Genomic DNA, 144,179 nt, shown 5'->3' with positions numbered 1-144,179 from the left:
ATATTAACCTTCCAATTTATTTCTAGTTATTCGTAACATCGTCTCAATTAGTGACGTTTCAGATATATTTATTCATACGTAGATGATCTAAATATAAATATAAAGATGGAGGCTGATTTGGGTGGTGCTGGTATCACTGAAGATGTCGGTATCACTTCGGAAAAGGCAATTAGGTGCAAGACGCAGCTACAGTATAAATTACTCCGTATAGGTATTCTCTCAATCGCCGCACTAGATGCGATGGCATTCTCCTGATTCTGAAACAGAGCAAATAGACTGCGACGCATATACACAGTTCATGATGTATGGTATTGCTTTATCTAACAATTTCGTATATTTTAAAGACGAAATAGTCAAAGAGTATTTATTTCCTAAAGGCTCATTAGGTTCTCTACGGTAGTATGTACAGCATTTAACTCATTATCGACTACGGTATAAATACATTATTCAAATTCCAACGCAACAGGCATTTTTAAAGTTGTTCGACGTCTCAACATTTCTGTAATCTATGAACACTAGTTTTAAGATTTCTCATTTCATCTAGTTCCTTTACATTTTCTTTTCTAATTGAGCAAAAAAATATACGTTTGTCTGTTTGATTTAGAGACAAACATTAAAATTCTCATAGCAGTACAACATATCTTTATTCGAAATATTTATTTCTGAGGTATGAGTCAAACAAAACAAAATATGTCATGTGACTTTGATTGATTTTTTTTTCAAAAGTTTAAAACGTTTGACACTGTATCGGCTTTATGTTTTGCCTTTACGTGTTTTTGCAAGAACAAGCTTTATCATTGTATGCTTTTAAACATGCTCAAAAATGTTATGATTTCATAAATGAAGCCATTAGTATAAACCATTTGACATATGCGTTTTGAAGATAAACCCATTTCATTATAAAATCAATAACAAAACCGCTAAATTCACTCACCTCTTGAAATGTTGAGCAAAAAGCAACATTCTTCATTTGAGTGAAGAGACATTTTTTATCGGAATCATTTCTGTTATAGTTGCTAAGCGCCTTTCATATGTGCCTTTTCTCTTGTTATTGTTTGACGTAGATTACATACTTAATCGGTATAAATGTTTGTTGCTGGACAAATATGAAACACATTTTATCGGAATCATGTCCGTTGTCATTGCTTATCATTGGATTGTAGACTACATATTCATCGTTGTCATTTCTGTCGATATAGCTGCATGAAAATTAAAAATGTTATATCAAATGTATTTAATGTTTAAAATGTTCTTTCCACAACTGTGCATTCGTAGCTTTTTACCATTTTATCAATATTGAAAATAGTTGTTTATGTACTTTTACCGTTTTATCAAACAGAATACAGAAAATAGTTGTTTATGTACGTCTTTTATAAAACTTATTTTATGCTACTATTTAATGTACTCTACGTAAATAGTAAATTTTTCAAGATGGCAAACGTGAGGCTCTGCGTGTAAATGAATGCTACATGTAAATACACAACAGAAACTTATCATAGCCGCTTATTGATATTGCATTGGCATTGACAGAAGATCAGTCTATACGACATGCAGAACAAAAGGTTTCCCATTAGGAAAGGCTCTTTTAAACCTGGGCACCTATTTACGTAAACGAACATTAAGTTCAATACATCATCTTGTGACGGGTTCAAGTTTCAAATTTATTGAAAAGTCATGAACCTTATGGACATATGACATAAACATAACGTATAAAAAAGTAGCATATTAAACAAGATATATTCGTGTTAACAATAACAATATGCGTGGAGGATGACAACTGCTATTATATTTTACAGGGCTATTTTTTTTAAAATGGACTGGTCCATCATTCTATTTGGGCAGTACCACTTATTATCCAACGGGGTTTCACTACAAAACACAGACGTGCAGGATGATGTTGGTCTGAACTGGTTACTTGCAGTCAGCAGGCTGAAGGTTCTGATGAATGCTTACATGGAGCATGTAAAATCTGGGTATCCCCTTATCTCGCAATCTCAGGATTTCTCATATTTTCATGTGTTTTTTCCATAAAATTGTCAAATGGTATAATGTTTGTTATTTTCAAGACTGGTATGGTACAAAACTGACATACTAAATATTTCAAGTGATTTGAACGCAAATAGATGCATTTACTGAATTTTCAAACAAAATCTTCTCTCTTTTTTTGTGGTGGGGAAAGCAAAGTTGCCATGAATTGTTTATTATGCTATTAATTGTCATATTTCTTGATGCATTAACTACGGAATATATCTGGTAATTTAAATGTTTTAAATTCTAAATGTAAAGGTAGTAAAAATAGAGATAATTGTCCTGGGAGTGCTTATTACTTGACCGGCATTACCACAAGCGATCAAGAACTGTCTGTATAGTTTTAGTACTTTGTTCATGTCTTGGCTATACAGTCCATGAGAAGGTATACTGCTGACATTTTACCAATGGACAGAAGTAAACATGTCTATACAAAGTCGATCTGAAGCCAATCTACATTGTTCAAAACGCAGCGTCACCTATTAGCTCATTATTTATTCTTTACAACTCTTTAAAGCGTGTCAAATATAGACAGGTGTTGTTGGGTTCAATGTATTTTATAGATACATTTTGTATTTCGTTAATTAATGGAAAGTAGGGGCTTTCGTACCGGTAGATTATGAAACGCCTAGTGAAATTTAGTGTAGTCGCCATTGATTCAGTAAAATATATCTTAAATGGACATTCTCGGGACAATTGTAGCAGTTTTCTACTTTAGAGGAACTATTTCATTATCCGTACTAGCTAAACTGTTTAGGCTGCATTAGTATCCTTCGACAGTGACGTCGAAAACTGAACTAAAAAGTATAGGAATGGTGAAATAAGCTATATATCTACAATTTAAGATTTACAAAGATCACAACCACACCCCTACCACTTTAAGGTACATTTTATCTGGTATGTTAATGATTGAACGGCATTTAAACTCGTGATAAGCTAAGGCACTCTTTAAATGATTTATCTATCCGCAGAATTCATGGAAAAAGTTTGAATATCCTCTATATATTGAAATAAAAGATATTACCTTTATTTATTATTTTTCAGCATACTGGTCTTAAATTTAGAACAAAACGAGATAACAACTACCTTCTAATATTTCATCAGCTTCTAATTTTACTAACTGAGACATAATCATAGTTTTGCCATCAGTTTAAAATATATAAACATGCAGCAAATACAGATAAACAATACGGATAAACCTGTATATAGACATAAAAAGCAACATACTTGCACTGTCTAAATACATCTTTGAAGGTTTAGCGAGCGATGATCCGTAGTTGTAAACAAGCCAAGAAACGCAAGTTTACACTATTATTCGTTTGAAAGCGTTAAAATTGCATTCACTACGATATTTGGATAGTCTGATAAGGTGGGGTCAAAACTGCAGACGACCAACAATTTAATTTTAAAACAGAAAAGTAACATATCCGACTGAGTAGCATGACTTGTCACTCAAATACTGGTTTTTTAGTATGCAAATTGATTGGATGTATAAGTAGTTATACAATCTAATTTCAAGCACGTTTAATTAAATGTGTGTTTACTGCTGGGATTGTTGGAATTGTGTCAATCCTGGCCTAGAATTCTTTGAAACTGAAGTAGTGTTTCACTACAAATATGTTTATAATACAAATATGCTTGTATTGGAATTGCAAGTCATCCTTTGTTTACTTTGTATTTCACCACTCCTTATGTTAATTACATTAATACGATATATATCTTTTTTATCATTGAGACATCGACTTCTTTCATCAAGTATATTGTCGTGACCACATTTAATTAATAATTCACGTAAATTGTTATTCCAAAGGAATGTTTTATTTATTTCTGGTAATTTTTCATACAAATATCAAACTATATAAAATATATATTTGTACCGCAAAGCTGGATACAATTGTGTTTAGTTGTTTACCCAGTGGAAAATGAGTATACTTCTTATAATGAGCCGTGGAATTATTTTCACAACTGTCGTCAAGACGTTTACATAAGGAAATGCTAAACCAGAAACCATGTCAAGTATGGGAAAAAGTTAAAGTTATTTCTATTATTAGATAAATTTCTTTGGTGTTGTTTTTAAGCGAAATGTTAAGTGTTAAAATTAAGTCATTTCAAAATCTAATAGTAGTTTTTTCTAAAGGCTATCTTTGGTATGGTATTTTTGTCCAACAGATCCCAGATTAAGTATGAAACCACAGGCTTATTTAATTTTGCATTTAATAGTGTATTATTCGATAAAGTTTAATACCCAATCCCCACCCTTATTTGATCGCTAGTAAATCTATTTTTCAGACTTTTCTTAAAGTTTATTTGTGGTTACATATATATTTTTTCAAAACAAAGCTGTTTTGCAATGGTCTGATTTCTTTCTTTTACCATCTGCCGGACTGTATCATTGTAGCTGGCGAATAGGGCACTATTCAGTAGTATATCTTCATTAGTTTATATTAAAACAAAAGGTGTATTCATTTTGTCTGATCCCTGTCGATTTCTGTTTCCAAGTCTGGCTGTTTGGTCAGTCTCCACCAGTATTACATATTGTTATATATATTATAAGATTTGGCTTGAGACTTATTCAGTGGTTCTGCAGCTGAGATATTGTGCGACTTCTAAGGAGAATGAGTACATATTTTTTGGTGCATAACTAATAATTTTATTACATACTTATTACGCATACTACAAGTATTTTTGTTATATAATTTATTATTGAGATAGTTGACGTTGACGTTAGATGTTAAACGTGGAGTTATATATTGAAGTGAAAAATTGATGCCATACAACCGATGTGAAATACGCTTGAAATGTCGAATAAATATTGACGTCTCCATACCTATTGTTAGTTCTTGCATCGGCTAAACAAAGTTCTGCACTTTCAGATTATTCTATATTCTTTAATGCAGAATTCGATTTAACCTTGATTTGTCAAAACTTCAGAATACACTTCGGCCATTCGACAAATAAAAGAGATAGGGTCGTGTGCTTGATGTTTTGCTCGACTGATTTGAAAAGAGTGGGCCTCCGCAAGTTTTCGTGATCTGGGTCTATGGGAAGAGCACAATTTTGATAATATATTTTGCAAATATAATATGTTCTACAATGTAGATTTAACTCAAACTTCCCACAGTTGTAATAAACATATGGGCTATTATATGATCAAATAAAATATGTAAGTCCGTTTGCTTGTTATTGAACTATTTGCTAAAGATAAACGGTACTCAAGCACTTCAAGCTATTTTAAAGACAATATCTAAAATAACTCGTGGTGTCAACATTTATGATATTTAATGTTTAGAAAAATAATAACATTGTCGTTTTAAAAATGACGTTATTCATGGGTTGCCAATAAATCATGAAATAATTGTTGTTCTCGTAAACCAAGTCCAGGCGTTATTTTACGTTATTCGGATACATTGCGTTACGCAGTAACTTCCTGTTTACCAAACATGCAGAACAGCCTTAAAACTATTTCTGTCATATATTTCAAAACTGAATGCACTTCATGATTTCAAAGGACCAAAAATATAAAAACACAAATCTGAACTAAACTTATTTATTTTACAATTCCTAAGTAAAGAAAAGGCATGTTTATCAAAAATTTCATTTGCTTTTATTATGATATTATTATCAGTAACATTTTAGTACGTTGTACAGCATAAGTATCATGAATTATCCCTGCTCCCTGGCCGAGTGGTTAAGGTCGCTGACTTCAAATCACTTGCCCCTCACCGATGCCTCAGCCTGTGTCTCAGTTGGGACTTTGAATTCTTCATAGGAGGAAGCGATTAAGCTCAGCGGTTCTACCCGCTCTATCCGCTCATGATGAAATAATGCACGGAGGGGCACCTGCGGTCTTCCTCCACCATCAAAGCCGGAAACTCGCTATATTACCTATACTTTTGTCGGTGCGACGTTAAACCAAACAAAAAATGAATTAGCCCTGAATTGTATTATCAAAACATCGGTTAATAGCTGATTTCTGTTAACAGACACACAGTGTACACGTGTACTGACGATGCTTAAAACAAGAACGTAAAGGCTTCTGAATTGATCAAGGTACAAATTCAGGAAAACATTATGTCTGGCATTTGTCAGTTACTTTATTTTAATGAACTAAAGAGATCATGCAAAATGGATTTCACTTGAAAATATAAAATAGGTTAAATAATTGTCACTTGTAAAATATTTATTGTCAGGCTGAATAAGATGATACTATTAAAATTATTAGTGTCGTGCTGAATATGAATTATTGAATTCACGTAAAAGTCTATACTTTCCAGTGTAAGCCTAATGCGTCACAAACAATACATTCAATTGCCTGATTAAAGTTTAAAAAGTATTTGTACGCTCATATGTTCAACCATTTTATGTTCATAAAATTAGTATCCCGTGTAACATTTCATGCAAATATGCACATCGAAATTTTGGTGAAAACGCAAATAAAGAGTTCCAGTTTTAGAAACGTTGGCGATGTATTTTCTTATATTAATTGCCTGTTTTAATAAACGATGTAAATCAGATATCAGTAGTTTGGCCGCCTTGTTTTGAAGTATGCTGAAGTGTGTCTAAATCACATTATTTCTGTTACTTAATTTTGCTTGTTATTTTTTTTCCTTTGGGATTATTTAGTACCTTTTAGGATACGACATACATTCTATTTTGTTTTGGACTTGCAATTGTTCAGCTCTGATTAAAACTGTCGAAAAAAATATGATATCAAAATATCAGTTGCATTATTATGAATGAAACGATGAAGGGTGTTGGTGATGTCGGAATGTTTAAAGTTTTGAATTCTGTGTTGGTCGAATGAGACTGCTTCGGCTAAGGCGATTGCTGATGGTTATTTACAATTTTATTTCAAACCAAAATAAATATTTTCACTATGCAGTTTATAATTCACAGTTCTTAAGTTAAAGAAAACTTTTTAATAAATTCGCACAGTTCTTCATAGACATTAACTATTCACAATGTAAGACTATACACTGCCGCTTCGCAGCAACAAGCGGATTAATGACTGTAGCTCTCGTTTGCGACATAAGATAGTTGTTGTCAAGTAGCACAAAGGACTTTCCAGTTTAATATCATCAACAAGTATTTTATATTTACTGAACACGTAGTAGTTTTCTATTAATATCACACCAAGTATGTATTCCTTTTTTCTATTTATCTACATATCACAAAGCATTTATCTTATGTTTTATTTTTTATGTACAATTCTTTCTTAAAAATATCTGGTTAACATACTGTTCACAAGTTTTGACATTTTGAATACACTTACTCTTGTTTTAAAAATATGTTTTTGATATAACAAAAAGTGTCAATGTAAAAAAACAACAATAAAAACAATAAACATTTAGGGAAGGAAGTCAGAATTGACAAGCAAGAATAATAAAGCCCTATTGTTAAGTAATAATATAAGTGATATTCATTACCCTAGTACAGCATACCAAACTCAGCAAAGCCAAAAGTAGGAAATTAATCACAGGTGAGATAATTACCTAGAAGAAACATTTTACTTATGCCGATTAAAAGAAATGAAATCCGATTTTTTTACAATAGATGAAAAATAAGAATGATATTAATTTAAACATCAAACTCGTATATTCATTTTATATAAATTGCAAGCATCATTTTTATACCAAATATGCCATATTCGCATTCAGAAATGTTCAGTTTCATAAAAAGGCAAAATATAGATCACAATAGTACTACTTGTTATTTATTCTTGATATTGACCAAATGACCCCTAAGTTCTTTATACGTATCCAGACTTCTGCTTAAATTACCCATACCCGCCTTCCGTAACTAAATCTCCCTTTTCAGGCGAGTAGGTTCTCGATTGCACTTGATATCTTGAAAATGATGTATCTAGTTAGGTTTTGTCCATATCAATACATATCTAGGATATTTCGATAGTTTACGGGATAGTTATACTGCCGATACATCCTTTTAAACATAAATACATTTGTACCGCTTCATTCTTTTAGTGAGTAATATGTGTCGAACATGTTTTCATATACCTAGTACCTGTTTAACTTACAACTATATACAAAGCCTTGATTTGTTGTTTATTTAAGATATGTAACTGTAATTTAACCATATATATTATGAGGTTATTTAACAGTGTTGAGTACAATACCGAACTCTATTGAACGAGTACACAGCAGTAATAATCAATATGCCGAGTGACGAGTCAAAATATGGGTTATCACTGCTGTTTACAAGTCCAGTTGAATTCATTATTGTACTCAACACTTTTAAATAACCTCTTTATTTCACACCATAAAATTGATAGATGTAGAAAACAAAACTTCATACATTTTATCTCGCAAACAACAACACACATTAATTTAAAATACGTTCATCTCTGATAACTCATAGATCTATACGTTTAGATTTACTCTCAGAGCCAAAAATTTCGCAAACAACTTTTCGTGAAATTTTGAACCGAACCAGTGATAATTGGATAGGAAACGTTCTAACTAAGAAATTGAGTGCTTACACTAACATGTTTCGTTCAAAGGTAAGAAAGTTATTGCAATTTGTATAAAAAATTACAGCTGTCGCTATAAACAAGAGAAGTATTTCCAAATGTCTCTTTATAAGGAATCGGAAGAGTTGTCCTGTCCAATATGAAAAAGATATGGATTTTTGGGATTGGGGTCCAATATGAAAAAATATGGAGTTTGTGGATTGTAAATTTCGGATATTACTATATATACTTAAGAAAATGTGACACACTGTACAATACTGCTTCTATTGTATTGTCACGTGTTAGAAAGAAAAGCTTCCAATTAGTTAAAAATATATAGATGTGAAATAAATAAACATATTATGTAGTACCGTATAGCGGGTTATTTCTGCGGTCAAATAATTCTGCGTTTTGGCCCTAAAAATTGCTGCATACATTTTTGCTTGTTTTATTTCTGCGTTTTCACATAAAAGGAAGAGAAAATTCTGCGTTTCCGATGCTAAGAAGGAGGTCATTCCACGCATAATGCGTCGTCGTGAGAATTACTAGCGCGTGAAAACACAAAAAAACTAAATTGGTTCAGCAGTATATATTCCAATGCTAGCGCTGTCAGATGGTGTGTATGATGCATATTTGTCCCTAGATTTAAGGGTTGTTGCAGTTCCAGAAGTTCCCGGGGTGGACGGGAAGTAATTACATTCTTGTAATTTATCATTTACTTCCTGAAGCACACTATCGCCAGTCAAATCCTTTACCCGACTGTCATTTTCAGTATTCATCGTAAGATACTCATTCTACCGTTTTAAGGCCAACAAAACTTGTACAAAATACAACTGCAAACTGTGGTATATCCGGTATAAAGGTTATATAAAGGTTACTAAAGTATAGGAAGTAATATCTTAACAAGGCACTATTAAGAACAATCTTTGTGAAAATTCACCCAGTTTATTTTATTTATGTTTTCTACTGGATTAACAGTTAGCTCTTTGATTGACCATCACACTCAATTATATCATTATCGGTAATTGATAGATAGCGACGGTAATTTTCAATAATTAGATATTGTGAACTTCGGATTATATCTGGTAACAAAGCATGAACAAATTAATGGTGAGAAAAATACAGATTGTTTTGCGGTTTAAATTTTTGCTTGGTAAATATTCTGCTGGAAATATTTTTGCAATTATACCGAGAGACCGCAGAAACGCAGAAATATTCCACCCGTAGAAATAACCAGCTATACGGTATTTTAGGCACTACCTATCTTCACATTGATGTATTTATTCAAGCTTTGTTGATATCAATATATGATAATAAATATCTACGATATTTGCATATTTTAGTTAATTATAAATCCAGACTTGGGTTATCGTGAACTCTACAAATAATTGCCAATTGGGCTACATCGACACATTCAGTATTTTTGTTAAAGGGAAAGGCAATGTTGTTCTTATGTTACTTCAATCTGCTAGGATTTCTTATTTCATTTAAATAAGTAAAAGAATTTTCAAAGTTATCAGCATTTAAATATTATATCAAAATGGTAGCCATTTTGTTTCCAATTTTGTTTGAAACCTAAACAAAATGGCGGACTTCTCAAATTTCTGGATACATATGTATTTATTTGTTTCTGTAAAATACTTTCTCTACTTTTTCAAGCTATAATGAAAGGGATTACCAAGGGATTACCATGTTTCACATCTTACACTCAAGAAATAAATAAAATTAGTTTATTTAAAAGGTTATTTGCTAAATAAAGAATTCAGCAGTGTGTAAATGACGTAGTAAACACACTAAATTGGCTGCCACCATGATCAGCCATTTTCTTAAAGGCTTGAGGATGGCCTTCATATAAAGGTAACTTTTTTTAGCCTTTCCTTGCCCTTTGAATAATTCCATTGAAGCAGAAACGTGGTGGTGTTGCAGATTGCATTACCTCTCCCAAATAAATATTCTAAAACCGAGTCAAGTATTATTTTGCTTGTTGTATACTATCTATGTCTGTGAAAGACCTTCACTTGTTATATCTTGCTATATTCAACACAAAACAGTACATTCTTTAATATAAAATCATCTTAAAATACGATAATTCTTAATAAAGTATTTCCCACATGTAAGACAAAAGTAGCAAATGTTCTTAAATAAATATTTCCCAAAAGTAAGATAGAAAGTAAGAAGTGGAAACCCTATTAATGTGGATATAATGTCAAAATGGTAAAGCTAATGCTTTTCAGGAGGATCCCAAACACTACTTAGATTCGCACGAAAGAAATTGTAAAACATTGCCATAAATAAAAAGACATATTAAATGATACTAGTATGTTGTAACATAATTGCGTTTAAACATAATAATGTAATGTAATAACTAGGTTTAAAATTTTCTATTTTGGTATTTCTTTCGGATAATTAAGATGAAAACTGTACATTTCATAAATTGACAAGTCAGACAAGATTTGACAATTTTCAGTAGCTTAAGGCTTGTTGAGCTTGTACGTATCCTTAAGTGATCGGGAAATTAGATAATGTGCCTGCTGTGTTTTCCTGTATAATCCTTTATAAACTCAATATATTCTGTGGTCGGAGAGGTGCCAAGGTGACGGGCTAAGGGTCTTATTTCCGCTCTCATGAGCTGAAACTTAATAAGCTTGGTTAAGAGCTAGGCTGAAGTAGATTTATTAAAATCTTATGTTTATAGAGTTGTTAACAGAACTGTTTTAAAAGTCTCATTGAATTATATCTGTGAAATTAGACTGAACATTTGTAACTAACCGTGCATTGCTCTTCGTAGTAAAATAAAACTGTTAGAACTGGTCGTAACGTGTTGTGTTCCAAGACAAACTTCAGGTACACAAGTGTTACATTACAATAACAAAATGAAACATTTTTTTTTTAATTTTATTTTATGCGAAGATCTAAATAAAAAACAATATGAAAGGCAAACATTTTTTTCAATATTTACATTGAACTACAAAGAATTAGAAATTATTATACGATGTGCAAGTAGATCGGCAATCATATGTTTCTGATGTGGATTATATCTAAATAAAACTACTCAGCTCTTGACCGAAAAAAAATGAAATGAAGGTAAATATAATTGGCATACTCATTATTAGATGGATGACAGTTCATAAGTTGTTGTTTACATAGATATTTGTTTACATGGATCGTAAAATAAATGAACTGGTCCTAAAATTACAACTTATTTAGAAAAAAATCACTATTATATTTGATTACAAAGTAAAAAATATTTGTTTACGTAAAACAACTTCGAAGCAATGCTATCATGACAGCTTTTACTGCGATACTAAACGTGCAGTCTGACAACAAGACAACATAAACAAAATGGCGCTGTTCGAAGAAAAGAATCTATCACCAAAATTTGAACAGAACATTCCTATGCTAATATTCAAAAATGAGTAGATATATTTCTGTGCTTGATTGAAGGATATTTTAACTCAAAGTCATGAACAGTACTTTTACCATAATTTAACACGGAAATGTTTATTGGTTGTTCTATCTTATAGTGAAATGATCTGCAGCTTGAAAATTACTTTGACTTTCTGATACTCATAGAAACCAATATGTTGCGAGCTATGCAAAATTGCAAATATAAGGATTGAATGCTTTATATATATATGCTTATATGCTTTTAAACAGCCTGAGGTACGTCTGTCTGGTAAGTTATCTAACAACCGCTCATGCTTAAGCTTCTGGCTATAATGTTGTTCATATATTTCTTTGCGATATAACTTAAGACCACTTCATTTTAGTTTATAAGTGGCTTGTTAACATGAGTAGAGTACATTAGTTGCACATCAGCAACGCAGAAAAAATGATACCTAATAACATTAGTATGCCTAGCATTACAACGTATATGCAGTGACCTTTCTTTTTCTTATTTCGTATATTGTCAGTTATTATTTAAAAACAAATCTTAAAATGTTAATGAAGTAAAATCATTTTGCTATTATATTAATATTCACGAGGCATATGTCTAAAACGCTAAAATGTCCTGTAGTAATATAATTTATTGTGTCATAGATGACCTAATTGTCCTGCAACTGAGGATGCTAAACACAAATGAGTACTCTTTTAAAGACAATGAAGTCGTTTGCATCAATCCGGCGACGGAGATTTCAAATGCCGTAGACGGTAGAATATGAAATATTTGTAATTATACAATGTTGTTGCACATTATTTTACTGACTGTGAGAAAAGAGACCACGTTTACAGTTTACATACAAATTATGTAATCATTTTAAGTTTTTTGTTTTCTCTTGATGTTTATCAGCTCAGTACATTCTTAAAGATAGTTCTCTCATTCCTATGGATTTTTATGACGAACTAAACACATATAAAGAGACAGGTGTGATAGGAATGCTATTTCACAAATTTTCTTAATAATCAGAAAGTGTGTGAGTACATGTTCAATCTATATATCCTTCAAATTTGGTTCACTCACTCTCTGGAGCATCAGGCTAAAGAATCCTGCAGTAAAAAGAAGGATTAGCCCAAAGAAGATGATGAATAATATCGAGTCTAGTTTCTCCAGAAACATCCCCCAGGTGTAAGACTCATCATCGTTGTCATTGTCCATATCAACAGTGCAGACTTCAGGATCTTTGCCAGTGTCGTCATCGCCGCCTTTTGTTGGATTAAAAGGCATCACCTTGTTACTTGAACGCTTCTTAGGACGAAGGCAGTTGATGGTACATTCTTTATCGCCAATACTCGCCATCAGTTTTGCCTGGATGATTGTGTAGAGAACTGACATGACGCTCATGAACAGGAGGACGATGATGAAAAGAAGGAAGTAGGAGATTTGCAGGGAGTTATCGGGAAGGGTATCACTAACTATTGTGACGAAGATACCGTACGAGAGGAAAATTGTGATTGCAAACGATCCCTTCTCGCCTGAGCCAATCGGAACCAAGAATATACAGATATTCAGAAAGGCCAACATGAGCAGTGGCATAATCAGAGTAAACGTTGCAAAATTGGCTCTTCGCTGGAGCTTGAATTCTACATCTATATGGTAAGTGTTATACAACAGATATCGTTTATTGGATATGCTGATTATTCTCCAAGCGGAGTTTTCAGTGTATTCATCCAGTGTGACACGTTCAGGATGGTCCAGATCAACAGTCACGATGGTTTCGTCGGAAACATAATAAGTAACTGTACAGGTCTGTTCATCAAATGGGTAGTACTTGATGTCCACATGACAGACAATACTGTAAAATTGAAATATAAGACAGTTTAAATGGCTAATTAGAAATAAATACATTCCGTCATTGAAATAATTTGATGGTTATTTCAACTTTCTTAAATGTTTCGTATTTTAACATTAATATTATATTTGATCCTGTCAGGTGATGGAGCCGTAATGAATATCGGTAATTTCCGTGCTATTACGGACTCTCCGTATAGCACTTCGGCATTCTCAGTATGGTAGCTTGTAAGAACTTCATTAGCAGCCGGAGAATGTCGAAGTAGCATCGGCAGATTTCGTAATTAAACGTAAATTGCCGATTGTCATTAAGGGTGAATTATATGAGCCAATATCAGAAATCATACAATAAATCTACATAAAACATTTTTTACATGCATGAAATGCTAAGAGGTAATTTAATATTAAAGTAAGTTTTATTTCAATCGCCATTAGCTAAAAGTTTGATTTATAAATATGGTATTATTTGTTTGTTTGTTTGTGTTGGGTTTAACGCCGTTTTTCAACAGTATTTCAGTCATGTAACGGAGAGCAGTTAACCGAACCAGTGGTCCTGGATTCTGTACAAGTACAAACCTGTTCTCCGCAAGTAACTGCCAACGAGGACGAATGTTTTCAGACACAATGTCGTTTATCAATTCGTCACGGAGAACACAAGCCCCGCCCGAGGATCGAACTCACGACCCCGCGATCCGTAGACCAATGCTCGACCTACTGAGCTAAGCTGGCGGGCTTAAATATGGTATGAAAAATCAGTCTAGCATTATATGGGTGCATATGTATTCACTTTCAATGTTTGACCTACAAAATTCACTTGTAATAAAAGTTGATTTAGTGATTTTTTATCATTTTTATTAATCAACAAGCAGTATTTTATTTCTTGTTGACATGACAACCGCACATATTTTGGGTTGCCACAAACGTAACTTGCACCAGTTCCTAGTTCATTGTGTGATAAACGCATTTTTACACATGTTTCATTTGTAGATTGCAGATAATTCGTTACACAGGAAGACCAATTATTCTTTCAATTATGAACAGTTTCAAATAAGTCTGAAGGCTTATCCATGTGAAGCATACAAACTGGAATATATATATATATATTCCATATTCGCTAAAAGATACGTAAAAGATTATTACTTGTCGAAAGACGGTACCTTATATGCAACTAAATAATGTATCACGTAAACTTATAGTCCGTTCTTTCATTTTTGAATGATAAAATTTCTCCAGCCGGTTTAAGCAGAATAAGTCAGCATTAGGAGACTTGCACATTTTATTACCTCACATGAAAAGTATCAGTCAAACCTAGTTTGCTTTTACACAGCTTGGAAGCGTTCTATGTTTGAAAGGTATCTTCTTATATTTTATATAATTTAGGTAGTCACAATGGGCAATTTCCACATGGTTATGTATTCTCGTATCTTATCGGAATCCCTCGGCATTTACATGAAACAACCGAAGAATTACGATATCGCATACGGAGAATACGTAAAATACGGAAAATAGCGAATGTCATTCCGATTCCACTACCTTAACTAAATTTCTTTACCTATATATTCCTTCGGGAACCCACTGAACATCACCCTCTGACGAGATTTTTGCGATATCAGTTAGGCTGTTGCCAACAACACCATCACCGTCAAAAGCCTATTGTAAAAGGAACTTTTTGACATATATACTTTCTCCGATAACAGTTTCAAATACCTTGTATACAGTAAATGTGATAATATGATTAAAACGAATTATATTTTATACTTTGAATAATCTGGCATATGCCAAAAGCGATAACTATTTCCACAAGAATAAACACAGTCATTGCAAATAAAATTTTACGGTGATCAAATAGAGTTTTCTTTTTGATTTTTTTTTCCTTGAAACTTCAAAAAGTACCATACGTAAACTCATTTCAACGTTTATTTTTTTCCAAAATTTGGGTTCAATACTTGAATCAACTTAATTATCTTCTGTCTGATTTCATTTTGCATTTCAAGAAATGTGTGTACATCTTAACAAACAACATTGGCGATACATTACATGAATTACAATTGTATTTCCTTTTCTGACTGACGTAAAATCGTTTTCACGTGTATGAATGTATAAACGAAGTGTGCATAGGCCATCCTTTACACGTTGATAAACGTTATGGTGGAGTAACAATAAAACATACAATTAAGCCAAATGTTCTTTTATTATAAAAAGCTACCTTCAGAATTATCAAACTTGGAGTCCACATTTCGCTTATAGGCACTTTGATTGTGTTTGTATTGGCGTAGTCCGCCGGGTTCCAAGTGATCACTTCATCATTCCAGTGGATACGGAAGTAGCCGAGGACAGAAAACTTTTGTTCAGACGTGTCAAACTCTAATATGCTCTGCGGCACGAACGTCGTGTTCATCTGAATGATATGTGACTGGTTTATACGAGGTCTGATTCTTGTGTCATAGCTGGAACAAAGAAAATTAACAACATTAGTATGTAATTACATGTCCAAATATTGTTGTTAAGGTATTAGGCCGTAAAAGAGTATCTCCGTTTTGAAGTGTATTCAATTCCTACCATAAACCTACTTTGACTGCAATTTTCAGGGGTGCGTAGTTTCAAGCCCCACTGGGACCAATTTTTTCCCCTTATTTTCATTTTTTTCTACTGAGTTTTTTTTTTTTATTGATTTGTTGTACAAATCTGAAAAATTTCATTTCATAAGCGATTTCTTGCTGTTCAAAGTGAATTTATCTCTGAAACAGAAGGGGTAGAGTTAGACATCTTTGAAAATATTGAGTTACATTCGGTAAACGTTCTCTATTTCGCATTCACTCTTTAAATTGCATATTGTGGAAAAAATATAGGTAGGTTTTACTTCTGCCTCAAGGTTATTTCTGAATGAAGTGAGCAAAATTCAAAATAATTACCACAGGAATCGACCTTAATTTTCCAATGTTGGAGTTAGAATTCTGTCTCATTAAATCCTTTTACAAAAAGCACCCTAGAAAATATCATATTGACAGCTCTATGGTGTGTTTAATGATTATTTACCAAAAGTTTGATGTTTCTTTTACCAAATTAAAGGTAAAATGAATTCTCTGCGAGCGTTTTGGATATTGCCCATCACTTTAAAATTTGTCTCTACTTGAGCTTGAGGAAATATCATGAATTATACAAAATTGACAAAAAAGGCATGGTAAAAGTTGTTTAAAAATTGCAACACAGTGCAAAACACGGTCAACTTTAAGAATATACCAAACAAATGCCATTCTTTAAACATTACTATTAGGGGTCCAATACCTTAAAACGTTAACTCGTATAACAACAAACACAAATACAGTTCGTTGAAATCTGCGATTTGCAAGCGGAATGAGTTAAGTCTATCTATATTGGAAGAGTTATAGCGTCACCTTAGAGCAAAAGGTGAATAAGTTCTTCTTTAAGTCAATGCAGTTCTTGCGTTGAGGTGACGATATATTTGTCTAAGATAACCTACTCGAAATTACTAGATTTTTAGTATACTGGCACTGACCCTGTAATGATTGTCACATGAAAATCACGTATTGTTAAAGTATTTTCTGTTCATTTAACGAGCAGCAAAGACGAAGGCAACCAGGGCCTGGTTTTATTAAATTTCAAGTCAGCAATTTCGACCTGGCGACGTTCGGCGTGGCGACGTTTGTAGGGGCGACTTCCGATGGGCCGACGTTTGGAGGGGCGCCATAACGATGTTCGGCGGGGCGACGTTTAGCGGGGCGCTATAACGACGTTTGTTATGTCGTTGTTACAGAAGACTCTATTCTACTTTATCCGGATAAATGACATTATGCCATCACTTCCTCTTTATCAAACATGCTGAACTACCTTAATACCAGAAGACAGGTCGAAGTGTTATTACTCTTTCTGTACCTCACATCAACACAATAAAAAGGAAACGATTCTTTGTTATTAGTTAATGGTATGTAGCATTTTACTATTCAGCTAGTGTGGATTAGTGTGGATTACCGATATGTTAAATATGACACCATCATAGCGATGTATATTAATTGGCAGGCAAATATAAAAATGCCAAGACACATATTGTACAAATGTAGTCAACGGGTTTGATACATATAATTAAATCGATCAAGCATTTTCGTTAATGATTTCATTTTTGTCTTTCAAATATTTCAATAGTGAAACACTAATATTTGAGACTACGAGCAATTATTTGAATGTTCGTTGACATTCCTATTTTTAATATTACATTATTATATTGATATTATTGTATGTACTTAAGAGATCTACTAAACATGTTCAGTTTGGCAAAATATACGTACTTCTTTGTCACCATGTTTGACCGCCTCGGTAGCCCAGTGGTAGAGCATCCGCTTTGAGTGCGGCAGGTGGTGGGTTCGATCCCTGACCGCGTCATACCAAAAACGTAAAATTGAAATGGTCCTAGTTGCTTCCTCGCTTCGCGCATAGCATTTAGAGGATAGTACTAGGGCTGGTAAGCCCGGTGTCAGTAAAATGTGACTGGATGGATATTATTTCACGTGTCTACGGCGTGATATTCCAGTGAGGCAGCACTATAAAGTTGGGCATTGTGCTCACTGCTACAAGTGGACACCGTCGTTAATACATGACTGAAAAAATGTTGAAAAGAACACAAACACACACGCTTCCACTCAAATATTTAGGATTCTGTGCTGGCGATATTTAAACTGAAAGGAAAATTATAGTTCTATTTGCATGAAGTCATAGCTAGCATACTTTATAGCTACTTGACCTATTTATTCTACATTAGAAGTTTATCGAGTATTAAATGTATGCTGATATCATTTTTGAAAGTAAGAGAAAGTTCTGCCTTTATTTACCTGTCAGCATGTCATTCTATTTAAAGGATATAATTTAACTCAAAATGCTGACACTTGCATAGAACATATATGGCCTTATGTTTTGTTATTTACTTTCTGTATTAAACATATAAAGCACTGTTGGAAATATATACATAATCTGTTGTGCTCTATTTCTTTGCCAAAATTAACAAACAGGGACTATGAAGTGTCCTTTGTGCGCATTTGACTCGATGCCAATTTACTCCACCAGTTCTGGAAGTATGAAAGAGGTCTGTAAGTTAACGAGTTAACTGAATTTTATATTCGATGTTTCTGTTCTTGAAGGGAATACAAAAATGTTTCGACTTCATTTAATAAATAAAAATCGCATTTTATTACCATAACGATGAACGCATGTGTATCGTTTTTCTACATTGTTTTTGCCAAAAAATGGACATCGTTATATACACATTTAAGTAGAGCACAATCAAATCGCCAATTATCACATTCCCACGCCCCTTCCCCCTCCACTCAACCCATCACCCCCCTCCCCCACCCGCTCAACCCCCCACCCCCGAAAGGCGATATTTCGACACAGGTGCACGTCCACGCCCACGTCTAAAATAATGCCTAGAAGGAAACTAGGAGGTCTTCCCCCACCATCAAACAAAGTCGCATATGACCTATAACTGTTCCAATGTGACGATAAACCAAATCAATACTATCTTTGACTGCAGTAAACATTCCAAAGGTAGGTATATATCTCAATGCACTAGTAGGCAAACATCTGTACGGAAGGTAACATCTCTATGACAGGTAAACATAAAATTGACTAATATCACAAAAACAATGAAGTCAACTAATACTATCATCGACAAAGGTAAACATCGCTACTGTAAGTAAACATCTCTACGGCAAACAACCCTGTTGGCGGGTAAACATCGGCCGGTAAGCATCACTATTTCAGCTAAACATGACATTGACCAGTATCACACAAACAATATAGTAAACCAAAGGTCACAGGCATCTTAAATTCAAAAACAACTCATTTCATTTCCAATTTAGAATAAAGAAATGTAAGAGATCAGACGCAAACTTACAGCGGAGTTACTCTCTCAAAGGTAATTTTCTTATGCATGTTTGACCAGAATGAACAAAGACATAAGTAATATGACGGACAAAACTAATTTCAATATCTCTTTTAGCAACAGGTACAAATAAATGGTTAAACTGAACAGAGAAATAAAATATTAATGCTTTGGCAGAAACTTTAAAAAAAATTAACAATAAAATTAAGATAAGGCAAAGTAGAAGACGGTACATCCATAAAAAATCATCATGTGAAAATAAGCGACTAACCCACTCATCGTGGTGTCAAATTTAAAAAATCCAACTTTTGCTATATTCACCTATAAGTTGCATATTCGATGTTTTCATCAAATTCTGTTGAAAATCTTGTTTTCCTTATAAATTTAAGATTAAAACATTCATCTACAGTTTCTGACAACGGTTTCCCAGTTTATAAAGAACGGAATTCCCGACACAGACAACCTCGCAAACATCTCGTGGTAGTTAGAGTAAATAATACAAAATATGATTATCAAGAGAGCGGACACGTATAGGTATCACGCAGTATTATGACGTTTTGAAATATAAACAGACAAAACAATAACATATATTTATATATTAAAGTATATGCCTACTATGATCTAGGAATTAACATGTTTAAGCTGAAAAAAATGCGATCGAACTCCAGACGAAAAGGTATAATACGAAAACATCGTGACCGCTCGGCCAAGGAGGAATCACTGACTAAAGTATAAACTTAGTGTACTGAGACTAATTTTATAATATTGTTTTGTGCCATAAATATGTGCGCTACCTATAGTTCGGTTTTGAGGTCAGCAATGTTTTTGTATTTCTAATAATGGAACGGTCCGTTGTTTAGGTAATGTTATTTAGTACGATAGTGGTTCTTACCTAAAATAAGGCAAAGTAAATCATGCTGATTTCCCCAATCGGTACAAGTGTCTATAAATAGAACCCTCAAAATGCATGCGCATTTTTTCTTTGGTCCCCACATGATGATAGCGTCTAAAAATAATGTTGAGTGTCGTTCTATATTTATCAATGTTTATAGAAAAAAAGCGTTACAACGGTTTATAAAAGTTCATGAGAAAAACTGCAAAAACAGGAATGTTCAACTATAAACTGGTCAACCATTATGTTTCAGGTCTAACTATAGTAAAGGAGCCAGCGTGGGAGCCATCTGTTCTAGTCGCATAATGGCGGACAGGTTTCTGAACACTAATTTTTCACTTGGTATGTCAACAGAGGTCTAAATTAAAGCTAGTTTCTGTTTAAATTTCATTGTGGATGTATTTTTGACATTTTGGTAGGAAATATGGAAGAACAGGTTTTGGTGAATTGAAGCTCAATTTTAGTATGAGTAGTACTTCCAGGCTACAGAAGTATGATTTTATGTGATTTTACCTAAGCAAATGTGACAAGAGAAATCTCTCTTAGAAGATATATGACCCCTATTTATCTCTTCATTTTATATCAGTTTTATCATAACTCTTTAAAATGAGGTAAGGATTTGTTATCTGAAATGAGTCTAGTTATATTTGGTAGTTCTTTAAAAATATATCATTTTTATATAGAATATAATTATAAGGAAAACTATTTACCTGTTTGTGACCTTCATGTAAATATAAGAAACAGTGATGGCATTTTGCCCTTCGGTGATAAATCTATTTAAAAAATACAAATCACAATGTATGGGTTAGTCGCTTTAATACCTACATAGATAATTCATTTATATTGATAATTTATTTATATATGTTTTCTAACACAGAAGTATTATAACATTGCCCATTGTTCTCAATTTACTAAGAAAAAGTATATTGATTGCAAAACTGAACATTAAATTTAATTATGAAATAAATGAAATCAATTTTTTTTTTCAAAATTATTATAAATATAGGGGCTGTATATGATACTACGATATTATTTATATGTTTCTATCTTATATTTGTGCCTACGATTTTTGTGTAACTAGCGAAACAGCGGCCCACATTCCTACTTGAAGTGCTGCATTTCACATTTATTCAACTTTAGATATTCGCCATAATTATATTAAATATCACGGCAAAAATATCGTGAAATACTGAGACAGAATCCAAATAGTGTATAACATTTTCATTTTTTTTTTTTTTTGCATATTTCCCTTTAAGTGATTAAACGTACTTACTCTAACAATGTATCGTTAAACAACTTTTTCACTCTATCAATGTCTGTACCAATATTGCCATCTCTCGAACCTGTCGGCTGATACCTATCTACTGCCACAGAAATTAACGCCGACATTATTATGTGCATCATCTCTTATTTGTTGCAAATTTTAGTGTTTTTTTTTCTTTCAATTCATTACACTTTTCTATGTTACTTGACAATTATTTAGAGTAAAATTACTTCGAGTGCGGGAGGTCGTGGGTTCGATCCCCGGCCGCGTCATACCAAAGACGTAAAAAATGGTACTAGCAGCTTCCTCGCTTGGCGCTCAGCATTAAGGGGATAGTGCTAGGACTGGTCAGCCCGGTGTCAGTATAATGTGACTGGGTGGGGTATCATGCCACGTGTCTACGGCGTGATATTCCAGTGAGGCAGCACTATAAAGTTGGGCATTGTGCTCAATGCTACAAGTAGACACCCTCGTTTATATGACTGAAAAATTGTTGAAAAAGACATTAAACCCGAACACACACACACACACACACACACACACACACACAGAGAGAGTAAAATTATGTGTTACTCAATTCACTCGCAAAGCAATGTATAATAGTATTGTTCCTTTCTGTTCACGTTTGGCCTTATTAATAAGAAAATACGGAAAAAAAATAATGTTGATGGTCTGTATACTCTTCATCCTGTTCAAATATGCTGATATTTACATTCTGAACGCCTCCTTAAAATGTACAATGCAAATCGCAGAAATATAATTATGACCCACGTAAGTTTCGATTGGCTTAAAGTTTTTAATTTTTGTCAACAACACAATTATATGCAATTAGAAAATTGTTTACCCTGTGGTTCTGTTTTATGTATTTAAGGTAGTTCTGCGCGTTTGATTAACCGGACGTGACGAGGTAACCTGATGTGATTTATCCGGAAAACGTAGAATATAAGTAACATAAACGTTGTTTGGAATCTGTTATTTCCCGTGAATTGAAAGGTTAAAAGAACGATCAACGCTACTGTCTTCAGTAAGGCTTATTTTCATAATAGATAAACTTCAAAATAGTTACATGAAATACCTATTTAAGAACTCAAATTGTAGAGCTACTTGACGAGGACACGTATCAGTATATGTTTTACCTTTTTTAATTAAATATATTACCCAACACTAAGCAATTTCTAGACTTCCTTTAATGTCTTTCTACCTTTTAAGGTACTATCTCTACACTGTTACAGTGGTTTATTTGTTTTTCAAAATGATTTAGTCATGTAGCTATTTTTCTAGCCTTATTGTCGAATAAAAAGCAAGTCCCGTATTAATGACTATCCATATATCAAATATCTTAATGTCAAGTTATATTTACTCGTTTTAGAATAATCTTACACTGTTAAAATAGGACGTTGGTAGAAAGTTTTGGGGTAAAACCTCTGATAAAATGTGTGTTAGTACATGATCACCCATATTCTGGACTAAAAGCGTTCACAAATATAGCACAATATGCTCTGTAAGATTTGTTGCTTTCCAACGCGACTGTATTAAAACGCATATGATTCTTTTAAAAACCACATGAAAGAGTTCACTCGTGCTACGCTTCTCTCGTAAAATTATTTACAATGTGTTTTTAGATACATTTCTGAACGCGGCTATCTGCATTGAACATATAAGTTATGCCCTTTCCTTATATGTTGTTAATTGAAAAGGTACAACTAAATTAAATATTCATATTTTTCTGTAGATGATACCATTAAACAAATCATTTCAGAGTTATTATTAAACGTACTTACTGAGACAGAGTATCGTTAAACAACTTTTTCATCCCATCAAGGTCGGTACCAACACTGTCATCTACAGAATCCTTCGGCATTTGCATAGATAGTACTACTGGAATAATCGCCAATGCCAGCACCGATACCATATTTAGGAATATCATTTCCTATTTGTAGTTTTTTGTAACTTTTGATTTTAAATGAATGAATTTATTTTCTTTTGCGACTGAAATTAAGTCTGAATTTCAAGACATATTACTTTGTCCTTATATAGACCGAGACGTTATACCGCCTGCCTTCATATAACAATCTTAGACAATGTATGCAGGTTTTATGTAAACATGACAATGTGGGGCGAAACAATTACGCAATATGTATCTTCTGTAACCAACGGAGAAGTCGCTTTTGGTCTAAATTTTCTGTTTATTATCCTAAAATAAACATAAGGAAAATGAAACGGAACACTTAAAAAAGAAATAAAAGAATTGAGTTTGCTTAAGGCATATAAACATAAAAATATTTTATCAACAACTTTGCGCAGAATTCAAAATTGCACATAGTACATTTCTTTATATTTGTTTCTGTTTTAGGACAATGCGAGTAATGTAAAGTATAATTTCAGCTTTTATACATAAGTTGAATTTAATATGAAATGTAGACAGATACATAAAGCATACAGTTGTTGCTTTTATTACTTGGTTTATATAAAAACAATTATATCTGATCAGGTAGTTTAATAAATATATGTTATGTTCAGTACTCTTACTATGACAAAATAAATAGTTGAAAAATGAAGAGACATATATTTGTAGGAATTATTTTCAACACGATACTATTTTACACTACCAGTTATCAGCGAGATTTGTCAGTGAAAGTCTCGTCGGCCATTTTCCTCCTTGCAGCGATTTTGTTATTGCTTTTAAAAGATGTGATCTCCGATATGTGCATCCTTTAGGTAGTTTCCGTGCTATAACTTAGTTTTTGTTTTGTTTTTGTTTGATTTTGTGTTTGTTTTTATTTTCTTGTTGTTTGTTGTGGGTTTTTTTTTTTTTCGCATTGTATTTCTGCATCCTTCGGCAAAAACAGACAACCATCGCAGTATGCCGAAGTCGCCGACGGATACTGCGTAACCGAATGGCAAATGCCGGCTGACATTACATGTACACTACCTTAATTCATCTTGTTGATATACAGTGTGAAGGAACTAAATCATGTCGTTAGAATTTACACTACCTCTAAACATTGCTATGATATCGCATTCTGCATGATTGATTTAACAGTCATTAGCTTATCAGTTATAATATTTGCATTATTTTCGAAAAAAAAGTAAGCAGATGCGTTGAGTACTTGATAATATCAATATTTTCTTGAAATTCATAAACGTTGTTGCAATTATTTATAAAATACTTATGAACTTTTCTATTATGTAATGCATGTTTGTGAGTAAAGAAATGATTCTAATATTTCGCTTTATTGGTTTGACTTTAGATAAATTTGCAATACATTCTTTAATTAAAATCTAAATATCACCGTATTTCCAGAGTTTGGTTTGGATACTTGTAGGGATTTTTCCTGTATTGATTAAGTAATCGCAAATTATTTAACCTTTATCCTGCTAAATTTCTAGAATGGATTGGTCAATCATTCAATTTGGGCAATTCCATTTATTATTTCATTTAGAAGGGATGATCACTTAAAATTGACTGAATAGCGAACAGTGCAGACCAAGATCATGGTCTGCACTGATCGCAAAGGCAGAATTACTTGCCTCCAGCAGACTAAAGGTTAACTGAAACTGGCGAATATTACTTTGTTCTTGTATAGACCTACACAAAATACTGCATGCTGTCATACACATTCTTATACAGTCTCTCAGAAACAATGATAAATGTTCTGTCATTAAAACTTAAAATACTCGCTTAGTTATTGCGCAGTAGATATTGCAGTTAAAACGATATAGAATATGGATGGCATGTGTTTAAATTATTTATAAAGACCATCATTTGAATGAATACAAACTTGTCTTTATTGACAAGCGTTTCTTTCAGCAGGTAAATTTTGTCTATTGATGTTCAACGGGAAGACAACAGAAGTTGCCCTTATAAGCAGGTTTCATGGCATCGGTCTGTATTTGAATATGACATCTAGCACATATTTGATTGTACTTGTGATAATATATTGGTTTTCAACAGCTGTAATGCTAGTGGTTGTTCATTTTGCTTACTCGTTTCTTTAAGAACATTACGTAATTCCAAAAGACAATTTCTTTATGGATTGTATGTATCAATTTTTCCCCTGCCATCTTACCAAATTATTAGGTCAAAATCGTTGTTTTTGTTGATATTTTAAAGTTTGAAATACACCATGTAAAAGAAAAAAAGGTAATCTTTGGAACAGGATGAAAACCTTTGATCTTCAGCACAGATAGCGCAATGACCGTTTTGGGCGCTGTCAAGATTTTTTAATATTTAATAGACGTTGCTATGTGTATTTAACATGTTGTCGTATCGATTCTATTCAGCAGAGTTAGAACGTATATATTACCAACTCTCTACTTTAGACAAGGTAGTTCCCTAAGAAAAGACAGGAATATATATTCCAGCAATTGTATACGTTTTCCTGCACGGAAGGCAAGAAAATGTGTTCTTTCCTACCTAGATGGTAAAGTATGAAATAGTCAGACTACTTGCCGGGGATAGATATCTTTGTTTTCCCTAGTGGAATACAATGCTTAAAATACTGTGCACGTTAGTCAGGTTCAACCAACGCGACTATTCGACTTGGTAGATTTCATTGGAATAAAAAGCGTCGAAGACAGATAAAAGCAGTGCTTTCCTCTGCCAATCTTAATCAATACAGTCTTGTAACACTTCGCCCTAATTCCAGTTTTTACGGTAATACCGTATCTAGACATTTCGTTCGAGAAAAAAAAAACATTTGAGCAAAGTGTTTGAGAAAATTATTAAGAATTTCTGTCAGACGTTCTGTGGTGAGGAAAGCACTTAGTTTCCTGTCTTGACGTTTTTTTTTATTTTCTTAAAATCTGGCAAGACATAGAGACATTATGAGCAAAAATGTTACCTGAATCGAGCGATTGGCCACCCCATTAGTGACGTCATATTAGTACTATTCATATTATGACGTCATAACAAGTATACATAATGCTTTTTGTTTGTCATTATCCAATACTTTTAACAGGATAGGCAAGAAGAAAGTATTTTCGTTAAAGCTCGTTTTCTCGTTCCACGCTGTCTCTCGGGTAGGGGAAACCCCGCCTTACACAGGCAATCGTTATTATTATGATGTCATTTTATCTGCTTTTATCAAGATTTGTGTATCATATTAGATATATTTATATCTTCAAAAGCATTTAATGTCGATTTTAATAATTTTTTTATGTTGCTTCTTTTGATATTATCTCATCTAAAGACTTCTATGAGAATTTTTTTAAATGAATAAGCAAATGTTACCTGAACAAATAAACACTAGTGACGCATCTCCATCAAGTAGTTTCAATTAAAGAAAATGTTCAAAAGTTTTCTTGTTGAAACTAACTTTTCGGGCTGCAGAAATGCTCCACACTCCCTTCTGCGAGGAGCACTAAACGTAATTGATACGCAACTGATAGCGGCATAGAAATATGTAAGTCGTTTGTCAAATTAGCATTTCATGTAAAGCAAAAAAATGTTTAATTACTTATTGCTTTCGATTTCTTTAAAAATATTCACTGCATTTTAGTAAATGTTGTTATATTTTGATGCATTATGTTAAAAAGATATTAACTTTTTGGAATAAGTGCCTATAATCACAGACACAACATTCAATATCAGTGTGAGAACAATTTCTATTTTGTTGAGATTCTGAGATTACTTTTTAAGTTCCAGCTTGTGCCGCTGTACCTCTGATAAAGATAATAACCTTTCTCAGACTTTGAGTTGAGAACGAAGGATTAAACAAAATGGCTCTCATTTGAGATTTCGATGCCTTGGGATGAAAGATCGGCGAATCCGGTGTGTTTCATGGGTTTTCAGGGACAGAAATAATCGCCCAGAGAATCTGTCACAAAAGGAAGCATTTCGTAGACATTATGCATGTTTATCAGTCTTTTCCATGTAAATATCAAAAATAAACTCAAAACCCTATAATTTGTATCAATAGTTTGAATTAAACGTATTTTTTTATAATTCTAGAGGGGATAAAACTATTTTTTCTCATACAGTAGGCTGTTTCTGTTTGTTAATTCTTGTTCGTTTTTTTTCTTTTTTTACTATTATTATTTTTTTTAATTTGTGCGAAAAAAACATCAACCGCTCCATCCTATCGTATTCCCTTTCACTATATATATTCGGTCAACAATTACATGTATTAGTTCAGAATAACTGAAGTTTACTTAAAGTTTACATTGTATTAAGTATTTTAGTCCAGATACGAGAAGCTAAAGCAGATGTCCTTACCCTATTAATGTATCAATGAATAGCTTTTTCATTCCATCATAATCTGTCCCGATTTTATCATCCTTTAAATCCATGGGTAACATGAGTGGTATCTGTGAAATAACAACTTGAACAAACACTAACATTATTACTGAAAAAGTATTTAAATTCATTTCTCAGTTTGTAATCGTAATGTACTAGTCCCCTATGTATTTTAATACTTTTGTGTTTGGATACTTTCTAAATCTAGTGTATGTATCTTCTCATGCCTCAGTAAGAGTCTTTACATAAGATACCAGAGTGAGTATTTATTTTTCTGCGTAATAAAATCTGTTTATTGATATACTGATAATAGTTACATTGTATAACCTCTTCTTTTCGTTCAATGATTTCCTTTTTCGCAGTACACAAATATAGTTTGATATCATCTTAGCACACAGAGCAAACAAAAACGCATTTAAAATATGAACATAATGAAGATATTGAATGTATCTTGCTACAAAGCCTATCTTTCAAATAATAAAAAAGACAATAGATTCTAGCCGGTCTTAGATTCCATTTTCAATCACAGAAATTTTCCAATATTTCGGTTTTCATCTTTTAATTAAGTACACAAATTAATATCTATAAAAATACTGAGTGAATATTCAGAGAGATGGGACAACGGGATGTAACAAGTGTGAACAAATGTCTATTTTTACAGTAAAGTATTTATGTTACAATTTTTTTTTCATGACCAGGTCATTTCGTGTCAAGTGAGTTGATAATGTTGTAATCTCAAATTTTGATAACTCTGCTAGCCGCTAGTCTTTCCATTATAACAAAAAAAAAAACAAGATATATCATTAAATGTTGTTAATTTTCCCATTAAAAGACTTGTTAGAAAATGATATACTGATAATAAAGATATTAATATATTGATAATAAAAGTACTCATCATCCCTCACTGTTCTCTTTATGGTTGCGGAAAGCAGGATATAATAATGTAATTATGTGTAATTTGTAGCTGATTTGTGCCATTTCGTTATTTCGTTCAACAACAAACGTCGTATTTGCGCCCCGACAAACGTTGCCCCGCCCTATGTCACGGCGGGGCGACTTTCGGCGGTACGACATTCGGCGAGGCGACGTTTGGCGTGGCGACGTTCGGCGTGGCGACGTTTGTAGGGACGACTTCCAGTGGGCCGAAGTTTGGAGGGGCGTCATCACGATGTTCGGCGGGGCGACGTTTGGTGGGGTGCCATAACGAAAATTCACACACCAACATCTGAAGTGTCGGTAATCTACATGTTTTACCTAGGAACATAGGCTTTTTGCATTGTACTTCTATGTTTTGTCGGAAAATTGGGCGAAATACTTCTGTGGAGATAATTTCATTAAATTAGGGCAACATAAAGAAATGTAGAGCTTTTGATCAAAGTTCGGTACTACAATACAACATGTACGTACTCGTACGTTTCTATTTAATTATTTAAAGAAAAACTATTGACTGGTGATATAATCTTACATCGCTTTCTTCTGCACTTAAACTATTGTAGTTTTGCACATTAGCATCAATTTTCTACAATGTAGAATTTGAATTAATTCTGATGTTCAAAATCTTTGAAATATACTTAGACAATTCTGCAAATGAAAAAATAAGGTCGTTTGCTTGATTTTTTTCTAGACGTATCGGAAAAAACGGATCACATACAAGCTGTCATAATGAATGTCTATGGGAACATCAGACTTTCGATAACATTTTCTTAAATACAATTCTTTCTACAATGTAGATTTTGATAAAACTTCTCACAGTCGTAAGTGAATATACGGGTCATAATATGGTACCATAAAATATTTAGGTCCGCGTAACTGATTTTGAGATATTTGCAAATGAGTAAAGAGATCTGCACATTATACGCTATTTTATATCATTAGGTTGTCAAACGCTTTAATATCATGCTTCATCTTCCAATTAGATTACTGATGAGTTGCCATCACATCGTGAAACGATTTTCATTTTCGTATACCGAATCAAGATTCTTTTCTACTTTATCCGGATAAATGACATTATGCCATCACTTCCTCTTTATCAAACGTGCAGAACTACCTTAATATTAGAAGACAGGTCAAATATTTATTATTTTTTTCTTTACCTCACATCAACACGATAAAACTGAAACGATTCTTTGTTATTAATTATTGTTATACCTCACATAAATGCCCAATGCAAATTTTCTATTGAATAATATATCTTATTCCCCAGTGATTTTATATCACAGGTGCAAAATCGTTATTTTTTAATTTCTGCGCATGTGATATGATCCATAATTTCATATCAAATGCGCAACAGCGCTATTTTGTTTTTCTGCGCATGTGATATTATTTTTTCATATCTCCCGTTGAGAGATTTATACTTTCGCATTGATTAAAAGACTGAGACGATAAATTTTAAGCCGAGGCACTTATATATACTTGATGATTAAATTTCCTTTTCTGATCTTCATGCATGTGTGAATCCGGCCGATTTATCATTTCTTAACGATTTGTTCTACATGCCAAAATTTTCGAAAGAACGTTTTATCAAATATTGAATCGCAACTGTTCCCATCAGATTGGAAATGATCTAACTAAGAAAATGAGTGCTCACACTTGTATGTTTCCTTTAGAAATAAGAAAATTATCGCCGTTTTTCGAATGTTACTGCTGTCAACTTCAGCATTGACACAATTTTAATATCCTTTCGGTATAATAAAATAAATGTTGCATTCCTGAGAGGGTGATATGAAAAATTGTTCACCCCTCGAAATATGAATAAAGACCTCGGCTAGCACCTCGGTCGATATTCATATATCTCGCGGTAAACATTTTTCATATCACCCTCTCAGGAATGCAATATTTATATAATGGTATGTAGCATTTTAATATTCAACAAGTGTGGATTACCGATAAAAGAATTATGTTAAAAATGTCAACATCGTAGCGATGTATATTAATTGGCAGGCAAATATAAAAATGTCCAGACACATATTGTACAAATGTAGCAATTATTTGAATGTTCGTTGACATTCCCATTATTTATACAGTCAAACTCGCTATACACGAACTCATCCGGACTTTTGAAATACACATGTATGTCCGTATCAAACGAAATTCGTATTAATGAATGTATGATTCAACGGATAATTTGTCCGAACAAGTTGGGCGGTATCATCGGTGAATAGATTCCGTTATATGGAAGTAGTTAATATTTTTAAACTGAGTAAGTTAATTTATTCAGAAAACATTGAAATTACTCAACAAAAGTCATACTTTAACACTATGGGTATAGGAAATCTTCCGAGTTATGTTATTTTTCACATTTTGGTAGAAAAATTGGGAGAGGAGGCTGCATTTAGTGAAGTGAAACTTAATTTTAAAATGAGTAGTACTTCCAGGTCACAGCAGTGTGAGTTTTATTGTGATTTTACAGTAATCAAATGTGACAAGAGAAATCTCTTTTAGAAGATGCATGCCCTCTACTTTTCTCTTCATTTTATGTCATTTTTAACCTAACTCTTTAAAATGAAGTAAGGATTTGTTCTAAAATGGGTCAAGCTATGTTTGGTAGCTCATTAAAGAAGTCAGTTTTATATAGAATATATCGGGAATACTATTTATGCTATTGTGACCGTAATGACAGTTTTCACTGAAGCAGATTAATCCGCCGTTCTGTTTTTGCACTACTTTTGTTGATTATTTACGAGTAAACCGACCGCTATCTCTCTGCATAATGTCTATGTACAAGTTCATGGTCAGGTTTAAAAATCACTTCAATGCACATAATTAAAGAAAAAGAAAATATACCAAATTATACATCTTTGAAAAGCTCATATCAAAAGCTTTCTAATGGTTATAACTTTGGGAAATCAAAAGAGAAGCTATGACACACTGGCACTTTAAATAAAGTATTTTGAGCAAATATCTACCTGAAAAATAAAACAAGTGACGCATCTCCTTCAATTATTTTCAATTTTAAAACAAATGTTCGAAAGTGTTCTTATTCAAACTATTGTTTGGGCTGCAGCAAAGCTCTGCACTCTCTTTTGCGTGGTGTATTATTATTGATACGTAACTAAAAGCAATTGATAGCGGCTTGCAAATATGTAAGTCGTTTGCTAAATTAGCATTTAGTGTAAGGCAAAACAATGTTTTATTACGTACTACTTTATTGTCTTTAAAAAAAGTCAATAAATTTCAGTAAATTCAGTTACAATTAAATACATCATGTTAAAAAGGTATTAACTTGTAGGAACAGGTGTGTATCAGCCCAGACACAACATTCAATCTCAGCGTGAGAACTTTCTCTATTTTGTTGAGATTCTGAGATTATTTTTTAAATTCAAACTTGTGCCGCTAGTCCCCTGATAAAGATTACAACCTTTCTCAGATTTTGAAATCAGGACAAAAGATTAAAAACAAATGGCTCTCATTTGAGATTTCGATGCCTTGGGATGAGAGAACGGCGAATCCGGCGTATCTCACGGGATTTCAAGGACAAGAATAATCGCCCAAACATCTGTCACAAAAGGAAGTTTGTCGTACACATATGCATGGCACGTTAATATCAAAAAATACATTCAAAAGCCTATAACTAGTATAAAAATGTATTACAACTGCGAAATATAGACTTTAAGTAATCTTCAATTATTCTGAACTAATAATTGTTTACCAAAAATATACGGTGAAAGAGAATACAATAGGATGGAGCGGTTGCTGTTTTTCACACAAATTAAAAAGCAACACAGCCTACTGTATGAGAAAAAAAATAGGTTTATCCTCTCTAAAATTATAAAAATATTGTTTAATTCAAAATGTATTAAGTATTTTAGTCCAGATACGAGAAGTCAAAGCAAATGCCCTTACCCTGTTAATGTCTCATTAAAAAGCTTTTTCATTCCATCGTAATCTTTCACATCTTTTTCTTCCATGACTTCTACGGGTACGGGTAACTGTGAAACAACAGCATGCACGAACACTAAAATTATCCCTAAGAAAGTCTTTAAATTCATTTCTCAGTTTTTATTCGTACTCCAAATGATTCTATGTACCAGTTCCCTATGTATTCAAAAGCTGTTATGTTTAGATACTATCTAAATCATTATTATGTATCTTCTCATGCCCTGGTAGGAGTCTTTAAATAACAAAAAACAGAATGAAATATCCTTTTGGCGTAATAAAAATGAGCCGCACCATGAAAAAATCAACATAGTGCGTTTGCGACCAGCATGGATCCGCATCCGCGCAGTCTAGTCAGGATTCATGATGTTCGCTTTTAAAGTCTATTTCAGCTAGAGAAACTTTTAGCGACCTGCATAGATCCTGACCAGGCGGCTCGGATGTGCAGGCTGGTCACGATCCATGCTGGTCGCAAGCGCACTATGTTGGTTTTCTTATTGCGCAGCTCAAATCTGTTTATTGATATACTGACAATACTCACATTGTATAACCTCTTATTCTCGTTCGATGACTTCCTGTTTCGCAAGATACAAATATAGTTTAATATCGTCTGTGCACACAGAGCAAACAAAACCCATTTATTATGTGATAACATTGATTATATCTGATAAAGCCTTTTCTATATAAAAAAACAATAGATTCTCACCGGTCTTAGATTCCATTTTAAATCACAGCATATTTCCAATATTTCGGTTTTCAGGTTTTTACTAAGTATACAAATTAATATCAATAAAATCTGAGTTAATATTCAGAGAAATGGTACAACGGATGTAACATGTTTAAACAAATATTTGTTTTTACAGCAAAGTATTTGTATTACAGAAATATTTTCATGGCCAGGTCGTTTCGAAGTAATAAGTGAGTTGCTAAATGTGTAAACTACCTTTTTAATAAATCTGCTAGTCTCTTCATTATATAAAAAACTAGAGAGATCTCTAAATGTGGTAAATATTCCATTAAAAGACTTGTTAGGAAATGTTATAATGGTAATAAACAGTACTCATCATCCCACACTGCACCCTTTATTGTACGTCTTTGAACTATTGAAAAATGAATTACAGTTGTTGTGCTTAAAACGTATATTGAAATGAAGTACAAAAGGGTTGATAGCTTTATCATTATCTAAGGCAGCTTATGATAAATATGTCTTTCAATTACTATTAATGCATGTATCAATGTAAAAGGAAAATATATCAAAAGTATTCATGTCACTGTCTTCAATACTAGAATGTACAAAAGAACATACCCAAAAGATAGAATTTGACAAAAAAAACTAACATGATCATGAAAACTTTATTTTCTGTCGATTGAAGGAATAAAATAATGGGGTCACCGAATTCGTTTTCGCGTAAAATTTCGTTACGTTACCCCTACCCCACAAATCACAAGATAGCGCAATTGAGTATTTTTTCATGTATCTCTTCCTTTTAAGATAAACTGTACTATTTTACTTTTCCTAGTAAAATTAAATCAAAATAGCATTTAAAACTCTGTTACAATAGCGAAACGATTTCTGTGTAGAACTCAGATTTTAATGTTTAGATTATATTTGATATATGAGAATGCGACAAAATCAACACCCCGTTACCCTTTGCGCAGAATTACATTACTCTTCTCCTACCCCAGATAAAAAAGTGTGTAATTCAATGGATTTTCTGATTCTCGTGATCAAGACAAACTTCATCTTTAACGTACTTAAGTAGAATTTAAAAAAAAGAGGCCTTTACAACTATTAATGATTTCATTCAACGTTACAAGTGAAATTATTTAATATCTCGCAAGTTAATAATAATACATGAAAACTCATGTATCATTGCACATTACATTGTTAACATTTACAAAAATAAATTTAAAAAAAAAAAACCGACAGAATATGGTGAAAATCCTTTATTTGAATTATCTCAGCCTTTGATTTTTACAAGTACCAATATATAATTCCATCACATGCAGTTAATAGAACTGAGGCAAACAAATATAGGCCTACATTATAAACATATGCCATAAATATCTTATTAGTTAATATAAGTGCATTTTTAATGAAGCAGATTCGAACAACAGCCAGTCTTCAGAAAATAATACTGGGGTAAACAGAACCTGGCCAACCTCGGCAAAGCACGAAATAAGTAAAACGTAGGTAAAAATGAGAAATATTCATTTTAACATAACTCGGAAGGTTTCCTATACCCATAATGTTAAAATTATTTTCAGGTATGTCCGATATTTTCTACTATAATGAATATATTGTAAAATATTTTGCGCAGTTTGATAAAACAATACAACTTGATAAAAGAAAACATGTTCTTTACTAAATTTAGAAAATTTCTAATTTTAGGCCATTTTGGTGCAAAAGTGAACCTTCTCCTCTTCATTTTATAAGCGATTTCTTGCAGTTCAAACTGAATTTACCTCAAAATCAGGAGGGGAAGAGTTAGACATCTTTAAAGATACTGAGTTACATGCGGTAAAAGTTCTCTGTTTGGCCTTCATTCTTTAGATTACATACTGTGGAAGAAATGCAGAGAGGTTTTACTTCTGCCCCAATGTTATTTTTGAATGAAGTGAGCAAATTTCAAAACAGACCCACAGGATTCGACCTTAATTTTAATGTTGGAGTTAGAATTCTGTGTCATTAAATCTGTTTACTTAAAGGCACCCTAAAATGATATTTACAGTTTTATTTTGTGTTTTATAATTGATTAACAATAGTTTGATGTTTCTTTTATCAAAACTAATGCTGTAATGAATTCTCTGCTAACGTTTTAGGTAGTTGGCCATCACATTGAAATTTGTCTTCTTGAGCTTGAGAAAATACCATAATTTATACAACATTTACAACAAAAACGGCATGGTAAAAGTTGTTTAAAATTTGGAACACAGTGCGAAACATAATCATCTTTATGAATATACCAAGCAAATGCCATTTTTTAAACATTACTATTAGGGGTCCAATACCTTTAGGAAGACAATATCTTCTAAATTCCACCTTGAAAATCCAAAAATGGTGACTAATTCTGTCAAGGGAGAGGGGATTAATATGAAACCAAAAGATCAAGTGTATATTATTTCATAATAATTTTACATTGTTTGAAAATGCATAGGTTAAATTAAACAAAATACCATTTTATAAAGACATTTTCAAAGTGCAAAATGGGAAGTGGTTAAATTATAATGAAAGTTTGAATTTTTAGGCCTTGGACATCAGCTTTGTTTGTTATCCTTGCAACTTCTTTCAATGTTCAGTGCAATACCTTCAATTGTTGAAGAGAATAAATCCTCAATTTTGCTATGTTCTCTAAGTTCGAGTAAACACGGAGAATTATTTCGTAAAAATAAAAGACAGAATAACGGAAGTATACATGTAAACTAACAATATGTTCTTAACCATCAAATGCATGGATATACCTTAAAATATCAAATGCTAATATTTAGCCATTTTCAGATTGTGAAGAGGGAACTATTTTGTATACGTACTTCTATTTGTTTCATGGATATTCAAAAAATATTATTTTTGTCAATTTTTCTCAGTCTAAAAGAGGAATTATTTGTTGTGTAAAGTGATATTACGATCGCAAATTTTTATGTGAAATTTCAGTTAAAGGCATGAAAAGGTTTCAGAATTATTGTCAATGTCAATGTTAGGAAATTCTCCAAGTGAAAAGACCACTTAATCTTGTCAAAACAAAAATCAGTGTTTAATTGGACCTGGTATGTGAACATGTTTAATGATCTTATAAATATATTGTTAGTTTCTACTTAATATCTGTACTGATTGCCTGCCCAGGAGGGGTAAGACAGGAATGACTGGAAGAGATGAGGACGGACGGGCTGAACGGGTATGGACGGGACAAAGTGATTCCTTCATAGCCGTCAACTTTGGCGGGGGACTATTCCCAGTGCTGTGTAATGTACGTTTGATAACAGTCGTCGTCATGACTTGCTGTAAGACACTTGGTCTCATTCCGGGTGCTATACCCTTTCCTTTATGCTCTTCGGACATTTTACAATTGGCTATTTTACTCTATAGTAAGAGGAAAACTGGCAATGATACTTCGAAACGAAAGCAATGAATAACACCTAATTTGAAAACACTCAATCACATGTACATGCGCCAATGTTGCATTACCCACAATATCATAACTTGAGTATTTTCAAATATCGAACTGAATAAAATTAAAGATGTGTGGCAATGCAAGACATTTTATCACTATTACAAGTGGTTTTAGTACATTCAATGAAAACCGTGTGTTATTCTTTCTGTCAAGTCTTAGCTTTACTGCTGAGCAATGGATCGAGATATTTTGTGTCTGCGGATTCCATACACGTTTAGATTTTTTGTTCGGGGCAAAGTCACACCGACAGTATTTTAGGCCATAAAGCAATGTTCAAGCTCTTGATGATAAATGATGGTATATGAAGATCCAAATCCCACTTCGGGTATCTGTTAGGGCGCGGACGAGATCAGAATTTAACAACTGACATAGCTGGATGGCTTCTTCACATGAAATACAAGTTTTTGAATAGGTTTCGTGGAGCAAATTATTTGAATTTGAGAAGCATGTGATCTTAACTCCTTGACAACGGAGGAACATAAATAAGTATTCTTTACTACTCCAGTTTCGTTTACAAAAGTATACTGACCATTTCAATTGGTTTCAGTTCCCGTTGTTTTATATGTACTGTACGCTATCATGCAAATTATTTTTATTTGTGTTATTCCTACCTAACTCTGGCCTAATTCCTCTCCTTTTTTCCCTCTTTCACTATGTTTCATCACAACATTTTCTTACCTCATGGTATTTAAGGCAAATCCTCTCGTTTAACGGCAATGTCCGTATATGGTTGGATAAGCTTCCGGCTAAAGGCGTATACTTTTACAGTTCTATTGTTTTTTAAAGTATTTATGTACACAGCTTGACAACAGGGTATTCTGGTGACATATTTTTATCAAGGGATACAATAGTTACATTAATTTTAACAATCTGAAATTTAGTTTTGACTCACAGATCAAACACACTTTTATTGACAAAAATAGGAATAGTGTGCCTAAATATTCCAAAAAGAGGCCTAGAAATTGCCTTTGGTGGCATTCGTTGTAAATGATAAACAGCCATGTTCAATATTAACTTTATGAAAATTTGAAACATTTCAGTGGGGCTGTCAACTTCTTAAAGTCATAGTAAGATCACAGCACAAGGTCAAATGCCAAATGAATGCATTTTTGTTATAAACGTCAGATTTTCGCCATCTTCGCTATTTTTGCAACATAAATTGCAATTTTCGGTGATAATTATGAATTAGAGAATTAAAATAAATGATATCGTTTAGATTCATTTCTAACATAATTCAAAAGACTACAGTTATTTCTATAGAAAGAGGTAAACTTTTCGTATGCGCTGACATTTTGTCAATATACAAAGGCTTTCCTTTTAAAACTTCCGTTTTTAGGCTAATCATCTTTAAAAGGCTGTTTTGTCATCGTATTGTGGAGAAAAAAATCATAGTGTATTTCATACTGCTATCACTTGAATAAAATCTATACAGACACCCTTAGTCAATATGAAATGTGCAAATCAAGTTATATCTAAAAGCAACCTATAAAATGCTTTCAATGACAAAGTACTAATAACATATGCTGTAGTAAGTTCCAGAATTATGTGGGCGATGAAAGTTATAGCGGTAACAGCAGTATTACTAGAGCTGTGAGGATTTGATATTAATGCAATAATAGTATAATTGTAATGCTGTTATAACTACCATTAGCTGTTAGTTGTTGCATAAAAAGAAACCGTGTTACATACTTTCATACGCAACGTTCAGGAGAGCTTGGAGATGCATCGAGCCACGTCAGTATATTGATATGATGCTTGTGAAAAAGTCCACGCTGACTGATTTTTAATATGCGTGCGATACATATCCAAAAGAAATTCGAACATTTGTTTGAGCTCAGTAACTACTTTCTTTTCTTCGTTGAAATAAATCTAGGTTTGTTTCCCATTAGTCTACGAGTTTCATCGTGAGTCAATTTTAGCAGTTAATGCATTATGAACTGACAAAACATGAATGGTCTTTTTTGATTTATCATTCGATGTTAAGTGGATCCGAATCTTTGATATTGCTTTGATTTTAACCACCATCGAGGGATGTAGGATTCATTGAACCACGTAAGTAAGCTGCCGGGATATTTGTTCATTTCATAGTATATATTGCATTGCCAACTGATGTTCAAGGTACTGGTCACATACGCCCAAAGACGGCCTCATTATGAAAGGTAAAAATCTTGCAGTGCTCAGTAAGTCCCGTTTTCTGCACCAAAACGATGGACTAAAGACAAAACTCCGTTCACTTAGGTCACCTTGTGGGTGTGTATCACATACATTAAGAAATTAATATTTCATATTGCCTAATATGTGCCGACGAAAAATGGTCAAATCAAATTTAAACGACATTGCATTCAATTTCCTGCGTCTTATAGTGTGCTCGAATCCTCGTTACTGCTCCATTCACAGCTTCGGTGAATGCTTGAAGATACATTGACACTCTTGGAAATATTGACTTGACGTTCAATATATAGTACATAAGGCAAAGCCAACGGATTTTCGACATGCATACGGCAAAGAAGGACTGATTAAGAAATTTGAACGTGTTTGGTAATCCGTTTCTGCTGTATTCCGAGTCAAAACAGTGAATTCCGGCCTTGGTTTTGACTACTAAGGTCATCCTCAGTATGTTATACACTAAGAAATTTCTGATAAATATAATGGTGTACTGACGAACAACGGTCAAATCTCTTTTTGAAATTGTAATCTATTCGTCTTTTCTATGCGATACATGTTTTAATTTATTATCTTATATTTCACATTTAAAAAGCTTGAGACAAATAATTTAGATAATTCCAAATTAGCTTAAAAATGTTAGCGATTTTTTTTTAAATAAGTCCTTTCGTATTTTTCGATTTTTCAAAATGGTTGAGAGTTTAAAATAAATAAAATCATGTGAGTACAGAATTCCGTTAAAAGGGATTGATAATAGATCTAACCGAATATGTTTAAAACCAAGAAGTCGTTCATTGCTTATTTTGGAAGATATTTGTAAACAAAATACATATTCCATAATTGTCTTGGATGCTTATATTACATTTGGTTATTTCAAACTGTTGATTATTATTCAATATGACTGAAACGAATTGTAATTATTTTATGTTTTGTAAACTTATGTTAAAATATTTTCAATAAAAGTAATACAGACAGTGTGTTTTGACCATTTGAAGAACTTTCCAGGAAAACCTATGTACGTTTGAATACATATTCACCTATAATTGACAAATAGCTCGGTAACTCTTGTACTGTTGTTGAATTTCGACACATTTTACAAACATGTTATGTATTTAGTGTAAAACAAAACGTTAGTAGACTTTTTATTTTAATCAATGTCATTCATATTATCAGTAGCTAAAAGGTCAGAGGAGGTGAAATATTTCTCACATTCATACTGACGTTCACCGAAACAGGATCTAAATTCTTATTTTTAAAATTTTCAAATTATATGATGTTTACCTCTGTTTTTCTGCATATCCTGTTTTATGTTAATCGTATTTCATCATTATCATGATTATGTGAACACTATAAATCATCTATCCGTCTTAAGAATATAGATACATATGACAGAAAACGCATTATACGTCTGTGCTTATTTCTCGAGAAGTATTAAATATTCTTGGAAGATTTGCTAAAGATACTAAATAGCTAAAATTATTATGATAAAAGTTTATACCTTGTCTCATAACAATGTACAAATGGTTAAAAGGTGACTCGAGTTTTAAGGCATTATTTACATGGACATGTATAACATATATTTCCGTTACCGGTGTAGATTGGCAAAGAAAACAGTTCGTTTAGAACCGTATTTTGATTATTTGCATATTTCGGAAAATGTGATCATATCATTTTTACTTCGGTATTTCACAATATCCATGATGCACTGAACCTAATCGCAAGATGCCGGCATGTCCGTTCAATAACTAAAACATGTTGTATTCCCGACAGATTTTTAATAGGCCAGCGCTTAACATCCGAAAAGGGCCTAACTGTATATTCTTGTGAAACATTATCACACTAGTGTAAATTACTACTTTACATAATATTAGGGTGTCAACACATCGTTATGGATATATGTAGCCGCAAAGTTTGAAGTTCAATTGTATTAACTGTAAATCAACTCCGACTCGTTTACACCTGTTTAAATACTAGATTTCACTACATGCCGAGTAACTAACCACTTATTTTTACAGTTTAATGTTCAAAACCGTATTCACAAAATGTGTATACATAATTAAAACTATTTTACTCATCAGTTCCCTTTAAAACATCATTAAAAAAGATTTTAAGTTCTAAACTATAAGGTCAAATAATAGAGAAACGTATATAGATATACATGTACTTTGATTTATGAATAGTACCAGAACTTAATCATAGTCTGTTTAATTTCCTATATATCCACATTTAGTTAAAGAACCTGAACTGAGGTGTCGCAACCACTGTTCACAGTTGCCCAGCTCATTTTTGACAAAAGATCACTAACCCAAAATTATTCAATATACACTTTCTTACGAAATGTTTCGGTAAAAGCTATGTGAAGAGGATAAAAGTAAATGAATGTGTGTGTGAAACATATGATAAGCAAAGAGTCCTTTTACAATGGTATCCAAGTTCGTTCTGAGAAAGATTTTGGCATTTTATATCATATACATCAGTCGTGTCGTAATCTCACCTAGGAAACACAAATTGTGAAATATTCTTTCGTAACATGTTTGATGACATTTTTACTTCAACATGTCCAAAGAAGACATTTGTAGAGAGGTTAAGAAAAAGTTTAAAAGGGGTGATGTGGATGTGATAATTAAAAAGACAAAAAACTTGCAAGACATCTGTGTCATAGTAATATAGGAAATCACTACGTGCCAAATGTGATAGTTTTGGAAATATTTTAGAAGGGTTGTTGAGGGTTTATGAAAATTCATAAAGTTGAACAAGTGCTCTCACATCTTACTTCTTCATGCAGAGCATGGTCTTGGACACAAAAGAATGTGTCCGCATCATTGAAATCTTTCCATTCATTGATGACAGCGTAAAAGAGCACCATTTGTTTGAACTTTGTTCATAGGAATGGTTTCACCATAATTTTGCAGCAAATAGTTTGAATAACATGTTGTTTGCTAAGCTTCTATGGAGTAAATATCATACTTATTGTATCTCTTAAAACGCAATAATGAAATATGAAGCAACTAAAGCATTAAAGAGTTATGGAATCTGAAAAGACAAAACATTACGGCACGTCTGTAATAAAAGATCAAACACGAAATTAGTTTGATATGTCAAAACGTGTAAGATGAATAAACTTGAGACTTTCATACAAGGTGCTTGTTTTCGCTTAAAAACATTAAATGAATATATTTGTTGTTGGCAAGTTAGCTGAAGACTATAGTGGCTGATCTATGACTCTTCGTAATGTCGAGTAGCTCATGTTTTGTCGTCCTGGAGTGCGCACAAAAGCAGCATAACGAAATTATGAAAAATTGTAGTGTGAAAACGAATTTAAAACCCGACATAACAAAGCAAAGAAAACGACAAAACAAAACATTTGCGTTTTTACGTGTTCGTGAGCTCGTCAAAACGACACAAAAACATTCAAAGGCGAGTGCAAGTCTGTAATAAAAGATCAAACACAAAATTAGTTTGGTATGTCAAAACGTGTTAGATGAATAAACTTGAGACTTCCATACAAGCTGATCTAGGACTCTTCGTAAGTCGAGTGGCTCATGTTTTGTCGTCCAACGACACAAAAACATTCAAATGCGAGTGCACATTGGCGCGACACAATGAAATGTGGTACATAAACTAAAGAAAGCAAATGAGAGGGTAGACTGTATTTGAGCAAATTTCAGTTCCCAAAACTGTATTCAAAGGTCTTCTATTTGCGTATATATAAGTCGCTGACTACGAATCACTAGCCCTTCACTAATGAGAGCCCGCAACATTTATTTGGGATTAAAGCTTTTAATGTAAAAAAGCCATCAAACTGATTTATGGGAAGCTGATGGTACTTCCCAGGTACCCCTTCAGCAACAATGCATGTAGGGGAATCTAGGGTATTTCTGCATGTTCGAAAGATCAGCATATGAACTAGGTTTTAGGTATGAAAATATAAATATTTAAATGTAATTATATCAGCTCTACATAATATGATTCCAGATAACGTTCTATAACAGGAAATATCTCGCTAAGGAGAAAAATAGTCCTACATGTACTTTCATTTATTATGGCTACAGTTTTATGTTTATAGTAGGTAAAATAAATGAGCTGGGCCGGGTTTGCCAACACTGTTTAAAGACTATCGGTAGACTCCGCGAATACGCTTTCCCGTCTTAAAAAAGATGTTTTGTCAAATGTTGCTTATCAAATATGACATCAGACTAAAGGGAAAAGCAAATTTTGAAATATTGAATTGAAGAGTATTTGGGATAAAGAAGTAAAAGGGAATAATATGCGTTTGTTGTTTAAATGAAAGGAGCAAATTAATCTTTTAACAACAATGTTGAAACAGATTTTACGAAGAATGACACGGAGATATTTTCAAAACAATGCCTTAAATATCGGTAGTTCTGACTGTATCAGTTTTCAAAACTTAATAATTCCATACATTAAATATCTTAAAGTCAAGTTACATTTTCTTGTTTGAACTTAATTCTATACTGATAAATAGGAAGTTAGCCGAATGTTTTGTGTAAAACCTCTGATAAGATGTGTGTAAGTACAGAATCACCTATATTCTGGCCTAAAACGTGCACAAATATAGAACTGGATGCTCTGTAAGCTTTGCTGCTATCCAAAACGACTGTTCTAAAAAGCATGTGATTCTGACTTCGGCAATCTGCGATAAACATGTAAACTTATGCCATTTCCTTGTATGTTGTTCATTGAGAGAAAAGTGCATGTAATATTTATAATTTTCTATTTTTGATATAAAATTATTTCCGAACTATTATGAAACACACTTACTCTCACAATGTATAATTAAACAACTTTTTCATCCCATGAAGGTCGGTACTTTAAAATCCTGCGGCATTTGAAAAGATTCTACCGCTGGAATAAATGCTAATGCCAGCACCAATACCATTTCTAGTTGTGCCATTTCCTAGATGTAGTTTTTTGTAGCTTTTCAATATTAATTTGATTTCATTTCTCGTGAAACTAATAATATCTCTGAAGTCCTTATATAGATGTGAACATAATATAGTCTATAATCATACAACAATGCCTCTAAAGAGTCTTTACATATAAAACCAGAGTAAAATATATTTTTGCGTAAAAAATGTTTATTATACTGATATTGCTCCCATTTTATAATCATTTTTGCCGTTCGATGATTTCCTTATTCTCAGATAAAAAAAAAAAAAAAAGAAAAAAACACAATAGACCTGTTTTAGGTTCTTTTTTAAATCACAGCATGTTTCCAATATTTCAGTTTTCAGCTTTTTACTAAGTACACAAATACATACAGAGCAAATATCAAGAAAAAATGGGACTAATGGTGTAACAAATGTAAAACAATATTTGTTGTTACAGTAGGTTAGATTTAATCTTTCTCTTTTTTATGATAAATCGGCCAGATGTCTATACCAAATAACAAAGCACACAACAGATATCACGAGATATGGTTCATACCCCAACTACGAGACTTGTTAGAAAATGTTATATTGGTAATAGATAATACTCACTGCACCTTTAATGTTCAATATGTAAACAATCTTATCTATATTCAAGAAAGAGTACAGTTCGTGTGTTTTTAAGTTGCCTTATAATTATTTAAATGATAGATGAAATAACAAATATAATTTAAAAAGGAAGACAATTTTGTATACAAAGCAGTCTGAATTATGGGACCTGTTACCTAAACGTTCTTGTTATAAGCCAACAGGTTTATTTAAATTCCCAGAAAATATCTCCATTGGTTTAAGAGCTATTTCAAGAAACCAACAATTACGTCAATAGATTTACTGAAAGTCAAAACTGAGAGTAATTTTAAACTGCTTACGTTTTACAAAAATTAAGAGCACTATGTGATTACAGAATTTCGTTTAGTCTGATTTTTGAAGGTACTTATAATAGATTTATCTAAATATGTTAAAAATAAAGAAGACGTTCATTAGCTAAGTTCGGGAAATATTTGCAAACGGAATAAGTACCAATCAAACCGAGCCTGCAATATTTTCGTTTTTGTTGTGTTGAGCGACCTTTGGAGTTTCCAGATTTTTTATTCAATTACACAACAACATGTAACATGTTTGAGAAGTGCACTTTCGGAATCTGACATAAACGCTTATACATTTCTGGTTATTTCAAACTGATTAGTAGCATAAAATAAAACAGAAACGAATTGTACTTATGTTAGGCAGTGTAACTAAAAATACAAATTGCAAGTAGGAACAATTTATTTTAGATATATGTTTTATTAACTGCATCAAAGTACGTAGACTGAAAAAAAATTAAAATAACATTTTCTGAAAAAGAGTTATTTCAGCTGAAAAAAAAATGATCCCGGGTAAAATATTTGGAAAAAATAGAGACAACCCCGCTAAGACTTTATGTAGGCAGACATTGTAGGTGGCTATTGGCCTAGAACCTCATGCAATCTATGCACCTTTTACCTCTATGCAGGGAAAAAACATGCACAATTGCCACTCAGCAGTCTAAATAGAAAATTATGTAAAGATCAAATAAATTTATGCCCAAGGGAAAGTGTGACATTTTCTGTGGTGAAATTTGTCAACAAACAGACGATTCTTTTAAAAAAAGTCAAAACCAACAGAATTTTACAAGGTAAAATAGGTTGAAAAGGCTACTGTTGGAAAGAGAACATTCTCTACTACCCATATATATGCGTCAAGGTATGGGAAAATTAAAGAAATCAATTTTAGGATCGTTAATGCACGAGTGTCTTATCATGCATAACCTTTTTACATAGATATGTTACTTTTCCTTTGCACTGATATAACATGGACAGGATTAGGATTAACAAACGGTTTTCACTCAACAATTTCACTAAATAAAGAGATTGTTTCACTTGTGTAAAGAAGGCTTAGGGTAAGTCTCTGCTTATATTAATTTTCGTAAAACTATGCTAAAGTATTTTCAATAAAAGTAATAAAAATAGTTCGCTTGTTTTGATCCCTTAAGCTTTAAAAGTTTGTAATGTTGTTAATGAAGGCGAAACAAAACGTTTTAAACAACGTCATGCATATTATCGGTAGCTAAAAGGACGGAAGTCAGCTATTTCTTATTCATACAGAGTTCATCGAAAGAAAATTAAGATTCTTAAAATTTTCGCATTGTATGATGTTTACTTCCGTTTTTTCAGCATACCTTGTATTATGTAAATTATATGTCATCATGGGATATTAGACTTTAACAACGTTATTATAAGTTATTTATCAGTCTTAATGCATGCTTAATAACATGTAATACATAGCCCACGTATAAAGCACTGAATTATATAACAAATAAAATGGTAACCTGTGTATTAAATGATAAGATTTGGATCAACGGAAACCGTCTAGATTGAATTACTAATATTACCATATGCTTCTATAGCTACGTCTTTTTCACAGTAGACAAGAATACTTTAATAAACTCTATATTGTAGTACAAATATCATCTGAGCGCGCAGAAGTATCTTAAATGTACTTACTCTGTCAGTGTATCAGTAAATAACTTTTTCATTCCCTCAAGGTCTGTTCCAACTTTATCATCTTCTGAATCCTGTGGCATCATAAATTCTTGTAAAACAACATATGGAACAAACGGCGACATCAAAACGGTGAATATTAGAATGCTCGTCATTTTTCAGTTTGTTTTATTACTATGAATAATTTTTCTAGGTTTCAAAACGATCGCTACCTTCTTGCAGGGAGAGTTCTAAATGTATGCAAGGTCCACCTGTTTATAAATGAATGATATTGAACCCCATGATGACAAAAATACACATACTAGATTGGATATCGTTATACAAAGTTAGTATACAACAGCGCATTTACAATGTGAAGATATTGATTGTGTCTTGCCCTCCGAGCCTTATTTTAATAACTATAAAGAATTGATACTGACCGAATTCATACTTTTGATCTTATATCCGTTTGAAAACACAGCATGTTTCCAGTATTCGGTTTTCATGTTTTACTAAGTACACAAATGCATATTTATGAAAATGTACTGTCAAAAGATATAATTGTTCGCCACCCTATGTCAAGGCGCATGCATAATGAAAATAAACTAACAATTTCCAACAGCAGCTGTGAGAAATCAAAAGTAGCTCTTACTTAAATATTTCGTCAGATGTCCTTTCATTCTCATTACTTCATTCAGACGCCTAGGGATGTAATCGTGTCTACTACAAGAAGCCGGGAAGCAGAATATATCTAAGCGGCAGGATGTAAGGAGTCTACCGATTGGTCACACCTACATGCTTCTGTATTAAGGGCGCTTGCGTTCCATTACAGTCTTTTATTAATTCGAGTGTGTTTCACAAAAGTTACATAAATTAATATTTTATTGAAAATGAAGATCGTTTCATTTCTTACTTTACATATTTCAGACAGTTTAGTTAAATAAATATAGGAAAGAATTTATGGACATTTATACCTGATATAGTAAGCACGCCCCTGAAATAATGTAAACCTACCAAATTGGTATCTTAGAGAAAAATTTGCCGCCAGTTTCTGCATTTGCGTTGTCGCCGAATTCATAAGTGCTTCTATGCATGTTTTCACCGCTTAGTCATGTTTGCGAAAAAGACAGAGAAATCTGACTACTTTCAGTTTTGTCGGATTAAAATAGTAACAAAGGAAAGCCCTTATTTGGCTTATACAAAGAACAAGTGCTTTAACACAGTGTTTTCGGTTTACTGTGAACTGTTTTTGTTTTGATCATAAGATGATATACTTGCAGTCTTTGATATAGTTCCTAGATTGCAAAACCAGGCAAGCCTTTCCTTTCAAAAGGAAACTTTATCAATGTCTCTTTTCATTCGTTACCAAATGTTCCTTATTATAACTGTCAGGTGACTTTGCTGGCCATTCTGTATCATTAATTTGATTATTTGTTTATACTCTTTCACTAAATTAGTCCTGAGCACATGGGCCTTGTCGCCCACAAATACATATTCATTGTTTCCAAAATGTCTTGCAATAGCTGGCAACAAATATTCATTAAGTATAGAAATATACTTCTGAGCATTTAAAGTACCATTTACATGAGCCTAAGTCCCAACCCCGTCAAAACACAAACACCCCCACACCATTACATTAACCTTCCTCCGCGGAGTTGAACAAGCCACCTGGAGGTTATACATTTCTGAACTTTGTTTTCCGCACCTCTTACTACCTGAGACTCATCACCAAAGTTCCATTTAATCCAACTTTCTTCTACAGTCCAGTTACGCCTTTCCTTACACTAGTTAACCCATCTTTCTTCTGTTTGTATCCTTAACGACCATGGCCTTCTTTGAGACCCTTCTTTTAAAGCCTAAATCTTTCATTTGTCGTGCAACAGTTTTTGTGCAAAAGGTATGCCCCTTTGCTCATTAATAATACAAGTTAAGTCTGACCTTTTTCTGTTCTCATTCACTACTCTTGATAACTGATTAACCTCTCTGTCAGTAAACAGTTTCTTTCTGCCTCTTCCGGGTAGGTATTCTACAGATCCGGATGCTTTATATTTTTTATGATTGATCTAGGAATATTAATTATTCTTGACAGTTCTGAGTTATTTTTACCTTCAATGGAACATTTTAAAATCATATTTCTGACATCACTATTCAGCTCTACAATTTTTAGCAATCTTTAAACTTACCAAAACCAACAGACGACGAAATATGACATAATTAAACGTCATCCGTTTATGTGAATAGTGCCCTCTGACCTAATTTTACTTTTCTTTTGGCTAAAAATAACGCAAATCAATGTACAAATTAACACAAGAGAGGTAAAACGCGAAACGTTTACGACGTCAGCTGTTGAACAATTATGTCCCTTGACTGAGTGTAACTGTCGCGATACTTAAAAAAAAATATCTTGATAAAGCAAACTTTATCTCAATGGCCGAACAGTTTCCTGGAAATATATTTGCTAAAGTTTACATTATTATCTCCAATTATCTCCATATATGAAATGAAAATACGTGCCATTTATTATCTAAATAGCTATTCTAAAAAATTCAGAAAATATTTTGATATTTCGAACTTTTCAGAGACTTTTATCGCAGGTTTTCTGGAAATAAGACGCTATTGTTTAAAGAAAAATACACAACATACACAGCCGGAAAGCTTAAAATATTCTCTTGTTATCTGCCAAACATATGTGGAAGTTCCAAGCATTAACACAAAGATTTGCACTAAAAATCTAAAGAGAACAATCTGATATATTATGTTACATTTGTACAAAATATATTTGCTCATTTTCTTGGACTCCTGTAAACCTTGTCCAATTTAGGAAGTTCGTGAAAACAACAATATCTTAGTATTTATTCGTGTGAAAATGTTGTTTCTTTCTCATTGCATTTTAGGTGCCCTTTGAAATGAAAAACAAAACTGTAAATTTCGTATTTTTGATTTGACATGCCATTGCTTTTGTCAGCAGCGGAGCTAGAATTGAGTCTTAAAAATAGATTTCCTTAGAGGTACACATGACAGAAAGCCCATTATACGTTTGTGATTACTTTTCGAAAGATACGAAATGACTAATATAACCGTGTTAAAATCTATATTTTGTCATGATAATGCACGAAAGGAAAAAAAAGACGATTTTTAAGCCATTACTTACATAAACATGCATAAACATTATTTCTGTTTCTTGCCGTGTGTCGAACATTGAAATGATGTTCACCGGCAAATAAAACAGTTCGTTTAAAACCGTGTTTTGATTATTTGCATGTGAAGGAAAATATGATCAAGTCATTGTTACTTCTGTATTTCACAACGTTCATGATGCATTGAACCACGTCGCAAGATGCCGGGATGTGTGTTCAATAAGTAAAATATATTGTATTCCCGACAAAATTTTAAAAAGCGGGTGCTAACCTCCAAAGTGGGTCTAACAGTATATTCTTGTGAAACTTTATTTCAACAGTGTAAATTACTACTCTACACGATTTAGTGTTTCAACACTTCGTTATGGATATGCGTAGCCGCAAAATGTAATGTCAATATTATTGTCGGTAAATCTACTTCGACTCGTTTACAGTAATTTGGATACTCGAGTAAGCTACAAATCCAGTAATCAATCACTTTGTTACAGTTGAACACTAACAACTTATTCATAAAATGTGTATACATAATAAAACGTATTTTCCTCATCAATTTCCATGAAACTTTGAAGCATAATTAGCAAGATGCTTAGTTCAAAAGATGTCGTTATGGCACTCCGCCGGATGTCGCCCCGCCAAACGTTGCCCCGTCAAATGTCGCCACGCTGAACATCACCCCGCTGAAGGTCGTTATGGCGCCATAACAAACGTCGCCCCACCGAATGTCACCCCGCCAAACGTCACCCCGCCGAATGTCGGCACGGCGGCTTATTCCTTTTTCTGTGTGTTGTTGTTGTTTTTTGTTGTTGTTGTTGTTGTTGTTTTGTTTTGTTTTGTTTTATTATTATTATTTAGGTAAGAGTCGGTAAACACATGTAACTGGCTATAAATTGTGACAATGACGGAAAAAGGAAAGACGAATTTTTACATGCAGAATAACCAATCATGTATATTGCATTCCTTCAATATGATTTCTTTACAGAACTAAGCAAATGATGTCTCTAAATTTGTTTTTATGTTTGCAACAACTAAAGTCAAACGATTAAATTTATGCATGTTTTATCTGAAGAAAATGGTTAACGTCAAACATCAGGATGAAGATAAAAACGGATCCTACTTACAAGATAAGGCTCACTGGCGTCTCTTACAATGATGACGTCATAATGTTATTTGGTATTAAATTTTACTGCGAAGAAGGCTTCAAGCCTAAATATTAGGAAATGAGAGATGCATAAGAGAGTACAGCTTAAAACGTTTTACACATTGTTACCACCAATATATATACTACTTTTGATTCCTTAGATAAATTCAAAGAACGAAAAATAGTCAATATATTATAATAACATATAATACCTACCTACACTATAAAACACTGAATTATAAAACAAATAAAATGGTAACTTGTGTATAAAACGATGAAGTTTGGAGCGACTAAAACTTTTTAGTTTGAATTATTGTTCTTTCCGTATGCTTCTATAGTTAAGTCTTTTTCACAGTAGACAAGAATCTTTTAATAAATTCTTTATTTTAGTATAAATATTATCTGAACGTGTAGATGTACCTTAAATGTATTTACTTTGTCGGTGTATCAGTAAATAACTGTTTCATGCCATCAAGGTCTGTTCCAATGTTATCATCTTCATAATCTTTTGCCATTATCAATAGCTGTAAAGCAACATATGGAACGAACGCGTACACCCAAATGGAAACTATTAAAATGTTTGGCACTGTTCAGTTTACTTTATTTCAAATTTACTCCGATTTTTTTCCAGGTCTCTAAACAGTCGCCACATTCTTGCAGGGAGAGTCTTTAGATGTATTAAGGTCCAAAAATTTATAAATGAATGATGTTGAACTCCATGCTGACAAAAGCACACATACTCACTTGGATATCCCTATACAAAGTTAAACAACAGCTCATTCAATTTTACAGTTTGAAGATATTTATTGTACCTCCTCCTCAGAGCTTTATTTTAATAACGTAAAATAATGGATTCTGATCGAAATCATACTTGAAATCTAAGATCCTTTTTGAAAACACAGCATGTTTCCAATATTTGGGTTTTAATGTTTTACTAAGTACACAAATGCATTTTTATAAAACAGAACTAATTAAATATACAAAAAAAGTTAAGAATTTATATCCTTTGTTTTGTTCAAAGTACGTAAGTCCTGAAGCTGTTCAAACATCGAATAATTATGCTCATTCTCTTCTCAAAACATATGTAAACAGAACAAAGAATAATTTTGCTGAGAGAAAATAGCGAGAAGTCAGAAATTGAGAAAGAAATTTTTTTTAAAATTTAAAAATACTTTCAGAAAATTGATTATCTTGATATTTCGAACTTTTCAGACAAGTTTATCTCAGATTTCCTGGAAATAAGAAGGATGTCTAGAAAAACAATGCGATAATGTTTTAAGACAAATGCACAAAATACACGGCCGAAATCTTAAAATATTCTCGTGTTAGTTATCAAACCTTTTGTGGAGGTTCCAAGCATTATTGCAAAATTTTGCGCTAAACATTTCAGAAAAGAATGGGACTTTTTATGTTGCATTTGTACAAAATAAATCTGCTTATTTTTATGGACTCCTGTAAATCCTGTCACATTTAGGAAGGTCCAGACAACAACGATATCTTAGTATTTACTCGTGTGAAAATGATAGTTCTTTCCCATTGAATTTTGAGTGTCCTTTGAAATAAAAAAAAAGCGTGAATTTTGTATTTTCGATTTGACACGTTTGCTTTGCCATTTTAGTCTTTGTCAGCAGCGAAACAACTTAGAATTTCACCGAATTCATCCAACCATGTAAAAACAGTAATTTATGCAATGAAAAGAGGTTTAATAACTGGTCATTTTTTTGTCGTGTGATATATAAGGACTATAAGGAGTTTTTAAAATGAAATATTTAGAATGCACCAGTCATAATAATAATATACTGATTCCATGAGATTATAACGAATATCAGATATCCAAGAAAATTAGAAGAAATGCCTATATGGACAAATTTTTTAGGTGTTAGCCCAGTTAGTATATGTTCTATAAAATTACCAGAAATTTAAACCGAGTTAAACAGGTTAAGTTAACAATAATTTATATCGCGGCCTTATAACATTTTCATAGAATTATGATTTAATTTGATTATGCAAGGTAGAAATATAGGAGTAATAAAAACATAATATGTATTCAAGAAATGATATTTCTCAAAGTAATATTTTAGAAAATACTCTTTGCAATGAAGTAAATTATCTTCTAGTCGTGGTTCGTCGTTATTAGCTATGGACCGCCGACCATGGTTTATGTTGGTCTAAGGGACGTCATGAGTCCTTAACAGTGTTGAAGGGAGCCTTGACAGTATTTTTGGCGTTTGTAGTCTCTTTTATAGGTCTGCACGTATATGATATAAGGACGCTGCAATCTCTTGGCCGGTTTTGGTAAGAAGCCAGTAAAAAACGTCGTGAGTTTTGTGTTAAATAAGTCGGTGCATGGAATTACTTACAAAAGTAAAAAATACATTTTCGAAAGAATACTGTTTTAAAAAAGGTTCGTTGTAATTGATTAAAAAACAAAAATAGCCATCCACCATAGCTGGATGAGTTTTCGGAGTCATCATTAATAGATACCTTTGAATGGCCTCAATTTGTGTCATTTATTGACGTCATAGTTTGACGGCATTGCAAAGTTGTAGAATTTTGTCATACGGAAACTCAGCTTTATGTCAGTGATATCAGCTTTATATCAGTGATATCAGTTACTTTGACCAATATAAGTTCTGCCAAAACATTTTGCTAAACCCCTAACGTCTTTGCTTGACCCCTTGATGCGTTTATTTCCCAAGTTGAGTGTACGTGCCTCTATTTCCCAGTGTAGGCGTTTCTTGAGACCTTAATTATATATATAATCAGTGTTGCGGAGAGAAGCGTAGGGGTTTACTTGAACGTCACTTCCCCAGTCCTTTACATGCATTTCATGCATTTGTTCATGAGATAAAAATATCGGTAAATCAAGTACTTATATACTGACACCAAAAAGAAACTGTGCACTTTTACATTGAGTGTAACTTTTTCTTTACTAAGTTTAAAAAAATATATTTTACTACCATGAGCGACAAAATAATCTTCCATACATTGCACTAATTTACCCAATTCTTAAGCGCGTAGATGTCCTTCAAACTGACCGAAGGCTATAATGCAACTTTTTGCACGTGCTACCCGTGCAACATGTTTACAAGTACAGATTTTCACTGACAGATATCTTTACTGGTTATGCAATAATAAAATCACAGTACATTTGAATTTCACTTGTTAACAAAATGCCACGGCTTCAAGAAAATGAACGAATTCAGGCACTTCTGCAACTTGCGTCTGACGTCGCTATGCAGTTTAACTGCCACAGAGATAACATCATGAACCTTCGACAACGTTACCGTCAAAATTGAAGCGTTAGAGATCTTCCACGATCCGGCAGGCCGAAGGTGACAACGGCACGTCAAGATAGATACGTGACGTTGACACACTTCAGCCACAGGTTCAAAACTGCAACAAGCACTGCAGTAGAGCAGAGAATAAGTAGGCAAACAATCCGCTTTTAAAATTAATAAAGTTGCACTACAGTTTTTCCGATACACTTTACAATTTGTTTTTATGTATTTAGTGAAAGCAAACCAAAACGTTTACAGATTTTTTTATTTAAAAATGCCATGGACATTATTAGTAGTTAAAAGGTCAAATGTCAGATATTTCTCACATTTATGCTAACGATCACGAAAAGAGAATTTAAATTCTTAAATATCTCGCATTTTATGATGTTTACCTGTGTTTTCACTACTGGATGCACATACCATTAAACATGGTTTACAACCCTGTAAAATATCCATTAAAATAGGAAAAACCGTTTATTAGCCCCATTAATTCTTGCATCACTTTATTTAACAGGTTTCACAATATTAATGAGTTACATGTTAAAATACCTATAAAACACCCATCTTTGACCATAAATCATGCCATTAAAAATTTAGTTTGGTAGCTAAAATAGATAATGGCTTTGATAAAACTAGTGAAATTCTGTATATTTTGAATTAAACAGGATTATTCATGGCCCTTAAATTTGATTTAATGCCCATTAAATGTTCAGGTTGTGTACGATTTCATTTAAGAGTAAACTTAATGGCCCTTAGCAGCAATGTAATGCCCATTAAATCCTACATTCTGTAAAATGTGATTTGTATATATTCTCTTTTTGATTTAGGCTTGCTCTCCTATTGAATGCTTATAATTCCAGTCTCATATTGTTCTATAATGGACTTTAATCACAAAAAATACATACTACGCACACATTGTCTATAATATATCATGATGCTATATTTAGTTGCATTAAAGTTATTTCCCCTTGATGCAGTTTCTCCATTTTTTTCAAATGTTTGCCAAATTGTGTTCCTACAAAAAATCGGATTTATTTCAATGAAAGTCGGATGAAAACGTATTAATTTATTTGATAACATCAATCTACAATATTTTGGTAAGGGTAAATACGTACTGATGCATGCCACTTTTCTGTTCTTTGTTTTTCTTGTCCAAATAATCAGCATTTGTATAAGAAAATGGGTGGGGTAAGGAATTTACATTATAAAATGTGTTCAGACTAGTTTAGATTTCCAAATTTTCCAATCCTTGAGTAGAAACTAAGGTTTATACAGAAGTGAACAGTACACATAATTGTGAAGATTTACAGTCTGATTTAAATGTATTTGGAGCATGGGCAGATAAATCGCTTCTTCGTTTCAATGAATCAAAGAGTGTGGTACACTTGATTGGAGATGGGAGAAGCTACTTGTGAAGCAATCCCTCAAACATTTGCTCTAAGCTGTTTAAGTGCATGCACGTGAGCACAAAGTACTGAAGAAGAGATAAATTGTGATTGCCCATTGTGCGCTGACATTGTCATCAACAGTTGCTTTTTGAATACACCTGATGCCTGATGTCTGTACCAGTAAAAACTTGGTCAGAATGTTTGTCAATATTATAATGTTGAATAGTTAAAACTACCCACATGGTCGCTTGATCTATTAAACCGGTACCTGTAAACCCTTCTCTAAACAACTCAATACAATACAATATCCATTTATTTTCTCATTTCATATGAACATATGACAGAATAAGTATACAATATAACAAATGTTTGAACGAGGCTGTTACATGTGTTTACATTACAAAATAATAAGAGAAAAAAGAATAAACAAATATTCTTCTAGCATTTTACAAAACAGTACATATGTATAGATACTATTACATGTGTAGTAATATGTAGTTTAAATCAATACGGCAAATATTAATATGAAATTGATTATCTTAAGATGTCTAATTCTGATAGCAAATTTTTATGACCCTTAATTTGATATACAATTGAAATATGAACCAATTAAAATTGAATCTGACATATTTAATGAGACCATTAATCATTTTTTTAATAATTAACGGCCATTAACAGAGTATTAAATCCATTAATGGCCCCATTAGTTCTTACTAATTAATGTGGAATTTAGGGGTACTTTTATAATGGCACATTAATTTCATGCCAATTAAAAATATTCATGGAGTTTTAAGGAGCCTGTTAACTTATTTTAATGGTTTATTTTAAGCAGCTTTCATGGGCAACAAAGTCATTTTTAATGTATGGCATTAAAACTATGGTCATGAAAATCCCATTAAATAGTAAGAAGTAATGGGTGAATTTTAATGGGGACCTGTTAAAACTCTGTTAAAAACGTTTGAAAAAATTAAGGTCAATTTCATGACCCTTTTAATGACATGTGCATCCAGTAGTGTTTGCTGCATATCTTGTATTATGTAAATTATATGTTACCATGTGCTTTTAGATATATGAACGTAATTAAGTCATCTATCTGTCTTACAAATATATTTCCTTAGAGGAACAGACGACAGAAAGCCTATTATGCGTTTGTGATTATTTTTCGACATTCAGTAAATACTTTAGTGTCATTATGGAAGGCGAAAAGACGATGTTCGGTGGGGCGACATTCTGGGGGACGACGTTCATAGCAAAGGGATACATTTTCGTCACATGTTATAAATAGCGTGTTTGTTTTGTTTGTTGTTTTTCTCGATTTTGTGTGTGTGTGTGTTTTAGGTAAGAGAAAACACATGTAACTGGCTATAAATTGTGACAATGACGGGAAAAGAAAAGACGAATTTCACCAGCATAATGCAGATTAATCAATTATGTATATTGTATTGCATCCTTCAAAATGATTCTTTACAAAAGTAATCAAATAATGTCTCTAAATGTCTATTTATGTTAACAACGACTAAAATAAAACGATTAAATATTTACATTTTTATCTGAAGTAAATGGTTAACGTACAGCATCAGAATGAAAAAAAAACAGATCCTACTGACGAGATAAAGCTGGCATCTCTTACATTGATGACGTCAAAATGTTATTTGCTATTACATTTTACTACGAAAGAGGCTTCAATCCAAACTATGTAGGAAACGATAAATGCTTAAGAGAGTACAGCTAAAACGTTTTACACATTGTTACATTGTTACCACCGTTATATAAATGGGTGGGTGCAGGGGTCACAGAAAGAGGAAAAGGGGATTTTTGTAATGGGCATGTGGACATATCTTTTAATAGAATGGGAAATGTAGGTTATAGACTGATGTCTACCCATGTCGGATACAATGCCTGGAAGTGCACACAGGATCTTCCTCTGCATTAAATGTCACCATTATAATTATGACATACACTGTTTCAGGTAAAATTTCATACTATTTGTATTTCAATGTCCTTGTTTTAACTGACCACAGAAATGGTTATGCCATAATAGTTAATAGAATTTTTAAATTGCGCAGAACGTCTGGCTACAAAAGAAATTGTTCTTTGTAAATCGAATTAGTAAATCATAAGTAGTATAATGCGCAGTTTAAACTTTAAGTAGTTTTAAAAGTCCATAATAATTTATTATGAGACGTTAATTATTTTTATTAACTGTTACAGGCAGAATTTGTTAATGGCAGCCTTGCTTGTTATGATGCATCAATTTTCTTTTTTTGAAAAAATAATTTTCATTTGTAATGATTTCTTAAAGTCAAACTAGCGATTTCTAAAGCAATTTTAATAATATTATATTGAAAACATAAACTCCTGACTCCTGTCATATTTTCTACAATAATGTAAACATATAAAAAAAAACATTTCGAAAGATGTGAAAAAAGTTCTGCAGCAGCTATTCAGCAACTATAAATGCCTAACCAATTACTTCAGTTCTGCATGAAAAAGGCTTGACTTTCTTTCACTTCTAGAGAAAAATCAAACATCTGGTACAGGTCATTTGAAATAGTTCATTCAATTAATCTTGTTGCCGGTCAGTTAGGTGTAGCTATTGACAAGTGCTACTAACGGCTCTTCATGATGTTATATAACCTCAGAATCGCATTTTATAAGTCTGTTGAGATGAGCCTAGAGAGAAAATGTTTTTCTGAGAAAATAATTTAGTGTCAGTGTGAAGAAATTATTATTACAGACTATTTGATCTCAACAGACTTTGTAAGTCTACGCAGCCGAGACTTTCTATGGAAAACTGAACTGAAGTCAACATTTGTTGAAACATGTTACAGACAATCTTAAATATGAGGAATCTTGAATGAAATGACATTTTTGATAAGTTTTATCAGTAATCAAATGTTGATACTGGTTTATGTTGTATTGACAAGTATCATGCCTGACAGGTATCTTGCTATTTTTGTGGTTGTGTTTTCACATCGCATTTTAGTACAAAGACAGTGTTGTTCATATAATGTAAGATAATTGACTTAGTACTGATAAGACACTATCACCTTTCAGATTATTTAGTATTCAATTATATAGAAAGAATTAGGAATTTTTAAACTCTTTTTTAACTTCTAGCAGACATACATGTAATCAATTTGGCCAGGTTCGCGCCATTTCCGTCCGAACAGGTGTTGTATTCTAGCGGTCTTAACATAAAATTTAGCCTGGTGACCCATACATTTTTAGCCATTTTTATGCTCACAATACAATTATCTATACACAAGAAAAACAGGAAAAAATTCTATGAAAGAGTTTTTTCAAGATTTAAAAAAGTATTCTTCACTATGGGTATTTTTCATTGAAAAAAGTTCACAAAAGTAAATATGAAACAATATTTTTTTCATTTGTACCCATTATTGTAAGGATAGGGTATTACAAATATGACTATGATATCAAATAAGTATATAATAAAATCTGTAAAAAGAAAAAAAAACGTATTGTGTTGTCTTGATGTATATTTTGGTTGGTATTTATAAAAAAGCAGAAAATTATGAAAATGTTAAAAAATCGCTAGCAGTTTCAGCAACAGTGGGTGTGTTCAAAACAATTTTTCACAAAAACAAGCCTGGTGACCTATTGTTTTTATTTATTCATTGTGTTCAGCACAAAGTTTCCTATCATATATGTGAATTTAAAAAAATCTATGAAAGGAAAAAGACTATAGGAATTCTCTTTAAGTACAAATATCATCTCATCGCTAAGATGTACCTTAAATGTACTTACTCTTTCAGTGTATTAGTAAATAACTGCTTCTTTCCATCAAGGTCTGTTCCAGCTTTATCATCTTCTGAATCTTTTGGCATTGTCATTGCAATTTGCTCTAAAACAACATATGGAACGAACGCCAACATCAAAATGGAAAATATTAAAAGGTTTGTCATTATCCTGTTTGCTTTATTTCAAATAAACTCCAAATATATTTTCTAGGTGTCAAAACGGTCGCTACCTTCTTGCAGGGGAGTGTCTTAAATGTATGCAAGGTCCACCTGTTAATAAATAAATGAAGTTGAACCCCATGCTGACAATAGTACACATGGTCACTTGGATATCTTTATGCAAAGTTAAACAACAGGGCATTTACAATGTAAATATATTGATTGTACCATCTCCTCCAAGCCTTATTTTAATAACACAAAAAAACAACAACAGTTGATCCTGACCGAATACATAGTTTTACTGTAAGATCCTTTTTGAAAACACAGCATCATGTTTCTAATATTTCGGTTTTCATGTTTTACTAAATACACACATACATATTTATGATAATGTACTAATTAAATATTCAAAGAAATTTAGTCTGTATACATATCCTGTATTTTTTTCAAAGACGATAAGTCCTGAGGCTCTTCAAACTTTGAATAATTATGCTCCTTATCTTCTCAACACATAGTTATTCAGAACTAAGAAAAATTTGGCTTAGAGAAAAAAAGCGAGAAAGTAGAAATTTGGAAAAATATTTTTAAAACATTCAAAAAAGTATCTTGGCTAAAAATAGGGACACCGCCTTGAAACGGTCAGTATTCGATATAAAGGAAACTAGGGTGTGTGTGGGGGGGGGGGGTGAGGATTGGGGGGGGGGAGGATGGGAGGGGGTGAACGCGTTGAGAGCATGCCGACCTCGCACTTACCTTATTTTCAACAAGTTAGACAAAAATGTAAATAAAATCTCTCCCCGCTGAGAAAGGCTCTAACATTAGTGACAAAATACCAGATCGTAACAAGTAAAACATAAAATTAAGGCCAATCTGAGGTATAATTATACCAATGTACTCAATAGCTTACATCCAATTTTGGGGTTTTCATGTTTTATTAAGTATACAAATATTTTTTTTTTATAAAAATGTACCTAAGTACGTTTGTCTTGTGCTAATCATTCTTTTTAATTTGATAAATCGACATGTCGAAAATACCAAAACTAAGGCAGATATTTACTAAGATCAAAGTCAAAACGACGGGAATGAATTATATTTATTTCGAAAAAGCTCCATAACAGAGACCACGTCATTTTTGAACATCCTGCATTGACAATAGCATGAATATATTTTCATATCATACTGATTACAAGAGTCGAATGAAATAACAAAATGTGATTCTCAAGTAGGCACTTCATCATTTTTATCAGCGGGTCTTATTCAGTGTGAAAATTCAAAAAATTATCACGTCTTTGTTTTTCTGTCGAAACGTCTTAAACTATTCAAATAGATAAACCAGTATGTTGTATACCTTAAACTGCATCAACGTCCAGTGTTATGAGCAGTCTTTAAATGTCTGCGATAAAAGTCTTTAGACACCGTGTCGTTTTACGTTATGGCCCTTTTGGATCATAGAGTCATTTTAATGTACATTATAATATAGTCTGCAGAGGCTTTGCTTGGGAGCGTGTGGATCTAATGAACAGACTCAGTCGCGCCGAGTTTAGTTTAGTACATTTGGCTGTGTTCTGTTCTTCCACACCATCTTTTTATTGGTTTTATTGGTTCAGTGATCACAACAGCGAGTGGTTGCCATCAAATATCTCTCCGCAAATGCAGTCATCCATAGTTGTTAGCTTTGATTAAGAACTAATGGTGTGTAATTATCTTTTTGAAGTCATAGGCTATATGATTTGTTTAGAGACGAACTGTTTCATTTTAAATATGTTCTACATTATAATGCACAAATAAGTACAAACAACAGTATTTGAACAAGAGTGCCAGAATGTCACAATATACGCCCGTCATAGCAAATTTCTTTACACTTACACCTGTATTTGCATATGAAATTTATTTGGCCAATTATAAAAAAGGTTATGATATTAGTTATTTATAGTAACAACAAAGGGAAGTTAATCCTAAAATATCAAGTAATAAAAAACATAATTCTATAATCCCGGCACAAGCTAATTTCGAACACGTAAAGGATTTTCCTTTGACACCTGAATGTATATATCCAATAAATTTGATTTGTATAAATCATCAATCGAACATTTCTATTCACCGTATCGGTGTATAAAATTGACATTAAATGAAGTTTTCATTGGATAATATGGCAGATGCTTACCTTATTCCCAAGTAGATTTACAAGCCCTTTTCGAACACTTTATGGCACATGTTGAAAAGGTATACTTCAGGTAAAAAGTTTGCATCCAATCAATGAAACAATTATTTAAACACAGAAACAGTCAGTTTTAACAATTACCAAGTTTTTTAAGTGTTTTAACATATCTACACTGTCATACTTATTGTATATTGCTATATTCAGTGAAACTGTTTGGGCAAAAGAAAGGGTCCCCCTTCTAAGAACCCTGACTGAACTTCAAAATTTCAAATGTACCCAGTCAATACATTATCACATTGGGTATCATATGACCTGTAAGACCCCTCTGGTCAACTTTTATCTGAAGATATAAAGGTACATTTGAAAAACAAAGTTCAAGAGAACTGAAACTTTTTTCAACAGTTTATAACATATGCACTAACTTGTAACGTATTTTTTTACTGGTAGTATACATTTTGATACTATTCCGTATATTTGGGAATAAGGTAAACTTAATTTGATAGCAGTCGGTAGCTGTCAAAAATTTGAGTGCTCTTAAAATTTATTTTTGGGACTTTTAAGGTTTATACCTGATTGGTATGAGCACAATGACTGAAAATAGGTAAGGGCGTCATAGTTTGCCATGTATCTTACCTTTCGTACTTCCATTATCTACATTTGAATTTGCGTGACATTTCACCGCGTGTTAACAAACAAAAAATCACGTGACCTGTCAAAATGGCCGCTTGTGTTGCGTCATTTTCTGTTTACATGCAGGATAGAGGTTGTGTTCAAAATTATGTTGTGTAGAGATAATTTAAGTCCACACAAAACTCATAACCATGTAGCGGTAGGACAAAATACAGCTAAACATTGGATGCAACATGCATATTGTACCACAGAAAAGAGGTCTCGATTTTTCCCTACGGCCAGTAATAAAGAAAGTTACAATATAAGCTGTTTATAGTCGTAACAAAGGGAAGTAATTCTAAAACAAGGGTGTCTCATGGTGGTGAACATTTATGCCAAGTTATATTAAAATCTCTCCATGTATGAAGAAATGCTCGGACATAGTCATTCTGTAATTTGACCTTTGACCTCTAAGCATGACCTTGACCTTAGACCTAAGGACCCAGGTCTTGGCCTGACACTTTGTCTTATGATGATGAACAATTGCTGCCAAGTTTATCAGAATCCCTTGATGCATGAAGAAGAAATGCTCCTAACAAAGTACGTGGACGCCGCCCGCCCTTTAGAGGGGCGTATAAAAAGCATTATAAACCACCTTAAACCAGTGTTATTGAGTGCGCAGGTTTACCTCTCATAAGCAGATTGAACCACACAGTCTGCTATGAATTTGCTTGATCGTGCTCCAGGTTTCTTCTTTTTAGGTTTTATCAAATATCGAATCAGCTGCCTTACAATGAAATGTAGTGGTTCTTAGGTGTATCCTAGTGCCTGGACTCGGACGTGTTGCTATATTTTCTCGACTTCTTGGATCATGAAGTACATCCGACATGATGTATGACATAATTCACGTTACGCCGGTGTTAGGTGGCGTGAAGGATGTTGCGCTGCACCTTTCATCACTTCTCATGAGCAATCTGAATCGACTGAGTATGCTTCGGAAAAATAGATTATGTGTTAAAGAGCTCTTTTCATTTATTTTCTTGTAGCCCCTTCCAAGTAATTAATTAGTTCGTACAATATTATATCATGTTTATTGTTAATGTTGTCGATTAAAAGCCTGTGATAAACGGGATTTCTTCGAAAGGAGCAAGATCTGCAAAGAAATGATAATGACAAAAGAAATAAAAGAACAAACATAGCCAAGCATTGATTTTATTTTAAACCGATATATGAAATAATAAAAAGTCAAAATACACACTCGAAGTACTGATGCTGTCTTTTTTGTGTAAATGATAATGCCTGTAGTTGTATATTTAAAAACGAATAACAATGCATACTTAATATTGAACATCATAAATCAATGTTATTAAAGTTGTTATTTTAATAAGACTTATATACATGCATTCGACCAGAAGTGCTAAGCCGCCATTTTCCTTAAGCAGCTTTTCAGGTGAATTGATGCTTGTTGTCTTAAGTAGCGCCATGCGTTAAAGCAACCAGGATGTGTTGGGCTCTTGGCTGGCCGCATGTATGATTATGTTTAACTAGTTTCAAGAACAGAAAGTATCTGTTTCTTTTAATTTTTCATTAAATATACTATCTACATGTTATAAATTTCTTATTTTTGAAGGAAAAGACAGCATAAAAATCTAGGTTTGTCTCTTTCATGGCAATACCAAACTCAACCAAAAGGGTCATGACATATTATAAAATGTTATTATGAAGTTCAATATTTACTTTTAAGCTAATTTGAATTGTATATCAATTTAATGTTCTCTTTAGATAAATTTTAGAACAACAACAAAACAAGACATATTGCATTAACATATGTTTACTGTTCTTTTTATGAAAAAAAGGGTGTTTTAATTTTAATTTTCAAGAACGTTTCTGTGTATACCTGACTAGAAGAAAACTGTCCCCTCTATCGGACATGCGATTATTGGTTAGGTAGCTTAAAATATCAAGGAGTCGAATATGTTTTGATTACTACATGTATTGTTTTCAAAAACTGTTTGCCTAATAAATCCTTCAAAGTACTGATGGAATTTGGGTAAAAAATCACTAGTGTCTCTTGTGAAATCAACGTGCAAAAATGTATATTTTGAAAATGAAGACATATGGCTGTTAAAACATTTCTGTTAAGTCATTTAAAACAAAAACAAAATCAAAATTTGTTTTTGAAATAGATATGATATATCCATTAAAGAAATGCCGAAAACATATTGTCTCTGAAAAGGGTGGTCTTCGAGACTTTGTTTTCAGTCCCATTTAATTTTCACCAACAACTTGAGCCAGAACTAAAAGGAAAATAAAAGTATATTTTTCTCTTTTCATATACATGATGAATCATATCTCACATTTTCCGAGATTGTCAACAAAAAGCTTGATTTTTAAAATTCAGGTTAAAAGCCGCTTTCTGAGAATGCAGGCAGCCAGTATAACATTTAGAATGCACGGTTAAGTATTAAAATGTTATAAAAGCACAGATTTTATTTTTTACGACTTTACTCTGCCGTAATATTTACACTCCTGTCTCCAAAGATTCAAAATAATTATGAAAATCTTGTTAACATATTTCTATCAGTTGCTTTTCAAACATTTAAAATAGTTCAATGACTCATAAATTATTTTAACAATTGTAGTTTTTTCTGCAAAATATATCAAGCCAACCATATGATTGTACAATAAGCAGTGTAACAAACATATACAGAGGAGTGAAATATGATGTTTTACATAACATGAGATGAAAATAAAAATGACATTCACGAAAAAACTATATACATGTATGAATCATATTTACTAATGTTAGAACTAGCAATAACAACAACAATACATTTTTGTATAGTAGACGCAACTTGACCCCGATGGTTGACCTTTGTATTATAATACATAATGAGGCACAACCTATTATTGAAAAGGTGTGTACGTAAAACGCTTCATCTCATTGCATTCATAAATTTAAATACACGGCTACCCTATGCACACCAAATTTCTACAATGAAATAATCTGTATGAATAATCAGCCTAAGGTTAACCATCGCGGTCAAGTTGCGACTACTATATAGCCGAACAAATAATAATAAAACGTACCTTTACAGAATCAATAAAAATATTAAAAGTGCTAGCTGTGAAGAACTGTTAGCTCCACATTTATCATACTACTTCATCATATTCCATTGGCATTTCTCAATATTTCACTTAGTTAGTTAGAAAGTTACAGATTATATATGTTTTCATATGTCAAATATAGCTTACATGTATGTGTTTCTATTTTACACAAAGAAATAACACCAATATATCTTAATGTTCTGGAGAAATGTAACGATTTGAGAAAAAATATCTGTAAGTGATTAAACTCGTATAACATTTTGTTATCTGAAGATTGCAGGTGGAAAACTTAGTACCTTTCTAAATATGAGTTTTTGGGTGGTACCATTTTCTACCTTATTATGTTTTTCAGTAAATGATTAAATGTGTGAGGTATTTGCCCCCTTTGTTGATTTTCTTTTTGCATCTAATTGAGGTATATTTTGGCCAATGTTACGCCTAACTTCTAACCATATGAGGTAATAGAATAAAGAAAAACTACATTTGTGACCAGTTGTGTTGCTGGATTAATATAACCTGCTCATACTATCATAGTTAGCAAAAAGCGGCATACACATGAAAATGTTTTGATAAATTCCGGGAAAAAAAACATTTTATAAATATTGTATAAGTCAAAAGTAGACAGTGATTTCTTATACAATATATTTTTCCCTATCATTGAATGAATTTATATGATCAAAGCCTAAAATATTTCGTCTATCACCCCTCTACAGTAATGTTTAACTTTTATCTGGATCTCAAATATGGAGATGAAAATCGTCAGAAAATCCCGGCTACGGATTTAGGTGGCTAAACAGTAGATTAAATTGCTACCTGAATTTTAAGACCTTTCTAGACCTTATATTTCATTCAATGTAGATTCACTCACTCTTTGGAGCATTATACTGAAGAATGCTGTAGAGCAGAGAAGGATTAAACCCAGAAATACGAAGAACAAAATGAAGTCGAGTTTCTCCAGGAACATTCCCCATGTGTATGAATCGTCGTCGTTATCGGCGTCCATATCAACCTCGCAGACTTCAGGGTTTTTCACGGTATCGTCATCAGCATTTTTCGGATTAAAAGGCACCACTTTGTTGCTTGAACTCTTTTTAGGACGAAAGCATTTGATTGAGCATTCTTTATCTCCAATGCTCGCCATCAGTTTTGCCTGAATGATTGTGTACAGAACGGACAAGACGCTCATAAACAAGAGGACGATGATGAACAGAAGGAAGTAGGATATTTGGAGAGAGTTATCAGGAAGGGTATCACTGACGATTGTGACAAAGATACCGTACGAGAGGAAAATTGTGATTGCAAACGATCCCTTCTCACCGGAGCCGATTGGGACCAAGAATATACAGATATTCAGAAAGGCCAACATGAGCAAAGGCATAATTAGAGTAAATGTAGCGAAGTTTGCTCTCCTCTGAAGCTTAAATTCTACATCTATATGGTATGTGTTATACAGCAGGTATCGCCTCTTGGAAAGGCTGGTGATCCTCCATGCAGAGTTTTCAGTGTATTCATCCAGATTGACATGCTCAGGATGGTCCAACTCAACAGTCGTTATTGTTTCGTCGGAAACGTAATATGTTATCGTGCAGGTCTGTTCATCAAATGGGTAATATTTGATGTCCACATGACAAACCACACTGCAAAACATAGAACAATACGTGTATAAAAAGACATATTATGATGTTTCCTGCTAAAAAGCAAAGTTCTGCAGTAAATTGATGAAATATAAGCCTGTGCAGATCTAGACATAAGAAGTCCAAATATAATGAGGTCTTTTCTGTATTTTTTTCCTTGTGACGTTTCTCAAAAGCACCGATTTTTTAATCAAAATAGGTTCTGGTGTTTATTTGTAGAATTTTAGCAAAATCTTCATGCTCCTATCGCATAGATCAAAATTGTGGCATAAAATTGTAGGTCCCGAAAAGTGACACGAAAGTTAACCTAAAGGTAGCGTAACTTGCTCACATAAAAAACAAACGACCTTTTTCTAAATAAGAGGTATAATGTTGGAGGAAATTTAAGTCTTATGTTCTAGAAAATGTCGAAATAACGTTACCAAGTAAATGTATTCTATATGAAATAAAAACTATTCTGATTTTAGTGGTGTTCAACCTTGTACAAACAAATGGTTACGTAATATGAACATTGTATTCTATTCTATCATTGAACGTTGCATCACGCATATTTGGAATACTTTAGTTCCAAATCAAATATTAAAACAAAGTCTTCCGGCAAGTGCAAAGATTTTTTTTTTATTTTCCTCAATTATAATTTTATTGAAAGAAATGAATGTACGCTTAACATGATATGTTTACTGTACAATTACCACTGACATTATTTTTTTAAATACTTGAGGTAGCAAATATCAAACTTCCCTGTTAATTATTGTTTATATGATGGCGGTCCAACAATAATTTGATTAGGTTATTCCTGATAAATCCATTGTACAGAAAATATAACATTCTTTCGGAAGCATTTTGTTTTAATTTACACTTAACACATTTGTCTTTTTTTTTACAAATTTAAAACTTTGTTCAAATCTAGAATAAATCAGGCTTTTTTTCCTTCGTCAATTATTTACCTATATGTTTTTTCGATAACCCACAGAAAGTCGCAATCATTTACCTGTATATTCCTTCCAGAACCCGCAATACATCGCAATCATTTTCCAATAGTTTCTTTCGAGAATCACAGAAAATCGCAATATTATTTACCTATACATTCCTTCCAGAACCGACTAGACATCGCAATTATTTATCTATAAATTCCCCCAGAACACACTCGATATCACAGTTACTTACCTAGATATTCCTTAAAAACCACTATGTATCGTAGTTATTTACCTACATATTTCCTCCAGAACCAAATATATGTCGCAATTTTTTACCTATATATTCCCCAGAACCCACTAGATATAACAGTTATTTACCTATATATTTCATAAAAAACAACTATGTATCGTACTTATTAAGTTCTACCTATATATTGCCTCCAGAACCCAACATATGTCGCAATTATTTACCTATATATTCCCTTGTTCTCACTAGATATCGCAATTATATACCTTTATATATTCGTTTCAGAACCCACTAGATATCGCAATGATTCACCTACACATGTACTGGTACTGATGATAAACTCAAACAGATGATAAAGTCGACCACCTTCAAATTATTCAACTGCAATTGGTTTTTTATATAACTGAACATGCCGTCTAATAGCAACCACTTACAACACCAACTGGTGTAAACAAAAACAAAATTGGTAAATATTCTGTATAAATAAATGACTTACTTTTATCTGCTTAAAAATATTTATCCAAAAATATTGGGGAAGAGGATGTGTTTTGCGCATGCTCACTGTCAACACATGAAGGCCTGACATTTGGTCACTTTTCATTACTTGATCGAGAATGACTGTTGCAGCATTTTTGGGGAAACTTCAATATAATATTATGGAGAATTATTTTTAAATGACAAAGTGGTCGAATTTATCATCAGTCAACGTTCGTACAGTCCCCATTTTACATACCCCTTTCAGGACCTCACTTCTTGTGAGTTTCCTTACTAAATACAAATTTAAATTATGTCCATTATTCAGTCAGAGCTAAGCTTTATTTTGATACCAACTATTGATAACAATTTGCAGAAATAAAAAAGTTACAGGTAAAAATATCCTCATTTTCTGTTCGAGTTTATCATCAGTACCAGTATATGTTCGTTTCAAAACTGACTGGATAACGCAATAAGTTATCAAGTGTATAGTCCTTCCAAAACTCTATATATATGGTAATCATTTACCTGTATGTTCCCTCATTAACCCACTATATATCGCAATTATTTACCAATATTTTTTTTTTAGAACCCGCAAAATATAGCAATCATTTACCTATATATTCCATCTAGAACCCACTAGATATCGCAATCATTTACCTATGTAGTCTTTCCAGAACACACTAGATATCGCAATCATCTACCAATATGTTCCACCAGAACCCACTAAAATCGCAATTATTCACCTATACATTCCCTCCAGAACCAAACAAAAATCGCCATTTTTACCTATGTATTCCTCCTTTCCAAAACCCATTATATTGCTCACTTTTTGTATTGTCAAAAGTACTTTTGGGAATCAGAACATCGCTTTTTCTTACCTGTATATTGCTTCGGGGACCCACTGAACATCGCCATCGGACGATATTTTAGTGATGTCTGTTTCACGATTACCAACAACCCCGTCGCCGTCAAAAGCCTATTAATGAAAAATGTTAAAATCGTCATTACCATCCTCCCTAGCGTCATAAACCATCATTATTCATCATTATTACTTATCATCAGTCATCATTATTTATTCCTTCATCATTCATTATCATTCGTATACATTGTTCTCATTTATCATCATCATTATCATTGTCATTACCAGTCGCTTTCGTATTCTTAAATCATATTATTTTCATTTATATAATAAACAATTTTAGAAAAGTCAACAAGTGTGTGATTATATGTAAAGTTACATAATTATGTAAATTGTTGTTAATTATAAAGCTGTTTTATATATCTGATTAAGACAGAAGTTTTGAAAATACACACGAAGGATAATTGAGTATATTATATGTTTTTGAACTATAACTTGTTAGTTACATACAAAGTTGAATGACTTGCCGGTAAATTGTCATAACTAATGGAGCTCGATCCGTATGTCTTGTTGACTATTGCCCTATATTTTAACATCACTCGATCATTGACACAATGTATAAACTGGGATGTTTTACTGCATAAACGAGAATGTAAAAAGCTTTTTAATTGATTTTTTGTGATAGAAATATTGGTACCTTCAAGATAATCAGACTAGGCTTCCATATTTCGGTAACAGGCACTTTAATAGTATTGGTATCGGCGTAGTCTTTAGGGTTCCACGTAATAACTTCGTCGTTCCAGTGGACCCGGAAGTACCCCAGGACAGAAAACTTCTGCTCCGACGTGTCGAACTCTAGTATACTCTGTGGTACGAAAGTTGTATTTACTTGAACGATTTGTGACTGGTCTTCACGAGGTCTGATTCTTGTGTCGTAGCTGAAAAAAAAATATTATATTATACTTGTAGAACCAAACAATTTGTGATAGGAATACAAGAGTCCGATATTTGTATCGTAGCTGTGCAGTACAATACATATAATTCCATATTTGTCAAGCACTTTGTGACTGGTCTGAACGGGGTCTAATTCTTATGCTGTAACTGTGAAGTATAATAATATGTACATTGTATATAAAATTTGATTGACTTAAACTAAGTCTGACTCTTGTGCGCTAGTTGTGAAGAATATAAAATATATGTCAAACCCGCCAATAAAGACTCGGTTTGGGTTCAAACTCTTGTCTTTTTGCAGGTGGTCCTTACTGACAATCTGAATAATTCTGTAAAAACATATCTGGAAACATAAACTGCAATTAACCAAGGTAACTGCAGGCTAGATGAGATTAAATTCATAAATGTTATAGTTTAGATACGCTACTATATAAGTGCTCTCCCTCCAAACACCCCAGATTTATATAGTGCCCTTTTCATGATAAACACGTTCAAAGGTGCTTTACATATACGCAGCCACACAGGGCGCGAAATTCATCCTCGACTAGTACAGACACAGTGCGATCTGACCAGAGGGGCAGAGTCAGATAAAACCCCCAGAACAGACAGAGAGAACAGAGAGAGATACAGGCATGTGCGGCTAACTTAGCCTAGCTCTTTGCGAATAGACAGTCTGATTCTTTAACGTTCCCGGTGTATAGCATCGATACACGAGAAGCCGTCTTTCCTGGGAAGAATCAGAACATGCCTCTTAGTCAGGTGGGAGGCACTCAAGAGCATCTCATAAATTTCCAGTTCCTGGTCCGGGATACTAATGTTAAACAATAAAACACAGTATAGCGAAAACTCAGTGATACAATATCTGCCAATATCATATAAGTAAAAAGGGTCATATGATGAAAGTGATCTTACCAGTATATTTATAGATATATTCAAAAAATAATAGGAAAATGGTACTTGGAATATAGCATGACAGGATAGAATCAAAGTATTGTGTTTCATCTGTACTAACTTTTCAGTTTCAATGATAAATTGCACTGTCTTTTTCTCATGGTTTTTTTAGCACTGAAATGCGTATTGGGATTTTAATCTTAGACAAATGTCCTTTACAATACTCAGAAAGCAGTAAAAACAACTTAAGATGGTGAATGTCACATTTTTTGTAAATAACAAATTTGAACGTGTGCAAATGTTCAGGAAGAACTTGCAAATTGTCTTCCTAAAAACAGAGTAAAATTTGTAATATACTCCTAAATATGTTTCTTATTATTTTATTATCATGTTTGAACAACGTCAGATAAAAAACAGATACTTTTTCTCAAGCTCCCACATATTTATTAGATAAAAGTTTGACAGTAAAATACACAGTTTTCTCTTTTCACTCATTAACAAAGTTTTATGGAAGAAACAATGACCCATGTCTTGGCCCACTGCCAAGATCTAAACCTTTAAGGAAATGGGCAACACCATTATAACAATAAAATGCAACCAAGCGATTCGAGATTGTGATCTTTATCACTCCACTTCGGCTTTTAATACCGTAACAAGATTGTGTTTTCTTATGGCTTGTTTATTCAATGACATACAATCTGTTTAATAATAAAAACTGAGGTGGTCCCTGAATTATGTTATTATATACATGTAATAACTTACGTACTTACATTATTACGTATTTAATTAATTTATTTCACACTCACTTGCTCACTTACTTGTTTGTCAGCCTGTTTTCCTTTCTTACATTTTACATTATATTTTTATTACTTACTTACTAACCTACTTTCCAAATTACTACATACTTATTTAATTTACAGCTCACTTTTTTCTCAATTATTTACTTAACTTTCTCATTTCTTCCTTATCTGTTTACTTACGTACTACGTACGTACGTTACGTACTTACTTACTTACTAACAACTTATTCACTCACTCACTCACTCAGTTACTTACTTATTTGTTACAGTTTTATAGCAGATAATTATTTAATAAAAAATTGAGATCAAATTTGCATGTTAGATGCATCTCATAAAACAATGAATTGTTCTAGGCATATATTATTTGCATTTGTTTGATATTCCAACATTTGATTTTGGTCTTCCCAAGCTATTATCGTTTGCCGTGTGCGACACGCTATCAGGCTTTCATTTGTACATTCGACATCCCGTACTATTTCTACCATCCCGTAATTGCCAAAACGACACCTCATAAACACGCCAATTTTGAAAACACTGCAACATGCCACTGGATCTTTGATTTACAGTATAATCTCTTTATAGTGGAGTAAATGTAACGGTCAAATAAAGTTAATAAAGAGGATCAAATAAAGTTGATAACAGTGACATACAAGTCTTCAAGTTTTGAGAGAAAGAGGTTATTAAGTCACAAAATATATTAACGTGACGGATCAACTTTGTTTATAGACAATAAGTAAGAAACTGTTATTCAACCAATGAAATTTTAAGCTTTGATTACCTATTTACGTCTGTTATATGTTTTTTTGCGATCCATATTCTAGGACAATATCGGTTATTCATAAAACGCATTACAGGTGTATATATGCTTAAAAGTTAAAATAATAACATGAGAATGCAAATATATTTCTAATTTTGTACATAACACATATATAACATACATTGCATTTTCACATCAGTAACAAAAGGAATATACTAATACATAATTAAGACTTTAGAAAACAATTCAAAGGAACGAGGAACTACGTAATTTTGATACGAAACAAGAAGTATAAATAGTGTACTAGATGGGAATAGTACTCCAAGCTACAGTCGACCTTTATCGGAATTATACGTATGCTGCCTAAATCTTATTATAAAGGGATGCATGTCTAAATATTTGGGTCACAACGACAATGGAGTGATAACATATATTTCAAACAATGTTGCTAAAGTTTTATAAGATATACATTTGTATTTCAATTTCTAGCTCTAACGTCTAAACAGATACTCATTTCTAACAGTTAATGCATGGTGGATATACATACCTAACTTTCTTATCACAATTTTATGTTCAGACTTGATAATATTTAGAAACTTCAACATGATTGGTCTTTTCCAAAAGTAAGACGGTATGAATTGTTCTCTTAAGTCGTTGTAAAAGGGACATTCAATTTCAAAATGAAAATCGTCTTCTATCACATTACAAATGAAACATTTTCTTTCATTTACAGGTATACATATTGGTTTTATCCATCTTCCAGACTCTGTTTGTAATCTATGCAAAGAAACTTTTAACCTAGCTAATACTTGACCAAATTTATTTACTGAAAAGCTGTCTTAATATGTTTGAAAATTGAATGACGCAATATGTTTGTAAAATAAAGCTCAAGTAGAATAGTTTAGAATAGCCAATTCTGAATAAATTTTCTGTTAATCTTGGTTTAACTAAATAAAATATAAAAATAATTCAGCATCACCAACATTTTGTTCCAACCATGTTTTTAAATCCAAGCGTACATAGTAAAGTTTTAACCAAGGAACACAAATTCTCATTTTGGTGATCACTTTCAAAATCAGCGTTTAACATATTAAATACCATACTGATATATTTGTTATCTGGTGTTTGTACAATTTTCAAACATGTTTTAATGATTTTATGACAATATGTAACTTTCCTTGTTCTGCCATATTCACCACATACAAAAGCATTTTGTGTTGTTTTTTTTTTCACACATAAAAGGTTTTTACAAAATTGTAAATGTACTCTTTCTAAAGACAAATCGTTTGCAAAACTACATACTTCACTGCAATAGCTTATGATTGGCATTGCTAACTTATCAAATAACACAAGCTTCCGTTCAGGCGGTATATATACAAATTTTTACAAGTATTTGTTCATCTTAAAGATGGCTTTCTGTGCATGACAAGCTGAAGTACTTTGGGCTGTACTTAAGGAAACACCACATGTAAATACAACTCCTAGATATGAGAATTTATTAACAATTTCAATTGATTCACCCTCATAATAAACATACCGCCTTTTCTGAAAATCATAACTTGTTTTTGTTGTATTTACTTTTCGTTGCCATGTCAAAAAATAATAACTTAAACTAAATAGACTATGCTGTAAACCTTCTGCTAAATTTGCAAAAACAAAATACAATGTCATCTGCATATAACAGGAGAAATATCATAAACATATAAACATCTCCTCTGTGCCACTGTGAATAAAACGTATTCTTAATCATTTATGAAAAGTATAAAGAGAAAGGGAGATAACCACTCCCATTGTCTGATCCCGAGCATACATGTTTATTCTTATTTTACCCGTGACTTAACTGATTCGCCCATGAAGTTTTTGATATCTTAAATCTTACCATCAAGTCCTAGTTGTATCATTTTATATCATAAATTATCTCTAACAACATAATCAATCGCTTTTGTACAGTCTACAAACACAGTAAAAAGTTGTTTCACCTGAATCAAAACATGATTGATCAAACCGTTCAATACAAGAACATTGTAAGTGGTACTCATATTAGGATTAAATCCAGCCTGTGACTCTACATATACATTTTAATATTCAGCCCAAGTTTTCAGTCGGTTATTAATGACACGTGTAAAGGGTTTTCCGAGACAACTAAGCAGTGTAATACCACGATAATTATCAACAGTATATATACTACTTGATATGTTTAGGATTACACCGACACAATTCAAATCAGATTATACATTTAACTACAAATTATTTTAAACTGAATAAGTATGATTTGATAGGGATCCCTTCCATCTCAAACTAAATTAAATATTAAACAAAGTTAAATTAGGCAACATTAGATCAGGGCAACAGAATTTCATATACTGGCTCCTTACATTTACGAATCTAAAATTTACTTACTCCGTCAATACATCAAGAAACAATTGTTTCATTCCGTCTAAATCAGTTCCGACTTTGTCCTTCTTAGAATCCGATGGCATTGATTTTTTACTTTGTCCAGAAGCTAAATAATGGGTTAGAAATAATATAATGATGACTCCCTGCACCATATAGTAGTTGCAACGTCGATAACTCATTGGTATGTAATTTTCTTACATATTTCCGTTTTCACTTTAGCTTTCCACTCATACGTCTATGAATATTAATTTAATTAAGTTCGAACGTCCAACATTATAAAGCAGTTCAGGCAAGGATATTTCAGTCAAATATTGGACAACAATAAGTTATTTAATGTAGTCAAATACCTGATTACCTAGGTGAGTATAAAGGACTATAGCTTAGAAAAAACGCTATGTACATAAATTGTATGTATACAGTGATAATAATATTTGAATAATTAGGAAATCCTGTCTGACCTTTAATTTACAGACATTAATATTTCATGTTTTAGCAGCTCTTTCATAACGCATCCGTTTGTTTATTTGCCCTTTTCATTTTCAGTTATGACTAAAGTACACTATCATGTACTTTTTAATGAATTATACACACACAATTAATATCTGAATGTATTAAAATTACTGTATCACTCACCTACTCGTGGTAGTGTTGTTTATTTTATCTATTACAGCCTATTTACCCATTGTGAATAATTGCTGTTCGCGTGTTTATAGAATTAACTGAAAACGTATTTATTTAACAATCTACTACATTGAATGTTAACAGAAAAACTAACCTATTGCCTTATGAAAGTCAAAAGAACAATTACAACCAATTAATATTATTGTATGATATCCCACTATCCTTTCTGTCGTTTCACTTTTTACCTTAACATGACTTATTATTTGTAGCTTGTACCTCACCTCTGTATCTTCGAAACGTCGCCGGGCTTAAAAAGTCCGGTTGTAGTATCCAAGAGCTCTTCCTCGCCAAAAATAATACCGGAAGGGACACTTTGGATTTTCTTCCCCAATTAAACAACTGGAAACGCCATATGACCTAAATGGTGGGAGTGTACACACCAATCAAAAACTAAAGCAAAAACAAAACCTTATGGAAAAAAAACGTTATCTTGTTTATAATATATATATAATGCTACTTTGAAAGCCTTTGAGTTTCGCATGAAAGGCTAGATCTGCAATAAATGACATTGTTATGTAATTGTGTTTGCGATTAAAAATAGAAAACTATTGAAACCTACGGGTTGTTTAATGTCCATAAATAAAGATTTACACAAATTTATATATACTATATTTATCTGTATTTTTGTTTTGTTATACATACTACATTAATTTTTTATACACACGATTCTTTCGAACAATATAATACCGCTTCTATCAGTTATTTGCAATATTCACAAAATTCTTGCACACATTTGCCAGACATTGACAAGATGTTAAATATCTTGTTTTAGAACAAAAAATGAAATTATAAATACATCCCTTAGGCTAGTAATTATAAATGTTTTCCATAAATTAAATGGTAAAAACATTATTTTCATTCATGAGTGCATTATGACATTTACTACTATTATTGAGGCCACAACCCAGCTTATTTTATTATTACAATTTATCAATGAGAAAATAATATGCTACAATATGACTTTTCATTTTGAATAGCAATGAAATTGAATAGTAGTTACTGATATAGATCATAATTTTATGTTACAATAAGAAAACTTCTGGCAAAAAGTCTTCGTTTGTTTTAAAATTGTAATTCTAATTAAGCGCTGTGATTAAAGTTAATGTCAACCCCCCATCAAACCGTCCTTCCGGAAAAGATGGACCTTAAGATTACAATAAAAATGCTCGAGACGTATTCACAAAACTTTGTCCGAAAACAACAAGGAGATAAGAAATTTGATAGTTTAATCTTTATTTTGTTGGTTAAGACAAATACAGGATTTGCTGCGGCAAAGCAAACATTCGCGAAATCACACCTTTTGCAGTTATGAGAAAGATACTTCAGACATTTTTATGAAACCCGGTGTGTTAGGCAAAGAACATGTTTATATTTCAACCAGCATTGAAGCAACTATGACGCTACAAACCGTGCAAGGACATCCTCCCCTCACAAAAAATATGTTCGTTACCGTTCAATAATCAATCCCACATTTTTAGTGAAGAATGTGCGATACACCATGGTTAGTTTAACTCATATTTCTGTGCCAGATGTTGCCGTCACACGGTCTGTGCTAGACTTAAAAAGTCTGTTGAGATCAAGTTATCTGTAATAGTTTATTCTTTCTTCATACTGACACTGATATTTTCTAAGAAAACCATTTTCTCTCTAGGCTCATCTCAACAGACGTTAGAGTCAGAGGTTAGAGATATTGTAAATGTTTTCAGAAAGTGCTATCAAAGAGGATTGATTTTATGGCCAAGTGCTTAACATTTATGACTCAAACGACTGATGCCAGTCTAGGTCTGTGCTATTTATGAGATAAATGACATAACAGTGCACTAAAAAGAGCTATGTTCAAATAAAGTGTAGACAGTGGTATCGCATTGAAATTCAAAGTACCCTATTATTCGAGACATAAGTTGGAATTAAAATTATTCATACTATATTTTTCTGTTCTTGATTATAAACTCGAATGGAAAAAAGGAAAGAATTATGGAATGGCGCTGTCCGTCTGACCGTACAGCTGTTAGCATATCAATATTTCCGTTTCCAGTGTCTAAGTTAGGGAGTATAACAGCTCAAGGTTTCAAATTTAAGTCGATGCCTAAGCATCACTTGAAGATGCTACCTGTTTTTGTGGGTTCAATAGGTAAAACTTCAAGGTCAAAGAGACCTGGAAACTCTGTCATTAAGCTTAATAGCTAAACTTTTCAGATTTTAAACAATGACTAAGTACTACCAGAGAAACATCTCTCTTAATTTGGGGTTTGTGGATCAAAGATCAAGGTCAAAAGGACCTGACTTAAGTTCTCGTATTTTATTTCATTTCTGAACTGTAAGGCAAGAAAATACAGCGTAAAACATAATGACAGAAGAACTTCTTATGCTTTCAATGTTAATAAGTCAAAGGTCAAAAACTGAAAATAACTTCCGGACACATAGCCATTAAGTATAAAAGTAACAGCTTTCAAACGTTAACAGAAGGTAGACTTCTGTCAATCTTTGGGTCAGTGCGTCAAAGGTCAAGGAGAGAGGGACCTGATTTAATTTCTTCTTTTAATTTTTTTTTCGTATCAGGGCTCAAACAATAGGTACGACTTTCTGGTATAGATAAATATTTAAAAAGAGATCTTATTCCCAGTTTCTTAGAATGTAAAGCTTACTTAAATGTCGACAGTTTGCATGCTTTTTTATTTCATAACTGTTTCAAGACAGTAGGTCGTTCTTTTTATTTAAAGGAGAGACACGGAAAATTACAAAACGCAGGTTTGTCGTGTTTTGAAAAGAAACACTTCTCTATTTATCATTCTGAGTCAATCCTCAATTCTTTCCGGTTTCCTTCTTTCTTTCATTCTTAAAGTATGTGTATATGTGTACGTTTGTGTGTTCGGGTTTAGCGTCTTTTGCAACAAATGTCCAGTCATATAAACAACAGTGTCTGCATGTTGCAGTGAGCGCACTGACACTAGACTGACCAGTCCTAGTTCTATCCACTTAATGCTGAGCGCCAAGGCAGGGAGTTATTAGTTCCATTTTCTACGTGTTTGGTATGACGCGGCCAGGGAGGGAGCGAACCCAGGACCTCCAACATCCTAATTCGAAGCGGGCGCTATACCACTAGGCTACCGAGGCGGCCTCTTTCTGAAAGTACCATGATTTTTTGAGATTAATATTCGATTTTCAACGTTCTATTTATTTTTAACTTTTTTTGCAGTCTGTGTCATGGTACGTTAATTTGTGACTATGTGCTTTTAGGAAATGCCTTAATAAGCTCTTGCTTCTTGATCAAATCCACTTTCACTCATACATCTATTTACTAATAAATGTTTTTAAAAAAAAGTATGTTTGAAACATACACTGCTCATTTCCCATTTAGCAAATACAAGGTCCTTGTCCTTGTCGGGTTACTTGCAGGAATGTATAAAGATAATGCACTGCTTAATCAGCCTTAAATAGGGGCTCCTTTCATTGAGTGAAATAAAATGTACATCATAAGATTTGAACGCAGCAAACATCTATAAAGTAGTTCAATTCTAACTGGACCATTCATTACTACCACAAAAATTAATATGATTACTAATTTTTACGACGAAAGGTTCAGACAGGATAGTATCACGCTACTCAAGTATTTTATAGGGCCTAACTAGCGTAAAGGAACCGGCATGGAAGCCATCTGGTCAAGTCGCGTAATGGCGGACAGGTATTTTTCACTTTGCATAGCAACAGAGGTCTAAAATGATTTTGATGTAGTTCTACTGTAAGCAAATGTGGCTAGTGAAATCAATAGAAGATATATGGCCCTTACTTTTCTCTTCATTTTACAATGTATGTCAGTTTAATTATAATTCTTCAAAATGAGGCAGGATTGCTTTAGCTATTTTGCCAGCTCTTTAAAAATGTCAGTTGTATATATAATATATAGGGAAAACTGTTAAGGCATGTGTGACCTATAAGCAAATGTGGGCAAAATTTGAAATTTGTCCAGATATTGATAAAAATGGGCTAGTTTGGTCAGATTTTGATAGAAAAAAAGCATTATTCGTGGCAATTTTGCTATAAAACTTGCTAGAACCAAAATCATCCCATTTTCATTGTTTTGGGGGGTATTTTTAAATCACATTTACAAACCAAATTTTGCCCATTTATAGCTTTTAGAGGTGACATGGGTCTATTTCAAAGTGTAAGTGTCCTATAACCTAAACCAATAGTAGTCAGCTGGATTATTTTAGTTATACTAACTAAGAAATAAGTGTTTAATGAAATACACGAGAAAGTGAGGCGTACAAATTTACATTTGCTGCAATTTCATACAAAAAGCATATTGCTCTAACAAAGTGTTGCTTTTTCAAGTAATCATGTTAAAATAACAAGAAAAGATTGCAAACAAAGTCATTCGACTTACATAAAGAGTTCGCCTGTACCAATCTATTACGAAAACGGTTATAACCTTCATAAAATGCTTTCTCATTTGTGTATTTTTGTCTTATATAAAGTGTTTTATTTATCAATTACCTAACAAAATTAATCAAACAGCAACACCAATAAATCATTAATATTGTATATTCAGCGCAGTATTTAAAGGATAAACGAATAAATGGTAAATAAATATTTCAACTGGAGCTAGGGGTCCCCTTGAACCTGACCTTAAACCTGCGAACTGTCATAACTTAGTTTAACAAACCATATAATCAAGAGACCGTTTTTGGCATTTTGCCTTTCTACATGCTTACATAACTGAGAAAATCATTAATTTTTTGGTATATGTTTTATATCCTACTTGCATAACTGAAAACAAGCGCAACTACTATTGTTCCTAAACGTGAAGAACAACGATTTGCACAGTCTTATTATCAAACATTATTTAAGGTTCGCATCTTTTTATTATATTCGTAGAGTATAAAATCATATACATTTCTGGAAAAGAAGTGGCCATAAAGCTAACGCCTTCAGATAGATATAGATCACCAAAGAGAATAAAATGTACTACTCATAATCAATTTTGGAACAAGACTTGCAGCTTTGAGTGAACTCTTATACTCAAAGATGTGACTGCATGTTATACAGTATTCATTGCTTCAGGAAATGTGTCGAAGAATTTTGACACATTTTTTATACACTTCTCAATTTAAATGGACGATAACCTAACACTTTTTGGATATTATATTTCGGAACAGCTAGTTCCCGGTGTGATTTAAGAACTTCCTATCATAGACATTGTCAGACATTACCAAAGAGGAAAGCGTTAAAACTGTAAAGGGTTGAACACTAAACATTAGGTGTGTCTCAAAATAGTTTGAGCTTTATTCTTATTTTATTACTTTACCAAATACAGTTGAAAAATTGCCATAACAATATATTGTTCGCATTTTGTAAACGACATCACCAACGTTTTATGGCATGGTTTCCACAGGCATGGCATAGTCTATTGAATTCAGTAAACCTTTAAGGTATGAGAAATTTCTACTAGCTGAAAACCGTTAAGGACTGATAATTTGTAAAGTACTTTATTCCATTTGTCCGTAAGCTCTTGAATTAGTTTTTATAATATCTGTTTAAAAGTTGAAAATACCGTTCCAGAAATTGAAAGTTTAACATATATCTTAAACAATTAAAAGGAAACAAACTTTGAATAATTGAGAGAATAAAATTTCATAAAGCATTTTTCGTGATACTAAATCGGCAAAATAATTATATTGAGAGCATTTTGTTGGCTGACAAGTGAAAAAACGTGTATGGCCAGTTGAAAGCCTTAATGTTGGTCTTATCTAATGCATAGAGAAACACTTACAAATCGTTGAAAAAAAAACATAAACTGTTTGAACGGGAGAGACTACGGTACACACCAGCGCTAACATAAATACACTCCTGTAATATTTCGAAATAAATTGCTTACCGTTGCTATTTTCTGACGCTTAAAATTTGAAATTTCTACAAAGTCATACATTATAAAGTATTAGTCAACTTATTGTATTAATATATTCACTTTTGATACGGCTCTGAGGCCAAAAAAAATGTTTGGATTTGATTACCTTAAATAAATCGATTATTCAATTTAACGCGATTCAAGTTGTAAATGTATTCAAGTTTAAATGTCTACATTTTTAACGTCTAGAGTGCGTTTGATGTGTTGTCAATTGCAGATTAATAATTTTGTCTACCTTCTTGATTTCCTTTGAAATTTTATATTTTCATACATTCGATTTTGTCTTATAAAGTATTATCTCATTTAACATCGCTCCACATAATGAGATATTGTGCTATTCCTATGTACGTTTCCTATAATTTTTCAATGCGGATGTTCCTTTTTTACATAGATATGCTTCAATGTTTACTCTATCAATTTCATTAATTCCATACCTGTGTTTAAAATAGTAATGTTTGGCCAATTTGAAATTGGTATTCCAGTATGAGAACAAAAATTTCAAGAAAATAACATGAAAAATTAATTCATGTACAAATTTGTTTTTTGTACTTCACGTATTACATAATTGAAACAAATATTTGACACTTGGATAAAAGGAATTTGATCGGCTCGAGAGTTCGAGTGGTGCAGTGGTACCATGCGCAGTTTTCCTACAACAAAGCGACGTCTTTATATTTATCACATTATAACACTTTTGTCACCAAAGTTTATTTTTCTGTTTTTGATGGGTTTAACGTCGCACGACAAAATTGTAGGTCATATGGCGATTTTTTAGCTTTGATAGTGTAAAAGTAGCTTCTTTACGAGTTAAGACATGAGCGGTGTTTCTAGCTTGTAACAATCTCACTAGGCGCGAGTAACAATAGGTTGCGCAGATTACATTCAGAACCAATTATTTGTTGTAGTACCGTAACCAAACATCTAACATGTAATTTCTACATAACCAAAAGTTAATGGGATTCAGGTAATGCAGTAGAAAGTGATAAAAGAATATCAATAAAAATTATATTAACTGTTGCCACATAGATACACGTGTCCATTTTTGTCTCTTTGAAATCACATTTAAAAGCTCTTTCGAAATATTATTGAGGTGCTTCATATTGTTTTATATTTATTCTGTTTAATTAGTATTCAGCTTAAAATGGGTTCATCAGTATTTGAAGCGACATTATAAATGAATAATATGAGGGCAGAAATGCGTCTAAATAGATTAAAACATGATATACTTATGCTTATGTGTTATCATAATCCAGGATGACAGTGAATAAAAAAGTGACACGAAATCAGCATTTTTGGAAAAAAGATTTAAATCTCAATAAATACTCTGATGTGTTCTACATATCTTTCTCAAGTAACAATTTACAGCTTAATATACCTGATACATGTGCATCTGCAAAGTCATTGAATGGACCTTCTAGTACTCTTTGATATTAAATGCTCTCATAAAACTAGCGGAATACTACAAAAAATAGAAAAAAGTGGAAAACCAAAGGTCGCCCAACAAGACATAGACGACAATGTTGCAGGTCCGGTTTAATTGAGCCTGTTAACGAACGGTGGAGAAAAATGTAATGCAAGCTACCGTCCACGCCCTCTAGCCCCGGGTTGAGCAGAACTCAGCATTTACACATGTTATAATTATCAGACACCATACGGTGAAAAACAAGCTCCTGTTAATTATAATAACCACATACATCAATGTGAAATGGTAGGAAATATAGCAGGGAATATATATTTCTTGTGATGAATGAAAAGATCCACATGTATGTGTTATATAGTAAAACAATCAATGATAATGTCACTCTGATTACAGTGACATATTGTGCATTCGTGTTAATTACCTTATTTTACAATTGTTTTAGCTAAAATATCTTTTGCTACATTATGAAAAACATACTAAAACATCTAAGTGGCAAATATATTCATCCATCATACGTAATAGAAAATAACCTCATTACAGGTGAACCAAACATGACATTTTGTTAAAACAAATAAGGGTTTTCAAACCATGGTTCACACTTTTCAAGCTTGCTGTAAAGATATTTTAAATAAAATGAATGAATCAATAATGAAAGCAAGTGTTTGAATGTTTTGTCATATTACACCCCTTCGTGGAATGAATTCAACAGAAAGCCTGCAAAATTTGTTTGTTTTAAACAATAAGTAACCTGTTTCTAAATGAATATGTAATTATTAGATAAGCTTTTCTAAACATAAATTACTAGTATGATACTGTAATTGATAACACCCTGCTACATGTAATTACCTCCAAAATAATGATATATGCACACATAAGTATACTAACACGAGAAGTAGCCTTACATTTATTGCTTGGTTGAAAATTATTAAAGACAAAATTATCATTTTTCTGGTTTATTGTAATATTACATGTACCTTTTCTGATTGCTTCAAACGATTTCTTGTTACTTACATCTTAACTTTAAGAGATTTCTTTATGATTGTTTACTTATTATAATATTATATTATAAACCAAAAAAAATCAACAGATTAGAATCTATCCAAGAATTAAAATCCAAATAAACATGCAAGGAAGACCATGCTATCATGCCATTTCTAGATATCTATGTCGAACAATTTGGAAATAGTATAACGATAGACTTGTATTGTAAATCTACTGATACCTAAAGCTATTTAACCTAACCTTTACCCTGCAAAATTTCTAAAATGGACTGGTCTATTATTTGATTTGAACAGTACCATTTATTATTTGAAGGAGTGTTCACTGAAAATTTACTGACTGAATAGTGAACATGGTCAGCTCTTGGTCTGTACTGGTCGCAAAAGCAAAATCAGTTCCAGCCAGCAGGTTAAAGGTTAAAGTTCTATAGCTTAAACACAGGTTTATATACCGTTTAACCTAGCTTCAAAAATAGTTAATATGTTGAAAGATAAACAAATTGCAAGAAAGCTGCTTTTTCAGAAATAACTTTACAATAAATTATCGCTGAAATAAATCTACTCTGAAGAACTATTAAAGCCTGTATTATCAACATCAAAAGGTCCTATGAAAATGATATAATATAATGTTTTCCGAAGAATGAAATATGTTTTACAACAGAAGAGATTCGTAAGTAGTGAAAGAAACACGCATATTATCTTAATCAAAAATTGATATGGCGGAACTATCGCCTCTAGAATACATTGCAAGAGAAGCAGATGTCCAAACGTAATACAATGATGTTCAATTTAATTTTCACATCGAGTATGAAGAGTAATCCAAAATTGCCATTCATTCAATTAGCTGCTCTTAATTGTCATTTGTGTTTTACCGTAATGTCTATTTACTAAGTTTCCCGTACGAGGGCGTTGCATTATATTGTTAGGACAATACGTCAATGTAGTATTTTCAAGTGCAACTGCCTGAGGAAAGATTTTAACACAGAAAGCGTTGGCAGGGAAATATTAAAAATACAGAAAAAGCTAAGAATTCTTCTGCTATCTTTGCGATTTAACTTTTTTTTTTAATATTTCATACCTGTACAAGGAAGTTTACTGATTTATATCAGAGAAAACTGTAGACACATGTCAGATTTTAAAGTTATATGGGTTATACCTATCATCAATATTAACAGTCGCCCTATCATTGAAAATCTTCATGTTTATTGTGTATGAATAACAGAGGGAAAGCTGCCGAAGTTACGATCATAACGTCTCTTGGTGATATCGTGCCGCTGTTTAAACAACTCCCGCGCAGGAAAACCGTGCCTTAGATGATGTCGCAATCGACCTGAAGCACATTTTAAAGTCAAGTGCAACTAAACCATTGCATATTATTGATGAAAAAAGGACTTGTTAGGAAACGTAAAAGAAATATAATGTATATGTAAGTGATGATGTTTTTTTCGGAGTTCATGCGAAATGAATGACAAAACAATTATCGATCATATTCTTTCGTTCACTTAACTTGAACTCCGTAAACATATTCATTTAAGTCTTAAATGATATTTAATTTTTTATTCTATTTATTTACATTTGGTCAACTTTAGCAAATTTAAGACAGCGAATACTATTATATGAGTCTGCATGTGGACTGTACCTTTTCACAATATATTTAAAATTCTGAATTTCCCCTAACCTCAATTACTTAGCTCTGCTTTGCTGTATTCGTAGCTGTTTCTAAGATGTCAATCAATGTTTACAAAAATACGAAAAAACTTACTCTGTCAATGTATCATTAAACAACTGTTTCATTCCAACAAGGTCTGTACCAACTTTATCATCCTTTGAATCCTCAGGAAGCGAAAGTGGTTTAACTTGCGAAACAACAATTGGAGCGAACGCCAACCAAATTATTGAGAAGTTTATAAATCTTTCCATCATTAAAGTATTTTCATAAATTCGAAGGTGAACAAGAAAATACTTTCCGAAGTTTTCAACTGAATGTTACTCCGCTTTATGATGAATGCGTACCCTTTTTATATTACGTGTGCAGATATAGAAGTAACCTGAGGCTGACATACAAATTTTTAAATACACAAACAAAACAATGAACGTCCATAAGTATAATTAAAAAGGCAAATATTCTCATGTTTTGTCCTACTTTCATTTTTTATTTTCATATTTCTATTTTTGCTGACCAAACATGTATGCAAATTAAATATCAAGAAAATATTAGTATGTATCTAAGACGGTCTCTAAATCATTGTTATAAGTCTCTATAAAAGTACGGTATACTCGGGTATTCCGAGCCAGATTTTATAAGGTTAAAATGGATAATATGGAAACAAAAAGTGTTATTCAGTGTAACTAATGGTAGCATGTAAAATGGTGAAAAGCTACTGATTTGAGTTCGATATATTTTCAAGTAAATGGGGTAACAGTTATACACAGTTAAGGGTGACCAAAGAAGATTAAGAAAAACGTTTTAGATAAACGGCTATTTGGTATAGAATATAATAGAATAAAAGAATGGTGATTCAGAATACATAATATCAAATAACTTTTTTCACATATAAAGAATTTGTTCACGAAAATATTTCTAAATGTTTTATTCCTATGGTGTGATAGCTATATAATGTACTTCATATCCATGTGTACATCACTGGAAGATAAAGGTTTTCTATAAGATAGCAGTTCTATATTTTCCCGTCTCCTGTCAACATACGGCATACTTATGCTAGGTTTATCGCTATTCTAACACGATCCGATTTGTTTTCCTATTAAACACGTGACGTTCATGTCATAATTATTACGTCAGAGATCAAACGTCATAGCAGCGCCCTGTAAATGAATGCGAGAAAAAATGGGCTAATATTTGCTGGATATCGTCAGTGATGTAGATAAATTCCATGATATCGGATTAGATTCAAACTCACATATCTCAATCAGTTTTTAGTTTTTACATAAAATCATTGTTCGTCTTGCGGATGTTTCGTCAAAATATAATTTCTTCTCATCTGGACTCCAAACTATGGTTCTATTTAACAACACAAACACTTAGTCTATTGGATTATAGTGTGCAACCTACTTTTTTGACCACTCAGAGCGAGTTATTTTTAAAAAAATGTGGCTTCATCGCATTTCAAAGGAAGCCGACACATTTTGTTGATTAAAGTTAGGGGGAGAATCAGACACGACTGACTGGTCAAACGTAGATTTCACACTATGTCAGATAGAGTCCGCTTCCCTTCCTATCGGTTTCTTTTCACGAAAAATCCACTTCATAAACTCTATCTATAACACATTATTTCTTAAATAATACCTTAATTGCACTAAATTAGCTCGTTTGTGTGAGCCTTCACAGTTAATGAATTAGAAAGTAAAATAAAATTTCAAACATTGAGGCGTCTTAATTCTGGTAATTCATTTATCTGTTTTTTTTTAGTTCTTATGTAAATTCATTTTATGTACCTGTTATTATTATAATTCACGTACCAATTTAAAGTTAATCAAACATAAACCCTCAGAGACTGACACCAGATGGAACAATCTAGAAATTGAAAACTAAATTATTTGGCCGGAGTTACGAATCGATTCCCTCATAACATTGACCTTATTTTTCAAAACATAAATTATTTTGTTACATTACATAGAGCTGAATATACTGTTAACATACTGGTTCATGCAATGTACCCAACAATTATTCCTTAGCAGACAAGCAAGACGCATTGTGCTGACAATATATAATATAAGTGCTCAATTTAACGCGGCAAAAATATTTTGAATGTATATTATTTTCATCACTGATAAATGAAAAATACATCAAAACAAGCTAAAGGTCTCAAAATAGGGAAAATCTAGTACATGACGAGAAACATCTACGGATCACTGAAAAAAATGAACTGAGTGCACAGGTGAACAAAATAATCCATATCTGCGTTAGCTGCTAAATTAGAATGTTAATTTAATCCCTGACATTTGTCACTACTATATAAATGAAATAAAAAATACAAAAATGGGTCATTTTGTGAAATTTTGTTATTATTAGTCTAGTGGCTAGTATAAAATGTGCGTTCAGTTAAAGTTTAGCCTGCTAAATTTCTACAATGGACTAGTCCATCATTCAATTTGGGCAGTACCACTTATTATTCGAAGGGGTGTTCACTGAAAATTTACTGACTGAATAGCGAACAGTGCAGACCAAGGTTAGTCTGCACGGATGTGCAGGCTCATCTTGGTCTGCACTGGTCGCAAAAGCAGAATCACTTGTTGCTAGCAGGCTAAAGGTTAATCAGTCAAAACGTTTTTCTTTGCATAACCATACAGGTGTCTGTTGTAATTAGAATTAATTTTTGTAAAACAATTTCAGTCGTGACGTTCTATTTAATATTATCTGGAACCAGTTCACGAGAGTGTGAATTTTGAAAGGCAAACAAAATTGTAGAAATAGGACTCAGTATGTTGCGAATAAACGAAGTTAAAACTGATGTGGGTAATATTACTACTCTTTAAGAAAAAGCTCTCTCTCTCTCTCTCTCTCTCTCTCTCTCTCTCCCTCCCTCCCTCCCTCCCTCCGTCCCTCCCTCTCTCTTTCCCTTGAAAGAGTCTATCTTGGTGAAGCAGCTTAAAGTTGTCCTTTTATATAGAATATAAAGGGAATACTATTTTGGTTTGAGTGACCAATGAAAAATAGGCAAACATAAATGGGTATAAATGATCTTTTTTGGTCGGATTTTGAAAGGTATTGAAATACTTATTATTATAAAAAAATTGAAAAAGCCACCCCCCCAACCCTCCCCCCCCCCCCCCCCCCCCATCCCAACAACAACACACACCAACACACCTAAAATAGTGTTATTTTCTCTGCAAATTAGTGTAAAGCTTGATCAAAATAGGGCAAAATAAACTAGAGAAAAAGTTCATCAAAGTTACGGCGCACAGTTATCATGTAAGTGGAAAATTGACGCAGACACACGCATTACTGAATAATGGCTCAAACTTTCAAACTTAAGGTAATGCCTAACCTCCATTTGAGGAAGCTACCTATTTTTGTGGCTTCAGTAGGTCAAATGTCAAGGTCAAAGAGACCTGGAAATTGACAATGGTTTCCAGACTCTATGTCATTAAGCTTAACAGCTAAATCTTTCAGATTCAGTACTACTAGATGTCTCTAAATCTGGGGTATGTAGATCAAAGATCAAATTCTGGTCTTGTTTTACATTTCTGAACTTTCTAAGGCAAGAAAATAAAGCGTAAAACATAATGACAGTGTAACTTCTTATGTTTTTAGGGTTAATAATTCAAAGGTCAGGGTCACAATGACCTAAAAACTGATAGACTCCGAGTCATTATATAAAACAGCTACGACTTTCAAATGTAAACAGAAGGTAGATCTCTATCAATCTTGGGGTCGGTAAAGGACACAGGGACCTGATTTAATTTCTGTTTTTATCTTTCTTTTTCTTTTTGTTTGTTTGATTGCTTTATTTTCTTTCGCTTCAGGGCTAAAGTCATAAAAACAATAGGCACGACTTTCTCGTATAAATAAATATTTTAACAAGATATTTTATTCCCAATTTTTTTTTTTTTGGTGTAAAGCTTACTTTAAATGTTGACACTTTCCATGCTTTTTATTTCATAACTATTTCAAGACAGTAGGTCGTTGAATTTCTTTAAAGGAGAGACATAGAAAATTACAAAACGCAGAAGGTTTGTCGTGTTTTGAAAAGGAGGTAACAATCAACACTTTTCCATCCAAATAAGTTCATCCTCTGTCCTTTCCTGTTTCCTTCTTTCGTTCTTTCTTTCTTTTGTTTTACAGTGTGTGTGTGTGTGTGTGTGTGTGTGTGTGTGTGTGTGTGTGGGTGTGGTTTAAGCGTGTTTTGCAACACATTTTCAGTCATATGAACAACAGGGTCTACATGTTGCAGTGAGCGCACTGACACCAGACTGACCAGTCCTAATGCTATCCTCTTAATGCTGAACGTTATACCAGTAAGCTACTAGTACCATTTTTTACGTGTTTGGTATGACGCGGCCAGGGAGGGAGCGAACCCATGACCTCACCCATTCGAAGCGGTCTCTTTCTTAAAGTAGCATGATTTTTAGTGATTAATACTTGAATTTCAACTTTCTATTTATTATTATCTTTTATAATCGGACCCGGGACCTCTCACAAGGCGGACTCTCTACAACGTCGCTATAAAACTAGCTTAATAGCAAGGAAGTATAAGTGCACCCTTATACTGTACCATACTACTACCTCCATTTTAAATTTCGTTCCCGAATTTCAGGAGTTTGAACCTCTGTTTGACGTTTCAAGTTGTTCAATTTTATCTACTCATGAGTTATTTACGTTGGGTGTCAAATGTAACAGACTTAAAACACTTCAGCCCTGACCGGGAATCGAAATCGGGACCTCTTACACCTAAGGCGAACACTACCACGTCGCTATCAACAGCAAGAAATGTAAGTGTACCATTATACTCTACCCTACTACATATGTCCCAATATATGTTTTAAATAAAAGTATTTTGAAATATAAACTGCTCATTTCTCATTTAACAATTACAAGGTGTTTGTCCTTGTCAAGTTTCTTGCAGGAATGTTAATGATAAATACACTGATTAATCAGCCTTTAAAAAGGGGCTGCAGTCAATGAAATAAAAGGGATATACCTTCAAATGTGCATCATGAATTAATGTAAAAGCAGCAAACATCTATAATATAGTTAAATGTCTTATTGAATCACATCAGTATTTTATAAGGCCTAATTAACGTAAAGAAACCAGTTAGGGAGGCATCTGATCTACTCGCGTAATGGCGGACAGGTTTTCGAACACATTTGTTTTATTTGGCATGGCCATTAAGGTCTAAATTAAAGCTGCATTTTGTTAAAATTTCATTGTGGATGTATTTTTGACATTTTGGTAGAAAAATGGAAAGGAGGCTATATTTGGTGAAGTGAAAATCAATTTCAGTATTAGCAGTACTTCCAGGTAACAGCAGTGTGATTTTGATGTAATTCGACAGTAAGCAAATGTGACGAGAGAAATCTCTCTTAGAAGATATATGATCCCTATGTTTCTCTTCATTTTATGTCAGTTTTATCATAATTCTTTAAAATGAGGTAAGGATTATTCTCTGAAATGTGTCTAGCTATGCTTGACTGGGGCCTCCGTAGCCGAGTGTTTAAGGTCGCTGACTTCACTTGCCACTCATTGGTTCGAGCCTCACTCGGGGCGTTGAATTCTTCATGTGAGGAAGCCATCCAGCTGGCTTATAGAGGTGGTTCTACCCAGGTGCCCGCTCGTGATGAAATAATGCACGAAGGGGCACCAGGGGTCTTCCTCCACAATCGAATCTGAAAAGTCGCAGCATGACCTATAATTGTGTCGGTGAGACGTTAAACAAAACAAAATAAATAAAATAAATAAATGTGTTGCAGCTCTGGTTAAGGTCACTGACTTCAAATCACTTGCCCCTCGTCGATATTGGTTCGAGCGTCACTCCAGGCGTTGAATTCTTCATGTGTGGAAACCATCCAGCTGGCTTACTGAAGGTTGGTGGCCGGTGGTCGGTGACCCAGGTGCCCGCTCGTGATGAAGTAATGCACGGAGGGGGGCCTGGGGTCTTCCTCCACCATCAAAGCTTGAAAGTCGCCATATGACCTATAATTATGTTGGTGTGACGTTAAACCCAACAAAATATTTAAAATAAATAAATGTTTGGCAGCTCTTTGTAAAATATATATAGAATATAGAGGGAATACTATTTAGGTGCATGTGACCTATGTGAAAATGTTGGCAAAATAAAGAGGTGTCCAGATATTGATATAAATGGGCTTGTTTGGTCATATTTTGAAAGAAAATGAACATACTCGTTGCAATTGTGCTACAAATTTGAAAAAAAAGCCATCCCATTTTGGATGTTTTGGGTTTATTTTTTAAATGCACATTTACACACAAAATTTTGCCCATTTATAGCTTTCAGAGGTGACACTGGTATATTTTAAATTGCTAATGTCCTATAACCTAAAACCACCAACTGGATTATTTAAATCATCAACTGGCTTATTTAATTTATACTAACTATTAAGAAGTAAGTTTTTTAATGAAATACGTGAGAAAGTGAGGCCTACAAGTGTACGTTTGCCACAGTTTTCGTACAAAAAGCATACTCCTCTAACAAAATCTTGCCTTTGCAAGTAATCTTGTTGAAATAGCAAGCAAAGTTTGCAAATAGTGCAAACGAAATTCATTCGTCTTACATAAAGAGTTTGCCGGTACCAATCTTTTTCGAAAACGATTATAACCTTGATAAAATGCTTTCTTGTGTTTGTATTGTTTTCATATATAAAGTGTTTCATTTATCAATTATCTAGCTACGTTACTCAAACAGTAACACCTATAAATCATTAATATTGTATATTTAGTGCAGTATATAAAGAATAAACGAATAAATGGTGAATGAATTATTTGATTCAATGTCCCCTTCAACCTTATCTTCAACCTGCGAAATGAGCAACATATAATCAAGAGATTGCTTTTGGCATTTTGCCTTTCTTCGTGCTTATGTTACTGAAAAAAATTGTTCTATAACCTACTTGTACTTGCACTACTTAAATACAAGAGCACAACACCCGTTGCTTCTAAACGTGAAGTACAACGCTTTGTAAAGTTTCATCAGCAAAATATTCATAGAGTATATAAACCTATACACATGTCTGAAAAAAAGTGATCATAAAGCTTATGCCTTCAAAATGATATAGATCACCAACGAAAATGAAATGTACTGCATTTCATCAACTTTTTGAACAAAGGATAATAGGAAAGGGTGAAGACGAAAAGCTTTGCTCAAAGATATGACTGCGTGTTATACAGTATACATTGTTTCAGGAATCCGTGTCGAAGGAATTTGACACATTTTGTATACACTTTTCAATTTTAATGGACAATAACCTAACGCTTTCTGGATATTATATATCAAAGCAGCTAGTTTCCGGTGGAATTTAAGAACTACCTTTTATAAAGTCCGCATTTTCTGTCAGTCATTACCAAACAGGAAAGCGTTAAAACTGTAAAAGGGTTGAACTCTAAATATTCGGTGTGTCTTAAAATAGTTTGAGCTTTATTCTAATGAAACGTTTTATTACTTTACCAAATACAGATGGAAAATTTCCATTACCATATATAGTTCGCAGTTTGTTAACGACATCCCCAACGTTCTATGGCATGGTTTCCACAGGCATGACATAGTCTATTAAGGATAACATGGTGTAATAGGCCTCAATTTCACCAAAAGCGTACATACAACTTGATAATGTAAGCTTTAAAAATGTCAAACGATAGAAATAAGGTGCATATTGACAAAATATATAGTGACAGAAGTTCTCAAAAACTTCCTTTACCTTACCTCCCCTGATAATTTTAGGGTTTCATGAATTATCTCCCCTGAAAACTAGAAAAAATGATTTTCTCCTTTTTCCCTACGGGGAATTTTAGATTTCTTTTTGATATTTGTATCAGAATCATATAATGCAGCTTTCTACCGCAAAAGTTTCTCGAAATTCAAGTTCAGATTCTCGTAATCAGAGAAATTATATATTTCCCATAGGCATCAATGTTAACTTCAATACCGATTATCTCCCCAAAAAATGATAAAATTCGAAAAATCTCTTGGTGAAACATTTTTAATTTTGAATGTCTTTAAAGTGACCAAATTTCATTTAGATATTACCATCCAGTTACAAGATACGAAATATGGCTATTACACCATTTTATCCTTAAATTCAGTAAACCTTAAGGTATGGGCAGTTACTACTAGCTGAAACCCTATAAAAACTGATAATTTGTAGAGTATTTTATTCCATTTGGTGACATATCCTTCTTTGTCCGTAAGCTCTGTAATTAGTTTTTATATGATCTGTTTAGATTTAAAAAATACCGTTCCATAAATTAAAAGGTTAACATATATTTCAAATAATTGAAAGGATACAAACTTTAAGTATTTGAATTAATAGAATTTCACAAAGCATTTATCGTGATACTAAATCGACAAAATAATTATATTGAGAGCATTTTGTTTAGGCATAGGAAATAGAGATCAATATAATTGCACCTTTACTAATCCTACCAGGTGTTCTGTATTATAAAAGTGCTTCTATTGTGACATTTTGATACAAGCAAAACTGTATTATCTGCACTATTATTTACTTACTGGTACTTCATTTTATTATTTGCGTGTTAAAAGTTAATTTTTTACCAAATTTTAGTTGACAGAATCATAGGAACCATGTTTTGAGGGGTAAATCAAACACAAATGAATAAATCCTAAATGTTTTTGTTGTGCAAAAAAGTATGATATTGTGTCTAAAAGAGTTTTCATTTTCCACTCAAATGTGAAATTGCAAGGGAAGTAAACTAATAGATATCTCTGCTTATAAGTACTAGCCCAAGGCAAGAGTTGTCATTCTTGTGGATCACAACTTTAAATTAAAAATTAAAACTTCTGTTATTGATATTAACAAAACTATCATAAACTTCACATTTGTGAAATCATTTTTGGTTATTTCAAAGACTTGGAAATCAATTTCTAGACTTTATTTAATGTATTACTATTATCGAAAATTTTAGGGTCTATCTCTATTTTGTTGGCAGCCCGCCCGCTTAGCTCAGTAGGTAAGAGCGTTGGTCTACGGATCGCGGGGTCGCGAGTTCGATCCTCGGGCGGGGCGTATGTTCTCCGTGACTATTTGATAAACGACATTGTGTCTGAAATCATTAGTCCTCCACCTCTGATAATTCATGTGGGGAAGTTGGCAGTTACTTGCGGAGAACAGGTTTGTACTGGTACAGAACCCAGGAACACTGGTTAGGTTAACTGCCCGCCGTTACATGACTGAAATACTGTTGAAAAACGGCGTTAAACCCAAAACAAACAAACAAAAAACTATTTTGTTGGCTGACAAGAGAAAAAAAGTTTATGGCCAGTTGAAAGCCTTAATGTTGGTCTTACCTAACGCATAGTGAAACACTTGAAAAATCATTGAAAAAAAAAACCATAAACTGTTTGAACAGGAGAGGCTACGGTATGCAGCAGCGATAACATAAATATACTCCTGTAATATTTCGAAATAAATTGCATACCGTTGCTATTTTCTGACGTTTAAAATTTGAAATTTCTACAAAGTCATATATTATATAGTATTAATCACCTTGATACGGCTCTGCGGCCAAGAACAATGTTTGGATTTGACTACCGATTATTCAATTTTACGCGATTCAAGTTGTAAATGTATTAGAAATTTAAATGTCTACATTTTTAAAATTTATAGTGAGTTTGATGTGTTGTCAATGATCATACAGAATTGCAGATTTAAAATTCTGTCTACCTTTCTGATTTCCTTTGCAATTTTATAGTTTCATATATTCGATTTTGTCTTATAAGGTATTATCTCATTCAACATCGCTCCACATTATGAGATATTGGGACATTCTTAAGGACGTTTCCTAGAAATGTTCAATACGGACGTTACTTTTTCAAATTTTACATAGATATGCTTCAATATATACTCTATAAATTTCAGCAATTCCATACCCGTGTTAAAAATAATAATGTATGGCCAATTTCAAATTGGCATTCCAGTATAAGAACAAAAAACTCAAGAAAGTTACATGACAAATTAATTCTTGTACACAAATTTTCTTTTGTATTTAACATATTACATAACTGATACAAATGTTTGACACTTGGATAAAAGGAATTTGTTCGACTGGAGTGTTCGAGTGGTTCAGTGATACCATGCTTGAATGTCAAAATGCGCAGTTTTCCCCTCTACAAAGCGAAGTCTTTATATCTAACATATAACACTTTTGTCACCAAATTTTGTTTTTTTTATGTTTTTGAAGGGTTTAACGTCGCACGACAAAATTGTAGGTCATATGACGATTTTTCAGCTATGATAGTGGAGGAATACCCAGGTTCCCTTCCGTATACTATTTCATAAAGGGCTGGGGACACCTTGGTAGGACCACCGGCCTTCCGTAAGTTGGATGGCTTCCTCACATGAAGAATTTAACGTCCCGTGTCAGGCTCGAACCCATATCGGTGCGGGGCAAAGTGATTCGAAGTCAGCGACCTTAACCACTCGGCTGGCTCCCTTTAAATTTCGTTTTCCGGAAACGTAATGACAGAATACTTGAATTGCCGTTATATTGCCGAACCGGCAGCTAACAACCAAGGAAAGACATCAGGTAGATAAACTTTTTCTCATACCAAAGACCGAAGCATAACTTACCAAGCTATGCACCACAGTGATAGCTGCCAGTCACAAAGCAGAGCATTTAGGAGAAGAACACGATAAGTGACATTGTAACTTTTTTCATAATCCTTATTTCATTTGTAGAAATGTTGTATCATGTTATGCTTATTTGAATAAAAATATTGTTTAAACTAAAGCACATCATCTTGACCCTTAACCCTAGCTATGTTTTTAAGTAACTCCCGTTGTCTTAATCTATAATCACGCAGAGATTGCATTTTTCATTCACCAATAACAATTAATGTTACAAATCGGACGCAAGTTCTGCGATTACTATTTTGTAATCTTAGCAACGGCATTAGATAATACTTTTTACGCAACCTCCAAAGTGAAAAACATGCGGGTTTTTTCTTTCTTTTCTTTTCTTTTCGTGCTTTCTTTCTCGTGGCCACGAGATACAAACCTGTGGGAACGAAATTGTATATCGTGACCAAGAGATACTTAGCGCTTGGAAACGAGACACTATCTCATTTACACGAGATAAAAAAAAGAACGCGCACTTGTCATCTCAGAGCTTCTGAAAATTCCAGGTATGTCTTAATTTAAGTTTTATTTTATAAAACTGAATATAGAATTTGGGAACAGGTCAACTCACACGGAATTTGTTTCAAAATGTTGCCCGTTTACCTCATTATCGAACGATACGTTTAAACGAGGACATTGATACATAGCATGGGCCTAGTAGGGTACCAGTATTTTCATTCAATTTGTTATTGATAAGTAATCGATTTTATCTTTTCATCACACGGCAAAGTATATAGAATACAACTGGTGTTTTATCAGGAATCTAACAACCTATGAAAGTAGCTTCCTTATGAGTTTAGACATGAGTGGTGTTTCTAGATTGTAACAATCTCACCGGTAGCGAGACGAAAGTAACAATATGTTACGTAGATTGCATTCAGACCCAATTATTTTTGTAGTACCGTAACCAAACATCTAACATGTATATTTTTACCTAATCAGAACTTCAATGGGACTCAGGAAAGACAGTAGAAAGTGATAAAAGAATATAAATAAAAATATCTTAACTGTTGCCACATAGATACTCGTGTACATTTTTGTCTCTTTGAAATCACATTTAAAAGCTCTTTCGAAATATTATTGAGGTGCTTCATATTGTTTTATATTTATTCTGTTTAATTAGTATTTCGCTTAAAATGGGTTCATCAGTATTTGAAGCGACATTATAAATAAATAATATGAGGACAGAAATGCGTCTACATAGATTAAAGCATGATATACTTATGCTTATGTGTTATCATAATCCAAGATGACAGTCAATAAAAAAGTGCCACAAAATTAGCCTTTTGGAAAAAAGATTTAAATCTCAAAAATGCTCTGATGTGTTCTACATATCTTTCTCAAGAAACAATGTACAGCTTAATATACCTGATACATGTGCAACTGTAATATCATTGAATGAACCTTCTAGTACTCTTTGATATTAAATGCTCTCATAAAACTAGCGGAATACTACAAAAATAGAAAAAAGTGGAAAACCAAAGGTCGCCCAACAAGACATAAACGAAAATGTTTCAGGCTCGGTTTAATTGAGCCTGTTACCGATCGATGAAGGAAAATGTAATGCAAGCTACCGTCCACGCCCTCTAGACTCGGGTTGAGCAGATTTCAACATTTACACAGTCAGTCATGTTATAATTATCAGACACCATACGGTGAAAAACAAGCTCCTGTTAATTATAATAACCACAAGTTACATCAATGTGAAATGGTAGGAAATATAGAATTGAATATATATTTCTTGTAGTGAATGAAAAGATCGCATGGATTCGTTATAAAGTAAAAGCTATCAATGATAATGTCACTCTGACTACAGTGACATATTGTGCATTCGTGTTAATTACCTTATTTAAAATAGCGGCACCATCTTGGAACGGTCAGTCAGTATTTGTTTTCTGTCCGTCTCGTTTTTAGTGCTGCGTATATTGTCTTGTTTGTTGTTGGCGTTTCTTTCCTCTTTCTCCTTACTACCCCAATTGCCCCCTCTCATTTTACTGTAAGTAATTTATCGTGGCCACCATAATTCTGGCCGTCGGCCGTCCTTAGGCGGTTCCCGACTGCTGATTTTCTCCTTACGTGCATGAGTGCGTGCGTGTGTATGTGTCTTGGGAGGTGCGCAACAGTGTTGTTTTATTTTTACTTGTCTGTTTGTTTATCTTTGTGTTTTAGTTGTATGTGTATGTTTGTTTTTTGTACGTGGGTGTTTTTGCTGTTTTGGTTTACGTTGTAGGGAAACTGCGTTTAAGGAACTTGGCTTTCCCTTTTGAATAGTCACCCTTGCTCCACTCTTCCCTCAAAACACGATCCTCTCCTTACACCTCTACTTTTTCTGTATTTTGCATATAATTAAAATGTTGGATTTTGGAAGGAACCTATAGACAATATTTTTTCTTTTAGTGGGCCTACTTTGTAAGGCTATGTTTGGGTTGTTCTGTGCATCAGGGAAGTCTACCCTCAACTTTTATCTTTTAAGTTTCTGATAATTTAATAAAACATAAATGTACTAACAGGGCTAACACCTAAAATGATCTATTTCTTTTAATTTCTTGGATAGTCAATATCCGTAATAATCACACGGAATCAGTATCATTGTTATGACTGGTTGCATTTGAAATAGTTCGTTTTAAAAATTCATTATAATCGTTATAGATTATATCACACGACAAAATAATTGACCAGTTATTATGTCTCCTTTTATTACCTGTTTTTTTTTTTTTTACATGGTGGAATAAATCGGTAATATTCTAAATTGCCCCGCTGCTGACAAAAGCAATGGCATGTCAAATCGAAAATACGAAATTCACGCTTTTTTCATTTCAAAGGGCACCCAAAATGCAATGAGAAAGAAGCAACGTTTTCACACGAATAAATTTTAAGATACTGTTGTTGGCACGACCTTCCTAAATTGGACAGGGTTTACAGGAGTCCATGAAAATGAGCAGATAGTTTTTGTACAAAATCTAACATAATAAATCGGATTATTCCCTTCAATTATTTTAATTAAAAAGGGGAGGTGTAAGAAGTGGTTCGGGTTTTTAGGGAAGGGTGGAGCAAGGGTGACTATTCAAAAGGGAAGGCCACGTTCCTAAAACGCAGTAACCCTACAACGTAAACTATAACAGCAGAAACACCCACGTACAAAAGACAAACATACACATACAATTAACACACAAAAATAAGCAAACAGACAAGAAAAAAAAAGCAATACGGTTGCGCTCCGCACAATATTCACATACACACACGCCCGCACGCACGTAAGAAAATAACAGCAGTCGAGCACCGCCTAAGAACGGCCGGCGGCCGGAATTATGGTTGCTACGATTACTTACAGTAAAATGGGAGGGGGCAATGGAGGTAGAAAGCGGAAAGTAGCGCCAAAATCAAACAAGGCAACATACGCAGCACTAAAAACAAGACGGACAGAAAACAAAATCGCGGCTTTATAACATTTTTATAGAATTATGATTTATTATATGTATTCTAGTATTTCTCAAAGTATTATTTTTATTAAGTAGGTATTTTTGTTTAACGTCGCACCGACACAATTCAGGTCATATGGATTATTTCATCTCAAGCGGACTACCAGCCTTCCGTAAGTCAGCGGGAATGTTTCCTCACATGAAGAATTCAACGCTTCGAATGTGGCTCGAACCCGCATCAATGAGGGGCAAGTGATTCGAAGTCATGGACCTTAACCACCCGACTACAGAGGCCCCTTTTTATTGAACGTGGTATCAATATTTGAGTAAACACTCCTTGCAGGAAAATGAATTAACTTTTACTCGTGGTTGTTTGTTCGTCCTTATTATGGACCGCCGACCATTGTTTATATTGGATTAACGGACGCCATGAGTCCTTAACAGTGTTGGAAGGAGCCTTGAAAATATTTAGGCTTTGTGGTGTCATTTATAGGTCTGCACTTATACGCTTCAAAGATGCTAGCAATCTCTCATCCAGTTTTAATAAAGTCGCAAATGAAAACTATCTATCGTAAGTAACTATCTATACCAAGTCTTTTTGCGACTTTAATGTTTTAAAATGATTTTCACGCGTTCGAGGTAATTTCCGATAGCAGACATTTGTGTTTTTTCATTTGCAGTTAATAATGTTTTTTACATTTAAGATGTCAAAATCTCGACTAGGCCACTTGCGTTTGTATTTTTACCGTATTTATTGTTTATTGACAAAAACTCGGATACTGAAATAAATAGTTATATTTAAAATGAGATTAATTCTGCACATATAAAAATATCCTGCGAATGTATTTAACTTTGTAGTTCAGTAAGCTGTAAGAAAATAATTGCCAGTGACAGTGATTAGCTTTCTGTATTGTCAAAGTAAATAGAGTAGATCCGAATATGCAGAAAAGTAGAATGCCAGCCTGCCCTCAGAGTACATAAGACATAATGTATCATTATTGTCGGGTGGTATAATAAAATCCAGCTTCTCAAATGTAATTTTGCACGCGCAGTAGTATAGCTGAACTGTGGTTATAACGTCCAGACTTAGAATTAATGGCGAATGAGAAAGACAACCGTTATTCATTATAGGATATTATACCACTGAAAGTTATCACACTTTAAAACTTTAAGTACAATGTTTTCCAGTCCTAGTAATAACCCGAACTAAGTTTACAGGCAGACAATGATATATGTAAGACTTAAAGTGTGATAAGTCAGTCAAACATACCAAAGAAACGACATAAATCTAATTACCAGCTATTAGTTTATAATATATTAAAGGGCAAAATAGGTAGTCTTACCGATCTTGCTCATTAAATTAAAGCTATAGATAATTGTCTAACTAGTTTTTTAGTATTCTTTAAAACTTATTGCATTTGTTTATACTAATTTGTTTTAGCTCATTTGTGATGAAAGCTTCAGTCTTATGTGAACCACTCTAGTGTCTGCTTCGTTGAGAAAACAGTACTGGTATCAAAGTGATGGTCGCCCGCTCAATTCAGGGGTCGTTGGTTCCAGCCCAACTGTGGTCACGACCATCACTTTGACATCAGCACTAGACCACCGCTCCGCTTGCAAATTGTAATTCAGTCGGTATTCTCGTTTAGATCGTATTATTCTGCTGGAATCAAGTTATTGTTTGTAACTAGAGAAACAAATTGCTAGTAACTGTACTGCGCAAAAGACACCGTAACATAAAATCATTTCTGAATCATCTAGACCTCTATTGCCGACTGTATTTCTGTTTTGTAAATTCAAATTTACCGGTCGTCGTTATGAATATACAAGTTCGGTTCAAAATGTGATATCACTATTCCTCGACACACTTAAAATGCTTCATAATTACGTATGGCCTACGACAACGTTTTTAAAATTTGCTGCTCTTTTTCACTATTTTTTTATGATAATGTTATGTTTTCTTATACAAAACTACGACTTACCTTTGGCGGTGAATCATTATATACACTCAAACACATAACAAGTAAATGATAATAAAGTGTATGATTGTAGTAATGTTCACCAAGGTGGTTTTAAACTGGCCGGAATGGTACGCGCACAAAAAACAATGATTTGAAAAAAAACTCAACACAAAATTTGAATAGATAGAATTAAACAAATTAAAGTAAAAACCAACAAGTGTGTCAGACTGTCACAAAATACGCCCGTCTAAATAATTCAAGGGCTGTAATCCAAGCGTAGCTGGGGCGATTTGGCTGGCAATCAAAATAGCCGAGATATTATGCCCACACACATTATCAACAAGTTTGGTGAAGATCGGATGTAAACTGTTTGACCTAGAGAGCGGACAATGCTAAATTCGCAGATTTTCGAGTCGAGTAATGCAAGAACGCCTGGGCAATTTGGCTGGTCATCAACCTTGACCGAGATATTATGTCCATAAATATTGTCAGCAAGTTTGGTAAGATTCGGATGATTTTTTTCGTCTAAGAGAGCTGACATGCTTTTGTATGCCGACCACCGCCCGCTTCTTAGTAGTGCTGCTATGGATTTTTTGGAGCTTAGTACGAAAGTATTTTGCGTATTTAGAAAAACATTAAACATTTTCTTCAAGGAATATGCTCGTTTTTTTTTTATATATGATACCATTTTATTGCCTAGTTTCTATTATTTATTGCATAATCTTGCCACATAAATGTTTGTAAATCATTGAACTATAAAAATGATTTAGACAAAATGCAAAAGTGAATACTTACAAAAAGTAAATGTTTAAATTAAATACTAAAGAGGTTTTTCTCTCAGCCACACGTTAAGCAGATATCGATGCAATGTCAAACAAAACGTTTTGTACTGTACACGGGTTTAAAAATAATTTGAATCTAAATACATTATATGTACAAACTGTTGGGCATAGTTTTTAACACAGATTAATTCATTTTCTGTTTCGATATGTTGCACTTTAATGGGAACTTTGCTGATAACATTGTTTACCTACAAATCATATCATGATATCGTTACTGCCTACCTTAGTGATTTGAAACATATTTACCTTATTAACAGAAATAGATTTCCTTTGTCCTTGTTTTGTAGCTTCAGATGTCAGTTACTTTCGTTAACAGCATTTTTAAAGATTGTTGAAATTACAACAATTGATAAGTTAGACCACAATGCCTGTATTATAGCCCTCTATTCAATCGTTAATCTGTATCTAAGAATATTGAGATCAAAATATAGATTTTATTAAAACAATATCAACAATTTACAAACCCTTAACGTCTATAACAACTAATTATTTGCTTAACCATTGGTCCACATTTTGCGTATTTTCTTACTTTAACCTTCCCGCTTAGTTCCAGCAGATAACTTATTCGTGTGGCTTTGAGCTCGATTACTGCGCGAGGCGTACACTCCGTGATGATTGTGTCTAAAAACACTGTCCTCTTATAAACGCGAAGAAAATGGCAGTTACTTGTGCAGAACAAAAATATTTTTTATAGGAAAGCCGGCGTGTTATCTCTACGACCTCTGCGAATAAAATATGCACACATTTTAGGATGTGGAATACCATGCCGTAACATGGTAGATTCAAAGCATGACATGTCCTTAATATGGCAACATTAACTGTAACAGAGTATGGATAGGGGCCAAACATACTGCATCCATCACTGACCGCATTAAGTTGTGCATAGGTTTTGAACTCGGAGAACTTTTTAAATATATAAATATATATAAATGCTCTCTACACAAGTATATTCTGTTCAAACAAGATGGACGTATTTTCAAATATGCGTCTATCGTTTCGGATAATTGTACTTCATATGAATAGAATGTTATTGAAAAAAAATACAGTTAGATGCAGCCGGAATAGTATGCTAGTTCAATCTCTAAAGCGAAATAGGTTGGGTATCATATATAGACAGAAGAAAAATGCAAAAAATGATTCGTGTTCGTAAATATAAATATGGTAAACTTCCCGATTACATAAATGTATTATTTCTGTCAACTGTTTTAGAATCTAACTCGTACTTCTTAAGAAATAACTCGGACTTTGTAACGCTACCTAGCGCCTAGAAATAAATCCAAAATCTGTAATACCATCAGCGATAAAATTGCGGGACGAACAAGAGTAAAATATCCACCAAATAGATACTCTCACAGAATTCAAACAGAAATTATAAGTTATACAAACACCCTATCGTACTCATATTCTTCCTTGCTAGAAATCGAGCTGAAAATGTGCATTATGCCCGTATAAGAAATAATTCTAGTAGCATACATGCAGACTTAATCGATAATCATCTAAAAGACACTACAAAATGTAACATTTTTCCGATGCTGCTTTTGTGCCGAACATACAGTAATATTAGTTCGAAATATACCACCATTTTCCAATAATTACTAAGAAATTATTTTTTGGAAATAAGTAATCTAACAGATGAAGAAAATTTTAGACTATCTGCGGATGATCAAAAGAATACAAAACATTTTAACTAATGTTTAAGTACTGCCGTCCCTTACTTTTTATTTCAATGTAGATATTGAGTCCATGTTGTGTTTGGGTTAGTGCGTTTGCTGCTGTCGAACTCTTCAGAGGGATCATCTCTTTTTTTCCTCTCTCTGTATTTCCGACTTTTTCTATCATTAAATAACTTATTTTTTGTGAAACGATTATGTTAATCTAATCTCAGTTCAAACTTAAATTCCTCAACATTTTTACAGTTTCATTTTCTCAGATAATCTCACATATTTCGATCATAAATTAATTAGATTTAAAACATATATATTTATGTCTTTTTTATTCATAGTCCAAAGTTAAAAAGTTATCATAGACATAGAAGCTATTTTCAGAATCTACTTGTTTTACAGATCTGTCAATTTGACTTCATGTGGAACGGACCGTTTGCTGATGCTGATATAACTCGTGACCAAATCCATTTTATATGTTACTTTTGTGTTCATATTATTGTATAATGCCTAATAAATACAATAAAATGTTAGAAAACTAAACTATCTCACTTAAAACACAGCAACTTAAGCATAGAAACAGACTTTCAAACGTCATATATTGCCTAAAGACCTCTAAACTTTAAACTCCTCGTTTTCAGGAAAATATATATTGCAAAACAACAAATTTAAACCAGACTATGCAAAACGTCAATACCTATCGAATGTAACAAATGAAAAGAAAATCAAATAAAAGAAAACATATTTTACTACTATATCTCACTCAAACTTGATTCACTGACCCTCTGAAGCATCAGGCTGAAAAATCCAGCTGTTGAGAGAAGAATCAGTGCAAAGAAAATTATAAACAGAATCACATCAAGTTTTTCCAAAAACCTTCCCCACGTGTATGAACCATCAGGTTCGTCTACTTTGCCTACAGAAGTCACCGCAGGATCGTTTTCAGCGTCCGCATATCCCCTTAACGGATCAAATGGCATGAGCTTATTTGTGGAACGCTTCTTAGAACGAAGGCAGTTGATGGTACATTCTTTATCACCGATGCTCGCCATCAGTTTTGCCTGGATGATAGTGTAGAGAACTGACAGGACACTCATAAACAATAGGACGATGATAAATAAAAGGAAGTAGGATATTTGGAGGGAGTTATCTGGCAGGGTATCACTGACGATTGTAACAAAGATACCGTACGAGAGAAAGATAGTGATGGCAAATGAACCTTTCTCACCAGACCCAACAGGGACCAAGAATATACAGATATTAAGGAAGGCCAACATAAGTAAAGGCATGATCAGAGTAAATGTAGCGAAGTTTGCTCTCCGTTGAAGTTTGAATTCCACATCTAAATGATAAGTGTTATATAGCAGATAACGCTTTATTGAAAGACTGGTGATCTTCCATGCTGAATTTTCGGTATACTCGTCTAATGTGACGTCACTTGGGTGGTCTAACATAACGGTTGCTATGGTTTCGTCTGACACGTAATATGTAACTGTGCATGTCTGCTCGTCGAATGGATAATATTTGATGTCCACATGACAGACAACACTGTAAAAAACGCAAATTAAAAATTAGCAACAGGATTGATTGCGAACATTAGTACATGTAATGGCCAGTTTCGACATGGGAAGTAAGGGTAATATGTCAAATACTGCATCAATCCAACTATTCGAAAAAATATCCAGGCTGTTAAAATATAAATCGGGTTAGAATTTAAAAGGTATGACAGATAAGTAAACTTGCACGAAGATTTAAAGAAATGCAATTCTTAGTATTTCAGCCTTAATTAATAAAGGAATTGAATTACTATTTAACATCCTCAAGAGACCATGCATATAAAGAGACCGCTTTTTAATTTGCTTTGATGTTAAATGCATGCATGTTGTTGTAACCCTTATCATGCTGGACACGACTGAATCTGCATTTGTGACCAATGTAGATAATGGTCAGCCTGCACATGCAGTCTGATTAAGATCTGCAATGTTGGACATTCAGTCAGTATCTTTTTGGTAAGCTCTCCTTACATCTGTTAATGGTACTGTCAAAATTGAAAGATGGACAAGTGCATTATAGAAGTTTAGCTGGGTAAGGGTTAAACGACCATTTGTGTTAAAAGATGACTTTAAGTCCCTCCAATAGGAGGTCCTTTTAAGTTGTGGTGTAAAAATTGTTTTACCTATATATGCCTTCAGGAACCCACTGAACAGAGCCATCAGACCAGATTTTTGAAATGTCTGTCTTAGAACTTCCAACAACGCCGTCTCCATCAAAAGCCTGTTTATAGCAAAAAATCATTTCGTTTACTTTTTCCGAAAGGTGGCGAGAGTACCAACCTATCCCTAGTGATAACAAGATGCAAACATACGATGGCTATATTCTGTATTTCAAAAGCAAACAATTAATGTATTAAACATCAACGTATTTAAACGTTTACTAAATGCGCGGAAATGTCGGCGCCGTTTGCTCACGCTGTTGTCATTTCCTTTGTGTTTAATTTATCAGAATATTTAAACTTTTAGAAATCTTTAAACTCGTATGTTCAATCATGTAAATAAGGTGAAAATGAAATACATGAAGTCCCTAAAATAATGGTTTTTTGTCAAATTATGTTTCTTTTATAAATAACAATGACCTGTAAGTACAAATGTATTACAATGATAGCAAAGGCAAGTTTTCTTAATTCTTGCACAAGATTCTTTCAGCGCTATAATAGGCTTGAGGATGGCTTTCATATGAAATAAACTTATTTTCCTTTAAAGATGAAAAGTGTTTTCAACACTCAATGTATGGCGTCAGTAGATATCAAAATGTAATTCAGCCTTATTCGTGCTTTATAATTTCAGAACTGAAAATACATTTTACCTTTAAAATGATTAGACTTGGCGTCCAAATTTCGCTGATTGGTACTTTGATGTAGTTTGTTTCAGCATAGTCCTTAGGTGTCCACGTTATCACTTCGTCTTTCCATTCCACACGGAAGTAGCCAAGGACGGAGAATTTTTGTTCAGATGTGTCAAACTCTAGCACGCTCTGTGGGACGAACGTGGTATTGACTTTAATTTTCTGTGACTGGTTGATCCGCGGCCTGATTCGTTTGTCGTAGCTAGTGTAAACCAAAAAGAAGAAGAAAAGTAATGATGTATAAACGAATACGATTTTGTGCTTTTATATGAATGGTCCAAAACTATGTTTATGACGTTTTTCCTATATTGTATATATTGTATATACACAATTTATTTAACTCTCATGGTATTCAAAGTCAAATCGTTATCTAATTATTGATTTATGGCATTGTGAGTTGATTCAAGGTGGGTTTCTCAAAACAAGTCAAGGCCGTTAACGGCCGTTGACTTCGATTCACGTTATACTTTATGAGTTCCAAGCTCATTATTGAACGTAGAACTAAATTATACGAGGTTCCAAGCCATCGAGGTAATTTGGCATTGGTAGTACTATGCCTATAAAATTGCCTAATTGGGTATTTCGCTGCTATTCAAAGCTTGAAAATTGTCATAGTCCTACTGTAGTAGTGTTACACATAAACCCGTAAAACAAAACAAAATCAGAAGTTTCTTCAAAACTTTTACATGGTAAATGGTAATTATAAATCTTAAAGCTAGATACAACATTTTAGCGATAAGAATATTGAAATATGGCAGCCAAGATCGTCATACAAACGGCCAAAAATGTTAACAATAAAATTCCACATAGGTTTAATATAAGCTGTCGTAAAAAAAATATTATGTTTTCAAAGTATAGCGAAAATCTACTAGATAATTACTCTCCATAGACTAAATCTGATTCCTCCAAAATTTGTATTCTCATTTTTTTTCACAATAACAGATTTATTAATCCACCATTAATTTACAAAAAAGTCCTCTTACACTTGAACTGGATTTGACACTAAACATTACCCTGCTGAATTTCTATAATGAACACCGTCTTCCCATTTGAACAGTACAATTAACTGTTAAATGGGACGCTTACCTAAACGATACTGGCTGAATAGCAAAAACTGCAAGTCATGATCAGGCTGCACAGATGTGCATGCTGACCTTGATCTTCAGTGGTCGTAAAGGCAGAATCAATCGCGTCTAACATGATAAGTGCTAAAGCTGAATTGTAAACAATAAAAATCATTCTGAAAGTTGAAAAAAAATGAGCTGATGATAATTTTATATTAAAAGCCTATCGTTACAGTAAAAGTGCCGTTTATCTCTTTGAAAACGCTTTGAAAACTTTCCTCCCAAATTATCTATTGCTTATAATTGAAATGTTACTGTGTGTATCATTTATGAAACAAATTATTAATAAATATAAAATGTAGACGCAAATTTATAAACGTCACAATATTTTTTCAGGCATTTCATGATCAGTAATTGGTCTATTCTGAATCTAATATACAATTGAAAATTAACTTTGAAAGTACTATAGAATTCGTCTTTTACCAAACTGCAGCGATTTGTTTCATCTAATTTAATTGCTTCTTTCATTCGGCAAAACCGGTCCGCCTTAAATACAGAGCAAATGGCAAATGAATATCACAGAAGTGTCCCTGAGGTGAATAGTCCAAGCATTGAGGACACCCGAGTAGAAACGTTGACTTTCAGCAGATAGTTTCTGCATTTATAAGACTTCTACATCTTTCCATCTCTAACGCGCTAGCTATTCAGAACAAAGAAAATTAGAAAAAAACAACCTACGGAATCAGCGGACTTGACAAAAGAAACTTAACGACTTGGTAACACAATTACAACATTATTGTGCAGACTATACAGTGCAGTCTGACGTTGATCTGCTCTGGTCGCAAGGGCAAAATAACTTGCCACCAGCGGGCTTAAGGTTAAGTCTTGTTTCTTTTAACTTAAAATCAAATATACTTACTCTGCCAATGTATCATTGAACAATTGCTTCATTCCATCGAGGTCTGACCCGACATTGTCTGTCTCTTTATCAACGGCTATTCTTTCCGCTATTTGAGATACCACGGATTTGCAACATGATTGAAAAATAAAGAGAACAAGAAGTTTGTGCACCATCACTAACGACACGAAAATTCACAGAAAACACTTTTGTTTCTGTGAAAAATAATGTTCGGCAAGAAATTATTCCTACGCTGAATCAACTACTGTCCTCCTTGCCAAAGGTAATATGATTTTATATGAGCGCAATTCTTTTCTCTAGACGATAGAAAATAGAAGTCGTTGACCAAATAAAACACTACCTTACATAAATGTCTAATGCAAACACAGCTGTTATGTTCATATCAACACTTTCATCGAGCAAAGTATTTTAACTGAATTTCTTTTATCATACTGTGCTTTCAATTAAAAAAGGATACACTGCGCATATTGACATACCAGTCTGTTTTGCGACTTAACGCTAGGCGTGTGAAATGGTAAGTTAGTTCCACATTTGTTTTATAATCGACATTTCGGGCAGTGTTTCGAAAAAGCAGAGGCGAGAAGCTAGCTCTCTTAACCCCATGGCACAAAGCCCCTAACGGTAGCCGCTTTGTGTAATTGTTATATGTTCTGGTCATTTTTTATCATGGAGTAAATCAATTATACTGTAATAGAATTCAATTTAAGCTAGTGCTAGTGAGGCGTTAGGGGTATTGCATTACCTCTCATGCACAGACTCAACCAAAAGAGTCTGCTGTCATTTTGCTTGGTTGCATTCTGTACTTCCAAAGGATTTTTAACAAGATTTTTTATTCAATTGTTCGTTACTAGCAGCAATGCAACGTATATCAACACATATTCTTGTGAAAAACTGAAATGTTCGTTACAGTACTTATAACCATCGTTTCTGACAGAAATAAAATGTCGTTCTGTGTACTTTAAATGATGATATGAATAACCAGTCCAGAACATGTCCTTATTATATAGCTAAAACTATCTGTACTTCAGTGCTTAAAGCGCGCAAAGGCCAAATGAAAATGTACGCTTTGCCTTGGCATTTTTGCAAAATTCAACTACATGTATCCCATTTGGCGACGTGTGGTATGCATGCATGGCCGATCCAGAAACACACGCTCTGAAATGCTTTTTTGTCGTGAGCACACCGTTCTATGTCCATTTCTAAGTACAGACAGCATTTTGTGCATTATTTTGTATGAACAACTATTTTCACTCACAACCATGATTTGAACTTTTACCTTTACTTACTTTTATTCACTTTTGGTATACTGTTGAACTCATTCAACGCTCACCAATTTCCCCAAACCCCCCACAACCCCGCCCCCTACACACATACAAAATCCTAATAGAACACATTTATGTACTGCGTGGCAATTACTTAATTTACTTAATGCTTTGCTTTTTTCAAAAGCATTATTGTATTATAGAGGAAAACTTCATTCGACAATGCATCAATGTCCAGATTTCTTTATTTTTTTGGAACTGGCGATCTAACAGAACTTGAAACTAAAAAGATTACTTATTGATATTGTCATAAAAGCTTTATCTTTAGACGAAAAATAATTAAATAAATAAAATGTTCTTAGAATGATTTTAAAATTAAGAAATGCATATTTTATGACGTAACTTTGTATTTCAAGTTATTCTGTTTTATTTTTCTATTTGCATTCAATAAAGCATATTAGTCTGGTGGACTTTTTGATCAAATACTCAACTTGAAACTCCCTGAACAACTACAGACAAAATATGAGCTTCAGATGTAATTTTGGTAAAAGAGCAGAGAGTATTGGCGGGAAAAGCCTATTATCATGCAAAAGGTGAAGAACTTTTAAATACAATGATTGCGACATCAGCATCGTTCATACACAAGTAAAAGCACTGTTCTCTCTAAAAATGCATTGCATGGAAAACAGCATCTCAGTTAACCTGCCAGACTTTAGTATCAGAAATAATCTTTTCGGTTGTCAAATGAGATCTCTACCGATTGAGATTAACGCTGTGTCACTCCGCTTAATTTACATTCTTTAGAAAATGCTGGATATTTTCTTATCAACATCTGTTCCATGATGTCTATTACATATTTTGTTTTATCATTGAAAATTAAAGTAGGCACTCTCAAGTACGAAAAGAAGTTGGTAGTTTATGAATAAATGAAATAAATATTGCCAAAGAACTCCTGGATTCAATGAAATATCAACGTTTGTTTGTTTCTAGTTTCGAGCGGTAATTTACAAACGAGGGTATCGAATCAAGACATTTACTAAAGAGTTGTATTTTTGCTGGTGTGTGTCTGAAATGTCTGTGGTGCATATATGTAATTACCTTTTCATTAAAATGTTATAGTACTTTTCTTTACGAGTTCTATGGCTCAATTTGAAGCAAATATTAATTGTTCCACAAAAATAGCTTCAACTCCTGCAGTCAGTGTGGTAACACCAAGTTCACCCTTTGGGGCTGCAAACACTTATTTTAAGGCTTAACATAAGGCAGTATACAAGAACTCGGTCATGGTTCTTGGCCTTTTGATTCACTACACTACGAAAAAGATGTGTCATATCTCAAAGCTATAGAATTAAAAATGAAACTTAACAAAACATATTGCGAGGGAATACCATTTTTAAGTTTACATGGATACATATTCTGACAAAATGCAAGAGAGAGTTGAAGTGTCTGACCCACATTCTGCTGTTACGACATAAAACAGATGGACAAAATTTCAAACACTCCAAATATATAGAAAAGAGGACCTGAACAAACTTTTCTACCAAAATGCTTTAAATTCCATGTACGTATAAAGAATCATAATTCTTTGGGATTTATTTACTGGGATTTCATTAGACAGATGCAGTTGAACTTTTAAATGAATTTACTTTCGGTTTTTGGTTATTTCAGCAAAGGAATCCAGGAATTTAAATTTGTGTTTGACAATCCGTCTATTGAGTTTTCTTCAAAATAAAATTAAAAAAAGAAATTATAGCATGTAGGATAATCCCTTCAGGTTCAGCTAATACATTAGCTAGTTTATTTCCAACATTTTGTTTCTATGAAATCTCCTTGTGAATATAGACTTGCACATCATCTGTCTTATACTGTATTTGGATATATATAAATAATTAAATTTGTTTGATGTAGTTTTGCGCTCTTTCTGGTACGCCAGTCTTGTTAAGCAATATCTTTTTATGTGCAAGAGTTATAACTGCATGCAGCTTACTTGATTATCATATCAAAATGCATTTAGGTTAATGTCAATAAACTTCGAAATCTCCTATTTATGTCCTTGTTTGAAAAATGGCAGCTACATTGTCTCTTATACATAAAATATATCAATTTTTATTATTAAGTTCCCTATGATTTTTTCTCATAATATTTGCAAAGGGTTTAAATTTTTATGAACATACTGGAAACTTCGATTGTTGCTTTGTTTTTGATTAACCACCCTTCATGGTTCTTCTTTGTATAATACCACTTGCAGTATATAAGCATGGATTCTAGCAAAGTAAGTTTGCTCGGCAGGTAATGAGCTATTCTGAGAGCTGTTCAATGTTGTGTTATTAACATGAAAATTTTTCATGGCCTTTATTCATTTGTTGAAATTGTACCGGTACAGGAAGACCCAAATAGCATGATTAACATGAATAATTATGTCTGCTCCTGGTTACAGAAATCTGCTCAGGGCAGCATCAATATTACTTTATTTGTTTGGGAAAATTAGTGGTAAGAGCTTAAATAGACCTATTTAGTATAAAGTTGTTACATTTTGAAGTGTGGATGCATATTTGACCACAATTTAAGGATGTCAAAATCAAATCATTATAATCAAACATCAAATATTTAAAAGGTTTCAGCGTGAAATAATGTGAGGTTGTGTCCAGCTGATACAGGATCGTTTTGACGAACAGGCAGCCTCGTCAAATAAAGTCTTTGTTGTTATCAATATTATTATTATCATTATTATTATTATTATAATACATAATACAATAATTTAACGAAGACTGAAAATAAATGGTACATAATTACATTGTAATAATTTGATCAATATAAAGCATGTGTTAGTTTTCCAGTATTCTGTTTAACAACATGTTCTTTAGCCTTGTGATTGTATTTGATATGTTTTTATTTCAATTGGTAGCACAGCTTTTGGAACTCGGTTCATGCATGCGCTTTGGGTACAAACAAAACAATATATGTATAAATAGATTGCATTATTTATCAATTAAGTATGTCAAACTGTTATATCCACACACAAGCACCAATTCAACCTTATTCTATAAATACAATTCATAACGACATTATTATAATTTGTCTTGAGTTAATAATATAATTTTGGCTTGACTGTTCAAAGAAATATTGATGTATTAAGCATTATACTTTAATGGTTTATGAAACAAATCGGCGATGTTTGTACCTACACTGATTTTGGGAAAACAACTTCTGGATTAGAAACTAACCTTTGGGCCCTTGCAGCATTTTATACAGAAATTAAATTTAAGGATGTTTATCAGATATCAATGGTTGGGATTGTGTAATTTTGTAAGCCATGAAAGGTACACTTGTATCCCGGCTTTGAATTTTGGGGGATAAATTTATAAATTTATAAAGTAAATTTATTGTGTTACTTCTATTGGATGAAATCGCACATGAGACGCACCATCTTTGTTTACACAGAACACCATGAAAAGTAGTTGTTGTTTGTGTGTATTGCTCCCTTATATTAAATAAGACATTTTACTGTTTTGATAGTAATGTAGTTCACAGTAACGTAGTTTACAAAAAGAGTTAGGTTAAGAATGTGTGACTTAAAATACATGATGTACAGTAAAACCTTTTTTGCTTTAGTATGATACTGTTCACGTATATGTATGTAGTGAGAAATAGCAGAGTATTAATTGTAATGGAATATTTTGTATCTTTGTATCTTTTCTATGTTTCATCGTCTTCAAGACTGATCATAGTACATATCTATACGAGTATTAATTTTAAATGTTCAGCTACAGATGGTATCGTAGGTCACAGTAATTCCTGTGACAAGACATTTAATTTATCACTAAAATGATTTTTCATGTTTGTAAACTGCTCAAATAATTTTGCTAAGTTGTATTTTACATTTAACCTATACAATGTTATGGCAAAAGACGATGGGTAAGGGTAGATTTCTCAGAAGCACAGAGCACCTAAAACACAGCCTCAGAGCCACGCATTAGTACATATTACTTAATTTGAAATATAGATAGAGGGGGAGGAAGTGGTAAAATGGTTGGGTGTCAGGTGTTGGTGGAATATGAAGGGGAAAGAAGAACAAGGATGAAAATACATAGGGAATGTTATGTTCCTTAATAACAGTCACACTACTACGTAAACCGCAAAAGCGCAGACATTCATGTACCAAAATCAAATACACAACCATACCCAACTAAATAACATAGAAAACAGTAGGGCACCGTCGGTGTAGCAGATATATACGATTTTTGTTAAGATGTGGGCGCCAAACGCTGCACGCTTACGATTCGCGCCTGTTGGCCTATAACCGAGCATAAAATGTTTAAAATATGATCAAAACTATGCATTTTGTGGGCTCACTAAACATTTTAAAACAGTTTCTATCGTTTGAATATTTTTTGTTCATGCAAACAACGAAAGTTGTCTTAAAATCTATAAATTTGCATGAAATCCACACATATTTCCCGGTACCCAATCCCACACCCCTGTTACTATTTTTCATATCCTTGTAGATTATGCCCGAGAATGTGCACGTGCAAGTTGCGCAAAGTGTATCTGTTGCAAGATTTGAAGCAAAAGCTCTCAAAAGCGGTTAATGGCATAAATAGAATAGGTTCCAACACATGCTGTTCAAAGACACTCAACAGCGTGTTTGTTTACTGTTAACATTGTGTGAATACTGGCTTAGAATGTCCTTTCAGTTTCAGGTATAAATTGCTAATTCCTTTTCACTCATTTTGTTTATACAAACATACTTAACATACTGTTTTATTGGAGCAGTAAGTATCCCGCCGTTACATAAATGAAATAATGTTGACACTCATCCCAAAACTGCTTTTTTTGTATATTTTAATAGTTAAAATTATTTTCCTCGAGTCCTTGACTTAATTCAGATTCTTAATATGCCACCACTTAATTAATAATTCAGACGCACAACATGTGGGTTAACAAACCTATGAGTTCAATTGCATATTTGTACTGCTTTACAGATAAATATACATAGTACAAAATGCTTATAAATGTTGATTTATAAGAAAAAAATATGATTTACATATGCACATTTCCGTTTATTAAAACTGTTGAAATAGTTTATTAATGAACAGAGATGGTGGTTGTTACTGTATTTAACATTCAGGGGTGTTATTTCATATTGTAAGAAAAGTTGTTTTTGTTTTATTTATTTATTTATTTGTTTATTCAGTCATTCAACGAGTGACAACTGATCCGCTTGAGGATGCTTCATAGTTTGGTAATACCTTACACGTAAAAATAGCAATATCTTACAACGTATTGCATGTAAATATGAAAAAGAAATTGCTAATTTTGCAGTAGCAGACAAATCAGAAGCATTTGCACGTATGATATTGATTCTTTTTACGACAGTATGCATATGAAAGACTATACATTATTTCTAAAAATTGTTCTGGTCAATCTCTTAAGAATTATTTCATAGTCGCTCAGTTGTTGCAACCTTTCGCCGCGTTTTTAGTAATCTGTAACAATGTAATAATTAGTAACGTTTCGGATCTATTTGTTCACGCTTAGATGATAAAAACATAAAGGTGGTGACTGATTTACCAGCAGCTGGGAAAAACACTGCTGACATTCTACCATAGGAACAGAAGAAAACATGTCTATTCAAAGTTGGTTCGGAGCCAATCTGCATTGTCCAAAATGCAGCGTCATTTAGCTCATTATTTATGCTTTACAACGTTTTAAAAATTGATAGGTGTTGTTGGGTCCAAGGTATTATATAAATATGCGAAAGTCTGTGCCGGATCAATTAGTATATACAATATATATATATATTCGCCAATGATCTAGTAGAATCTATCTTAAAGTCGTATGCTACATAAAATTTTCACGAGGCAGAAATCGCACAAGGCACCGATTACAACACCGTTTCCGGTAAATTTGCATGGTTTCGGATAATCGGACAATCGGCGCACTTATTTTTATATAACGCTTGATCAGAACTAGTCCAAATGATAGGACGTTTCAAGACAGCGTGATTACTTTTTACTGTCATCATAAGGAATTGCCCAACGAAAGCGTACGCAAGATAAAAATAGTCATGTCTTATCAGATTTGACTTGATACTAAGTCTTTATGAATCATTTATTTGATTACTTGATGTTATATGCTATGGCAGACACGCTGTTTAGGATACACTTGTACCCTAGTCATGCATTATGATCTGAAATAAAACGAAGACAAAGACGGTGACCCAAATATTTCTTTTTATGTTTAGGTTACTTATTGAATGAACTTACAATAAATGAAATATGAACAAAGTCTGTTTTTGGAAAATATGGTGACATTCTAGTATACGTCTTTAAATGGACAAGCTCAGGACAATTATAACAATTTTCTACTTTAGAGAGACCCTCATTATCCGTACCAACCACATTATTTTTGAAAGTATCTATCCGCAGTAACGTTGAAAACTAAACAAAAATATATTGGAATGGTAACGTAAGCTATATATATCTACAATTTAATATTTACAAGGATCGTAACCACAACCCGCCACTTTAAGGTAGATTTTGTTTGATATGTTAATGATATAACAACAATACAACTCATAATTAGCTACGTCACTCTTGAAAGATTTATCTATTCGGTGAATGTAATGGAAAAAGTTTGAATAAACTGAATATATATATTGAAATGAGTTAATAACAGATCACAATTATATTTTATTGTTTCATCAGCTTCTAACTTTACTAACTGAATTAGAATCATAGTGAAATATATAAATATGCAGCAAATAAAGATTAACCTGTTTATAGAACATGTTGATCCGTATTTGTAATGCAAGTTTACATTATTATTCGTTTCAAAAAATGAGGATTTACGTTTACACTGCAATCACTACGATATTTGGTAAGCTTGATAGGTGTGGTCAAAACTGTTTAAATTCAAAAACTAGAAAGTATCTTATACCCACCTAAATAGCATGGCTTATTAGGTCACGGGTCCGAATATTCGGATCTTATTTGAGTATTCGAATATTCGGTAGTAACATAGACATTACTGAAATAATTATTTTCATGTTCATAGCATCATAATTTTTCGTCACGTAAATAGCGTGTCAAAACGTAATACACAGTCGCCATGGTAATGACACATACCCGACAGGTGTGCGAAACATACTTGTCATCTTAGCTAGTCCTGTTTGATCAAACAATGCAATTATTGTCAATTAATAATCATGCGTAATTTAAAAAACGTGTTTACAAATCGTCGGCAAATATTCCAGCTTTAAAGAAAAGACGTAAGAGAGTGCGAAGGTGATAATTAGTGCACGTGCATTATATGCTCTTTTATTGACGCCAGCTGCAACAAACATTTGTCGATTAATATCGGCACTGCTATTTTAATCATACATGTGTGAGTTTTACGCTTTATGAAATAGATTAACAACTAGAAACATGTTTCACTGTATATAACTGGTCAATAGAAGGTTACGCCCATTTTACTCATAATGTACTCAAATTGTATCGAATTAATTTATTGGATATTGTTGAAAATAAAAGCTTGAACAAATTTTTTGATGTCCTAAATCAGTTTTTTAAATTATAGACGTAACAATTGATACAATTTGCTAGCAATATGCCTCCGACTACTTCTGACGTTTGGAAGTACTTTACACGTGCAAATGATCGAAGATCGGCTAAGTGCAACCTGTGTGAGACTACCCTTGCTTATTCTGGAGGAACTTCTAATCTCCGAAATCATGTCAATGAAAAACATTAATCAATTAACAGTGGAAATACGGACGATGCAAAAAAGCAAACATCTCTGTCAGCGTTTGTTTCAACACCGAAAAAAGTGTCATCGTCTGAAAGTGAGACAATAACTCAGTCGATAGCAAATATGGTTGTTATGGATTATATGCCACTAAGTGTCGTTGAAGGAGAGAGATTTTTAAGTCTGATGAAAACTGTAGTGTCAGTGTATAATGTGCCATCCAGGAATACTATTCGTTCTCGGATTGTTAAACGATATGATAGTGAGAATGACTTGCTAAAATCATCTCTCGCGAGTGTATCTTCTGTTGCTATAACAACTTACACGTGGACATCCAATGCAACAGAAAACTACATTACGGTCACGGAGCACCATATCGATAATGAGTGGCGCATGAGAAGCAATGTGCTGCTTACTCATGCCATGCCAGAGAAACATACGGGGGGTCGGGGGGGGAACTTGGCACGAAAACTTCAAGACTGCATTTCTGCATTTCTGAATTCGGCCTCGTGGGGAAAGTTAAAACATGTGTACACGTTAACGGGAGGAACATTGATTGTGCGGGACGCATATGTGATGAGTGGGGCGATCTCGGTTGCTTTGGACATACTTTGCAACAGTGTATAAAACCGGCGCTAGAACTACAGAGTGTTTCGAAAACGGTAGCTAAATGCAGGAAACTTGTCGGCCACTTTTAATCATTCAACAACACTAACAGCCGAGATGAGGAAACGCAAGGTTACACTGGGTGATCCCGAACACGAGCTTCAACAGGGCGTTGTTACCCGATGGAATTCCACCTACTACATGTTACAACGTGTATCTGAGCAAAGACGCGTGTTAACGGACATTATGTTGGACACTAGAATCACAAGCTAAACTGATAATGCGCTTCTGTTGAAGGATCTGTTGGGACATTATCAGTGATCTCTGTGAGGGACATTATCAGTGATCTCTGTGATGTATTATGTATTCTCACGAACGTTACAAGGTACATGTGCTCTAATCAGTATGTGTCTTGCTCCGAGATATATCCGATCGTGTTTGGAGTAATAAACGACTGTCTCAAACGCACAAGTGATGATAGTGGACAAATCGCGAAGGTGAAGGACACTATAAGGGGAGAGTTCATCAGGTGTTTTAAGCCTGACTCTGTGGACATTACTTCAACGGTGCCTATGTTGGCATCGCTTCTTGATCCTAAGTATAAACGGCGCGGATTTCTGACACGTGAACAACTCACGGCAACTCATGAAATGTTGGAAAGTAAAATCGACGAAATGCTGTTACGAATCTCGCGTGAAAGTGATAGTGAACCAACCCCAAAACGGCGCAAACTTGATTTTCTGTGTATTGAATCACCGGAGAAAGACGATAGTAGTGACGAAATTATGTGCAATCTGTCTGGTGGAGAAATAATGAACACAGATTTCCTAAGATTGCTCTCATTGCCAAAAAGGTTCTAGCTATGCCCGCAACATCAGTTCCGTCGGAACAAATATTCTCTTCCGCCGGACTTTTGATAAATAAGTTGAGAAACAGACCGTCCAGTGACCTCGTGGATAATATTATTTTTCTGGACAAAAACAAAGTGTCTAAGGACATTACCTCTGTATAAGTGCAAACACTCGACCTTGTGTGAACATTATAGACTCTTTCAATTACGACTGAATTTGATTAAGTGATTTTGTAACTTGGAAAATTTCAAAAGACATTATATATCCAATCAATTTAAAAACGTTGTTGCTGAAGACAATCTATTGATATTTAAAGTTTGCATTGTTGTTATAACTTAAGTTGCTAGTTTACAGCGTGAAAAATTGTTTTTATTCACCATATCTATTATGCTCTTTGTGTAATAAACGAAACAAACTTTCTACGTCGTTTCATTACTGTGTTTGTGTAATTAAAGAAACAAATCAGTCTTTTAATAATGAGTTTGCAATTATATTAAGCCTATGTATTGAAGGAAAATATTCTGGACCCGGCCTTATATAAATAATTACATATAACTGAAAACGTATCTTCGTATCTTTCCAATTTGCATAATAAAACTAAACCGAAAGTAAAAAAATCTTGTCAGAGTTACCTTTCTTCCATTTCAAAATGGCGACCGCTAATATATTTCAAGTACGACTGGTACTAATAAAACATCATAAGCCCTTATAGGCTGATCACTAGCAAATAGAATGTAAGCCTCCGCTTACAAGTAGTCCAAATATAAATAGTACTAATCTTTTTTCCTTTCCTAGTGCATTTTCTCGACAGCAACGTGCTTACTTTTACCATACCACGTTTTAGTATGTATCACTTTGCATTCTGTTGAAATCGGCATGTTCCTATCGCATGCTGGGTAAAAATGGCGGCGTAAGAATTTAATGTCTTGAGAAGAGAAATTGAAAGAAGCGAAAAGTAGTATCAGCGGGTTGTTTTTACCGAACTGTAGTTTTCTTATATAAAAGTTAACACCCCCTTTTCTTTTTGTTTTTGTAAAGTAGCGATCTAGTTCTTTATGGGAATATAAGTCTCTGAAAATCTGATATGCTAGAAAATGTCGAAAAACCGTTGTGAAGTAAGTGGATTTTATTTTAAATAAAGAACAGCTCGATTTAGTGGTGTTCAGCCTTTAATAAATATGTTTAGGTCATCAGAGATAACAACTACCTTTCTTCTGTTTATTAGCTTTTACTGTTACTCACTGATATATAATCATAGTTTTGCAATCAGTTTGAAATATATAAACCTGCAGAAAACACAGATAAACAATACGGATAAACCTATATACATACATAAAAAGCAACACGAAAACACTGTCTTAATGCATCTTTAAATATTTGGCGATGACCCGTAGTTGTAAACAAGCCAAAAAAACGCAAGTTTACAGTAGTATTCGTTTCAATGATTAGAGAATGAAACGTTTACATTGCATTAACTACGATATTTGAAAAGTTTATTAAGTGGAGTCAGAACTACAGACGACCAACAAACAGAAAAGTAACTTACATCCGCCTGATACTCAAAACCTGGATTTTGAGTCTGCCAATTGATTGGATATATAAGTATTTGTACAATGTAATTTCAAGCACATGTAATTAAATGTGCGTTTTCTGTTGGGACTGTGTCAATCCCGGCCTAGAATTCTTTGAAACTGAAGAATTCCAAGTAACCGTTTATTTACTCTGTATTACACCACTTCTTATGTTAATTCCATTAATTAAATACGATATATTTTCTTTATCCCTGACACATTGACTTCTTTTATTTAGGGCAGTTTTGGTGGCAGCACTTAATAAATTATTCACGTTAACTGTTATTCAAAAGGAATTTATTTATGTCTGGCAATATTTCATATGAATATCATACTGCGTAAATTTTTTACTGTAAATACTTGTAATTGAGTATTCTTCTTATATTGGCCGTGGTATTTTAATGTGAAGGCGTTTACAGAAAGAAATGCTAAACCAGAAACCATGTAAGGTATGGAAAAATGTTAAATTAATTTCTGTTATTAGATAATTTTCGTTTGCGAAATGTTAAGTGTAAAGTCCCAATGAAGTAAAATGTTACAGGTTTCTTTTTAATTTGTTTCAAACCGTGTATTATCTGAAAAAGTCTCATCGCACCCTTATTTGGGTTTTAGTTACTCTACTTTTCATACTTTTCTTATAGTTTTCGTGTGGCTGCATGTAGTATTTGTCTTTTTGTCAAATCCAAACTGTTTTGCAATGGTCCGATTTCCTTCTACCGTCTGCCGGACTATAGCTGGCGAATAGATCAGTCTTTAGTAGTTTATCTTCATTAGTTTATATTACAATATATTAAGGGAAGGAAGTCATAAGTGACAAGCAAGAATAATAAACTAATGTTCAAACGTTTAAGTCATAAGAAAAGTGGTATTCATTGCTCTAGTACATGATACCAAGTTTTGCTAAAGATGATAGGTAAGAGTAGATTTCTCGGAAGCACACAGCACCTAAAACACAGCCTAAGAGCCACACATTTGCAAAGTAGGCCCACAACAAAAAGAAGATGTTATGAGAAAACATTACAGACGGGTTGCTTCAAACATCTAACAAGTACATATTAATTCATGTGACATATAGATAGAAGCGAAGGAAGTTGTGAAACGGTGTGGAGGTATTTGAAGGGGAAAAGATGAACAAAGATGAACAAACAAAGGGAATGCTACGTTCCTTAATTAACAGTCAAACTACAACGTAAATCACAAAAGCACACACACTCATGTACCAAAATCAAACACACAACCACACGCAACTAAATAACATAGAAAACATTAAGGCACAGTCTTAGACAAACAATCACACTAGGAAAAAACAATTGTGCACCGCCTTAGGATTCCATAAGTCTGTTCAAAGGGGAGCCACGAAAACTAACTCAAAGTAAAGGGGGAGGGATGTAAAAAGTCGCGCAAATGCAAGTGGAAACGAGGAGGCAATTGGGGCTTTAAGGAGGAGGACAAAACGCAACAATCAAGTAAACATATGCAACAGACAATACAAGACAGACAGAAAACCAGTTGAAAATAGGAGCAACGCCATGGAACGGTAAGTAACCTATATCAAGAAAACTGGTGGTTTAAACGCGTTTAGGGCATGGCAACCTCGTACATACTCAATTTTCAACAAGTCAGACAACACAATGTGAATAAAATCACCGCTGAGAAAGGCTCTAACATTAGCGCAAAAAATAACAGCTTAATAAAGTAAAACATAAAATAAAGGTAAATCCATTGAAAGCTTCAATATTACAAATTGTGTCTCAGTGGATAAACTAAGCATGAAATCTCGTTCATAACAGTATAAGAATAAATCAGCAATGAGAGGGGCGCAGTTGGTCCCCATCGAGATACCAATTACTTGTCTGTATTTTTTATTGCCAAATTTAATAAATATGTTATCTAGTAGAAACCTAAGAGCCTCACAAACCTATATAGATTGTATCTCTTAAATGCACTGTTAGAAAATAATGCTCTAGTTTCATTACAGACCAGATTATTAACGTTAACTTTTCTCTTGCAAATGTTTTCTCTATTAAAGCTACTAGTTTGTCGTTGATAAGATTATGTGGTAAATTAGAATAAAGAGTAGAAAAGTCATAAGTACTTATATTATGGTTTGCTGAACCAAAACTGATTAACACCCGAGTTCTCCTAAACGTTAGACAATAATTTTGTACGTGGTCTTTAATTGCAGTAAGACAAGAAGTCAAAATTAGAGAAATGTTTTTTTGTGTTTTTTTTTTTTTTTTTTTTGTAGTTTATAAGGTTGAATTTGCGATGAATCGAGCCTTATATGGAGTTTGTGAAGTTTAGAGATCCAGTAAGGAGCTTCATCTGACTGTAGTTTTCTCATCTTGTTGTGATGACTGGTAAGTGTTTGCATCTTTCAGTTTGTTTTGTAATATTTCTATGTAGTAAATGCGTCAAAAGAAGAAAATGACAATCATGGGTGAGGTAATCACCTAATAGGCCTAAGACCACAGTTATTTTTACTATATATTCTATATAGGCACTGGACACTATATCAATTTTGCATGCATTCCAACCCCTATAAAATACCTGAACTCAACAGAACTATTCAAGAGAAAAAATTCCAACCACAGTTAACATTGGGTTGACCGGCTCTTTTTTCCACCATTTTGAACCAAATCACATGCGTATGAAGAATACTCTCTAGATGGCCGCAAACAGGCAAAACAGGCCCTATCAAAAAGTCATGTTATGCATATTCTGACATTTTCATTCTATCAAATTGTACATGTACCTGCTATTTCATATCTCCTCTATTAAATTATGCCATTTATTGCAGGTCTTTCACTCAAAAATTCACCAATATTCACCATCAAACAGAGGAACTATTTTCCGCGTAACCACTTCCGTATTGTGGTCAACCAAGGGCAAAAAACTGTGGTCTTGTGCCAATAGGTAGCGTTTACACTAATAGTATGTCGATTAAAAGAAATTAACTCTGCTTAAAAAAATAGTTGAAAAATAAAGTGTGTTGATAAATATATCAAAGTCATATATTCATGTTATACAAATTGCAAGTATCATTTTGATACTAAATATGCAATATTCACATTCAGAAATGTTCAGTTAGAAATAAAAATGGCAAAAGTATATATCACAATAGTACTACTTGTTATTTATTCTAGATATTGACCAAATGACTTCTTACTTCCTTTTAAACTACTGCTTAAATAACCAATATAAACGTTATTAAACTGCCTTGTCGCAGATTGTCGCAGATTTGTTTTTATATTGTTATGAAAGAGATTTTATGTTGAGCCTTTCTCAAGATACACAGGCAAATATTATTACTGCATTTAATAATACATCACGCTATCTGGATGATATACTTAATATGGATAATCCGTTTTTGATCAGTTAGTGGAAAATATTCACCCCAGGGAGCTGCAGTTAAATAAAATTAACAACTCGGATAATACTGCTTTATTTCTAGATTAACATCTCTCTATTTACGACAATTTTATACATACTACAATTTATGAAAAGAGGGATGATTTTAATTTCAGTATTGTAAATTTCCCCCATTTGGATGAGGATGTACCCCAGGCTACATCTTATGGGTTATATATTTCTCAGTTTATTCGGTTTGCAAGAGCGTGTAGTCATGATGAGGATTTCAATGAACGTATCTTATATATTACAAATAAGCGTCTTCATCAGGGCTACCGTTATTATGAATTACGTAAATACTTTTCCAAATTTTACTATTGATTGTGTCTGACGGAACAGATGGAGGACTCTATGATTAATAGTTCTTAAATCCCACCAAGACTGAGCTATTATGATTTCCTTCTTCTGGCCCGTTTTGTCGGGCCCTTGAGGTTGTTTTTTTTTTTTTTTTTTTTTTTTTTTTATTTTTTGCTCTCTCTTCTGCAAAGGCATTTAGTACATACGTTTTTGGTTCTTAAGATTGCGTTTTTATATACATATATACAAGAGCAATTTTTACATTTCATGCCTTCTGTTGCCTTTACGTATATAAAGGTTTCACCTGACGGGGCTAACTTTTATTTGCACTGTCTTGTAACTTTGGAGCATGTTGGGGGTAAGAGTGAGGTGAGGTGCACCATAGACCGGTTTAAACTCACCAGTGGTGGTTTTGCCACTGACCGTTCCAAGGCGGTGCCCCACTGTGTTCCTGCATTTGTTTGTTTTGTCCTTGTGTGTTTATTTTGTGTATGTGTTACCATTGGTTACATTGAAGTGGAAACTCTACTAATGTGGAAATAATGTTAAATTGTTTAAGCTTATGCTTTTCAGAAACTACATAGATTCGCACGGAAAAAAATACAAAATACTACCATAAATAAAAAGACATTTTAAATGACACCAATATGTTGTAACATATTTGGGTTTAAACATAATAATAGAACGAAACATTTTTTTAAAATTTTATTATATGCGAAAATCTGAAAAAAAAAACTCCATTATTACGATAGTCAAACATTTTGTCCATGTGCGAGTTGATCAAGAAACATATGTAACTCACAGTGTGACTGATATTGATTACATCTCAATACAAATGCTTTGACAAACTAAAGAAATAAATGTAGATATATTTGACATAGACGGATGCAAATTTATGATCTGTTGTTTATATATGGATCATAAAATAAATGAACTGGTTCTAAAATACATTTTTATTTCAGAAAAAAACAATAGCACTATATTACATGTATACAAAGAAAACATATTTGTTTAAGTAAAAACATTTTTGTTCAATGCTGTCATGGCAGTCATTTCACAAGACAGCATATGCAAAGTAGCGATGTTAGAAAAAAATGTTTTATCAAGCGAGCAACGGAGCTTCCTACTCCCGTAGTATATGAAATATCTGTAATTATACAAAAACATTTTGCGCATTAAATTATTTAGAGTAAAAAAAATGAGACAACGTTCAAGTTGACATGATAATTACGTATTCATATTAAGGTTTATTTTTTCTCTGGATGCTTATCAGCTCAATGCCTGCTTAAAGGTAGTTTTCTCATTCATATAGAGTTTTATGACGAACTAAACACATAAAAAAAAGAGACAAGTGTTATTTAAATGCTAGTTACACAAATTTCGTCGTCTTTACAAATTGTGTGTACATTCTACATATCAGTCAATGTTGATTCACTCACTCTCTGGAGCATCAGACTGAAGAATCCTGCTGTAAAAAGAAGGATTAGCCCAAAGAAGATGATGAATAATATCGAGTCGAGTTTCTCCAGAAACATTCCCCAAGTGTAGGACTCATCATCGTTGTCGGTGTCTATATCAACACTGCAGACTTCAGGATCTTTGCCGCAGTCGTCGCCGCCGGCTTTCGTTGGGTCAAAAGGCATCACCTTGTTGCTTGAACGCTTCTTTGGACGAAGGCAGTTGATGGTACATTCTTTATCGCCAATACTCGCCACCAGTTTCGCCTGAATGATTGTGTAAAGAACGGACAAGACGCTCATAAACAAGAGGACGATGATGAACAGAAGGAAGTAGGATATTTGGAGGGAGTTATCAGGAAGGGTATCACTGACGATTGTGACAAAGATACCGTATGAGAGGAAAATTGTGATTGCAAACGATCCCTTCTTACCTGAGCCAATCGGAACCAAGAATATACAGATATTCAGAAAGGCCAACATGAGTAGTGGCATAATCAGAGTAAACGTTGCAAAATTGGCTCTTCGCTGAAGCTTGAACTCGACATCTATATGGTAAGTGTTATACAGCAGATATCGTTTATTGGATACGCTGGTTATTCTCCAAGCGGGGTTTTCAGTGTATTCATCCAATGTGACACGTTCAGGATGATCCAACTCTACAGTCGCGATGGTTTCGTCGGAAACGTAGTAAGTAACTGTACAGGTCTGTTCATCAAATGGGTAGTACTTAATGTCCACATGACAGACAATACTGTAAAATTGAAATATAAAATAGTTTAGATGGCTATTTAGGATAATATATTCTGTCATTGAAATAATTTGATTTTTGTTTTAACTCTCTTAAATGTTCGTATTTAAATCTTAATATTATATTTGATTTTGTTTTAAAGGTAATGTAGCAGTAATGAACAGCGGTATTTTCCGTGCTTTTACGAAATCTTATAGCACTTCGGCTTTCTCAGTATGGTAGCTTGTGACAACTTCATTAGCAGCCAGAATGCTGAAGTTGCATTGGGAAATTGCGTAATCAAACTTAAATTGATAAATGTCATTACGAGTGAATTATATGAGCAAATATCAAATATTATGAAATAAGCCTACATGAAACATTCTTTACATGCATAGTATACGAAAAAACAATGTCATTATAAAATCAGGGTTTCTTTAAAAAGCAATTAAATAAGATTTTGACTTCTAGCTATTGTATGTAATCTCAATCTAGCATTAAATGGGTGCCAAGTACTCACATTTAGTATTTGACTGAGAAAACTCACTTCTAATATAAGTTGATTTGGTGATTTATTTATCGTTTTTATTAATCAAGAAGCTGTATTTTAGTTTTTGTTGACATGACAAAAAAAAACAACAACAACGAACTAAGCAAATGCCTCGTGGACACTAACGTAACTTGCACCAGTTCCTAGTGCAGTGTGTGATAAACGCATGTTATAGAGTTTATATGATTGCAGATAATTCGTTACACAAGAAGTGCCAAATATATTTAGATTTTGAGCAGTTTCAAACAAGTCTTAAAGCACATTCATGTGAAGTATACAAACTGGAATATATATATTCCAATTTGCTAAAAGGTAAGTACAAAGTTATCACGGAGAATACCGTATATCATTCACTTTCAACTACCTTAACTAAATTTCTTTACCTATATATTCCTTCGGGAACCCATTGAACATCACCCTCTGACGAGATTTTTGCGATATCAGTATTAACAGCCACCAGGATATCTTTGCAAAACCAGGATTTTGGCAAACTTCACTACCATTTCTGAGTGACTTAGAAGCTTCTGTTTTAGCTTGGATGGTAGTTTAGGGGCCAAGGAGCAATAAATGATATAGTTTTGCATTATTATTAATTTCCTTATGTACAAAAAAGTTGATTTAAAAAATTTGACCAATTGGATTTTTCCAATTTCCAATCGGATATATGGCGTCCGATTGGAATTTTTGAAAATCCAATCGGACATTTTTCCAATATTTTGACGGGCTGGATTTTTTTCCGGGCGGAAAACGATAATTTTTTCATAACAAATTTAAAGGCATATCTGTGTTACTTTTGTGTTTTACTATCTTTTTGTCTTGGTTGGAGATCCATACTATGGTAAATAAAAAAATCCCATTTAAAAAGCTGGAAAAAAATCCGATTGGATATTTTCAGAAAAAAAAATCAGATTTATTGTAAACACTTATAAACAGGATCAATGAACACCCTTAAACATAAGTAGTGAATAACGATGTTTTTAGTCAGTTTAAAATGGTTTTAAAAAAATCTAAATCCAATTGGATTTTTTTCCAATTTTAGGAGTTGGAATTTTTTCCAGCTTATGAAGTTGGAAATTTTTCCAGCTTTAAAAGTTGGAATTTTTTCCAGCTTTAAAAAGTTGGAAAAATATCCAGCTTAAAAAGGGACTTTTTTCCAAATGTGAATGAGTGTGATCATTTTGAAGCTAAAATACTTCTTTTCTAAGCATTTTTGAACTGCATTGATATAAATTTACTGACGTGTGAGCCATAGAATACGGTCTGTTATTTGATACCTATCTATAAATTATTATGAGTTCCAATGAAATCTGAAACGTCAATATGTTTCTAATATAATGTTGACGTCCAAATAAATATCATATACGTTTAAAAGTTTTTATAAACAGGAATTTATACCATTAAAATAGAAATAATATACTTTTGTAAATGTAACAAAATGTTTGTATTGCATCTAGAAATGGGCACTCTATATTTCTCGGAATAATATTCCACCCATTACGTCGCCGAATATCTGAAGCATATTTCCAGCGTATTTTCTCAATTCTTATACAAATCTAATAACCAATAATTATTCCAAGATAGAGACTAAATATAACTTTCTTCCGTTTTATACTATAGCGCAACAATTGTTCATCATACCATATAAAGAAATAAATTTGTGTTGTTGCGCTTCAACATGTTGACATTTTTAGCCTACCGAACGGATTTTGTTGTTTCTATGATAAAAAAAGAGTGAAACACCAGTTTCAAGACACTAAATTTTGAGATATAAATGGTCCAAAATAAAATCCTTGTGCGACCTGTACCTTATATCTGCAAATGACTGGCCTAAAACATATGTATATTTATAAAGCGTGCGACCATATTTGTAACCATGCACTTTTTCACAAATTTAAGCTAAACCTGGAATGGATGGATGACCATTTCCATTTTATCTGAGTTCCGGTATCTTAGGTAAGATTTTAGACCAGACCATCTACATGAAGCTTCAAGCATTAGTTTATTTACACAGTAATTACTCGTACGCAGGAGTCCTTCATTCTATAATTATTATTAGTAACCATTTGAATATAAATGCCTTACAGATCTACCTGTTGTAATGAAAAAAAAATCGTAACTAGACCATAATACGAAACAGCCCCTGCCACTTAACTTAGCGCAGGTTTTAATTCACGCAAAGCGATAACACGTATATTCGTCAAATCCTGACCATAGTATTTACAGAAATATGAGGAAATGGTCATTAATGTCAATCATTTTGTAGAATACTACTTAACTAAATATTTCTTTAAGAAATTCACCGATTTGTAACTGAATGACAAGTCATGGACATAACCGAATTGTTTGTTTTTATTTCTTTATTCCATTTTGGCGCATTTAATTTATCTAGAAACATTAATAAGATGTCAGTATCTACTCGAAAGCAGGAGTGAAAAGGCTTTTTGCGGTTACGGTTGTATTAATAAAACCCGACCCGCCCAAACCGCGGAAATAGCCGATTTCGATTGTACGGAACCCACCAAAACTTACGGATGGAAGGCTTATATAATTACGAATGATATCGTGTCGATATCAAGTTACATTCTGTCACATATATATTTAGAAGTTAAAGTCATTTGTTTATCTTAATATTCATAGCTTTATAGTCACGTTCTCTTGTAGACCAATAGCCAAAGTTCTAATTTAACTGGCATTTAATCAAGATCAACGATTTTCACCTGCTTAAAAATTGTAGGACAGTTTCTTATTTATATTTCCCCCACGCACCCACCCACCCACCTGCCAGTTTGTGAAACAGTAGGACGAAAAACACATGCAGGCGACTGTACCGACACAGTAAAGGCCCCTTCGCCGTAGTACAAAACCCAGTGTCACACAGTAGTCGTGAAAGTAGTTCATAATGACGTAACATTAACTAGTCTGTCAAGTTCTGTTGAAAATGTCCAGCCATGTGTTATTTCATGTCTGTCCGTTACACAAAATGACATGTTGATTGCCGAGCTCCATTGAGTTTAATTGAAATACCTAAACTATCTCGTTATTTTAGGTATTTGCTTATGTCAAGTGAACACCTCATTGAACATACGTTTCATCAATATTAAATACTTATCTTGTAGTTCTGTAATGATGAAGTAAATTACACATTTGCATTGACTAAGATGATGGTATAATCCATTCGTAATTAATATTAGCCTTCCGTCCGTAAGTTGCCGGTGATTTCCGTATACATATGTAATCGGTATCGGTTATTTCCGTTGTTTGTGCCGTGCCGGGCCGGGTTTTATTAATAAACCCCTTTTTTCCTGGTCATAAACCTCTGATTTTCCCTACCTTCCCGCTAGTAGGTTTTATACCAGTTTATCAATACAAAAACACAAGTCTTATTTATCTTATTTTTTCCTCTTAATTTGTCATTTCTTATTTTATATTATATTTAACGAAGATACAAGACTTATATAAATAATACATACAGTTTTCCAAATATAATTCAGATACATCATTAATTAATTACCTCCCTTTATTATATTTTAATAAGAGTTGTCTTGTAGAAACCTATAACTTTCTTTAAGTAGCGGATGTTTTTTTTTTGAGTATAAAGTATGTAACCCAAATTTGGCGGGTCCTACGTCGATTGTATTGTTCACGTAAACGTCACTTCCGGAATAACGGCAAAATATGTAATCTAAGAATTGTGCATGTGACTTGATAAAGGCACTGGCCGAAACGTTGTCGCAGTTAGTGATAATAAAAGTTAAAAATACATAATTTCTAACGATATTTATTAAAGTACTCAGTACTGCTATATAACTTTATATACAGTCTTAATAAAGTTAACACAATAAAAAGTGTTTGAAAATTAGCATAAATTAACTTAAAAAGCAGTATCCGGAATTCGCTGGAATAAAAGGTCTATACCCCTATCATTGACAATCATCCAACTGAAAACGAAATGAATTTCCAAAGTGATGTCCGACACAAATTGCTTTCTTTTCAGCACTTTGATTTCTTTCATGCTTCTTTATTCTAGTGAAACTTATTTTTCTCGTTTGTATTGTTTAATCTGAGTCCATTTTTATTGGCCAGACCAGACATCTAAAATAAAAATTTGAAATTTTGCAATCAAAAGGAAAATATCTTCATTTACGACATACACTGCCCGCTGCATCACATAAAGCCATCACAAATACTCCGCGCGAAGAATTATTCAAGTTAAACTAATGGGAAATTTGCATTGGACGTTTATGTGAGGTATAATTAAGAAATGAAATGATTTGTTTCGGTGTTCCTGCGAAATGAACGACAGAATAGGATCGGCAAATCCATGAATCGCGCGATTCATGTTTAATTTGCGGATCCTATTCTGTCGTTCATTTCGCATAACACCGGGAAAAAAAAAAGGTTTTATTTCTTTTATTTACATTTTATTTTCCTTTTCCCTTTTGTGAACTATATAATATTATGAATTTCATATAAAAATTTTAGCAATTTTGCAAAAAATCAGCTTCCCCATTTTTTTTCAGCGGACGGAACAACTGCACGTCCCTCTAAGGGAAATTTTTTCCCCGAATATACGCACGTCGTCAAAACACAATCAGTTATCCCTAACAGCGATGACGTAACTTTTGCCCCCTTTCCTTTTGGCCCGGTTTTATACAAAAAGAACGTCCCCAAAAATTTCAAGGGAAAAAAAAAAGGCGAATGTAAATAATTTAAAATAAAATTTTTGAATATGCTCTAGTAAAACTTATCCCCCAAAACCCGCGTATATAAATTTTTCAAAAAGAACTATAAACCCTTTTCAAAGATTTTTGGGTTTTTTATAACATTCTTCTTTATGATTCTTTTTAGGGGTTTTATATAAAAATAAAATTTGGGGAAAAAAAAAATTTAAAAAAGTGCATATCCTTTCCGCTAAGGGAACAAAAGTTAGTAAAAAAATAGCGGCCCGATGACCCTTTTAAACCCTTTTTAAAATCAGAAATTTAAAATTAAATTTAAAAAATTTATAAAATTTTCTAGTCTGCCGCTCAAATACGGGAAAAACCTTAAAAACCGGGCATATACGTAAGGGGTTTCTTTTTTTTAGCGTTTTAAATTTAAAAACCCGCGCTTTTAGCGCTAACGCACGTGCCTAATTCATTCCGCGCAAATTTAATTTTGGGCCAAGCATTTTCAGACATTTCATTTTTTGATTTTTCTTCGAACTTTTTTCCAAAAAATTCTCTTTAAAAGTTTTGGGGACAGTTACCCTCTTGTAAAATTTTAAGGTTTTTTGATTTCCTTTTAAAATTTTTCATAAATTTTTAAATTTTAAAAAAAATGAAACATACAAAATAAAATATTTTAAGGGTTGTATTTTTTGGGGGGGGCCTCTTTGGGCCAATTTTTTATCGATTTCCGTATCACCTTCGGGGATGTCCTTTTTGCGTCGCTCGTTTAACGGGAAATGTAACGTTTTAAATTTAAACCAAGCATGTAACAAAGGGGTTTAATGATTTAAAAAAGTGTGCCAAAACTCGTTTTTTTTTCACAATTATAACTTTTATTACAGAATAAAAAACAGGGAATTAATTTTAAAAAAAATACAAAGGAATTTTTCGGATAAAACATAATAAATAAATTTCAAATAAAAACTAAATTTCTTTACCCCCCTAACAGTGAAAAAAATTTATTTCATAAACATATGGTGGATAATTTTCAGCAGAAAACCCCATTTCAAAAAATTTTTCCCACGTTTTAATTTATTCCAAAAATTTTTGGGAAAAACCGGGAAATCCCGAGACCTCATCTCGGCCCGCCCCTAAAATTGAAAATTTGGGTCCCGGGGGAAGCGCTAATTCACGTTTCCCCGCTTAATTAGATAATTTTACCAAAAAAAGGGGGTTTTTGCAAATTTTTGCCCCTAATAAAAATACCCCAAAAGTAAAGAATATTAGGGTTTTCGCTTTCTTAAATTAAGTTTATCCACCCGGGGTTTCCGAGGGGATAAACCTTCGCAGCGAGGTTTGTAAACTTAATTTTTAAAACAGTAAAACCCAATATTCCCATTTTTCCCCCGTCAATAAAATTTTTTGTATTTAAAAATATACTTAATTTTAAAGGTTTTTTCTTTTAAAAAAAATAATCCAAATTTCACTCACTTGTTAATTCCTACCCCTTTAAAATTCAACCCCCTTTCGCTTTATCCAGTTACACAAAAATTTCCCTTTCAATAAAACATTATTTCAAAGCCCCCAAAATTTGCCCCTTTTAATTCTGGTATTTTAAATCATCGGGTTTTAACAAAGGGAACCCGTCAAAAACAACAGAATGGGGACTCCGGGTAAAAACCCGCCAAAACCACGCCCTTTAGATAATTTTAAATGCCCGCAGTCTTTAAATTTTTTCTCCATTTTTGTACAAGAAAAGTGAATAATGAAATTTTCCTTTCCCCCAAAATGGTTTTTGATCCCATTTAAGACAAAAAGCAAATGCTTTAAAACTGGTTAAATTTGTAAATTTTTTTAACAAAAAAAGAGTGAACGGGCCAATAAAAAAACCAAAGGGCGGGTTTACAAAAGTTTTAAAAAAAACCCCACAGTAATCATTTCCTACGGGGGTTTACAGGATAGAGTGAACCAATTTTTTTTTAAAAAAAAAACCTTGGGGCCCCCTCAATTTAAAAGATGAAATGTTTTTAGCTTCGAACACACCCAGTTTTTCATCGCCCAAAACACATAACTTGAAAAATTGCCGTCCCCGTTTCATTGAAAGGTATATAAAACCCCCATTGACTGTGTAAAGCCAAGTTTTCACCGGGAGACAATATTTGGGCCTTTTAAAAAGCAAGTGGGAGGGTAAAATGAAACTTTCAAAAGCATAAGAAAAAGACCTTTAACGATTTTTTTACAATTTAAAAAAACCCCATGAAACCTTACTTTTCCTAAATATTTTTTTTGTCTAGGTTTAATATTTTTCTAAAGGGAAAATGAATGTTCCTGCTTATAACCCCAGGTGTTTTTTTACGGTGTTCCGTTTGGGGGGCCCGCGCCCCTCCCCGTAACTCATATATTTTAAAATATACCAGCATTTATAAGGGGGGGAAAACTTTCACTTTCCCCAAGCCAAATCCCAAGCACGATGGTTTAAGCGCCCACATAAAAGAAAAATTTTTTTTGGTTAAAATAATTGAACACCCTTACCAAACAACACATTCTTTTCCCCAAATTTCAAAATTTTTTCTCCATCAAAATCAAAACAGTCCCAACATTTTTTTTATAAGAAAATCTTTTCAAGTCTTATATTCGGCAAAGGCCCCCCAAAAACCGCCCGCCCCCCCAGCCCAAAAAGGGTAGTAGAAACACGGTGTTCCTTTTGAACAATTTGGGGACTTTTTTTTTATTCAAACCGCGATGCACATGGACGATGGGCCAAACGATGATAAACAACATGGTACGATGGTGAAAACGCGATGGCGCGATGATTTTAAAACGCGATGGTACATGGGAAATGTCCCATGTAATACTGTTTTTTTTCCTACCACGGGGTTTTCCCCCATCGCACAATCGTACCATCGCGTTTTTTCCCATCGGCCTCGCGTTATTATCACGTACCATCGTGGGTTTTACCATCGTACCATCGCCTTCTGGTTTAAAATCGGAGTCCCGTACCTTTTATTTTTGGGCCCAACCCAAAGATAAGTAAAACCCAATTATTTTTGAGAAAAATTTACCATTTAATTCCTTTTGCAAAATATTTTTAGAATGTTCCCGTCTCAGTTTATTAAAAAATATAAAATCTTCAAGGCCAAAGTTTTTTTATTTTATTTATGCAAAAAAATTAACTAAAAATCTTTTGGGGAATATTTACATGGGATTATTCAAACTCAGCTTTTTCTTGTAAGATGTAAAGGGAAAAATAGTGCAATGTAAAAGAATTCATCAAAACCTTATATTTTCTGACACATATACTGTAAACCCCTGCCCATGCCCAAAAACCGGGAAGGGGGATGAAAATGGGAAAAAACAGGGGGCGAAAGGGGAAAAAAGCGTATACATTTGGAAAACGCGATGGGCACAGGGGAAAAAAGCGATGGTACGTGGGAAAAGAAAAACCCAAAGGGAAAAACCATCCATGGTGAAAAAGCATGGGACAAGATGAACACCCCGATATTTCACGACATTTCACCGTCGTACCACGCGATTTCATCATCATTCATCGCGTTTTCACCATCGTACCATCGTTTTTTTTTATAATCTTGGGAAACGCGCCATCCTTTTTTGGTAAACGTACCATCTGCATCGCGGGTTTTGTATTAAATAAAAAGTCACGATTGTCCCAACGAACACCGTAAAAAACGGACAACAAACGTTTTGGTTTTGGGAAATTTGCAATTACAAACTTAAATTTAATGGGAGACTGGACCCTTACCCAAAAGTCGTTTATTCCCCCATCGGGATTTTCAGTTCTTTTTTCAACGTGTTTTTCTTATTTAATTTGGGAAAAAATGACACACCGGGAAATATCCTTTTTTTTCGATAAAAATTTAAAGACAAATTAATTTTAATATTATCAAAACCTTTTTTACAAAAAATTTTTTTTAACTTAATGGCAGGGTTTTATATTTTCATTTCCTGTTTTTTATTTTGACTTTTAAAAAAAAAATTGATATTTTTTGATAAAATATAAATTTTTTAAATTCTAATATTTCTTTTTCGGGAAAAATTTATTTCAATTTTTTTAGCTCCCTTTATTTTTGTTCTAGTTTTTTTTTTAATGAATTTTTGAACGTAACCTATTTCCCTTTTTTTTCTATTAAATATGACCCTTTATACAAATAACACATTTAAACATTGAATAGCCCCCCCAGTCATAGTATCCCACTGTTTGGAAAAAACCTTAATGTAAAAGTTCGATTTTTCCCCTGACACAGAAAAATTTCAATCTTTTAAAAACTACGATATGCAACTCTAAAAAAAAACACCAAAAAAATTGAAAATGTGATATTTTTGTTTGCAAAAAATTTGTCCTTTTAAACAAATTCTAATCAAAGTACCCAAATTTCCCAAATTTGGGATTTTCCCAAATTTAGATAAAATTTTTTTTAAAAAAACAAAATTAAAAGAAAAAACATCAACGCCCAGGGTTTTAGCTAAGAACAATCGACAAATTTCTCTCCTATTACGCTACGCATAGTCTGAAAAAGACCCCATTCATTTCCCGTTCTGAAAAGACCCTTTCGCTAGCCAATCGAGCAAACTTACAACATGTTCAAATCTACCCCTTAAACCTTGAAATTTTGATATTTACAATTCATATGTCCATATTGTGTCATATCCCGGTTTTGCCAGTCCCCTAGGGCCCCTTTTCTTTTAAAGCCCAGGGGTTTCCCTTCAGCCCTAATTAAATGCATATTTTTTCTTACTCTTTTGGGGATTTGAACAAGTCGTCCCGATTGGGGAAAATAAAAAATAGCAAAACTGGAAAATCCAAAATATACAGAAGACGTATGTAATGGGTCTTCTCATCTTCGTTTAGAGAGATCAAGTACTTAAGTCAGATTTGCGTAGAGAATGATGAGGCTACATTATACCTGGCTCCCGTCCCTATGTTTGTTTCTTATTATCATTTATCTGTTTTCTTCATTAAGAGGAAAGTAACTCCAGCAGGCTGTTTCTATCTTCTTCTACATTGATATTTTTAGTGCCCCTGCTCCAAACCGATAAATGTGCTATTTAGAGGCGAAATTTTTCTTATAAAATGTTTTCCAGTATATATAAAAACAATAGCCAAGCAGCCAGGGCCAGGCAATGTGTTACTTGTACGAAAGGCGGATCCTGGACAGTTTTCAATATTATTCTAATGTCAATGAACGGCGTCGGTGCATTTTGGGACTAGATTCAAGAGCACACAACCACTATTACATTTTACTACCGTCAACACTACTTTCCATCGTTAGTCTGGCTGGACAAACGTTTCGAAACGACATGATTGCGTTACTATTTAAAAAGATTTTGCCTAGATTTCTCTTATTTTCGTACACGTCCAGACTTACGAAAATATCCAATTATAAAGAAGTAAGCAAAAAGAATTCCCGTCGGATTGGCAGCGCCGTATTTCATATAAGTTGAAAACAACAAAACTGGTAAAAATTTAGTAAAAACACAAAAATAAATAAATGAAAAATTGTATTTAAATGTAAGATCAAACATCTTTATCCGAGTGAACAGCATATCAAGAATAATTTAGCCAGGGAATCCTGACCTCCCCCACCCCCCCGCCCCCCGCCCCCACCACCCCCCACCCCACCCCCACTTCCACAAGATAACCGCCCAACCCCCACGCCTGCCGCCCCTCACATATGAGTCGCCTTTAAATCATCTTTTAATTGAATCTAAATTATCATTTCATTTCGATTAAAAAAACTTATGTAGATCAAATAATTATTTTTTAGGTTTACAAAAAATCTTTTCAGAGATTTTTTTAAACAGGAATCAAAGTCGGGGATTTTGATGAAATTGTACATGGCATGGAATTTTGTCCCCGATGGGGATGGGGGGGTGGAAACAGTCCATTCTTTCGCGAATGGCAAATAGTGAACACACTCGATGAATGTAATTTATGGACCTGAAGGTTATTTACTTTCTCTATAGACTGTAAAATCAGCAATGTGACATTGATTTTTATTTAATTTTTTTTAGATACGAAATATAGTGATCACAACGAGTTTGTTAATGATTATCATGTTGTTGTTTTTTTCGCCGTATGTGTAGCTAAATGCACCAAATTTTTTTTTGAAATAAAGAATAAATAAAAATAAATAAAAGATCAAAATACGTTTAGATACTGTTCTGAATATTCAGAAACCGATTTGCGAAAATATTGAAAATTGCTAATTACTGATCAATTAAAAATGCAAACGTAATGTACACTGTTGATTTTTACACACGACAAAGACTGTCCTTCTTTCGAGTAGGTGGTAAAGATAAGATAGATCTTCGTTATAACACCGACAATCTGTCACCGAAATTTCTAACGTGGCTGGAGGCGGTAAAATTCTTTTTTTTAGTTATTCCTAGGGCATGTCAAATGCGAGAGAAATAGAGGGCAATAAGTTTATTCTGTCTAAACTAACCGTATTCATGTTAAGATGCATGATTTCGAATCCTTTGAAACTTCTCCGCAAAACCAAGTGCATATGTCAGTGAAAAGTTGTGTTTAGTAAAAGCGAGAAAAACGTTTTGGAATGTGTTACAGAAATGTATTGGATTTTCTTAAAAGAATCATATAAACTTTATAAACCAGGTGTTTTTCTAATAATGTAAATATGTTAAACATATATTAATACATTACTTCAGTTCCGCTAGCTAATTATAGAAGAAAGAATAGAGAGATAAATCTCTACTAATTCGATATTTAATTTGCCTATGAATATAATTGGGAAAATAATCATGATTTGTTAAAGGTGTCATGTATTAGACGCGTTATATTTGATATTGCTCGTAGAAAATTTGATATCTAATATTTTAAACATTTAGCCTTCTGGACGTAAGTTGATTCCGACATTTGCCACCAAAGCAGACAAGATCTGCCTGCACATCCATGGCAGTTTTGTTCATGATCTGCACTGTTCGTCTTCAGTCAGGTATCTTTTTATTAAGCATATGTTTTACATCATTTTTATGACTTCACGTTTCGTTTGCTATGGTCAATTTAATAATTATTAATCAGGGTGCCAAAGATTTGTTCTAATCTACCGGTATTAAAAGTTTTGGGCTGATATAAAAGATAAAATAACGGATGAGGGTTTCTGAAATATGAAGTATCTTCATGTTCAAAGTTTAATCTTAAATACATCAACTTCTTTTAGCTTATACATGGTTTTATATATATAATGACCACTTTAAAATGAATACAGGGCAATAGTTTTGACAACAAACTTGACCTTTTTAGTAAGTGTATAGTATTTCATAAATTCTAATAAAGACATTACGAGCTATAAAGCCCATGAACTGTGTCATCTCTTCATTTATCGATTTAAATTAAATTAAAGACCTTAAAATAAATTGTTACTATCGTATGATTCATCTTGGTATATCAGGGAAGGTCTAATACGTATCAAATGTTCCAATTATTATTATGTGAATGAAGAATGGTGTGAAAACACGAACCACTTAAACAGTAGTTTTTCATTTACCATGATTCATTCTCTTCAAAGTAAACGGATAATAACGATTTAAGTGAATATAAAAAATTCTTCTAAGAGTGACAATCATAAACTACCATTATCGCATAACTCAGAGGTCTACCAAAGTACCACGGGATTTTTACGAACCTCCTGATGGATGGAAATGGAAAGTTAGGGGAACAGAGCGAGACAGGACGCTTTATTTTTATCTTATTATGTTCCAGCTATTCCAAAACCCGTTATGAAATCATTTCCCAAACTAACAATATGATACCGATGATGACCCTATCTGCAAAATCACCTCCCAACTTATCTGCTTCTTATCACGATTATGTAATTGTAATTAAACAGAAGTGCAATTAGCACCGTCAGGGGATTCCCGCTAGACCATGAAAAGTGTGTGCAATGGAATAGAAATAATTAATTTTCCTTCAAGAATGTAGAAGGAATAAAATGATGATCAATATCATAATAATATAAAATAAAGAATGTATGAAATAATACGAATAAACTAAAGGTAAGGTGGAAAACACGATCATGTCGGTTTTATTGGACATACAATACCTGAAATTATCCTAATAATGAAAACGGTATTACCAGTTAAAGTTATCATTTATATACATTTATTGCAAACAGGTAAATGAAATATTGTCATAAACATGCACTCTTGGTTTACAAGAATTTAACATAATGAGAAAGAGAATCAACAATATCTAAATAAGGATTTTATGTTTCATAAGTTAAATGCTCCATTTTTATAATTACAAAATGCACACGGCTTGTCTGTCTAAAATGGAAAATATTCCATTATTCTAAAAGCAGTAAAACAATTAGGGTTTGTAAATGTCACGTTTCTTTTCAAAATTCAAGTTTTCAGATTGCGCACATCTCAAGCAAATGATCAACCATGAGAATTATGAAATACATTCAATCCCAATAAAATTGACAAAACCGAATTGAATTTAATTTTCAATAATAATAAACAACCGACACCAGAAAACACTCGAGACATTCTCAACATGCTTTATCTTACTAAATGAATGGGCACATTGTAATGATCTTTTAAAAAAGTAATTAAAAGGTATGGTATCGAACAACCAATTTAACCTTATTACTTGATATATCATAACATTCATTATTAAATCAATGAAATGAAATGTTAAATAAAAACTTTTGAAACAAAATAAAGCACAATATTTTATATATACTGAATCCGTTTCCAAAAATCATAATTTCACTTTTATTTTGTAAACAGTTAGCTTGCATAAAACTGACCGTTTGCCAAACGCCCGATCGCTCCACCGTTTTGATCACGTGGTCTGGAAATGAGAAGTCACCCCCAACTGTTGGTCATTGGACAAAACAGCATGCTAACCTGTCATGTACGCAAAAATAAAAAGGCGGGCACTGACCTCTCCCATCATCTAAATAAGTCTTGAAATTGTCACAGTAGGCGTAATTAACAGTAATTGTATTTTATATTACTTTGCGCCATGATTATCAGATACGGCAGGTTTTATATTCCCTAGTTTCCCTTCCATAATGTTGATATATATTTATACCAGCCTCTCGCAAGTGACCTACGGACGGATAATGATTCGACCCGATTCGTAAAACATATTATATTATTATTGTTGTTTGTTGGTATTTTTCATTGTGTTTTTGTCGTTTATGTAAACTTACTTCCATGATTTTGTGTATTCAGTATTTCAACCAGATATAAGAACAATTTTTAGCCCCAATCTGGAGGTCAGTGCCTTTAATATGACGTCTGGTACCTTTACATACGCTTTACAGTTTTGACGAGCGTATATTAGATAATCTGAGAAATGAGCCACCCCCACTCTTAAAAAATAGAATGAAAAAATCTTCTTAAAAATTCAAAACCAATTTATAAAATAAATATTTGTACAACTGAACCTTCAATAAACTCGAGGTCCCAACAATTTTTAACGTTTTTACTTACATAAGGTTTCTTTCATTACATGCACACCTTACATTGTGAGCCGACCTTGTGTCAAGTTAGAATTTTGCTGATAAGTACATGATTAACTAAAATAACAACACTTTCAGAAACAAAAAAGAAATATCTTGAGATACCCGGCCCGGCACATAAATTATGGTATTTCCACTTTTCCTTTCGCAATTTTTGGTCGTACTTTCCTTTCAGAAAGCTCATCAATCAGATACACGGAGGAGTTTGTTTTAATCAAAGAGGGTGAAGAAATTAAAGTTGCTTTTTATAAGAAAATCTAATGTATTAATCCAAGTTTACAATGCAAAAGTGAATCTGAAAGTAAACATTCTGCTGATCAGTTACATGTTTTACTGGGGTAACAAACTGTAGATCAATCAACGTTGACTTTGTTCCAATGTGGAATATTTTAAAAAAATAAAGTTAAATCAACCTTTGTTAAGAGTTCATTGTTGTTTACCTAGTATAACTGATGTGGCAAACTCAACTTGTAAACAGTTGATTTATGTTAACACTTATGACCCTCTGTGACGTCAATCGTACGCACAACGGTTCATAATATTATTCTTTTTTGCTTGTGTCAGGGGATGCGAGATCGACTCCTGACAAATCCCGAAACTCTTGTTCCTGTCAAATGACGGCAGAACGTACTATTTAGATGTGCAACATTTTTAATCGTTGATTTCAAACCATATTTAGAATTTTTAGCCAGCGTTCAAATATTTTTAAACCTTGTCCGCGTATTTAATTTAAATTAGAACCAAGTCAAATTATACATTTTACTGTATGTCCCGTAATAAGTTATAAACGTGTGTTTTTTTGTACTTCTTATTATATAACGAAGATGTTCACGTATGAAAAAGCGTAATCAACAAACTCCCGAATCCAAATACATAGATTTTTTAAGAGCAGTCAACTACAGCTCCCGTCAATCATCCCTTCAACTGTCAGTTGTGTGGCAGCAAAATGCCCCTGATGAGATTTCGTGTAAGCACAAAATACTCGGTACTTAACGTATTTCGATAAGTGCTTATCTTTGAACATTTGAATCAATTGTTTATGTAATGTTTTCATATTTTAACAAACATAAATAGAAATATGGTTTTGGCCTCCAGAAGAGTATTTTCACATCAGTAATTAAAATACTACGCCCTTTCAATCGTAGGCCTACGTATAAAAAACTCCAACCCGTTTAGGTTTAAGTAGCAATATTTACATTCGCCCGATTGTTTTTCTAATGAAAAATTTGGTATCTACAATTATCTACATTGATTACTTGTATGCCAAAATGACTACTAGGTTACACGATCGAACCAAAATGTACTGGAGCTTTTAAATAATACCCTTCCCCTCCCACCCCCACCCCCCCCCCCCCCCCCACAAAAAAAATGTCATTTAACATTCTCAGTATGGTATTATGACCAATTACACACACCTACATACTGTTGTAATCTAAAATCCATAAAAAAATATACATGGAATCATATAATAGTATCACGGCGCCTTCCTTGCTTTGGGGCACTGCTTACCTTGTTTGTATTGAATCACGAGGTGACGTCAACGTAAACAAAAGCTTACAGTCGACGTACACCCCCAAAATATGTGTACAATACTTTCTATTTAAAAAGAACCGCACCACTTATCAAAAGCAAAAGGATTCCACAGAAAACTTGAGAAAAAATTCAAAAATTAAATAAAGGGAGGTAATAAATCAATGATGTACATTGAATTAATTTATATTTGACGTAAATTCAATTTATTTGGAAACAATCATAAAAAAATTTTTTATTACAGAAAAAGTAAAGATACAGAAAGCTTACCTGTAATGCTTGTGTACGTAAACTGGAATAAAAAAAAATGCCTTCTAAAATCTAATCTTTCTGAAAATAATACTATCGTTAACAACTCTTACATATACGGATGAAGGTGACAACTTTAATTCGTGCTACACATGCGTCCAGCTTAAAATTGTTCAACGCATAATACAATAGCATCAAATAATTTTTATGTAAATAAGGATTTGCTTAATATTAAAAAACAAGAAACAATTCTTTAGTTAATGTGGACAACAAAGCCGTACGGATGAAAAACGTCTCGGGGATTTTATCACCGGCGCTTTGCG

General features: G+C 33.2%; 4 protein-coding genes across 5 annotated transcripts; all 4 read right to left on the bottom strand.

Annotated features, from left to right (window-relative positions):
* Positions 1-11,398: 11,398 nt before the first annotated feature.
* Positions 11,399-46,899, bottom strand: LOC123539967 (acetylcholine receptor subunit beta-type unc-29-like). 2 transcript variants are annotated; one of them, XM_053526774.1, is made up of 4 exons: positions 46,690-46,899; positions 15,931-16,171; positions 15,277-15,374; positions 11,399-13,728 (listed from the first exon to the last, which is right to left on the bottom strand). In XM_053526774.1, exons 1-4 carry the CDS (start codon positions 46,839-46,841, stop codon positions 12,927-12,929), a joined length of 1,293 nt encoding a protein of 430 aa, XP_053382749.1. In that variant the 5' UTR covers positions 46,842-46,899; the 3' UTR covers positions 11,399-12,926. The 2 variants fall into 2 exon arrangements, with proteins under 2 accessions (XP_053382749.1, XP_053382751.1); XM_053526776.1 differs by lacking the exon at positions 46,690-46,899 and adding an exon at positions 32,854-33,097.
* A 19,346-nt stretch (positions 46,900-66,245) lies between these two features.
* LOC123539969 (acetylcholine receptor subunit beta-type unc-29-like) lies at positions 66,246-86,260 on the bottom strand. Its single transcript, XM_045324755.2, has 4 exons — positions 86,103-86,260; positions 70,239-70,479; positions 69,561-69,658; positions 66,246-67,044 (listed from the first exon to the last, which is right to left on the bottom strand). Exons 1-4 carry the CDS (start codon positions 86,258-86,260, stop codon positions 66,246-66,248), a joined length of 1,296 nt encoding a protein of 431 aa, XP_045180690.2.
* Positions 86,261-105,303: 19,043 nt separating this feature from the next.
* Positions 105,304-108,376, bottom strand: LOC128549306 (neuronal acetylcholine receptor subunit beta-4-like). Its single transcript, XM_053525885.1, has 4 exons — positions 108,333-108,376; positions 107,414-107,654; positions 106,728-106,825; positions 105,304-106,099 (listed from the first exon to the last, which is right to left on the bottom strand). Exons 1-4 carry the CDS (start codon positions 108,374-108,376, stop codon positions 105,304-105,306), a joined length of 1,179 nt encoding a protein of 392 aa, XP_053381860.1.
* Positions 108,377-126,588: 18,212 nt separating this feature from the next.
* LOC123539970 (acetylcholine receptor subunit beta-type unc-29-like) lies at positions 126,589-128,748 on the bottom strand. The gene is made up of 2 exons (XM_053525884.1): positions 128,708-128,748; positions 126,589-127,390 (listed from the first exon to the last, which is right to left on the bottom strand). The coding sequence occupies exons 1-2, from the start codon at positions 128,746-128,748 to the stop codon at positions 126,589-126,591; spliced, it is 843 nt and encodes a 280-aa protein (XP_053381859.1).
* Positions 128,749-144,179: the final 15,431 nt, after the last annotated feature.

Source organism: Mercenaria mercenaria, chromosome 16, assembly GCF_021730395.1.
Source record: "Mercenaria mercenaria strain notata chromosome 16, MADL_Memer_1, whole genome shotgun sequence".
NCBI lineage: Eukaryota > Metazoa > Mollusca > Bivalvia > Venerida > Veneridae > Mercenaria > Mercenaria mercenaria.
Note: the sequence above shows the minus strand (reverse complement) of the source record. Positions and strands in the feature narration are given on the sequence as shown.

Coding starts and splice junctions, on each gene's coding strand:
- LOC128549306 (XM_053525885.1), bottom strand. CDS start 108,376: ATGAGAATACAAATTTTGGAGGAATCAGATTTAGTCTATGGAGA. Junction 106,826..107,413: donor CAAGTCTAATCATTTTAAAG/GTAAAATGTATT, acceptor TGCTATAAACAG/GCTTTTGATGGAGACGGCGT. Junction 106,100..106,727: donor GTTCCTGAAGGCATATATAG/GTAAAACAATTT, acceptor CGTTTTTTACAG/TGTTGTCTGTCATGTGGACA.
- LOC123539970 (XM_053525884.1), bottom strand. CDS start 128,748: ATGGATCTCCAACCAAGACAAAAAGATAGTAAAACACAAAA. Junction 127,391..128,707: donor AAAGATAGTAAAACACAAAA/GTAACACAGATA, acceptor TCAATTTTACAG/TATTGTCTGTCATGTGGACA.
- LOC123539969 (XM_045324755.2), bottom strand. CDS start 86,260: ATGGAAAGATTTATAAACTTCTCAATAATTTGGTTGGCGTTCGCTCCA. Junction 69,659..70,238: donor CTAGTCTGATTATCTTGAAG/GTACCAATATTT, acceptor TTTCATTAATAG/GCTTTTGACGGCGACGGGGT. Junction 67,045..69,560: donor GTCCCCGAAGCAATATACAG/GTAAGAAAAAGC, acceptor TATGTTTTGCAG/TGTGGTTTGTCATGTGGACA.
- LOC123539967 (XM_053526774.1), bottom strand. CDS start 46,841: ATGACGAGCATTCTAATATTCACCGTTTTGATGTCGCCGTTTGTTCCA. Junction 16,172..46,689: donor TTTACTGATACACTGACAGA/GTAAGTACATTT, acceptor TCTTTGTTCCAG/CTATGACACAAGAATCAGAC. Junction 13,729..15,276: donor GTTCCCGAAGGAATATATAG/GTAAAGAAATTT, acceptor TCAATTTTACAG/TATTGTCTGTCATGTGGACA.